Consider the following 137,853-nt stretch of genomic DNA (forward strand, 5'->3'; position numbering starts at 1 on the left):
TTGTTGGACGTTGTTGTCACACTATCCAGCTCTCCATCAATGTCATATTTGCCAGGAATTTCTTACAAGAAGATACCGTAAAGTCGAGATATATCAAGTACACACAGCGCGAGATAAGGCCCGCTGGCAGTCCACTTTATGGGAATTTACACACGGAAAACTCGGGCAAAATATTCTTGCGTAGGCCTATAATTATGTCAAAATTATCTCAACGACTATTGGGTCTACGGATTTCAAACTTGTTGGAAGTTATTACCACACTACCCAGTACTCCATCCATGTCAAATTGTCAGGAATGTCCCGCAAGAAGATACCTTAAAGTCGAGATATATCAAGCAAACACAGCGCGGGATGAGGCCCGGAACAAACTTTTGCTAGGGGGCCGGGGTGCTGGAAGTGCTGGAAGGACAAAATTAATGCGAGCGCGGAGCGCGAAGCCCTTACGGCGTGGTTCGGGGCCCGGGCCCCTAAACATTTTGATTTCTGGATGCTCTGTGATGCAATCTGAGGCGTTTCCTGGCCACTTTCACCTGACTTGTATAGTAAAAGGTTTATTTTTTAGATTATAAGGACAATTTATTTCATTATTTTGCTGTACTGAAAACTCGAGAACCCTGTATTTTTGTCTCCAATGATCCTCCAATATTTCTAAAATGAATTGGGCTAGCGGCAATTGGCTTTTAAAAAATTAATATAGTTGACAAAACTTCCCGGCGTGTGGGTAAAATACGTTTAATACGGGACCTAACATTTTGCTGATTTTTATGTGAGGCACTTTTAGATAACGATACGGGGCGATTGGGAAAATGATACTTTGGGAGTGAAAAACCAGTCTCTAGCCTATCTCTACTTAATGATCTGCAATGTCAGCAATAATTGGGGCCTTATAATAATAAACAAGATCAGCAGCGGGACCCTTTACTGAAGAGGGCGGTGAGAATATATATGTGCCCAGATACAAAGAGTAGAAATCTACGCGTCTGCCTTTTTGAAAATACACAATTGCGGTGTTCATTGTTGCGTAATGATCCGCCTAGCACACGACTGTTTTGCACATTAGGCTGTGTTATGCAGCTTCCTAACAAACCAAACACACTGGGCTCATTATATCGACTTGTTTTTACCCATTAAGGTAAAGCGAATGGACCCAGTAATCTTCCTGGCGCGTTTGCTCACCTATAAAGACAACTTTTCTCAGTTTAAGGAAAATTCTAAGGTAACGAAATGGCCGAGTGGTTACGATTCGTCGTCCACGGTTAGCGGGGTCCCGGGTTCGAATCCCGCTGGTGTCTTTTTGGTTTTTAACGTATGAGTTCAATTATTCACTATAAGAGATTTAATTTCCCGTCGTAAAGTACCAACAGTACCTTAGCTTAATCGGTAAGCACTGCTGCTGGTACTGTCCGCGAGTTCCAGGTTGGCGCCTTCGTACAGGTTCAGGGCATGTGGTCCACTCGGAGGATCAGGGCTTAGGGGCCGCCCTGTTCCTCCCTTAGCTCTTTGCTTTTACATGGTGCCTGGCCCTCCGGGGTTATATGGATGGATAGGGAAGGAAGTGTGTATTGGTCGGGGACGCCGAGACCCCGGAAGAGAACAAAGGGATCGGCTGGGGCATTGTTATGGCTCAGACCGATCCCTGAAAGCTTGACTAGCACATAACTTTTTGATTTTTTACCCTCTATCTTTTATACTTTGGTTTAGTTTGATATCTACAGCTGCTCGGCAGGTCTACGGGTAGTATCAAAATTGAAACAAAGGTGTATGTCATAAATCAATGAATATTTCATAATTGACTATAATCAAAACGGAGTTTCGTTTGATCAATTTGACTATCATTATATAAGACGCGATTGCCAATTGACGTAAGAAACGCCATAAATTATACCGGGAAAGAATAAATATGTACATTGTAATATAAATATTATTTATACATCTTTCAAATAACGTGTCTTTAATTGTGAGCATTCCAAACAATACAGTAATTCGCAATAGTAATAGAATGGTAAATGATAGCACGATCAATGCGTCTCTATTTAATTTAAAAAATATAATTTAGGCCCCTATGTGTGAAATATTCTTTGATTGACTATGAGCATTCCATACGAATGAGTTAATTCGCAAAATATAGCAACAACAAAAGAGAAAGGAAAAAGAGAAAATTCCTTTACCCTAAAAACTGGAAAAATAATTTGTTTTAAAAAAGTCAAAAGGGACACTTCATGTATTGATTTAACAGTTTGCAAGGAGTTAGCCTTACATTTTTAGCAAAATTGGGAAAAATCAGATGTTTCTGGAAAATTGCAGCTTGTAAGGGGTTAACCTTGCATTTTTAGTAAAATTTAGATGTTTATGAAACATTTCAAATTGTATGGGGTGAACCTTGCACTTTTTAGCGAAATTGGGCAAAATCAAATCTTTCTGGAAAATTTCAGATTGTAAGGGGTTAACCTTTCTTTTTAAGTAAAATTGGGAAAATTTAAATGTTTATGAAAAATTTCAAATTGTCAGTGGTTAACCTTGCATTTTTTTAGCAAAATAGGGCAAAATCAGGTGTTTATGGACAATTTCAGATGGTAAGGGGTTAACTTTGCATTTTTAGCAAAATTGGGCAAAATCAGATTTGTATGAAATATCAAACATTGTAAGGGGTTAACCTTGCCAAATTAGGGCAAAATCAGATGTTTCTGGAAAATTGCAGATTGAAAGGGGTTAACCTTGCTTTTTTAAGCGAAATTGGGAAAAATCAGATGTTTCTTAAAAATTTCAGATTGTAAGGGGTTAACTTGGCATTTTTAGCATAAATGGGCAATATCAGATTGATATGAAAATCTCAAATTGTTAGGGGTGAACCTTGTATTTTTAGCGAAATTGGGCAAAATCAGATCTTTCTGGAAAATTTCAGATTGTAAGGTATTAACCTTGCATTTTTAGTGATATTTGGCAAAATAAGTTGTGAATGAAAAATTTCAAATTGTAAGGGGTTAACCTTGCTTTTTTAGTAAAATTGGGCAAATTTAAATGTTTATGAAAAATCTCAAATTGTAAGGGGTGAACCATGCATTTTTTAGCAAAATAGGGCAAAATCAGGTGTTTATGAAAAATGTCAGATTGTAAGGGGTTCACCTTGCATTTTTAGCAAAATTGGGAAAAATCAGATTTGTATGAAAAATCAAAAATTGTAAGAGGTTAACCTTTGCCCAATTAGGGCAAAATCAGATGTTTCTGGAAAATTGCAGATTGAAAGGGGTTAACCTTGCATTTTTAGCAAAACTGGGCAATATCAGATTTGTATGAAAAAATCTCAAATTGTAAGGGGTGAACCTTGTATTTTTAGCGAAATTGGGCAAAATCAGATCTTTCTGAAAAAAATTCCGATGAAAAATCAAAAATTGTAAGGGGTTAACCTTTGCCAAATTAGGGCACTAAAAAAGCAAGGTTAACCCCCTTATATCTGAAATTTTCAGATGTAAGGGGGTTAACCTTGCTTTTTTAGTAAAATTGGGCAAATTTTAATGTGCATGAAAAATTTGAAATTGTTAGGGGTTAACCTTGCATTTTTTGGCAAAATACGGCAAAACCAGGTGTGTATAAAAATTTCAGATTGTAAAGGGTTCACCTTGCATTTTTAGCTAAATTGGGAAAAATCAGATTTGTATGAAAAATCAAAAATTGTAAGGGGTTAACCTTTGCCAAATTAGGGCAAAATCAGATGTTTCTGGAAAATTGCAGATTGAAAGGGGTTAACCTTGCATTTTTAGCAAAACTGGGCAATATCAGATTTTTATGAAAAATCTCAAATTGTAAGGGGTGAACTTTGTATTTTTAGCGAAATTGGGCAAAATCAGATCTTTCTGAAAAAAATTCCGAAGTAAGGAATTAACCTTACCTTTTTCTTCAGTGAAATTTGGTAAAAATTAGATGTTTATGAAAAATTTCAAATTGTAAGGGGTTAACCTTGCTTTTTTAGTAAAATTGGGCAAAATTTAAATGTTTATGAAAAATCTCAAATTGTAAGGGGTGAACCATGCATTTTTTTAGCAAAATAGGGCAAAATCAGGTGTTTATGAAAAATGTCAGATTGTAAGGGGTTCACCTTGCATTTTTAGCAAAATTGGGAAAAATCAGATTTGTATGAAAAATCAAAAATTGTAAGAGGTTAACCTTTGCCCAATTAGGGCAAAATCAGATGTTTCTGGAAAATTGCAGATTGAAAGGGGTTAACCTTGCATTTTTAGCAAACTGGGCAATATCAGATTTTTATGAAAAATCTCAAATTGTAAGGGGTGAACCTTGTATTTTTAGCGAAATTGGGCAAAATCAGATCTTTCTGAAAAAAATTCCGATGTAAGGAATTAACCTTACCTTTTTCTTTAGTGAAATTTGGTAAAAATTAGATGTTTATGAAAAAATTCAAATTGTAAGGGGTTAACCTTGCTTTTTTAGTAAAATTGGGCAAATTTAAATGTTTATGAAAAATCTCCAATTGTAAGGGGTGAACCATGCATTTATTAGCAACATAGAGCAAAATCAGGTGTTTATGAAAAATGTCAGATTGTAAGGGGTTCACCTTGCATTTTTAGCAAAATTGGTAAAAATCAGATTTGTATGAAAAATCAAAAATTGTAAGGGTTAACCTTGCCAAATTAGGGCAAAATCAGATGTTTCTGGAAAATTGTAGATTGAATGGGGTTAACCTTGCTTTTTTAAGCGAAATTGCGAAAAATCAGATGTTTCTTGAAAATTGCAAATTGTAAGGGGTTAACTTGGCATTTTTAGCATAACTGGGCAATATCAGATTTATATGAAAAATCTCAAAATGTAAGGGGTGAACCTTGTATTTTTAGCGGAAACTTTACATCTGGACTTTTTAGAAGCATCTGATTTTGCCCAATTTTAGTAAAATATGCTCCAAATTTTGCTAAAAAAGCAAGGTTAACCCCTTACCATTTTAGATTTTTCATACAAATCTGATTTTGCCAAATTTTACTAAATATACAAGGTACACCTCTTACAATTTAAACATTTCTTTTTGCCCAATTGTGCTAGAAATACAAGGTTAAGCCCTAACAATCTGCAATTTTCCAGAATCATCTGATTGTGTCCTATTTTGCTAAAAAAAAATGCAATTACAATTTGAATTTTTTTCATGAACATCTAATTTTTTCCCAATCTTATTCAAAAAGCAAGGTAAACCCCTTACAATCTGCAATTTTCCAGAAACATCAGATTTTTTTCCCAATTTCGCTTAAAAAATGCAAGGTTAACCCCTTATAATTTGAAATTTTTCATAAACATCTAACTTTGCCAAATTTCACTAAAAAAGCAAGGATAATCCCTTACATCTGAAATTTTCCAAAAACATCTGATTTTGCCCAATTTTGCTAAAATGCAAGGGTAACCCCTTACAATTTGAAATTTTCCATAAACATCTGATTTTGCCCTATTTTGCTAAAAAGAATGCAAGCTGAACCCCTTACAATTTGAAATTTTTCATAAACATCTAATTTTTACCAAATTTCACTTAAAAAAAGTAAGGTTAATTCCTTGCATCGGAATTTTTTTCAGAAACAACTGATTTTGCCCAATTTTGCTAATATATGCAAGGTTCACCCCTTACAATTTGAGATTTTTCATAAAAATCTCATTTTGCCCAATTTTGCTTAAAATGCAAGGTTAACCCCTTTCAATCTGCAATTTTCCAGAAACATCTGATTTTGCCCTAATTTGGCAAAGGTTAACCCCTTACAATTTTTGATTTTTCATACAAATCTGATTTTTCCCAATTTTGCTAAAAATGCAAGGTGAACCCTTTACAATCTGAAATTTTCATGAACACCTGGTTTTGCCGTATTTTGCTAAAAAATGCAAGGTTAACCCCTAACAATTTCAAATTTTTCATGCACATTAAAATTTGCCCAATTTTACTAAAAAAGCAAGGTTAACCCCCTTACATCTGAAAATTTCAGATATAAGGGGGTTAACCTTGCTTTTTTAGTGCCCTAATTTGGCAAAGGTTAACCCCTTACAATTTTTGATTTTTCATACAAATCTGATTTTTCCCAATTTTGCTAAAAAAGCAAGGTTAACCCCCTTACATCTGAAATTTTTCAGAAACATCTGATTTTGCCCAATTTTGCTAAAAATGCAAGGTTCACCCCTTACAATTTGAGATTTTTCATACAAATCTGATATTGCCCAGTTTTGCTAAAAATGCAAGGTTAACCCCTTTCAATCTGCAATTTTCCAGAAACATCTGATTTTGCCCTAATTGGGCAAAGGTTAACCTCTTACAATTTTTGATTTTTCATACAAATCTGATTTTTACCAATTTTGCTAAAAATGCAAGGTGAACCCCTTACAATCTGACATTTTTCATAAACACCTGATTTTGCTCTATGTTGCTAATAAATGCATGGTTCACCCCTTACAATTGGAGATTTTTCATAAACATTTAAATTTGCCCAATTTTACTAAAAAAGCAAGGTTAACCCCTTACAATTTGAATTTTTTCATAAACATCTAATTTTTACCAAATTTCACTAAAGAAAAAGGTAAGGTTAATTCCTTACATCGGAATTTTTTTCAGAAAGATCTGATTTTGCCCAATTTCGCTAAAAATACAAGGTTCACCCCTTACAATTTGAGATTTTTCATAAAAATCTGATATTGCCCAGTTTGCTAAAAATGCAAGGTTAACCCCTTTCAATCTGCAATTTTCCAGAAACATCTGATTTTGCCCTAATTGGGCAAAGGTTAACCTCTTACAATTTTTGATTTTTCATACAAATCTGATTTTTCCCAATTTTGCTAAAAATGCAAGGTGAACCCCTTACAATCTGACATTTTTCATAAACACCTGATTTTGCCCTATTTTGCTAAAAAAATGCATGGTTCACCCCTTACAATTTGAGATTTTTCATAAACATTTAAATTTTGCCCAATTTTACTAAAAAAGCAAGGTTAACCCCTTACAATTTGAAATTTTTCATAAACATCTAATTTTTACCAAATTTCACTGAAGAAAAAGGTAAGGTTAATTCCTTACTTCGGAATTTTTTTCAGAAAGATCTGATTTTGCCCAATTTCGCTAAAAATACAAAGTTCACCCCTTACAATTTGAGATTTTTCATAAAAATCTGATATTGCCCAGTTTTGCTAAAAATGCAAGGTTAACCCCTTTCAATCTGCAATTTTCCAGAAACATCTGATTTTGCCCTAATTTGGCAAAGGTTAACCCCTTACAATTTTTATTTCGTTATAGTCGATATAATGAGCCCAGTGTGTTTGGTTTGTTAGGAAGCTGCATAACACAGCCTAATGTGCAAAACAGTCGTGTGCTAGGCGGATCATTACGCAACAATGAACACCGCAATTGTGTATTTTCAAAAGGCAGACGCGTAGATTTCTACTCTTTGTATCTGGGCACATAGTATAGATTCTCACCTCCCTCTTCAGCTATTTCGACTTTCTTAAAAAGAAAAATAGAGACTGTCAGCGAATCTCCGGGAGTTGAAATAAGGATCGTCCCCTCGATAGACCTCAGACTCAGTAAAGTTCAACATTGGGCTCTTTTTCAACAGCTGTTTTTGTGGAAACTTTACATCTGGATTTGTTAGAAGCATCTGATTTTGCCCAATTTTAGTAAAATATGCTCCAAATTTTGCTTAAAAAGCAAGGTTAACCCCTTACGATTTTAGATTTTTCATACAAATCTGATTTTGCCAAATTTTACTAAATATACAAGGTACACCTCTTACAATTTAAAATTTTTCATAAACATTTCTTTTTGCCCAATTTTGCTAGAAATACAGGGTTAAGCCCTAACAATCTTCAATTTTCCAGAATCATCTGATTGTGTCCTACTTTGCTAAAACAAAATGCAAGGTTAACCCCTTACCATTTGAATTTTTTTCATGAACATCTATTTTTCCCAATCTTATTCAAAAAGCAAGGTTAACCCCTTATAATCTGCAATTTTCCAGAAACATCAGATTTTTTGCCCAATTTCGCTTAAAAAATGCAAGGTTAACCCCTTATAATTTGAAATTTTTCATAAACATCTAACTTTGCCAAATTTCACTAAACAAGCAAGGATAATCCCTTACATCTGAAATTTTTCGGAAACATCTGATTTTGCCCAATTTCGCTAAAATATGCAATCATGATGTTCACCCCATACAATCTGCTATTTTCCAGAAACATCTGATTTTTCCCGATTTTGCTTAAAAAAATGCAAGGTTAACCCCTTACGATTTGATTTTTTTTCATAATCATCTTATTTTGCCCAATTTTACATCAGCTTATGCTAACAAATTATCAGGTAACTGGATCATTAAACGGGACAGGTGCACATCGGCCTTGGAGCTCAGACCATGTGTCATGCACTCCTCAATGCATAGATGATGCACATAACACTATGGGTAGTACAGGCACAGCTGGGGCAGCCTCGTCCCCAGTGCTTACTTTATTTCCAACCGCGTTTCCAATAGTAAACCCTGGATAGGAAACTTTCTTCCTGTATCCTGATTGGATACCGCAATTTGCTATCAATGGATTTTTATCGTGTACTTGGTGCTATTATTCACAACGTGCCGTACGTGTTTTCGCGATCATTCGTCCACGCCTTCTCGAAAATACTAATTTCTTTTCCAATTTGCTCATGTTAATATGAAATATGATACTGCATGGTGTCTCGATATAAGATCGTAACAGTTTGATTTCAAAAATCGTGTGTTCGTAACTCACGCCATGCTCGCGCTGCTACGAATTGACTCTGTTTTTTTACCCCAGACACCGCATACAAAAACAAACGCTAATGTGTAACGCATATCCAGGCGCCAGACTGTTCCTCATTTGCATACGTGTTCAAAAATCGTGCACATGCAAATGATCCAATACCAGGGTGAGAGAGCAGGTAGTGGTGGGCGCGTACTGCTCGACAACCTGGGGACGAGGTTGCAGCTGGGGGTACTGCCCAAACAATGATGAACGCATTGCGTATGCTTAAAGAATTACCCACAACTCCGGTTTTTACCGTTTAGGTCTGGCTCTAATCACTTTACGCGATCCCCTGACGTCTCACATACTGACTTTAGGCAAAATAGTCGGACTTTCGCGGTCTAGTAACCAGACTTTGACTCTTAACGAAACATCGAATGAAAAGGGAAACATCAAATGCATATTGCAAAAGATCGAATGCAAACATACCGATGAAACATCGAATACAAATAGCTCGAAATGTCAAACATATGTGTAAAACATTGCTCACATATTTGAGAATATCGCAAATATATTGTAAAACAACACACACAATTGTATCGAAAAATATCGCACATTTAATGCAAAAAATCGAACATAATATTGAAAACATCGCACATATATATCGTCAAAAACATCGCACATATAAATTGAAAATCGCATATAAATGTAAAACATCGCACACATATATTGAACATAGCACATATATTGTAAAACATCGCACAAATATATTAAACATCGCGCAAATAATGAAAAACATCGCACATTTATATTGAACATCGCACATAAATGTAAAAGATAACAAACACATATTGAACATCCAACATGTATATTGCAAAATATTGAATATTGCAACGTTTGACACGCCATAGTCCGGCGTTCATGGCTTCCACCCTTAATTACAAATCATCAAGTTAATGGCCCACAAAATGCTCGGCTATAGCAAAAAAAATATTATTTAGCCGGCGTAGGCAATTTTGGGCCTATAATTAATAGCACGCATGCGCATGTCCCTAAATTTGAAATAACGCGTAGCGCGTTACTTTACGAGATTTCGCGTTGGCGCGAGGTTTTGTTACTAACTGAAAATTTCACACAAGTCTTGTGTTTTTTTTTAAATATCCAATGCCTGAAAAATAAGACGACAATTTTCAATGTGGCAACATTTGACGAAAACGTTCGCAACAGTTATATACTCTAATCACGTTCCCGTCGACGGGATTTCTCGTGATTGTATGAGAGTGCATCCTTGTTCACAGATTTAAACTTAATGCTCATTTTAATTGACGCCAAATTCATTCGACTGTATTAATCTGGATCCTTAAAAATCAAAACATCATTCGGATTATGTCTAATCGAATTCGTACTTCCAATTTGTCTGTATAGCCGATTTTTGCGATCATTGTTAACGTTATGACTATTCATTTCTACCATTTTGACTATTGCGCAACGAAAAAAACTCTTTCTCGTTTTTAATTCAGAAATTGTGCATTTTGAGTAATGAGACTGTTTCCACACAGCATTACAGGCACATTGAATTACAATTTTTGCCGTGTTTCAGCCAAATTTTAAAATGAGGCCAATGTCATATTTATCAGTCCCAATTTTTTATAGTAGTATAAGTCCAGGACAGTGGCCAGCCCATCAGGTCACCAGCGCGGGTTCGAATCCAGTAGTGTAGGCCTAGTTAGTTGGGTGTAGGGTTAATTATTAAGTAATTTATGTAGATATGTAAATTATATGTAAATAACGTAGTATTGTAATGTAAATGTTGATTGCTTCGCAGATTGGAGTGTGGTTGGAGTAAGATCGTCAGAGAGCAGCTACATTTCGTCTGCTAAGCATCAACCCCCTGCACCCATTTTGCCGCTTTTTTCAAATATCAACGCAATTTTAAAAAATGACTATTGCGCCTGTTACATCTCAACTGATTAATATTATGGCGATTCTTTGAATAGAATTCAGAATTTTCCACTTTAAAGCTTGCCGCCTACCGTTAGATTAAATTTAAGGAGGTATATTAATAAATCATTAAAAAAATATGAATGAATTATCGGTGCCAGTTTTCAAATCCGAAGCGAAATAAATATCCTCCAATATTACTGAAATGAATTCGGCTAGCGGTAATTGGCTTTAAAAATGAATATAATTGACAAAACTTGCCGGCGTGTGTGTAAAATACGTTTCACACGGAACCTAACATTTTGGTGATGATTATGTTTGGCACTTTTAGATTACGATACGGGGCGATTGGGAAAATGATACTTTGAGAGTGAAAAACCCGTCTTTATCCACTTAATGATATGCAATGTCGGCAATAATTGGGGGCCTTATAATAATAAACAAGATTAGTAGCGCCCCCCCCCCCCCCCCCCCCCGCTGACTAATGTTTGAAAGATGTACATTTTTGGACTCAATCCCCCAACTCCCATTTCACCACGGTCCCCGTTTTCTGAAAGTTAGATCCCCCTGAAAACAGACGAAAGAATAAATAATAAATAAATATTCTTGTGTATGTCAAATTATCTCCACGACTATTTTGTCTACGGATTTCAAACTTGTTGGACGTTATTACCACACTACCCAGTACTCCATCTAATTTGTCAGCGATTCCCGCAAGAAGATACCTTAAAGTCGAGATGTATCAAGCAAACACAGCGCGGGATAAGGCCCGCTGACAGCCTACTCAAAGGGAATTAAACAGAAATAAACTGGGGCAAAACAATCTTGCGTCTGTCAAATTTGCTCGGAGACTATTGGGTCTACGGACTGCAAACTTGTTGAACGTTGTTACCTCACTATCTAACTCTCCATCCATGTTAAATTTTTCAGTAATTTCCCACAACAACATACGATAAAGACGAGATAATTATAGGAAGTAAACAAAGCGCGGTAGGATAATAAGGCCCGCAGCCCACTGTATGGGAATTAACACGTAAAGAAACTCGGGCAAAATATTCTGGCGTATGTCAAATTTTCTCGACGACTGTTGGGTCTAAGGACTTCAAAATTGTCGGACGTTGTTACCACTCTTTCCAGCTCTTCATCTATGTCAAATTTGCCAGGAATTTCTCACAAGAAGATACCCTCAAAGTCGAGATATATCAAGTAAACACAGCGTTGGCGGAAGCCTGATTGCAGCACATAATGGGAATTTACACACAGAAAAAATGTTCCGGCAAAATATTCTTGCGTATGTCAAGTTTTCTCTACGCCGGTCTAGGGATTTTAAACATGTTGGAAGTTGTTGCCACACTATGCAGCTAGCTCTCCATCCATGTCAAATTTGTCAGGAATTTCTCTCAAGAAGATCCCGTAAAGTCGAGATAAAAGTAAATACAACGCGGGATAAGTCTGGCCGACAGCTCACTGTAGGCCTATAGGAATTTACACACAACACGAAACTCGGGCAAAATATTCTTGGTATGTCAAATTTTCTCCCCGACTATTGGGTCTAAGGGCTTCAAACTTGTTGGACGTTGTCACACTATCCAGCTCTCCATCCATGTCATATTTGTCAGGAATTTCTCACAAGAAGATACCATAACGACCAGATAGAGGATCACCCGTGTCTACCCAATTTAGAGTGGGGCGCGCCAGTGGGCCAGCACATCCCACTTGTTCACTCATTATGCAAACTTTTATTACAAAGGAAAATATTGTGGGGTTATAATCTCTCATCGGCTGGCCTGACCTAGAAATATGAAATTGAAATCCCTGACTGTAACACCTTTCTTTTCTTTGTATACAAATAAAAGTCATTTTGTTTGGATATTATTTAAACCCATCTTCGCCCGGGATACCGTTCCCCCCCCCCCCCAAAGTTTGCACCTTATTTATTCGTTCAGCAATTATGTTTCTTTTGTCGTGTTCTGTTGAGTGTTAATTTATCCAGTGTTTAATTGGGCGTCACAAAGACTTATTTTTCATTATTTTGCGTAGGACTATTATTTTCTCCCCCAAAGGTGGCTACGCCCTTGCCCCGCCCCTTGCTCTTGCACATTTTTGTACCCGCAACAAATGCGAGTAGAGTATATAATATTGGTGGCGCTATTAAAAAAAAAACCATCACTGAAGTCATGTACCCAAGCTCAATAAACGGATTTGAAGGGGCATTTCTGCTTAGGTACTGACTATAGTACGCACGAGTGAGTTTTTTTTACCGTCATGAACATCGTTGCTGATGCAAGACGGAGGGTTTTCACTAAAATACTTTCAACTGCTACACAAACAACATGCCTGAAATTCCGAAAGGATTGTTGCGATTGTGTCGGCTGGGGAGAAAAAGGGGTCGAGATTCGACAGCTAATCCGGCCAGCAGTCAAAAAGCCAGTCATGAAAGCGAGGTGACAAAAGATTTGCGTGTGACGGCATCATCAGACGCGGCCTGTGCGGCAGCTGACGACCCATCGACCAGCGGTTCGGCAGTGGGCATGGCATTTCCTTGTGTCAGGAGACCGCTGGCTTGTCTGGAAAGACATCAAAGCGGTAATTGGGTTAATTTACTTTGAGCATAGAACTAGTTGAGCATGTGTTCGTAGAATTTATTTGAACATTTTGAAGCAGAAGTTTAGGCCTAAGTTAAAAAAAAAAAAAAATTGTACTAACGAAAGGTGGGAGTGGCACTCGCCATTGCAACAAGGAAATGCAACTGGACAAGTTGCATAATAATGTCAATAATGTCAATCAAACAAGTTTGTACATAGTTTACTGATAGCATTTCAACAACTCTTTAAGTTTAAGATGTTAAACTGATTTTATTTCAAAGTTGAAATAGCCTACATGTCAGTAATCACCCCCTCAATTTCATCTAATTAAACATGTTAAACTATTCTCATGAACGTCCACTTTTTGTTACTTTAAAATGCATTTATATTTTACCTTTTATTTCTCTTTCATCGTTGTTTGTCAGTAGGTACAGCTATTTAAAAACAGTTCTTACTTAAATTGTTACTCTTTTATAAATGCTAAACATTGCATATTATAATTAATATAGCTCAATAGGACTGAGTTATACAAACAAATTACAAAATACAAGAACATTTTATGGTCATATATATGTCGTTTAAGCTTGCTTTCTGAAAACATTTGAGATGCATGCAAACTACAAAGGGCTTTAGCAGATCCATCATGTCTGTAGTTTGAAGATTAATAATCTGCATTTAAAATATAAATTCCCACTTTAAAAAATGTAGCCAAATAGCGAGCAAATGTTTAAGCATTTGAAATAGAGAGACATTTTCATAACATTTATAGCACTGATGAACATTTTTACCACTGCTAAAGTTTTGAAATTAAAATTTAATAGGGAAAGATTCCCATATCTGGCCATCACTTGTCACCCTGTGCACAAACCCTATGAGACTGATCTGAAAATTTCTAAGTGTCTTCTTAGTAAATACTTCAATATTTTCCCTTCTAAATTTGACTTTTTAGGGCATGTTAGCACTTTTTGATGGCTGATAGGTCACTAAAGGGAAAAATTAGTGATGGCCAGATATGGGAATGTTTCCATTTTGTTCAATTAATGTACATGTATATAACTATCTGTTTTAGATTTAAAGTTGGCACTGATTTTGCTGAACCAGCCGATGGTGGCGCTACGACAACAACTCAAAGTTCTATGGAGTCGTTCTGTCCTGAAAGCAGTGGCAGATGGCGGCTCAAATAGACTGTACGAGTGCATGATGGGAAATCACCAGAGGTACATACGCTTAACTTTCTTGTTACAGTAGGGTCATAACAAGGGGAGATTAAAAGTTGCATGTTCAATTTGAATTTGTTCTGAGGCAGAAAGTGATCACAAACATCTGAAGGAAATGTTGTGCAAGGTTCAATAACAAAACATTTCCCCAAATTGAATTGGACTAAAATTGAAATAATCACATTCAAATCATACCACAGACTGCAACAGAGCTAGGAAACAAAGCTTAGGCCACAAAAAAAAAAAGTTCTGCTTCCGGTTACCCTACCTACCCTACTTTTACAGCCCCTACCCTAATTTTGTTGGGGAAAAAATGAGGAAAAAAAATGAAAATCATCAATTACTACCTTGACTACACACAGACACCTCAACATGATTGTAAACATTAACAAAATTGCCAAAAAACAAATTCCCTACCTACCTACCCTATTTTCAAATACCGTGTAATCGGAAGCAGAAATATATATTTTTTTGGCCATATTAAAAATATTTCATTTATTGAGACCGCTTACATTTTTCGAATATTTTAATCGAAAACATATTATTCGGATGTTCAGTTGATAATCCAATATTCCAACATTTGGTGTGCATGCATGTGACACAACCCTCGCAAAGCTTTGGGCAGTTTGCCTTATTCTTGTCCGAAGTCTTGTTTGTTCCTCCATCCGACAAACACTTATAAGTATTCTGGAGGGTGAGGTCAGAATTCTCTATGATTGAATTTCTGTGTTTACCCTAAAACTAAATCAGTTTTATTCCGATTTCTAAATTGTACCTTCTTTGTTTGCTGCTAGCTATATTCCAGATTTGATTACGGGGGATTTTGACTCCATCAGACCGGAGATCCTACTGTACTACAAACGACGAGTGAGTGTCCATAAATAATATACTCCGTCATTTCAAAACCTAGTTCCCTTCGTTTTCCTTTTTTTGCATATTTTGTGTGGTTCTGTTGAGTGGAAAATTTTACATACATGTACATGCTTACCTGAAAGAGAGCAGTGATGGCAATCATACCAGCAAATTGTTAGCTAATGAAGTATAAGGCCAAAAAAAAAATAAGTCGGTCTCTGTTCAGCGCGCGCGTCGATTTTAATCATGCGCGTCGATCTTTTTTTTTCCCAAAATGTTCCGCGGTAGCTTCAACAGCGCCCTCTATTTCCGCACCTCCTCAATTTTTTTTACAAAAGAGCACCAAGGAATGGGAAATTGCACCAAGGCAAATGATCGAAAGCACCAAGGCAAATTATGGAGGACACCAATGTACATGAGGACACCAAAAAAGCAAAATAGTACCCACCTTGTCTGTACAATCCAAGCTTGAAGAGAAAAAAAAAAAGAAGCCGCGTGGCCGCGTCAATTCCGGAACTTTGGTCTGACCAGAGACCGAATATTTTTTTTGTTGGGCCTAATGGGTGTTTGTTTTTACAGGGTGCCAAAATCATCCAAACACCGGATCAGGACTACACAGATTTCACCAAGTGCCTGAGATTAGTCCTAGATACGATACAGTGCAATAAGCTAAGTGTGAGTATGTCTGGGCTCCAGATACAGTAGTTTCAATTTTGAATTATGAGAATCATACAGCTTACCTTTTCATTATGGGCACATATTAACCCTCCGACGCAGAAACTAGCCCTTTTGGGGACCCAATTTGGTTAATTACCTTAATAAAAAAAAAATTTCCAACCAATTCTGGTGATCTTCCATCTAATCCTAGCCAGAGACACCCACTACGGATATATGCAGTCACCTTTAGTGTGTGACCCCGGGTCAGGCATATCTGAGCCTGACAACCTGGGCTGCCCATATACACGTGCACAAAACAAAGTCACTTGCGGGTAGCCAAGTGCACGACTTAACCACAGACTATGTATACAACATCTGTTTCCTGTCAATGACCTCCTTATTTATAGTCTACAGACATGTCGAGATTGTATACATATAGATACTGTGTTGTGTAGCCTCAAACCAAGGCGTTAAATATCTGGGTCCCCGGAGGGACCCGTTACTGTAAGCGTGTTAGTAAATGTGCTTTCTGCGTCGGAGGGTTAATCTAGTCTATGGAATATCCCCTTGCACTGCAAGGGTCTGTGATATGCGAGCAGATTCGGCGATTAATTATGCAAAACAAGGCTGCGTCTTGACCTCGAGATTTTGACCAATCAGTGTGCACCTTTTATATCGGTCTTCAGTAAACTGTTGTCATGGACATCTAATAAAACCTAGACATGACATATATTATGCTTTTACGTTGTGAATTGTGTTAGCAAAATAGGCTGCATCGCGCGGCCTGTAATGATATGTTACGTGATGCGCAAAGTCCTGTGGCTTTGAATGATCATCACATAATATTTTAAAATGCGCGTAATGCGACGCCTTCTTGCGCGTTCACGTCACGTCCACTATGCGCGTTGGTGTATTCTATATGCGCAGCATTTTGCTAACAGTTTTGAGAGTCAGTGTCGTGTCTAGGTTTTATTAAAACATTGTATCAAACTGTATCAATACATGAAGTTAAAATTCAGGTCTATCACAGTATCAAAATGTTCAAATGTAATAAGAACTTGCCCATTGTTGTAAGTTGTTTGGATTATTCGATAATATTATTATTTCCTTAATTTTTCACGTCAGGTGGACACAATAGTTGTTCTGGGTGCGTTCGGTCAACGGTTTGATCAAACCTTAGCCAATGTGAACACTCTGTACGAGGCCAATGTCAACACAAAGATTCCCGTGTACCTCCTCGCTGATCGATCGTTAGGGTGTCTGCTCCGGCCGGTGAGTGGGCTGATACTGGGCTCAAACTGGGTTTAATTAAGATGCACACAGTGTGGCGGTTGTGGGTTGACATTGGGTTCCCATTGGGTGCACTTTGGGTTCCCATTGGGTTCCCACTGGGTTCCCATTGGGTTCCCATTGAGTTCCCATTGAGTTCCCATTGGGTTGACATTGGGTTCCCATTGGATCCCCATTCGGTGCACTTAGGGTTCCCACTGGGTTCCCACTGGGTTCCCATTGGGTTCCCATTGAGTTCCCATTGAGTTCCCATTGGGTTGACATTGGGTTCCCACTGGGGTCCCGTTGGGTTCCCGCTGAGGTCTCATTGGGTTGACACTGGGTTCCCATTCGGTGCACTTAGGGTTCCCACTGGGTTCCCATTGGGTTCCCATTGAGTTCCCATTGAGTTCCCGCTGAGGTCTCATTGGGTTGACACTGGGTTCCCATTCGGTGCACTTAGGGTTCCCACTGGGTTCCCATTGGGTTCCCATTGAGTTCCCATTGAGTTCCCGCTGAGGTCTCATTGGGTTGACACTGGGTTCCCATTCGGTGCACTTAGGGTTCCCACTGGGTTCCCATTGGGTTCCCATTGAGTTCCTATTGAGTTCCCATTGCGTTGACATTGGGTTCCCTCTGGGGTCCCGTTGGGTTCCCGCTGGGGTCCCATTGAGGTCCCATTTTATTCACCTTGTCTCTGACATGGGTTTCCATTGGGTTTGTACCATTTGGGCTCCAGGTTGGAATGCTTTTGTCATCAAGTTCACATTGTTTTAACGTCAATTTCTTGATTTTTTTTGGTCTTTCCCCAAAAGAGGTTATTGTTTTCTTGCCCAACCTTTCAAAATTTTGGTGCCCTTTTTACAGTTCTTGATTTGTCAATATCCTTATTCAACAGGGTAAGCATGTAATTGAAGTAAACACGGGTCTTGAGGACTCGTGGTGCGGTCTGGTACCCATCGGCAACAAATGCAGACAGGTCACCACTACTGGTCTCAAGTGGAATCTAGGTAAGACTGTCTGGCTCCTAACTACCCCCCACCCCCCTAACTCCCCCCCCCCCCCCAAAAAAGTCCGTGATATGTTACCACGCTTTAAACATTAAAAGCAAAAGCCAGTGGAAAAGTAAATGGTGCCATTGTGTCAAGTACATGATGCTGCCTGGAAATAGTGGAGAGTACACTCATCAATTTTAGCAGGATGGCCCACCCTTCCCAAAACCTCTAATAGAAGGACACAGTCGTATGGCTGACAGGATCTGTAAAGTCTTTTGTTGCTCTCTACGTTCCGTTTGCAGACCACCAGCCAATGCAGTTTGGCGGGCTGATCAGCACGTCAAACACCTACGCTGAGGGAGCTGAGAAAGTGACCGTCCAGACTGACCAGCCGTTATTCTGGACAATGGGATTCAAGGATGATGACCAGTCAAGTTCGGAGTCCAAGACACCTGACTCAATATAAGGGAACATGCCTAAGATGGATTGGGGAGCAGGGGCCCCTTCCGCTGGCACGCCGGCTCCAGAGTGTCTGGTGAGCCCGGACCGGCACCGGGCGAGTCCGGACCGGCACAGGACCCGCCTCATGGACAGTCCTGGGCACATTGTAAACAAAACACAGGGTCCCTTTGTTATTAAATAGATCAGGACCAAGAAAATATATCTAATAGCCAAGTTTTTCCGCGAAGCAAAAAACATGTGCTGTTCAGTGCTGTGATTGGTCGAAACATCACAGGGCAGGGCCTAACGGATCGGTCTACAGTACATGTACCAAGTTCTTTTAACAGATTTATATTTTAACACTTGCTTTTACTACCAGTTTGTATTGGTTGCAGACATGTTTTAACATGCCACAGGTAAATGTCACATGTTTAATGTAATCATGTGATGCAGTAACAGTGTCTGAACTCAGGGAGTGCACGTGGTATTTCACGTACACTGGTTACTAATGAACGCTAACTCTTTCGACTTCGAGGCTTTTGCTTTGAAGTTGGTCCAGTTTTCATTGCATTTAGGCATATATAAAGAAAAGTTACCTCTTTCTCACATACCTACTTTTCCTTCATCCATGCACTAACACTTTTTGGCCTTTTTTTTCTTTTAACCCTCCTGCTGTCTGAACAGTCACAGACAGTCAAAAATTCCATCCACTTTGCCTGCCATGTCTTTTTCACAGGCAAGTCACCAACAGTCAGAACATATATTGAGCAAGCACTCTGACTAGTCAAATTCAGTCAACAGACAAAAGCAGGCAACTGGTAGGCACAGCTGGCTTATCAATCACCTACAGTCAAATCATAGCTGTATCAAGTTACACAAACAGTCACAGTAGGTCAATCATGTTTATGTAGGCTAGGAGCTCTGGAGTGTAAAAAACCTTCACTTGATTGATTTGGACTTGAGGGACAACTTGGCACAGAATGTATGTTTGCATAGGAGGGTTAAATTAATTGGATACAGTGTTCATATAGTATATTTCCTAGACTACTGGCATTGCTGAGGCTGTAGTCAAGTAGTCGGTGATCAGACCGTGACTCGTTAATTAGTATGCATGTGAAAATATATGCCACGGAGGAAAGGTTCACTTTATTTTACTATAGTTTGAGAGATCAGTTAGATATAAACAGCAGTATTGTAGAAGATTACCGAGGTATAAAACAAATACCTTTTTTAGACAGTATTTCAAAACAAATTGACCCACAATATTAGTTGATTTAGACTCCTGAAATTTGGACAGATGTCATTTGCAGTAATGCAGACACAGAAATGTGTTGTGTATTTTTGATGTTACATGTGAAGGTTAAAACCCTGAAAAAGGATGTTCGTTGATATTTAGAAATTGCTCTTAAAGAGTGGAAATACATTATACAGATTTACTACGTTCAATATATTTTAAGAGATACAGAGAGTATCATGCATTTTGAATGAAGGGTGCATACATATCTTGACTGAGAAATTTGTGTAATTTTTAGTTGCAAAAGTCGACTTTTATTTCAATTGAGTTTTTGTGACATTCATGTTTAGACATTTCGGTGAGCAAGGTAGCAGGCATACACATCTCACAAAGTTTTTAAAAGAAATTATGAAGTTTTCCATATGTGGTGTGTATTGTGACTGGGTACCGGAGTACCGGAGTACCCGACCGTTGGTGTCGGGAACCGGGCCCGGATTATGGGATCGGGTACCCTTAACCGACTTTAATAACTTACTAAGTAACTTCCCAGGCAATGAAAAAAAAGGGCTTTGAAGCCAGTTTTAGTGAAGTTTCAAAATGAAAACCAGGCTACAAGGAAAATTAAAACAGATTTCACGTTAAAGAGGTTGTGGAATGCTGAAAGTCGTTTTGTTTTTTATATTTTTTTTTATTGTAGAGTAGACCCATATATATCATAATGACAAACTCCCACTCTTTTGTAATGTGTGTTTATATGTTTATAAAACTGAAATTCATCGAGTAATTTGTTGGTCGGCGAGCACATAATTGAAATCAACAGTCGGGTTCTTCGTAAAATCAGAAAAATCGTGACGTAATAAACAGGACTTGTTTTTATACTACGCTGCATAGGGAGTCCTGTTTATTACGTCACGATTTACTATGTTTTGTTTGCTGCCCCCAACGACGACTTTTACACAAATTGCATGTTCGGGTCGAAACAGGACCTGAAAAACAGCTCTCAAAAGTACCTTTTGTATTCATTTCATGACAGAAACAATAGTCGTTTTTATTTCATCACGCCTTAGGCTACATATACCCGAAAAATGACGGAAATGTCTTCGAACATTTCACAACCTCTTTAATGTGCAAGTTGCAAATCCTTTCACCCGCACTGTGCAAACGTGTATCTTGCTGCACCGATGTGGTTGCGTTATCGTGTGCACCGTTATGAGTAATCTGAACAGCAACTGCCAGGATTTGAATTTTGGGTTGAGTTTCTTTTACGGGTACCCGTGTTTTACTTCAATACTTTAATACTGCTTAACAAGTCCATGTAATTGTCTGATGGAAAGTTTCAATGTACAGGTATGTTTATGTGTATGTGTGACAGTTTACCCACAAATACTCAGGGAGATAGCACATAAAATGCATCTTATTTGAAGATATTTTAACATCTTTATTCCAAAAACGCCGTCTTCTATTGATACAGTAATGCTACATTCTTTTGGTAGAAAGTCAATCTTAGTTTTAGTTATGAAGGAAAATTGGAAAATTTGATATAACTGTACATTCAGTTGTTATTTAAAAAAAAATTCTTGAGTTTGGCAGTGTCCAACGTTTGTCCATCATGTTCATACCATTTGTAGTGTAAGTCTGACGCAATACTGTAACTGTCATTCTTGACAGATGATACGACTGGATACATATGTAAAACTAAGGTCAAATTGGCACTGATACGTGTGAACTGTGCAAACTGTTCATAGATATTTAAGTGTACTGAATAAGCATGTCCATGTACAGGTTTTTTTTTCCCTGGGATAATAATTTTATAATAAAACTCCCTCATTTTGGGTGTGCTTGGCTACAAAAAAATAAAAAGGCTGTTGTCATGCTGAAGTACAGTATGTTTTGAATTTGTTAGGTTTCATTTTGTTGTGCAGGGACAAGGGAACCAGTAGTAAAAAGAGAAATGCAGAAATTATGCACATTTTTAGTTGCGGGATAGCAGCTCAACAAAATCATCATGTCTTTCCGTTAGTCTGTTACTAACAACGTAGACATTGTCTGTTGCTCCTACGTATTTTGAACCGATTTCAACCAAACTTTGTTAAAAGTATCAGTAGCCCAGCCCCGACATGTCATATGACCAAATTGGGGTCAAAGGTCATCATAGGGCCACTGGGGTCAAAAACCTGATGTTTTTTTTACTCAAAACACTACTTCCGGAAATTACATGGCACAATCGCGTGTCTCATGCCTGTGCATTAGTTATGGTCAGTGTCATCCAACCAACAATCAGTGTGAACACAAATTTGTTGGCCCGCAGCTTCGGATATCTCCAATCGAGCTTGTTTTCCCTTCCAATGGGTTTGGTATTTTACCTTTTTCTGTTATTCCACAAGATGTGCAACTCTTACAATCCCCCGCCCCCCCCCCCCAAGACCCAAACCAGACACTTTTAGACGTTTTCTGATGTAAAGTATATGTACATGTAGCTATCGGCTCTGTGCGCAAGTACCCCCTCAACGGTAAGGATGGGACAGTTGGGGGGGGGGGGGGGGGAAACCACTGGGAGACGCATTACCAACTACGCCCGCACTCAAAATGAAGACTGGCTTTGTGTACATTCAGAATGAATTAAGTCGTGCGTACTTCGCGCTATACGTGTTTGAACCGGTACGCGCACGCTTTGTGTCCCGTTCACTGTCATTTCATGCCACTGACACCGAATATAAAAGCCGGCCTGATGGGCCATATTGGCTCGTGAAAGACTTGACTTTACACATCCATCCTTACACAGAAACTGGTGGGTTCAAGTTTCCAAAAATTGGTTTATTAGTTACTGGACCTTGTTCTCCATAAAAACAAACTTGCGATGTTTAACGGTACAAGACTGAGTCTGAAATCCAACATGCCCTATTTCCCCCCCCCCTTCCCTAGATGAAGTTTTACAAAACCTACTTTTACAGTTGTAGAATAGGCAATGAAACACACAAATATTTTGGGACTACAAATTGAACCCCCCCCCCCCCCCCCCCCCCCACTGATCCAACAATGAGAAAAATCACAAATACTTAAGAATATAACCGACACTGCTGCTTTAAAAATACACATTATCGATACAATTATTTTACTAATCCGCATTGCGTCTGCTATTTGGGAAGAAAAATATCCAAGAAATACTGATTCTTCAATCTTGTCAGCCACTAATGGGACATTTTCCAAAACTTGGATTCAGTACAGGATCAGTACTTATGCCATGGGAAAATTGTATGCCTCAGGCAGACACTGAATTGGAAACATCGTTTCAAAAATGGCTATTTTTCAGGTTCCATGGACTTGCGCAATACTGAAATAGCAGCATCATTGTTAAGGTCCGAGGATGAAATTTTGATGCCTTGGCTAAAGTTGAGTGGGTGAAATCTGCTTGAAGGGGCTTGCATGGTGGAAAAAACATGCTTTGTAGATATGAGTGTCGCCAGATGTCATGGCTGAGATGCTAGCATGGGTGTCAATCTTAATCTAGGGATGTCCTTCCATGGCCGTGATGTTCTACGATCCCCTGAAAGATAAAAGAAAAACAAAATCAAGATTTGAAAACTCCCTTGACCCATTTTTTTTTTTTTAAGAAATAAAAAATGATAAGTTCTTGTTATGGAATTTGAAGACATTAACCCTAACTCCCTCGGCCTTTTTGCTAGGATGTAGCCTCAATCCTGCAAAATCCTCCAATTGGTCTCATGAAAAAATGACATATAGCCTCAATCCTGCAAATTCCTCCATTATTTCTTGAATATGGTCCATGGAGGGGTGACCACTGCCTGAATCCTGCAAAATCATGCGGCAGTGACTGTCAATATGTTGAGGCTTGGCCAGTGACATCCTGGAGCAGTTCGGAGGATTTCAAGCATAATCCAGACCTATATTTATGCACGGCTGAGCAAAAACAACAAAAGGTCTGACCCTAGACCTTGACAAAGTGCATCCTACGAAATCAGTAACGCACTTTTGCCATGTAATCTCAATCCTCCAAATTCCTCCATTTTGGCAAAGAGGATTTTGTAGGATTCAGGGCGGTTAGATTAAATTGATTTCTAAAACCTGATAGTCTTTAATAGTGTTCGTCACTGTAAAAGCAGTTTTAAACATTTGCTTTATTTGTTTGTTTAGATTTTCTTGAGGTGTCAGGTTTGTATAATTTGTAATGCAAATTTTGTAATGGCAATTTTCAAAAGGAAGACAATGTTCGACCTGCTTCAAAATCACATTGATTAACCCTAACCGCCCTGAATCCTCCAAAATCCTTTTTGCAAATTGGAGGAATTTGCAGGATTGAGGTTACATGGCAAAAGTGCGTTGCTGATTTCGGAGTACGCACTGTGTCAAGGTCTTGGGCCGGACCTTGTGTTGTTTATGCTCAGCCGAGCATAAATTTAGTCCTTGATTATACTTGACATCCTCCGCACTGCTCCAGGATGTCACTGCCTCTGCCTCAGCCTATTGACAGACATAGCCGGAGGATTTTGCAGGATTCAGGCAGTGGTCATCCCTCCATGGACCATATTCAAGAAATAACGGAGGAATTTGCAGGATTGAGGCTATATGCTATTTTTCCATGAGGCCAATTGGAGGATTTTGCAGGATTGAGGCTACATCCTAGCAAAAAGGCCTAGGGAGTTAGGGTTAAGTTGTATGTGGGAAGAAATTTTGCAGTCAAAAAGTGACTGGGAAACTTACACAATGATGTTGTTGATGGGGATGTGGATGAGCTTGACGAAGAACCCGATGAATCCCATAATGCAGAAACCGATGGCTGTTGCTATGGCAATTTTCTGGAATTCTATAATTTTTTTTAGAAATGAACAGAAAGAATTGTTAATCATCAATACACCACATTAGGCTTGCTAATAGAATGTGGGTAAAAATTATAAGCAAAAAAAGCCAATAGCTTAAGGCTAAAAGTTTCTTGAGCTTTATATGTCAGGACATGTCATATGTATGCCATGAACTGAGAACAAAAGTCACAATAGCTGGGGGCGGGCCGACGTCATCCGATGAAAACATCTATTCATTTGCACACGTGTTTTTATCTGTTGCTATGTGTTACCATTCAGCACTCCAGACTCAAGAACCATTGAGTTTCAAGAAAATAGGTCTGGGAGCTAGATAAGCCAATGTAAAAAAATCCCGGATGTCCGGGCCACCTATACGTTGATAATTAAAACATACTAAATTTCTATCACTCAATATTACATTTTAAGGATTACAAGGGCAAATATATATGTGCCAACACTGTGTTCAAGCCTGTGTGCTACGAAATTGGTTACCCTAATTATTTTGCTCCCCACCTTTTCTGTCCGGCTTGGTACATCTTTTGACAAGTCTGAGTGAGTCCTTAGCGAACTGCTTGGCAGGGTCAACCAACTGTTGGATCTGATCCATTGCTGCTGTTACGTTGGTCTGTGGTAAATCTACAAATTGTAACAAGAAGACATCAAATTTGATTAAATTTGTAACTCATCAGATATATAAAAATTTAAGTAGGCCCTAACCCCATAAATGTGGCCAATTTACTGGACTACTTCCATAAATATCGTCCACACCTGTGCCATCTTAAATGTCACGTAACTAGTACTACGCCTACCCGTAAACATGGCGTCAATAACAACTCCACTCTCCAGAGTTGCGTAGAAACACTCGACGTGTGTAATTTTACGGTACCTGGCTGGCTCCTACCATTTGGCGCGTGCATGACTCAGAGTACCAGCGTATCGTGCGTGACCTCAGAAAATAAAAAGTTGTGCTCGTACGTTTGTTGTTGTGTTGAGGTCGTTTTTTTCCCCTCAAATTTGTTGGCTTTGCAAGATCCTACGTTTGGCATAAATTTACAGAAAGCTTTATAGGTCTCGTTCAAATGACGTCGTTTCCTACAGACCATCCACGTGCATTGGTATTTTGAGCATCAACTTGCATAACGCGCATCCGCTGCGTCGTATTTCGAACACATTTCGAGAAACAAGCGCGCGTGTTTGGAATATTTTTAACACTGCGTAATGCGTGCTTGATTGCGTGAAATACGCAAATGCAGTTCTCCTACAGAAATGGCTTGAGCGAGCCCTATATGAAAGTAAGTTATACTGGCGAAATGACGTGCTGTGTAACAATTTCGAGTGGTTTTATGCGAGGCTGGAACGTGGCGTTGTTATTGACGCCACCTCAACGGGTCTAGTCACCTATCATGAATTATGTTCACTTAAGCATGTGCAATACTACCAATGAGTCCTAATTTCATAGACATGATAGAAACCTAAATTCAAGCTACACCTGTAGGGCGGCTGTTGCTTGACCGAGGATTATTATGAGTCAAGCAACACCAAGAGCCACCGAGCCAGTGTAGCCTGAATTGAGACAACTTTAGAAGGGGGTCAGACAACTCGACCGTTAAAACAAGTCTATTATAAGATGATATTTTGCGTCGGGTGATATAAATCAAATTAGGTTTTGCCCTTCACCGACGTTTAAACACTGTATACTTAGTGTGTTACCTCCCGAGTGAAAGATGGCAAAAATCACTCGGGTGGGACTCGAACCCACGACCCCCTGCTTTCTAGTGCAGATGTCTTACCACTCGACCACCGAGCTAACGGGATCGGTTGGCTGGTTCGAATCTGATGTACATAGCAGCGGGTACCGCATAAACTATTATAAGATGATATTTTGCGTCGGGGTGATATAAATCAAATTAGGTTTTGCCCTTCACCGACGTTTAAACACTGTATACTTAGTGTGTTACCTCCCGAGTGAAAGATGGCAAAAATCACTCGGGTGGGACTCGGACCCACGACCCCCTGCTTTCTAGTGCAGATGTCTTACCACTCGACCACCGAGCTAACGGGATCGGTTGGCTGGGGCAGGGGGTCGTGGGTTCGAGTCCCACCCGAGTGATTTTTGCCATCTTTCACTCGGGAGGTAACACACTAAGTATACAGTGTTTAAACGTCGGTGAAGGGCAAAACCTAATTTGATTTATATCACCCCGACGCAAAATATCATCTTATAATAGTTTATGCGGTACCCGCTGCTATGTACATCAGATTCGAACCAGCCAACTGATCCCGTTAGCTCGGTGGTCGAGTGGTAAGACATCTGCACTAGAAAGCAGGGGGTCGTGGGTTCGAGTCCCACCCGAGTGATTTTTGCCATCTTTCACTCGGGAGGTAACACACTAAGTATACAGTGTTTAAACGTCGGTGAAGGGCAAAACCTAATTTGATTTATATCACCCCGACGCAAAATATCATCTTATAATAGTTTATGCGGTACCCGCTGCTATGTACATCAGATTCGAACCAGCCAACCGATCCCGTTAGCTCGGTGGTCGAGTGGTAAGACATCTGCACTAGAAAGCAGGGGGTCGTGGGTTCGAGTCCCACCCGAGTGATTTTTGCCATCTTTCACTCGGGAGGTAACACACTAAGTATACAGTGTTTAAAGGTCGGTGAAGGGCAAAACCTAATTTGATTTAAGACAAGTCTACTCGCAATTTTTCGGGGGATAGTTGTATTCATATGAGCCCGACTGCGTCTGGCCGTACAGTACTATCGCAAGCTCTGTAGTACGGCCAGACGCCCGATGCTTCCACAGAGACTGAATTTTGTTGGCCGCCGATGTAGCGATTTTGCTACATCTTTCAATCGCGATTATCTTTTCATCCAGGACACAAATTTCCAAAGTTAAGGTTCGTAGTCGTAGAGCAACTCATACCTTTTCGAAAAAACGTTGTTTGGTCTCAATATTTTCATCCATCTGGCCACAAGACGAATTTCAGTCATTAGATTCCACAAATATCGTCCCCCATGCGATCCCCCATGCGATTTCAAAATGGCGGCCGCGCTGTAATGTATGCAATATGCAGGCGCGCCCGCGCAAACTCATGAATATGCATAAACAGTCTGTGACGTATGACCTTGTGTTTTTGGAAGTACGGCCCCGCCGCACGCAAGTCCAAAAACACGAGGTCATATGTCACAGACTGTTTATGCATATTCATGATTTGCGTGGGCGCGCCTGCATATTGCATACATTACAGCGCGGCCGCCATTTTGAAATCGCATGGGGGATCGCATGGGGGACGATATTTGTGGAAGATGATGACTGAAATTCGTCTTGTGGCCAGATGGATGAAAATATTGAGACCAAACAACGTTTTTTCGAAAAGGTATGAGTTGCTTTACGACTACGAACCTTAACTTTGGAAATTTGTGTCCTGGATGAAAAGATAATCGCGATCGAAAGATGTAGCAAAATGGCTACATCGGCGGCCAACAAAATTCAGTCTCTGTGGAAGCATCGGGCGTCTGGCCGTACTACAGAGCTTGCGATAGTACTGTACGGCCAGACGCAGTCGGGCTATATTCATATCTACCGGGGATTTTTCGCCGCGTTCGGGTTTGATCATTGCCATTGGGTTGGGGTGGTGGGGTACAGGCCGGTTGGGGGTAACCTGCTTGGCTCGGTCGGATCGGACCGGGTTAATGGGGCTGGGGTTGCTATCCCATTCATGGGCACACGGGATGGGCGGACAGAAGAGATCGGGCAGGTTTTGGATGTGATTGTGTTGTCTCAACGGTTGAGTTGTCCCGAGTCGACCTGTCTCAATGGTCGAGTTGTCTCAACAGTCGAGCTGTTCCGAGTTGTGTTGTCTCAACGGTCGAGTTGTCTGACATTCCTTTATTTAGAAAACTGTTAAAATTATTTAAAAAGGGGTCATTACAATTAAAACTAAGTATACAATATAATGCTTTAGTTATTTATTTATTTTAGGCCTAGGCCTACATCTTTTGACATTTAAAATGTGATACATTTACTAAAATGAACAAGAGATGTCAAGGAAAAAAACAAAAGTATAAAACAGTCATCAAAATGACGTGTTCATCCAGACCCCTGTTCAAAAATTATATATATGCTAGCTGGAGTTACCCAGCCCTGAGTTTTATCATTGGGTTGTCTATTAGGGCTGGAGCGAATTTTTCTCGTAACTTGTAGTATAGGCAAAATTTTTTGGAAAATGTTCAATTTTGTCCCAGTTACACACTAATTGCAACTGCAACTCACCCCACCCCAAACTTGCCTGGAATAACCATTACACAGGTCCTTGAAGTAAAAAACGATCCACGATGAAGATTCAGCCTACAATTGCAGTGAAAACAGGAGGAATAACCGCTAACTTGACAACCTTGCTGGATTGGCCAGGACCGCAATTGGTTTGTGCACAAAAAAAATTGTGTACAATGAATGGCGGTCGATTAACAGGCACAGAGAGCGATCGCTGTCAACTACTCGGTTTTGCCGGCTGCGCTGGCTGTTGGCGCATGACGTCACGCGGAAGCGTAACACCCGATGACTGTTTCATGCACTAATATAAGGTTTACCACTCGCATCACAGCTTTGGTACTGGAACCGCAACCAATAGTGCATGAAACAGTCATTGGGTGTTACGCTTCCGCGTGACGTCATGCGCCAACAGCCAGCGCAGCCGGCAAAAACGAGTAGTTGACAGCGATCGCTCTCTGTGCCTGTTAATCGAATCGACCGCCATTCATTGTACACAATTTTTTGTGTGCACAAACCAATTGCGGTCCTGGCCAATCCAGCAAGGTTGTCTAGTTAGCGGTTATTCCTCCTGTTTTCACTGCAATTGTAGGCTGAATCTTCATCGTGGATCGTTTTTTACTTCAAGGACCTGTGTAATGGTTATTCCAGGCAAGTTTGGGGCGAGTTGCAGTTGCAATTAGTGTGTAACGGGGACAAAATTGAACATTTTCCAAAAATTTTTGCCTATACTACAAGTTACGAGAAAAATTCGCTCCAGCCCTAATATTAATAGACAACCATGACAACGCAATGATAAAACTCAGGGCTGGGTAACTCCAGCTATATATATATGCATATAAATTATACAAAGACTAAAAATGAAAGAGGGTCCTGTATTTCCACAATTATTTTTAATCACCCAAAAAGTCCGACAGTAGAGTAGGCCTACTACTGCTACTAAAAAGTGCTGGAAATGAATGGCAAGTCCATCCATTCTCACTCAGCATTTTAATACTCATGCATGTCATGATAGTAGAACAGCTGTGGTGTGAAGAGTGGGCAATTTTGCCCATTTCTACGACGAAATTTACAGCAGTTTTCATCTACTCTACAAGAGGTGTGTTCATTGTCACTCCCTCTATTTTGAATTGACCACTAATAAACAAATTATATGAACAAATTAGACATTTCACATACAGTTTTTGCACATTACCTTCGTCAACAACGATCTCGAAAGTGCAGAGAGCATCCGGTGACGTTGCATGGAATAGCGCCACCATGCGGCTACGAATGGAGAGTCACATGTCCCTGGTACGCAGTATACCAAGGGCTCAACACACGTTAATAAATTTGGTACCAACTACGGAAACATGAAAATGATAAACACAAAAATTAATTTTCATTTTAAATTTACATAAAAAAGTATGGAAGAGTTTAAAAACGATTTAATTTTTTTCCATTAAATAGGGAAGGGTTGAGAGTTATGGGAGTGCAGGAGTTAAAACGAACTTAGTGGGAAATTTGTTATAATAAAAATGAAACTAAATTAGCCGATATTCATTTAACAAATGTTTACTCTTAAATTGATTGCTTGATAGATAATGAAGTAAATTTGGCAAAATACAAATTTAAAGAGATGGTGTGGGGGGGGGGGGGGGGTGACAAACTGAGACAAGAGACAGCATTCAAATAATTACTGAATGTAATGTATTTTCAATTCTGTAATATCACATTGAGTCTAGGATGAAAATAAAATTCCCTGCACTTCAAGTTGATCAAGTACAAAAATTAATCCAAAGAAAAAAATAAGACGACCACTTAGACAAATCAAGGTGTGTCCATAAATTTTAACAAAACGATTTTAACTGGGCAAAAGTAAAACAAAACCAGATCTCACAACAGATATTCTGTCCAAATCTTTCAGAAGACGAATGCACTTCAAGATAAAACTGTAGTGCTATGGAAAAACCGAAAAAGGAAAAACTATTCATATTTCTGTTAATCAATACAAAGTTTGTTGGTTTATGAAGTTGGCTGAAACAATACAGGGCAAAAAAGTATGGATCTCACGAAATTGAGACATGAGCCATTTTAGTCTCGCTCCTTAAAAATCACTTTCTTCACACATAAATCTTTTTTTTATAATAATAATAATTTGGGAGGCTAATCATCCTTACTCGCAGCTGAGCTGAATTGCGAAGGATGGGGCTACAACGTGGTCGAGCTGCTGGCACGTAAAGGTGCCTTCGGCAGCCAGCCACATAGACCCATATATGACCACGGAGCACAGCCAGAGATCAAAAGTGTTTGATTTTTGCAGAGGGAGGAAAACTGGAGAGCCTGGAGAAAAAGCCTTGTGGTATAGGAGAGAACCAACGCATACTCACGTATGGTCCGAGCCAGGAATCGAGCCAGGAATCGAACCCGAGCCATGGTGGTGGGAGGCAAGCGCTTTTACGCACTGTGCCTATTTGTTTCTTTGCACTAGCTTGTGACATTTTTTTACATGCCTATCTTGTTTTTAGACGGGTTGACAAAACCAGACCCTGTTGCAGAAATGTCAATTTTGGGTCAAAATGGGGAGAAAATGGGAAGAAAAAAATCACTTATTTTAGAGTGACCGCAGATTATGAGCAGACTCTACTGGGCAACTTTGTCAAAAGGTACAAAATAAAAAAAAAAAACCAAACCAAAATTTGTGTTTCACACAAAATACAGTAAAAACAAACGCAGGACACTTACTACATGTGTAACATACAAAAATGAAGATTATTGTGTTGGCACAAAAGATGAAAAAACTGGTTTTCGTCTTCAGTGTGACAATTATCCCAGGAGTGCAGGAAAAACAATCTTATTGCTACCAAAGTTGATGCATTACAATATACATATATATTCTTTTTTTCTTATAAAAACGTAATTACACAAAATACATATTTTTTTTTGTCTCCGTTTGAACGAACCATTAACACGGTCCCCAAATTCCAATATACTGTTGTTGTTTTTTTTCCCCCATCCAATATAACAAAAATACTATTTAATTCTTTTAATAATTTCCCGCCAACATGTTGCATCAGTGCAGTGGATAAGACGAACAATTTAAAACAGTTTGTACAGCTTCTCTGTTAATAAATGTATACATATCATTGCATTTTTTTTTAACAATCTCGCAGCAAAAATAGTATGTCATATAAAAAAAAAGCGCCATGTTGGATATCTAAGTTCTCTAAAATTAAATCGTGGAGAAATAGCACAAATTGTTTCCTGCTACGTGTGAGTTATAACAGCGTGTACCTTCTCAGTTTTTTTTTTCTGGGTGTTCAAAAAGTAGTGGGAATCGTCAAAGCCCGAACCTATAACACACAATTGTTTCCATTTCAATTGAATACCCGAATGAACATGAAGCCCCTTCCTCAACCACATTAGAAGTTTAAAAAAAAAAAAGCGATGATTTCTAAAATAAAAAAAAAACCAGAGGCTCGGCAAATTCAATAAGTTCATTTCAAAACTCGGAACTGCAGCAAAACCAAGATGTAAAACTCCAAACAAAGCATTGGCAATTATTCGATTTTCAGCCAGAAGACACTTAACCGTCTTTGAAGTAGGTGTCTATTCTTTTGTTATGCCATATTTTTAATGAATACAAATGCAATTAGACACACTATGCACTATTTAGGAATACCAAGAGAAAAAAAAGGAAAAATGAGCAGCCAGCTGAACTTTCTTATAACTCCAAAATCCCAAAAGGCAAAAATCCTTGAAGAGAACACCTCTTGCTAGAGAACCTCCGTCGTGAATCCTGCCACACAAGTATCATTGACACTTTCTTTCCTTCGGAGAAAGGCAAATTATATTAAGGCAGGAGCTAAGGATAAAGTCAACCGTTTTAGATGAGAACCAGAATTGTAATCACGTCAATCACACGTTAAATCACATATCAGGTCAAAAGGAACTGTGGATGGACAATGACAAACGAGTGCCTTTGTCACATGTTCATTTGAAAGTTTGAACGCCATGTCACATGACTTGAGACTGGATGACATGTGATTGACACGTGATTGATGTGCTTACAACTCCGCAGAAAACTAAACCCATCAAGAATTTTCCGAGTCAGGATATCTTTTTTATATGAACAAAGGTTTTGAGACAAATCTGTTCTGGACTGAAGGCCTGTTTTGTTCAGTCATATACAAATGAACAAAACCACAGAACTTTGATCACAATAATGAGCAATATTTGTGTCAATAAATCTGGCTTTTTTTTTTACGATGGACCACTGAATAGGCAAGATATGCGAAGCAAACTTTAAACAAACTGTTGTCAGTGTATTTGTATCTCTTACTGGTTATTTTAACTGCAAAAAAAAAGGAAAAAAAGAAAGAAAGGCAACAACATTTACACATGTACAGGGTGAGTAAAAAAGAAATGACACCAAAATGGCAGGACCAATTTTTGAATGAAGTTTTGCCTGTAGCACTTTCAAAATCTAGGATATGAAAGCCCAGACATTAAGCTTTCTTTTAGTACAAGAATCATTCAAATCACTCACATACTTTTCAAGTTACGGAATTTTGAACATAAACACCGTTTTAAAGTTATGGCCACAGATCACACAAAAAGTGTTCTTTCAGCAAAATGAAAACAATTCTCATAAGGATGCATGTGAATTGTTTTTCGTTTTGCTGAAAGAAAACCTTTTTGTGATCTGTGGACAGAACTTTAAAACAGTGTTGTGCTCAAAATTCTGTAACTTGAAAAGTACAGGAGTGATTTGAATGATTCTTGTACTAAAAGAAAGCTCATTGATTGGGCTTTCATATCCTAGATTTAGAAAGTGCTACAGGCAAAACTTCATTCAAAATTGGTCCTGCCATTTGGGTTTCATTTTTTTTTTTGGACTCACCCTGTATGTATTAAAGCAGAAACAAACAATATTCAGAAACAAACTACATGAAAACATTGGCTAACTCTGAATGCAAAAAAAACCCAACTTGACTAACGAACGTTGACTGCTGACTTGGATTCTGAATATCAACATTTTTAAAATAGACAAAGAGACAGAGATTTGGCGCAGACCCCAATTAAGTGAACTCACATCAATGTCAGCAAGATCTCAGGCTTAGACTGGCTCTAAATTTTCCAGATCTGTTATTTCCCCCGAATGACTTCCTAGCTGCTCTTGGATGAGTTAAACTGACGATGCATCAAACAACTTGAAAAAAAACCGAACAATTCTTTTTAGCGATGGAAGCTAAAAATTTAGATACAAAAGCAAATTATGTGACTGGGTCTGAGAAAAAGACAAAAAACAGGCCGAAGAAACAAAAAAGAGTAAACCAGATTTAGAAATTGGACGACTGTATATACCTGCTAATTTCATTATGGTGTTACATCAATTCTCAAATCTTTTTTTTTTGCCCATACAGTCATGGATGCTTTACAATTGACTGTAGTCTGTAGGTTGTTAGATGCACAGGAGCCAGTATACAGTATGTATTTCAGGAGTCGAAATCTGGGTTTTCAGTTTTTGTTGACTTCGGTTGTTTTCTCAGATCCAGTCAGGGCTGCCCTTGGGATATGGCCCCTACCATATTGCCCCTACCATCAGCTGGTGCGGTCTACTTGCCGAGTATCATGTGCAGATTGGCATTGTGTATCATGTGACTGTGCTCGCTTTCGTTGTGAAGTTTGACGCCACCGTACTGACGGTGGCACTTGCAGCGCTACTGTCCTGGGTCTGTGCTAAGCTTGTAACGTAACTGATGTGATTCTGACCGGCAGAATTGATGGTGGTTGAGTTGTTTGCGTTGAAGGCCATGCCTAGCGTCTTTGCCATCGCCAGATCACTGGCGCCCGGTGGGAAGCCAAACTTCTGGGGGAAATTCATCTGTGGGTAGAGGATCGGGGCGTGGTTTGGGGCGTGGTTTGGGGTGTGACTAGGGGTGGAGTCTGGACTGTGTTGATTCATCACACCCAGGAGGTTACTGTTGGATAGCATGTGAGCCGTGGGTGAGGGGGCTACGCTCCACGTCTGTCGGAAGCTCGGTAGCGTCATCTGTTGGTTGTTGCTTGACGCCATGGATATGGCCGGACTGTGCATGGGGCTGGGCTGACCCGCTAACGTTCTAGGCTGCTGCAGCATGGCGCTGCTGATCTGGGCACTGTGGGGCGTCAGCACGTGGTGAGGTGACATGGGGTTGCCGTGAGGGGACTGCGGCGAGTTGGCCATCTGCCGCTGCAGGTTCAACATTGCACTGTTCATCTGGACCATTCCGTTGCCCATGAGGACCGAGTTGGGCATGCGCAAGGGCTCCAACTGCTGACTGTGCAACTGCGCCACCGGTAGAGCGTTCTGATTCGGACCCATGAGCCCCCCGACTCCGCTGAAGTGGCCCCCAGTGTCGTGGAAAGCAGGCTGCCCCGACATGCTAGTCATGACGTGCAGCGGGCCCGATGCTTGAGTCACGGACATATTACTCGTCGACACACTGTTGGCAAGGTCCCCAGGGTGGTGCATGGAGGCGCCCATCGCCTCCACCGAGTTCTGGCGCATGGTATCCTGCAACAACCGGTTGGCGGCAGACTGGAGGTCTCGCGGTAACCCGTCCATTCCGTCTTGATCGCCAGAATCCCCGCTGTTGTCCTGATCGTCAAACATGGCATTGCTGGTTGGAAGATGCTGGTCCATTGAATGTTTGGACAGCTGGTCCAGTGATTCTTGAACTGAGCTGACTGTCTTGGAGACCTCCAGGATGGCACGTTCTAGCTCTTCTTGTTCCTCCCTAGTGGGCATCGGGATGGGCATGTAGTCACTGTCTCCATTCTTGCCAGCTGCCAAGAAATCAAGTCACACAAATATTACCAATAATATCCTGCGGTCTAACTTTACAAAACTATCTTATCTTTAAGAAATTAGAATGTTCCAAAACGAAAACTAACTGGAACAGGACCTGTACCTACGACCTCCAAATTTGTAAGCAGCTTCAAATCCTGCTGAAGGCAATCACTTTGTCTGAGAAATCTGAAGAGATTCGCTGAATTTCCAAGCCCATCAATTGCACACTCCAGACTTAAAGGGAATATACATCATTTGCTTTTGCTGTAATTTTCAGAAATGGATGGAATTGGGGGGTTGGAAATATAAAGCAAATATAGTTACACTGACTTTTTGGAGGTTTTGGGTTCGAAAATGCTATAAAAACCAAGAAAAACGATCATTTTCCTGTAGTCTGGTTCCCTGACTCCATATAAGAAGAAACAGAGCAGTTTACATACATTGGGGAATTGTAAGGTCAGGGAACCAGTCTAGCTGGCTCGTACCCGTTCATAGATTTGTAATCGATTGCAAACAAGTGCAATGGTCAATTGGGGCCAGTATTTGAAAAAAAGCCAGTTGTTTCCAACGCTGATCGGCCGATCAGCGTTGGAAATTGATACAAAAATACCACTTTTCTTGAAAATGACAGTATACCAGGTTCCATAATTTTACAGGATGCTTTAGACTGTCATTTACCAACATCCTATTAAGGTATTTCGTAAAAACTTGGTAATTTTATTTTTCGATGTTTGCAAATGTTGTATATTCCCTTTAATTCCCGACATAACATTTTGAGAGTCAGTTTGCTCATTGCGCGGCCAATCAATTTGACATTTCAATTAAAGGGAAAATACAACATTTGCAAACATCAAAAAATAAAACTACCAACTTTTTACAAAATACCTTGCAGGATGTTGGTAAATTTCAGTCTAAAGCATCCTGTAAAATTATGGCACCTGGTGTGTAGTCATTATCAAGAAAATGGTATTTTTGTATACATTTCCCACGGTGGTCGGCCAACCACCGTTGGAAAAACCTAACTATTTTTTAACTACTGCTCCAAATTTACCATTTTTTTTTTTCAGTCCAAACTTTGTTTGCTATTGGTTGCATGTTGATGAATGGGTGCAGGCCATCTAGACTGGTTCCCTTACCGTACAATTTTCCGGCATCTATAAATTGATCTATTTCATCTTCAGTGGAGTCGGGGAACCAGACTACTTGAAAATTTTGGTTTTTCTTGGTTTTTCCAGCATTTTCGAACACAACACTTCAAACATGTCAGTGTAACAATAATTTGATCTATTGTACTAACCCATCAAATATTTCATTTCTGAAAATTAAAGCAAAAGCCAAAGATGTACATTCCCTTTAAGACATGATGATTACAAAAGGCATCGTGACAATGCCATCTTAAGACTCCTACCTTCTTCGTGCTCCTTGACAAACTTTGTGAACTCTTCAGGCTCAAAGAGGGACAGGTCCGGGATGTCCATGGGCAACTTGGGCAGGATCTCCGACAGATCGCTGCCGCCGGCCTCCGAGTTCAGATCCGAGTTGTCGGCGTCCGAGGTCATCCGGAGGTCAGAGGTGTCGATGCCAAAGTCAAGGTTCATGTTGTTGGGGTCAATGTCCTCGGGAAGGCTAAGGCGTGGAGGCATGTTGAACGAGGTTGAACGTATGTTGAACGAATGCGGGAAACCGCTGTTGGATTGTGGAACTGGAAGTTCGCGATGGGAGAGAATCATTAAAAATACAAAATTATGTTCTTCAGTTCTGTTCAAATGTTGACCGTTTTCTGCCCAACATAAAGTGCAACTGATTATGAGGAAGTGATCATGTTCATTAGCGGTGGAGCCGGGGGCCGTTGTCCCCCCATTTTTTCCACTGGGGGTGGCATCCCCCCCCCCCCCACTCTTGCTAGGTCCCACAATAGCGTACTCTTGGAAAAGGGAGCCGGCACTAGCAGTGCTTTGGCCATTCCACTTTCAATAATGTTCAGCCACCGCTAGTCATGTTAGTTACCAAAATAAAAAGGGGGAGAGATGCTACACGTTTTCATAATCATGTTCAGAATTGCTCATATATTAAATTGTAAAACTTACACCAGTATTAACGGTTAAGGTTAAGGTTTTGCGCGAATTATAAAGTTACGATGCCTGTAACTTGGATGGATGTGACTCGATGGATATGCACCCAATCTCATGGAGCTGCTAAGCACAGAAAGTTGCTAAAAAATTGTCTAGCGAAATCAGGTTACCAGCCAAAATGTCACAAGTTGTGCATTGCCTGTGACTGGTTCCCAACTGATTCTTGCTAAGCATGTACATTTTCTAAGCAATATTTTCTGACAAGGAGCTCACGAAATTAGGCCCTGTTGATACAATCAAACTGTCCAAATCTCCCCGTTCCAATTCGAACATAAGACGGGAAAATTGGAATCTATTTTGCAGGGAGAGTAAACTACCAACCTGCTGGGGGGATTGGCTTCTGAGGTCTGACGTTGCGTCGGATCTTCTTCTTCTTGTTGGGTCTCGTCAGAGCGGAAGGCTTCGTCTTCTTTCGCGGCTTCTTCTGCTTTGGTTGCATTCGCTGTCAAGGTTGAAAGGGTAGGATTTGGCTCAAAATAACAATTCATAATTATTTCAAAAAGTTTCAGACAAAAGAAATTGTAAACGCAGTGAAGCATCTTATGCTGTACTAGAGTACAAGCGTAATACAAGTATAGCAAAAAGGAGTTGAGCGCTAGTTTAAATTTAGACAAAAGATTCAAGAATGAAGGAGTCCGATGGGCATGCTTACTCCCAAATCAGGGGCATAAAGGCTCCCTGGACTAACCACGGGCCCCCTGGACTAACCACAATCCCCTCTCCTCCCGCCCCCCCCCCTCCCCTCCCCCAAAAAAGCTTACCATTCTCTTGCAGTGTTCCAGACACAAGGGGTTATCGTTCTGCATGTCGAAGGCAGGCTCAATACAGCGGAAGCCCCCAGGAAACTCAGCCGAGCATTGGTGGAAAAGCTCCTGATGCTCATCCTCCAGGATATCTGAAAGATTGCTTGGTTAAGGAGAAACAACGTGGCTGGTGAAGTATCAGGGACAATAACCCCAGGCATTTTTTTTTTACTAAAAAACCCTCAAATTCCCCCCATAAAGAACAACCGGACACTGTGTAGTCATTTTGTATGGTATGCCTTGTGTAAGACTGCATCCATATTGCTTGGCTATGGCTTGGAGAAACACATGTGTCTATGGGATGTGGCTTGGAAAAATTAACACATGTGTCTATGGGATGTGGCTTGGAGAAACACATGTGTCTATGGGATGTGGCTTGGAGAAACACATGTGTCTATGGGATGTGGCTTGGAGAAACACATGTGTCTATGGGATGTGGCTTGGAGAAACACATGTGTCTATGGGATGTGGCTTGGAGAAACACATTAGTCTATGGGATGTGGCTTGGAGAAACACATGTGTCTATGGGATGTGGCTTTAGCCGCTTCCATAAACCCATGCGTAATTGCAAGCCGGAGCCAAGTAAATCAGATGCAGGCTAAGAATAATTTTGGCTAGGCGTTGCAGTTTTGCATCTTTCAATATCCTTTAAAGTCTTGGTGCGGATTTGAGAGGATTCAGGGCAAGAAATTACATTCTCTGCTACTTCTCACTTCCAATCCCCTGAAAGAAAACACTTTTAAAAAGAAGAAACAAAAAATACTTGTATGCAAATAAATCACACCGTCTGTCACTTTGGTGCCTAACAAGAGAAATGTAAAATAGGATTGTTCACTTCTACTCATTTTTAGAAAATTACATCAAAAATACACCAATGTAAAGGACTCACAATTAATCATAATGATGGTCCTTTTACCCTTGCTCGTTTTGGTGTAATTTAGCCCATACCAGTTGGACGTACTGTACATGAACTCTAGTTGAAGTGAACAGGAGGACACTTTGGCTCACCACCCAAGTATCTTCTGGAGAATCTTAGATGACTTATTTTGCTGATAAATATTTTTTTTACAAATTTCGAGGAATTGGGTGGGTGGGGGACTTGTTTACTTTAGTCTGTTACTGCAATTGAGCTATGAATTTAACACTTAGTGCAGAGGCAGATATTGGAGATCAATACAAAAAAAGTGAAGAAATTTTTTGTAAATATTGTAGGGAGTTGGAGGATGTAGCAGAGCAATGGCTTTAAAGGTATAGTCCATCATTTGTAATTTGTGCTTTTTGTTCCGTTGAAGCACCAAAAGTGCTCAAGATCTAAAAAAGGGTGCTGAACAACTAACGTGATGAAATTTCAGCTCAGCTTTAGCTGTATATTTCGAGAAAAACAACATTCTAGGATCCGATTTCAAATCAAAAGTTGCTAAATCATATTTTGAATTGGGCCTGAATTCAGCGTCCGAGACACGTTCTCACTGAGCTGATTGCAGCTACGTGACGTCGCGCACTGATCCGATGAATTATAGCAGCCGCGCGCGTGTATGCATCGTGCCAATGCTTGCGCGCCCTTCACCAAATAAAAATCCTAATTTGAATTTCCTACGGTGCTTCTTAAGAAGCACCGTTGGAAAGGCCTTCTTTTGTTGATTTCTTCAAAATGACAGCTTGCCAGAAAGAATAATTTCACAGGGAGTTTAGTCCCCTTACTATCTTTCAACCAAGTACGTTTTTCATCAATAATTACGCCAGTTCCTTTTTGGATAGCTGCAAATGATGGACTCTGGCTTTAAGCAACCACCGTGCTTTCAATTGACTGTTATGATAAGGATACGTCTATAGCAGTGTCCGGAGTACGGCATAGCCTCCTCCTGACACGCCTCCCCGCTCTCCTCTTTGCTGACACAGGTCCTATCTGGTGGGAGCTCTACCTTGGGCCTGGAAAAACACAGAACATACAAACAATGCAATACTAAGACCAACTCCTTACAAGATATTCAACTTGTTGTATGCTATTCAATGTTGAAACAGAATGCCAATCATCACCATGGCCTTTAGTTTGGGATGCGTTTGAGTCACTGACCCTAACCCCCAACAGGTTTTCTCTAGGCACCCTGCCAAATGCAACAAAATCCAACTTGGCTGAAATAGAAACCATGCTACGTGCAACAAATTACAACAGCACATTCTGTTGCATTGTGCAGTGAACCCAGTGCATACCAGCCTTGGCACCCAAATGCAACAGTGGATTCTGTTGTATTGCCTTGGCACTATGAGCAGTTATCCTGCTAAATGCAACAAGATTGCAACAAAGCACGGGGACTTGAGTTGGCTGCTAAATGCAACAGTATGCAACAGTATGCAACAACTTTTTACCATTGTTGCTTTCCGTTGCATTTAGCAGGGTTAGGGTTAGCTAATGCACAAATAATCCCACTGAGTTTGAATCTTTCTGCAAATATGTCAAAATTTGTAAATTATTCCAGAATGAAACCTGGCGGATTTTTTGACCAATGTCTCATTCATAAGTGAATAACTTTAGCACTGCTACAGAAATGAGCAAAAGTGTGACAGCTATTTCGGCACAAAAAGTTTCCAGAATTTTGGATATTTTGCTGTTGTAAATTTTCTTTTGTTTGGTGATTCATTGTTGCGTCAGCACACGGCAATATCAAGCCAATGAGCAAACTTTTCTCGCAAATGTTTTCATATGAGCAGATAAATGGGTTCACATTTGAACAGAAAACCCCTAAACTTAACAGTGTCTTCGTGATATGACATTATACAGCAACAGCGGAAAAGCATCAAAATTTTAAAAAATGTTTAAAGAAGTGCCCTTTTGTATACAATTAACCAAAAAGGATGTCAAATAGTTTCCATACATTTATTTAGAGGAGTAGAAAGTTGCACAAAAAATGTTCCCAAGAACAATTCATTTCATGGGCGCTTTAAAATATTTTTGTTTCAGGCTGAACTAAAAAATAGCACGGGTAGGGCAACTTAAAATACATTTGCCATTGATAATTTTTTTTCCCACATCACTTTGCCCAGCTATTCTCCCAGCTCACCCAACCCCAACCAGAAATCTCTTCAACAGGCCGACTCGCTGTCACCCACCTTGTCAACGGCTGCCTGCGTAATCCCAGTAATGACACCACGGCACCGAACGAATGCTCCCTGGCCGCCTTGATGAGAGCCAGGCACAGCCTCTTAGACTTGAGCCGTTGACTGCGCTGGCAGCGATCTGACTGGACCAGGCAGGCACACTGGCTCCCTAGACGAGAGCTCAGCTCTTCAAGGCGTTCCTGTCTGCTGGATCGGTCCGATGGACTACTGTGAAAGAAAAAACAATTTTGTTTTTGTTAATGTTAGTATTGAGTTTCATTTTTTTTTCAATTTTAGAAATCTGTTTTTTTTCCCCGTGGTATCACTTGTTTGCAATAAACTACGTAGTGAAACACTGTAGTCACAGTAAATTTTGGTTCCATTTTTCTTATTTTTTTGAAACTTTATTTTCTTCACAAGTACAAGATGTCTGTCTGCTAATAAGCACTTCTGGTGCCTAAAATAGTCTTTTTCAGGTTTTTTTTCCTTTTTTTAAAACTATTTTAAAAATGCATAGCCAAGTGAACAAATTCATTGAAATCAATGAATCATTACATGTCTACTTAAAAAGTCCATGTTCTGCTGAAAAAACATCCACCAAATGTATTATCCCCTGTGAATTAATTAAGAAAGAAATTTAATTTGTAAATGATAAAAACACTTACATTGTAATGGTAAACCTTAATTCCCAATACAGGTCTCTCTCAAAGACAGCCATCTCTGTAGGAGAACTGCAACTGCGCATTTTACGCAAACAAGCACGCATTGCGCAGTGTTCAAAATGTTCCAAGCACGCGCGCTTGCTGCTCGAAATGTGTTCGAAATACGACGCAGCCGATGCGCGTTATGCAAGTTGACGCTCACAATGCCGATGCATGTGATTGGTCTGTAGGAAATGACGTCATTTGAGAGAGACCTTTATACATGCAAGATCAAAGCAGATAGCTGAAAAGGTCAAATGCATAAAAGTGTACATACCTCAGACTGCTGCGACTGCTGCTACTGCTGCTATAGTCGGGGAATCTTGGCGTATATCTGCGATGAGGAAATCGGTCCTCGTCATCTTCGTCGGATGAGTATTCTAAACCTGTTGCAAAAGAAAAATGAAAATGAAACAGACATCCTTATTACTCTGCATTCACATAAATCAAAATTACATTTCAATGCCTTTCACTACATTGTAATACATTTAATTACACGTTGTTACATTTCAATACATATCATCACATTTTCGTTACATTTCATTACATTTGATTACATTTCAAAACACAGGCTTGATCAAGATAACTCCCTATTGGGTCAGTGCGATACCTGCTGGGGGCGCTTTCCTTGTTTAATCTAATTGCGCTCATGGGACTGAAGTGTGAAGGAGTTATATTACCCGTTGGGACATGTGAACACCAGTTCATTCATGTCACAAGAACGGCCCCTATGGGCAAACAGTGCACGGTGTATCCAACCAATATTTCAATTGAACGTGCCGTATACGGTTTCCATCCGTTCAGGTTACAGTATTGAACGTTACTACATTCTTTTAATTTATTTTATTTTATAAATGCTAACATATTTTGTATCCTTATGCTTTGTATGAATGAAATAAAACAAACATGTATACAAACATGAACGTAGGTGCGACTCTACAATGTAAATGGCGTTCAAGGGTTAACAGGTGATGGTAATTTTTGCATTTTTTGGCTGCTTGGGGCCACGATATGCATGCCGCGAATTTTGTCAACGGCATTTCGTGCAGCAATGTGCAAGTTTCTTTCTCGTCTCTAATTTCAAAAACAGGCAAACAAATTTCATTTATGAATTCCCGCATAACCTACAATTATTTAATTTATTTTCCCTGCGATAAAAAAATCAATTTATAAATATTTAATTTTTTTAAGGAAACAAAAAAATATGTATAACACTGAAAATCTGCTGTGCTGACCTTTCCCCAATCTCATGAATTATTTTTCAAAAGTGAGTTCCACTCCCCACTTTCCAATTACAAAAAAAATTGTAATTACTTGCCATTACTTATTTAAGTTATAAACCTACAATGTAGATATTTTGCAAATAAAACCATTAAATCTACTGATAACATCAGGACATTTTATCTGAAAATTGAATCAGTCGCATGCACGGGTAGAAAAATAATAATTTTCAGCACAGAGGGACAGTTTTATTATTAATCGTCTGAATTTTAGTCAAAGGCCTTTTGCTGATAAGAACTCGTCGGTGGGCTAAGTGATCTTAAAAGTTAACTGACCTTTCAGACTATTCACGATACATGTATGTTTGTTTTCAGTTTGCAGTTTGCATGTAAATTTACAAACAGACCTACTTTTGCAGTATTGCATCATTTGATTGCTGCACATGATTTTAATCTATACAGTGTATCACCAATGACCATCATATGTACATGTACGTACATGTACTTTCCTCGGTCATAAGGCCGAGTAAAAAAAAAAATAGTTTCCTCGTCCGGGGTTTTTGAAAAAAGGGAGGAAGTGGGGCTTTTTATTTTTTATTTTTTATTTTTTTCAAGATGACCGCCTTTTCAAAATTTCCTGCAACCATTGGTGTTCCACTGTTCAAAGACACTTTTAAAGATGAAAGACAAGTTGGACAAGAGAACTGAACATATTTACAGTGTCATTTAGAGTTGTATTGGTATTTATTTTCCAATGAATTTGTTGACTTTTTCGGTGTGTTTCTACTACATTTTTCAAAAATAAAAAATCATAAAAAAATCCAGGCGGCCTCCAAAAAGGAAGCGGGCGGGGACGAGAAACTTGTTTGTTTTTTTACTTCGCCTAACGCTATGTACATGTATAAAATGCATGTAAACGTACATGTACGTTTATTAACTCCACACTATAATTTCATACATCTTATCAATATGCCAAACCTCTTAAAATAAATTTCAAATCAACTTGCAGCTATCGGGATACATTGTTATAATTGGTTATCGATGAAATATGCACATGTTCAAGTGAATGCCTGCCTTGTAATTTGAAGGAAATTCTATTACATTTATAACTTACAATTCAACTGAACTATTGCTTATTTAATTTTGGTCCCGTTTTAGTCTTTTTGGCATTTTCCTTCTGGGGTAGTTCTGAAATACAATTTACATTTTTTAATTTGTCACTTCACTGTCCACAACGGCACAAGTTGAGGACTTTTTTCCTGTCGCGAAGCTGAAAATTATTGATCTACTTTCGTGCTTTGTCATCCGTCAATGCGGCTATTTCAAAATGTCATTTAATAAAAGCATTAAGACTCACACTTTGCACCTTTCAAGTTGAATGTCTCTACAGATTCCTGTTTCAGATAAACGATCGACTGAAAATACAATGTTCCCTGGCGTTCACTTAAAAAACCAATATGACAAAAAAAACGTTGATCGACCATGCTATTAAATATTCACTGTTGCCCTCCAATTATCTATGAATTCAGATATATATGCGTGTACACGTGTAGTAAACACATTTTGTACGGACGTGTCCATTGAATAAATGGCAACTTCCGGGAACCACTCACGCATACATGTGTTTTTGTGCCGACCGTTTAAAATAGCAAAGAACTGGGGAATCCCCTGTGGACTAGAGATCAATATCACATTCTGTTTATGCCACCTGTCCACAAATTGTCTACAGACGTGATCAATGTTAATTGAACTGTTGATGACATGTACATGTATTATGTATCATGTTGCTGCTCTCGGCCATGAGATGACATTTATTTTTAATCTAGTGGGCAACATGTATACGTGTACATCTAACAAGTGGCCCACGGATCGCACGTGTCGCCTTTCTTCGCGGTCGGTCCCTATACATGTTTTTTTTGTGTTCTTAAAAAAAGTCAAATGTTGTGCATTTTTAAAGAATGACCTCAATTGACCCCTAGATGACCTTCGACCTCCAATTTCAGAAGACTTGTCACGAACCCCCTCCCATCAAGGATCCAAGTGACATTAAAATCCATCAAATTCTGTAGACAAAGAAACATTTGAAGCATATTTAAACAATGACCTCTAATGACCCCAAACATGACCTTTGACCTCAGTAATCCAATGAAGAATTGTGTCACCCCACCCAAGGGTCACTGCATCCAGGTTTCATCAAAATCCATGAAAGCTTATCGAAGTAATAAATTTTACTCCAAAACTTAACCCAAACTTCATGAACAAAATGTATACGATCTGCGATCAAACTGTCGTACGGATAACTTCATGTGGGAAGGACTTGTGGGGTAGGAGCATCATTGTCTTTTTATCCCTTTTCCTAAAGATTTTACTTGTGGGGTACCGTTTTTCTTAAGATTTCAATGTGGGGTACCGTTCCCTTTGTAGAAGTACCCCACAAGTGGTCCTGGTCAGTACGGGGATTACTTAACGGGGATAACGAATTTTGGACTGGTAGTGGTAAGTGTCACCCGAACTTTGTTAGGGCAACACAATAAATCCGGACTGTACACACAGTACGAGTACATGTTCAACATTAATTAATTAATGCTGTACAATGCACATAACATTGCTGTACGTGTATATGTACACTCGTAGCTTACGTGTAGCTTAATGAACATAAAAATACTGTATAAATTTACAAGCTTGCATTTTGAAAGTTGTGCCTGTTTGTCTGACTGAGTGTTTTTGTGACATTCATGAACATGATACAATTGCAAGCAAGTGTACTCTGAATCTACATTGTAATTATGTTCATGTACATGCAAGTGCATTTGTTGAAAGACAGGTAAATTATCATTCAAAAACATAATACATGTATTTCAAATGTTTGAACAATCAAGTACCCTCTCTAATAAAAAAAGTCATGAATCCAAATTAAAACATATCCGGAGCAACTGTATACATGTAACGTACATGTACATGTAGGACGGAATAATAAATTGATGTGCAATTGTGTTTTTCTTTGCGTTCTCATTTCCATAACACATTTATAAGTGGGTCAACAGATTCAACTATGGGCACAGTCTTACATTTGTTAGGAGTGAATAGTGATGCCATTAAAAAAAACCTAGGCCCTTGTTGCTTACAACCATCCTCAATCCTCCAAAATCCTCCAAAATTTTTCAAAATTGTCAGACAGTCCTGCCTCAAAATGCATTCATCCTCAATCCTCCAAAATCCTCCTCATCCCAAAATTTTGCACTCGTGTTTAAATGAAGGATAAACCAACTCCAAATCCTTCAAAATCATCGGACAGTCCTGCCTCAAAATGCATTCATCCTCAATCCTCCAAAATCCTCCTCATCCCAAAATTTTGCACTCGTGTTTAAATGAAGGATAAACCAACTCCAAATTTCAATCACCATTCATCCTCAATCCTCCAAAATCCTCATGTGCTTCAATCACCATTCATCCTCAATCCTCCAGAATCCTCATTTGATTCAATCACCATTCATCCTCAATCCTCTAGAATCCTCCAAAACCGCCAGGAGGATTTTGGAGGAGTGAGGTGGGTTAGGGTTAATTAAAGGGACATTACGGCCTGAAATCCCAAAAATTCTACGTTTTGGATTGTTTACTTATCCTATTTCAAAAGTTCTGGTTGAATTAAAGGAAACTAACCTAATGTCTTACTGTTCCCGAGAAAAGACCCCCCCCCCCCAAAAAAAAACCCTGAGCTGTTTGTAAACATCAGACGCTGCGGATATTTTGTGGCATACGCATATGTACTTCCAGCCAAATCCATTCCACGTACGATACATGTTGTGTCTGTGTGTGACACATAATGCATACAGCAGCAATACACAAATGTTGTTTTTCGCACGTCTGCAGAATACAATGCACGGTGTGGCAGGATTCACAACCAGCACTCAACAGCTCAGTTTTTGAGAGTTAAAAGTTCGACCCCCGAAATTCGATCTCGCATGGTTCTCGTAAGAATAACACAAAAACGCCAAGGTGTTAAAGGGTGGTTGTGTGGAAGTTTATATATATCCTACTTTTAAATGCTCTTTCCAATGAATATCATTTTGTTTAAAATGCATTTTGTAGACCAATTAGGTGCATCCTAGGATGCAATCCCCTTTAACATGTAATTCTTATTCTTTAAATGAGGTACATGTACACTAAAACACATGTTACAGCATGCTTTGTTGGGTGACATACACATGCATCAATCGGTGGGGGACGGGACCCTAACCCAACATTTTAAAGCGGGGAATATCATTTTGTCCCCCCTTCCCCGCACTTTTTCTTCCCCGAATAAAAATTGTAGCCTACTAAAATATACTTTTGCTCAGAATAGCTGATTCAATGACTCCAAACTCGAATATGATGTTTAAAAGATGATCTTTAAGTTGTTCAAACAGTGGTTTTACTATCGTGGTCAGAAATTGCCTCAGATCGCTCCACAGAAATTGCTTTTCTATTACTGCATGTCTTCTCAACTAAATCCCCATTTACATTTAACTCCCCACATTTTCAACCCCAACACAAATACGCCCTGTGTATAAATATAAGTAGTACTAAGACGAGTGCTGTTTATGTGTCACCACATGTGGTTCTTTTTTTAGGAGAAAAGGGAATTATCTCATTAAAGTTGTCAGATCACAGAGGCACCTTCTTTGGGCTTGTACACAAATCCTGTTATAAATACATCGACAATTCCAAGTCCGTGTCCGAGCTTGTAATTAAAGGGCCATGCAATGAATTTTTTCTTAGTAACATATTTTGTGCAACTTTCCACTCTGGACTCTTAAATGTATGAAAACTATTTGACATCCCCTTTTTGGTTAATTTTATTGAAAAGTTTACTTCTTTAGACAATTAAAATTGTCCATGCTTTTCCGGACAAGTGAGGGCGCTGTTGCTGTGATGTCACTTCAGTTCAGTTTATGGGTTTTCTGTTACAATGGTGTACCCAAATATGTGTGCTCACTGCAATACTTGGGAGAAAAGTTTGCTCATTGGCTTCCATTGCCATGTATTGACACGACGAATCACCAAAGAAAAAGAAAATTTAGGACAGCAAAGTATCCAAAATTCTGGCTACTTTTGGTGTTGAAAATGCTGCAACATTGAGGTTACCACAATTTTGCTCCAGAATTCGGAAATTTGCATTAGCACAAACACCAATAAGGCACCACAAGACCCTTGCAAATGGCAAAATGAAAATTGAAAATTGGATTAAATGGGACACAAAGGTGCATTTTCACAGACTGCATTAAAAAAAATTACATTCCTAAAAATGTATTTTTTTTTTTTTTAAATCTTATACATCCATCATCTGGAAATGATCAAAGCGATAACAGATGAGGAGGAGTTTGGGATCACCTCTCTGAATTATTAATTAGATATCATGGTTAATTGGCTCTGTCATGGACATTACACTGCCTTTTACAACGCTGGATTTGTCTGCATGTACATTGTATTTATGGCAGTTCATCAACATTTCATCTACTAAGATCGATGCACACTCTTTTCGTTTCTGAAGTCTGTTGTAAACAGTTTTACATTCCGTCCGATTTCAAAGTAATCTCTGCATTATGGTCTTCTTAGATTTACAAACACGCCCCCCCCCAAAAAAAAGAAGTCATGATGTGCTAGTAATTACTATTTTTATTGCAACACAGGGACCGCAACCCACGCATAAGGTTCAAATATTCTTGGCTGTACTCAAGCTGCATACCCAAAACTCATTCACCTGATTAATTTGCTTTTACGACCCAGTAAATATGGTAAATAACCTGTTGGGCTAGACAGATTCATTGCTGAGTCATAATTCAGGGTTTATTTCACTCAACAAAAATTCTCAACTTTGAAGCCCAAATTTTTAGGGAAATTCTCAGATAATTTGTACCTGTTCATAAAATTTGAGTCCGAGTATAGCGCTATCACAAAAATACATACATGTTTCCAGAATACTATCATCCAAGGAAAATGATATGAGTTCATCTGCACTGCACACCTGTTTTGGTTAGTAGTGACATACATCATAGGATACACACACACAACAGTACATAATACATTTATGAGTCTTAAAATCTCTTTAAATGTACAATCCATCATTTGTAATTTGTGCATTTTGTTCATTTGAAGCAACAGACGTGCTCAAAATCTCAAAAAAAGAAGGGTGCTGAGCAACTAACCTGATGAAGTTTCAGCTCAGCTTCAGCTGTATATTTCGAGAAAAAACAACATTCTAGGATCTCGATTTCAAATCAAAACTTGCTGAATCATGTTTTGAATTGGGCCTGAATTCAGTGTCCGAGACACATTCTCACAGAGCCGATTGCAGCTACGCGATGTCGCGCACTGATCTGACGAATTATAGCAACCGTGCGCATGTGCGTCGTGTCAACGCTTGCACGCACTTCGCTGCGTTGGAAAGGCCTTCTTTCGTTGATTTCTTCAAAATGACAGCATGCCAGAAAAAAAATTTCACAGGGAGGTTAGTCCCCTCACTATCTTTCAACCAAGTATGTTTTTCAACAATAATTAGGTCAGTTACTTTTTGGATAGCTGCAAATGATGGACTGTAGCTTTAAGAATCTTGTTTGCACAACCAAGATTATTGCCAATTTGTTGAAAAATTACATGTAGTACATGTACAATGTACATGCATTTATGCACCACAATAATTCAACACTACAAAAGCAAAACAATAATACGATAGTAAATGATGTATGTAGGGTACTTACCTAATGAAAACAGATCCAAGCGTCTCTCTTCTTCATGTTGATATATTTCTCTGAGATTATCCAAAGATTTCAGTCCTAGTTTCTTTGTATACAACGTTCTGGGTTTCTTGGTTTGGGCTTGCACAACGGAGGCACTTAGTGGTGGGAGGTTGGTCACAGCAAACGGCAAGTTGGCGGTGTCCGCTTTCGTCTTGGAATGTGCTAAGTGAGGCGGCATAGAGGGCAGATGGTCACCGAAGTCTGCGAACAGCGACGGATGGGAAAGACTGGAGGACGGGGTACCGAGCGACGGTGCGGGCGAGGTAGTGCACTGATCTGGCGACTGAGGTTTGGCCGCCTGCTGCAGCCTGGCTTGCAGTTCCCGCTCCCGCTGCAGTTTTAACCGCACCTTGTTCTTCTCCAGCTTGTCTCGCATCCGGTCCTGCAGTGAGGACTGCCTCGATCGGGATTTCTTCTTTGGTTTTTCAGTCGCGCCGGCGGCGCTGCCATCGTCAGGACCATTGTGGGTGGCGGCTGAGGGAAGATTTGCTGATTCTACCGACGGCAGGTGTGGGGAGGATCTCAACAGCAACTCCAGGGGATTAAAAGTCAGAGAATTGTCGCTCACTGCACCTTCAGCCTGTGTCGCATCCGACTTCTTGGATCTGTTCCTGTGTTTCTCATGCTTGCGCTTGTGCTTGTCTTTCTTCTTCTTTTCCTTGGGCACTTTAGACCTGTTGGCACGCTCTTCAATCACGGCATTGTGTGGTTCTATCCTGGGGATGTCATTCTGCTCATGGGAGACAACTCCAGCCTTGCTCTTTTTGGTTTTTTTGGGGACCAGGCCCAAGACCTGCAAGTGGCTGACGCAGAATCTGCAATGGAAATATTGTAAATATTGAACTAACTCTCTGCTGTCAAAGAATGAAGTTAAGTGGGTGAAGGTAGGAGATTCACCAACATATAATACATGTAAGGGTTCCCAATTACACTCTGATGTACATGTTGTACACGATATTGAGAATTCAAAGTAGGTTTGTTCATAAGATGGAATTTTGCGTCGAGGTGATGTAAATCAAATTAGGTTTGAGAGTCAATGTCAGTTCACAGTGGTGGTGTGATTCTGAGAACAAAATAAAATTTGTTCTGTCAATGTAGAGTTGTAGACATTACAAAGCAGTCATTCTGTATTTGTATGTTGTATGACTGTCTCGCTCACAGCTTTGTGTTCTGGTGAAATCCAGTAACAAAAGCTTGCTTATAAATGCTGAAGTAGTCAGATTCTGTCTACATCTTCTGTGACAAATACCATGAAAAACACGTTGCAGAACCGTGAAAATATAGTTATGGAGAAATTCCTAAAATTTACAAGTTTGAAATTGCTGACATTTGCTATACAGTTCCTATGCCCTGTGATTTAACACTCCGCAAGCGTTGTTATTTAAATTTGATTATTTCACTCCCAAATGTTGGGAAATATTACCCATTTTTATATTTCAAAAAAGTTTGTTGTCATTTACATGCCGCACTTACGTGCCCTTTTCATAATTTGCACGTGGAAATAATGGAAGTGCAACACGTGCAGCAGAAACCTTACGCGGAGAAGCTGGCTTAGTGATGCAGTCAACATGACGAATGGACTTAATTAAAGGGGCACTAGGTCCTGAGATCCCAGAAAATGTTCATGTTTTGGATTGTCTACTTATCCAATTTCAAACATCTGGTTGAAAGGAAACAAACCTAATGTCTTACCCTTCCCAAGAAAAGAAAAAAAAACCTGGTTGTTTACATCTAACACGACGGAGTACGAATACGTTCTCAGTCGTGTCCTGTCGTTCTCAGTCAATGTACGATATACACGTTGTGTGTGTCTACTATACAGCACCACGCTCGCGAACAGCGGTGACCAATCACCAATGCACAAAATATGGTTTCTTACACCTCAGGGTGTTAAAGATATAGTCCATCATTTGTAATTTGTGCATTTTGTTCGTTTGAAGCAACAAAAGTGTTCAAAATCTAATGAAGGATACTGAACAACTAACCTGATGAAGTTTCAGCTCAGCTTCAGCTGTATATTCCGAGAAAAACAGCATTCTAGGATCTCAATTTCAAATCAAAAGTTGCTGAATCACGTTTTGAATTGGGCCTGAATTCAGCAGCCGAGACACGTTGTCAATGAGCCGATTGCAGCTACGCGATGTCGCGCACTGATCAGACGAATTATAGCAACCACGCGCGCGTGTGCGTCGTGCCAATGCTTGCGCGCGCTTTGCCGAATAACAAAACGAACTACTAATTTAAATTTTCCTACGGTGCGTCTTAAGACGCACCGTTGGAAAGGCCTTCTTTCGTTGATTACTTCAAAATGACAGCTTGCCAGAAAGAATAATTTCACAGGGAGTTTAGTCCACTTACTATCTTTCAACCAAGTATGTTTTTCAAGAATAATTACGCCAGTTACTTTTCGGATTGCTGCAAATGATGGACTATAGCTTCAAGTTGAAGGTCTAACCATGTAAGTCATGTATTACCAGTATCGTCAGTTTCATCAGCAGGTTTTGAGAAATTTCTCTCAACTTTATTTTCCTATTGTGCGGAGAATCTATTTCTTTGACTTTGACTGACAGAGTACATGATAAGTTGACTGGAAAATAATGGAAGAATCATGTAACTTGAGATAAATGCTCACTTCATCATACTACTTTGCATTTTTATCCCAAATTTGTTCATGTTTCATTTTCTCTGTAGATGGTCATTAAAAAGCGATTCATCACATTCTCATTTCTCATCATAATTTGGACCACGTACTTGCTGTTTCCCCCTCGCTTTATCGGGTTTGTGCAGGGCAGCCCGTTGTACCGGTTGACAAACTCGCACTGGTAGTAGGGGGCGGACTTGTCCTCCAGAATGTGACGGATGCAGAAGGCGTAGCCATTGATTCGGCGCTGTTTGCAGACTTTGGTACTGCAAGAACACAGTGGCTTCTGGTCTTCCGAGAAGTGAATGTGCTTGCCTTCATACATTACTTTTTAGTCAACATTGGCTGTGAAAAGAACCAAAAAAAACCAACAGTACAGGAAAAGTTTAGTGAAAGATTGTACATGTATCATCAACTTCGGTCAAATGGCTGTAAATCAACAAAACTCTTAAACATGAACCGATGCGAATGAAGATCCAAAGGTTTTTGGCCAGGGGCCTTCCTGAATTTCGCCAAAATGGTTTGTCACCCAGGGACAGAGAACTTGTTGTCCAACTGACTGTTTGGTATACTTCAAATCATGTTTATTTGGCTATTGCCATTTCAGAAAGGCCTACACTACACATGTGTATTTTCTTCTTGGCCTAAAATTACGGCGATGCAGAGTATTTTGGGGTAGATATGTGTGGCTGTCATCTTCAACTAGTAAAATTTCTTGTTTTGTTCAAATCAACTCGCGTTGGCCTACGCCAAAATGAAAAGCAGGCTATATAACTTTAAGTGTTATTTTGAATGCGTGGAATAATTAATTATGCAACTTTATATTAACTTTTTGAATATTTTTTCAAGACAAAAATGTTTTAAATGTGGCATAGATAACAAGTTACACAAATGTGTTTGCCTTGGCTTTTAAACATTTTCTTTCCAATTAGATTTTTGAAATGAAAGTTAAAAAAAAAAAAATCAAAGTTTGTTCACATAGCATCATGGACAATTAAGTAAATAGGGCCTAGAACTTGATAATTAAAAATATTTCAGGGCCAAATTCAAATTATACAGGTTATTCCTTCCCAAAAAGAGGGAGTATAACCTAAAATTCCTGAAAAGAAAATGTAACCGCAACCCCACTATTCCAATTTCCATTCACATTCATTCATTATCTCGCGCGCGGAAGTCGGACCCCGCCACCACCAGACTAGACGTTTTGAACGGTATGCCACGCACTTGTGAGCAGGCACCCAACTAAACCAAACGTAACATGGAATATGTGCGAAATAATCCCCATTATGAGCTTCCTAATATTTAATTACATTCACCATTAAACAATGGTCACTTCTGTGATGTTTTGGCTTCAAAATATCACCGGAATGGGACGCGAAATGCGCGGTCTGAAGTTCATAATCTCGCTGAGTGAAAAATACGGGCGTGGACACGGGAATTTCCACGAAAAGACATCTCATTTAAAGGAATTTTTTGGACAAATAACCTCCATTTCCCCGACTTTGCGGTGGCAATAACCGCCAAAATTTTGACTCTACTAATATAATAATATCTACTCTTTAACTTACCGCTGAGATTGTGTGATATTTTTGGGCGATACGGCGAAGAAATTTGACGGGAAATTTGGCACAGTCGGGTCTTTCAAAATGGCTGCCGTGTATGCGTGCTGCGTTTGTGCATAATTTGGTCGGCGCAAGAGGAATGACATCAAACAATGCATGTGGCGACACAACACACACGGCTAACCAGGCTGCCATCATCGACAGGCTAGCTCAGCAAGGCTTTTTTCTGCACATCCATATTCACTTCCTTCGTGTGTTTCAACTTACTTTAGCATGCAAAAAACACACAAATACCGAAAAATCGCAGTCAGTGTTGCTAAAATGCCTTTTAAAAACAGCCATTTGAAGTTTTGCTGGGATTTTCCAAACTCAAAAGAGATTAAAACGGGATAAAAAGTTGTCTTAAATGATGTACCCTATTGGTGACCCTAGGCATCACAGCATTTCACCATGGACAACTTTATACTCTCCGGTTTTGCAGGGGAAAAAAATCAAACTACCTTCTAACCCCTGTTCTTCGATATTGTTTGGACCCATGAATTGATTTTCACGACAATTTTGACATGGGAAAATAAAGCTTATAATATAAGTCCCCAAAAGGTATACAAGATCAAGCATGTTAATTACAGAACACGTCTTTCAAATTTCAATACAAAACAGCCAGAATTTTTTACCACATTTTTCTTGTTCATTCTCCATCCCATTCTGATGGCTTTCATTGAAAATCGTTTGGTATTTCTATATCTCAATCATTTTAATGGAATTCGTTTAATTTGGTGAAATGTATTATCTTATTGATCTATTACAATCTCAAAGATTATGTACATGTACTAGGTCATGGGTGAGCTAAAAATGCCTTTCTATATGCGATATGCTTGATTGCACTACTACTCTCCCGATAATGCTTTCAATATGCAAATTGTCATTTCGAGACTAATGATTGGATGCTGCTGCTCCATCACGAGATCTGATTGGCTATAATAGATATTATGTGATGAATATTCAATATTAGTGAAAAGGTAGACTTCATACACGTCTCTTTACTGTACTGTTCGAACAGAATACATTATAAATAACGAAACGGGGTTGAATGGTTTCCTGTTATCCTCAATTTTTAGTGTAACTGTACGAAAGCCCGTTAGTGCCATCGAATGTATAAATTACGAAAGCTCGTTAGTGCCATCGAATGTATAAATTGCTCTTTTGCAAGTCTCTTTTTCAATGCAAGAAGGTTAGACTTGACTCAAGTCTGACTTTGCCAAATAGTGCGGCGCCTCTCGGCCGCTTGAGCCTGAGTAGGCCTATCACATTGTGAAAAGGCACTTTGATGCCCACTTGATAAACTTTCGAACATTGTTTTTTGCCCCCAAACCCGAAATTAGACATCAGAGTGCTTGTTTTTTTGTTCACAGTCACGGTTTAAAGGGAATGTACATCATTTGCTTTTGCTGTAATTTTCAGAAATGCATGGAATTGGGGGGTTGGAAATATATAGCAAATATAGTTACACTGACTTTTTTGAGGTTTTGGGTTCTAAAATGCTATAAAAACCAAGAAAAACGATCATTTTCCTGTAGTCTGGTTCCCTGACTCCATTTAAGAAGAAACAGAGCAGTTTACATACATTTGGGAATTGTAAGGTCAGGGAACCAGTTTAGCTGGCTTGTACCCGTTCATAGGTGTGTAATCGATTGCAAACAAGTGCTATGGTCAACTGGGGCCAGTATTTGAAAAAAAGCCAGTTTTTTCCAACGCTGATCGGCCGATCAACGTTGGAAATTGATACAAAAATACCACTTTTCTTGAAAATGACAGTATACCAGGTGCCATGATTTTACAGGATGCTTTACACTGTCATTCACTAACAGTCCAGCAAGGTATTTCAAAATGAGTTGGTAGTTTTATTTTTTGATGTTTGCAAATGTTGTATTTTCCCTTTAATTGCTGGCATAAGCTATCTCTACCCGATTCATTAAACAAAGACAGTGGCGCACCCAGGATTTGGTTGGGGGGGGGGGGGGAGTGGGCTCATGGCCCCCGAGCGTCCCCCCCCCCCCCCTTGGGTGTGCCACTGCTATGAAATAAATGAAAGTTTCCTTGATTTTCTGTTATTCTGAAGAAAAAAAAGAGGAAACAAACCCTTTCCTTTTCCCAGTGGCCCCAACGCCGCCTTAATTATTAGATGGTGAGAAAGGGTCAACCACACCTGACCTTGCCTGTTCCTCGGAAAAAAAAAGGTTAACACTTTTTATGCTTTTGTCCTTTTGGCAAAAATGAATATCTTCATATGTATTAATATATAATAATATCGTTTAATTATATCGCCCCCTCTCTTGCTAAATGACACGCCCCCGTGTTTACAAAACGATCAAAGTCGGGTGCCCACCCTGTTGGGTCTCCTGCCCAGTTAGAGGAACTGAGGTGACGTCTGGTAGCATGACATCGAAAGAGGGGGAAAACAGTCTGGTACCCTTTCTGGTACAAGGTACAAACATGTAGCAACTGAATGGGATCACGACAACTTTTTCACGGATGTTTTTCTACGCGACCAGCCCACTGCACTGATCATCAGAACTCAGCTTTGACTGACAGCAACTTGAGCAACAAAAATAACAAATTTAACAAGATAGTAACTAACACTAACAAATTGTTGTTAATATCCATTAAAACGAAGTTATTTTTTTGCTACTTTATCCCTGGTAAGTATGAGCCGTGCTGTACTGATCTTGATCGTGCTTTAGCGTGTTTAGCTGTAGCTTGAGTAACTCCAGCTGACATGCTCCATATTCATTCACATGTAGCGCTGGAGGAAGGCCTGTGCGTTTCCATGTGGTAGCAAGAGACCCTAAAAAAATGGCCTCTCCAAAAATTGTTCATTTTCACCTCTAATATCCCACCCCAGAGTTCACCCACATACCTCATAATTTCAGCAGTCATTTACGAAGCCTAATGATCGATTTGAAACAAGACCAACAAAAAAAAAGTGAAAAATCTTGACGATTTCGGTGGCTTGTCCGTAAAAATACGCCTGTTCCAACGGCTGTATTCCATTTTGTTTTGCTAATTATATTAATGTATGCATCACGTGATGATGACATCAAAAAATCGGCGCGCGCGATGTATGTGGGTACCACACCGCTTTCAGGCGCCGCAAGTGAGTTCAATTTTCGTCTGGTGCGTTGTCGCGGAAAGCAAGACAACGAGAATGCTCTCCACGGCAACGCACCAGACGAAAATTGAACTCACTTGCGGCGCCTGAAAGCGGTGTGGTACCCAAATACATCGTGCGCGCCGATTTTTTTTATGTCATCACGTGATGCATACATTAATATAATTAGCAAAACAAAATGGAATACAGCCGTTGGAACAGGCGTATTTTTACGGACAAGCCACCGAAATCGTCAAGATTTTTCACTTTTTTTTTGTTGGTCTTGTTTCAAATCGATCATTAGGCTTCGTAAATAACTGCTGAATGTATGAGGTATGTGGGTGAACTCTGGGGTGGGATATTAGAGGTGAAAATGAACAATTTTTGGGAGAGGCCATTTTTTTAGGGTCTCTTGCTACCACATGGAAACGCACAGGCCTTCCTCCAGCGCTACATGTGAATGAATATGAGCATGTCAGCTGGAGTCACTCAAGCTACTTTAGCTGGGAAAACCCAGCTAACTTGGCTCAATTAACAGTAACACGATTAAGCTGCAATGCCATGCATGGGAAAATTGCCATCCTACTCCAACTTGCTAAAGAAATTCCAATTTCAGATCTAAGGAATAAACTTGTACTTTTGGAGGAAGATGTTTCACATGTTATTGTTAAATTCATTAATGGATTTAAAGCTACAATTACTAGGCAATGTTTAAAAACTAATATAACAAATCAAATTCATAAAATATGTAAAACTGTAAAAGCCAACCAACCAACCAACCAACCCTATCATTGCAGGTTATCACTTTTAAATTCCTGTTGCATTTGAAATCATTATCATGATGATTTATACTTTTGCTTATTTTTTATTAACAATATATCTTGCTTTACGTATTTCTTGGATTTGTCTGTATTCTTAAAGATTACACCTTGTTTTCCTTTTTCATTTGGCTCGAATAGATGTTGCTGAATGAAAAGAATGAAGTATTTATTAACCAGTTTTTTTTAAAGCAGCTTTATAGCACCACTGGATAGAACTGATTGAGGAAACAATTCTGTTTATACAGACAAGAATGTGTGTTCTCTGCTCTGATTGTAGGGTCACTTGTAATGCCCAGCGATGCCGACAGATCAAACCAACCTCAAGAAAGCCAACAAGCAACGCCTGTCTATACGCCGCAGCATGAGAGAAAATGAGGCCGCGGCCAGACAGCGAGGCTCGGATGCCGGGGATAGCATCCTCCCTCAGGTCTATCGGGCGCGCCTCTTCAAGCTGTTTAGCCAAATTGAGCATGAGTTTGAGGGGCTGTATGCTGAGAACCTGCAGTGTAAGGCTGAGAGAAGTTTGAATTATCTTAAATATGCCAACTAGTTTGTACTCCGTGCAGAAGCATGCCTAGTCCAAAAATTTGGGACTCTCAATACTGTATATGCATGAGAGTCCCAAAACTTAAGGTATTGGAAGCATGCAATACAAGAAAATAGACTGGCATCTGAAACAACCAGTCCAACACCACTTCAGTACTGCATCAATCAACCATGCCAAAAGAAACATGTGGCATGAACCAGGAACTAGTCTCTGTTTATTACACATTTCTTCATAATCAGCCACTTGACTAGTGACACTGAATGAAGAGGTCAGTCTGTTCAAATAGTTGGACCATGGTTGGACATGTACCAGTCTAGTCTTTACCTCTCATGTGCAACATATGGAAAAAATATCTTCTGTAAACATTGAATTGATTCTGCAAACTTGGTTGGTGAAATATTGAGGACCTTTTCTTTGCCCATTGGAATTTTTGGAGTTTTCCTGCCATTAAAAGAAAAAATATGATTTGTGTTTTGTTGTTGATGCTTCGTGTTTAGTGCAGGACAAAGTGGAAACATTGACAGAAAAACTTGAGGTACTACAGAGCGGCAAAGTTCCAGTCGTTGAGGGTGCTGATGGCATTGATGGGAGCGCTCGCTCAAGTGTCAAGAGCAGAGGTTGGTCAAAACTGAAAAGAGAAAGTATAAAAAAAAAAATTTCTTCTTATTTGTATATCAGTGATTTGTATAGTAGAGTTGATGCTTACAGCTTTACATACAGTCACATTTCGAGCAAACTTTCAACAGATGCCTTCAGTCTCATTAAAGCCAGAGTCCATCATAATTTGCAGATATCTAAAAAGTAACTGGTGTAGTTATTGTTGAAAAACATACATGTACTTGGCTAAAAGATAGTAAGGGAACTAAACTCCCTGTGAAATTATTCTTTCTGGCATGCTGTCATTTTGAAGGAATCAACGAAAGAAGGCTTTTCCAACAGTGCTTCTTAAGACGCACCGTTGGAAATTTCTGTTAGTAGTTCGTTTCTTTATTCAGCAATGCACGCGCACACGCACGCGCGCCATCTATAATTCGTCGGATCAGTGCGCGACATCGCGTAAGCTGCATTTGACTCGGTAAGAACGTGTCTCGGACGCTGAATTCAGGCCCAATTCAAAACACAATTCAGCAACTTTTGATTTGAAATCGAGATCCTAGAATGCTGCTTTTCTTGAAATATACAGCTGAAGCTGAGCTGAAACTTCATCAGGTTAGTTGTTCAGAACCCTACTTTAGATTTTGAGAACTTTTGTTGCTTCAAACAAACAAAATGCACAAATTACAAATGATGGACTATACCTTTAACTTTCTTCGTTGCCACCTTGATGATGATGATTCCCATTACAAAAAAGTGATCTAACTGTTGGTGACTAGCCTGTGGGTAAGGTATACTAGGGGAAGTGGATTGAAATTTGGACTGATTGGATTTATTGATAGAGAAACAGGGTTTAGAATCCGTGGTATTTTATCAAATGAAGCTTCTTCTTTTCTGTCTGTTTGAATCGCAGCCTCCAGTCAGCTGTCCAGCCTGATATTGAAGCCAAAGTACAAGCCCACCACTGGAAAGGTAGGTCCACAAAATCAAGCATGTAAAATTTTAATTGATCCATTTAGCCCCGCCCACTACCCAAATTGACAACAACAGGTGCATCTCTCTAATGCCACACTGCATGGTCCAACCGTGAGTGTCAACCACGAGTACATGCATATCAGACTCTTTTCATGCATTTGGCTGTGCAGTCTTGACTGTGATTGGTCTCAACATTATGGGGGCGGGGCTTAAGGGATTGGTCTTGTGACATAATGGAACGATCCGTTAGGCCCCTCCCACTGCATGCTTGGCCAACAACAGGTGCATCTCTCCAATGCCACGCTGCGTGCTCCAACCATGTGTGTCATATGTTAGTGCACGTATAACCATGTGTGTCATACGTTAGTGCAACATTATGGGGGCGGGGCTTAAGGGATTGGTCTTGTGACATAATGGAACGATCCGTTAGGCCCCTCCCACTGCACATGTGGCCAACAACAGGTGCACCTCACCAATGCCACACTGCACGCTCCAACCTTGAGTGTCAACCATGAGTACATGCATATCAGACTGTTTTCATACACTTGGTTGTGCATTTGTGACTGTGATTGGTCTCAACATTATGGGGGCAGGGCTTAAGGGATCAGCCTTGTGACATAATGGAACGATCCGTTAGGCCCCTCCCACTGCATGCTTGGCCAACAACAGGTGCATCTCTCCAATGCCACGCTGCGTGCTCCAACCATGTGTGTCATATGTTAGTGCACGTATAACCATGTGTGTCATACGTTAGTGCAAGCATTAGTTTTTTGTGAGCCTTTTTGGTTGCACAATTGTGACTGTCTCAAGTCTGGTTACAAATATCAGGGGATGCCTTTGTCAGCAGTCATTGGAATAGCGTGTGACTTGATTTGGGACAGGATGACTTGTGATGAACTCGCTAGGACTTGTGATGGACTTGACTAACTGCCTTCTGTCTCTTACTAAGTAGAGGACCAAGTCCACAAAAATCCATCACTCACTCGCTCTGCTTCCAATACATGACATAATGGAATCCACCACTGAAGTACTGGTGGTTATCGACCGACTTAGTACACATGGCTTATATGACAACAGCAGTACAGGATGCTAGGCAAAATCAATCGGATTCCCCTAGCACTGCTTCAGGCCTCCAGGCCCAAGTCCATCATACTCCATCAATATGTAGTCAAACTAGGCCTGCAGGACCAAGTTCCCCAAAATCCACCAAAATTGGGGGGATGGATATTGATGGAGTGGGGAAGTTAGGCCAAAAAAAAAAAGTCTCCGGTTTCTGGTATGCGCGCGTGTCGCCGTAGCCATGCGCGTCGGCAAAATGAAAAAGTTTTTTTTTCAATACAAGATGATGTCTCAAAACCGCCAAACTCACTGGTTTGACTGGAATCCTGCTGCTGCACAATTTTAACGTGTTTTTAGATGGGGTTATGATCGAGAATAAGCTTTATGTGGCCTCTCTGGACTCCCATATATTTGCACTAAGTTTAGTCGGGCACCATTTGCAGTCATCAGCCGACATTTGAAGCCAAAAAAAAAAAAAAAACAGGTAAAAAAAAAAAAAAAGCCGCGTCGCCGCACCACTTTTGGGGCAAGCTCCATACCAGAAACCGGAGACTTTTTTTTTTTGGCCTTAGGGTTAACACTGCAATATTCAGCCTTATTCGTTGTTGAAATCTAAAGCAGTTACTTTGAGTGAATTGTTTTGTATCATGATAGAATGTGTTCAGCTTCAAAGGAGCAAGTACCTCAGGCTGTCAGCTGATGCGACACTTCAGGGGTCACCGAGACGGCGTCTGGGAGGTCAGCGTGTCCAGAGGGGAGACGCCGCTGCTTGGAACAGCCTGCGCAGGTATTGTTTATCATCATAACTTTGTACTTGTACATGTACTAGTGCTTCGTTTCAAAGGACCCATTCCTACCTGTCGATCAGACAGCGCATTGACCAATCAGATCACGATTTTCTGTTCACGTGACCACAGTAGCCCAATCAAACTCCTATCACAAGCACTGCAAGAAATGTGTACAAAGCAAACTTGGAAGGGGCTTATGGTCAATTGTGGAACGCTCCTTTGCAGTGCTCTCAAGTTATTATGGTTAAGATTGGAAATTTGAAGTTAGTTTCTGTCGTTGCAGATCGTACAGCCAGACTGTGGTGCATTGAGACAGGGGCTTGTGTTCTGGAATACGTTGGCCATCTTGGATCCGTCAACTCCATTCGGTTCCATCCCACAGAATCTCTGGTTCTTACAAGTAAGTTGTCAAAACAACACATCTATGTTTAAGTCTCTTATTCCATTTGTTTCTCCTTCTTCTGTATGATGAGTCTCTTGAGTATAAGTGTGATGAGGAAAATTCAAGAACTGAGTAATGGTTTGACTCCCAGAAAGATTCTTCTCAGGTTGAAACAACAGGTCCTCCAAATCCAAATGTGAAATTTACATATCTCGTGTGATTCCAGTTTAGTAAGCACTTTCTAGCAATTATAGGTCGCATCAAAATGACTTGGCTATGGCTTTCCATTACACATGCGTCTATGGAAGCGGCTGCAGCCACTTCCCATAGACAGTGTGTAACAAGTAGCCGTAGCCAAGTAATTCAGACGCTGCCTTATTTTGTTTGGAACGCAAGGATAAGGCTTGTTACACTGTACTGTTGTTCCACAGGCTCAGGCGATAGCACAGCGCATGTTTGGAAATCGGCCGTTACCTTACCCCAACCCACCCAGGCTTCTGATGTCAATGTAAGTTTATTGTCTTGGTTTTTATTCCAGATGTTCCAAGTTAGTCTGAGTATCACCCGTTGTACAACGGACTCCTTGCTGTCTCTGGTCTGGTGTCCGATATATCTAAGCATGCAAATTCATGCGAACCCACGTGCCAGCCAATTAATTACTTGTGACCAGATTTTATGGTGAACTTGGGACTCGTCACAAGTACCGGCAGCCGATTTCACTAAACAGTGCGTAACTTTCACCGTGCGTAAGACTTACGCAGCAAATTTATAATCGATTTTTTTCACAAAACTTGGCGTAGCTATGCAACGTTTTACATAATATAAACATCTTGGACGAGGATTATGACAGCAGTCGTGACGGCTGTTTGTAATAATGATAATAATAATGAACATTTATACCGCGCCATATCTGTCAATATGACACTCCTGGCGCAAATTATGAGACGAAAGATGAAAGACAGGTAATGAAGTATATGAACATATGAGACCCATTATGTAGCACCTTTTTGCTAGCGACAAGTGTTACTGGGTTCTTTAACGTGCATTACACAACACGCGTGTGTATTATTTTCTTTGTTCATGAAACAGCCGTTGAATCACCTCCGCCCGCCATTTTGAAAAGTTTTTGTCCAGCTTTCTTCGGAATCGTGCAACAACTCGAAAAACTCTGTCATGAGTTAAATAGCAATTCTGTTACTTCCAAACAGAAAGCTGTGAGTGCCTTGTATCCTCCTTGATAAGTTGTGCAATAGAAGGCTCCATGACAAGCAAAACTTGCTGGTAAAATAGGTCATTTTCAGTCGCTACGCCACAACTTATGCCACCTTAAAATGAAATGCACAAGTTACACCATGATTTGCTTTGCAAGTCGTGGACTTCCGCACTTTGAATCTTTCGTGTCATAAATGAAATGTTGCGCAGTGTGAAATCTTGCGCATCTTGCCCAATAAATTGTGGCGCAAGTGGACTTATGCCATTGCGTAAAGTTTCGTGAAATTGGCTGCTGGACTACAAGTCTACAACACTTTAAAAAAAAATTGCCTAAGGCCAAAAAAAAAAGTCTCCGGTTTCTGGTATGCGCGCGCGTCGCCGTTGCCATGCGCGCCAGTTTTTTTTTCAATGAAAGATGATGTCTCAAACCGCCAAACTCACTGGTTTGACTGGAATCCTGCTGCTGCACAATTTTAACGTGTTTTAGATGGGGTTATGATCGAGAATAAGCTTTATGTGGCCTCTCTGGACTCCCATATATTTGCACGAAGTTTAGTCGGGCACCATTTGCAGTCATCAGCCGACATTTGAAGCAAAAAAAAACAGGTAAAAAAAAAAAAGCCGCATCGCCGCACCACTTTTTGGGCAAGCTCCATACCAGAAACCGGAGACTTATTTTTGTTGGCCTAAAGGTTGAGTCCTTGTAATAAATGCTTGGGGATTTTTTCCTGTCTTCTAGCTAAAGTATTTGCTAAAACTTTCTTGCTACACACAAAAAGTCTTTAGAATTTCACATACAAACTGTGTTACTTTTGATTGATGAGACAGTTATAAACTTACATTTTACACCTTGCATCATAAATTGTACTGCAAAACAAAAATGAGAGCTACTTTTCCTTCATTTCTGGAATACTCATCTCAACAGAAATCCTGCCCCTCCTCGGGTGACGACATCGATGGATCTGACAAAGAGGAACCTGATGGTATGTAAGGCGGGAAATAGTGGCAGAATTTTTTTGTTTAAGCATTTATGATTTTGAGCAAAATGCTTGACTAGCTCATTGGCCTTACATACGTCTCCTACGTCTCCTAAAGACGGCAGAGGACACCTCCTGAAAAATCCCCCTCCTGTTCTTTTCAGAACCATACAAACTCGCAAAAGAGATTTGTCACAAGGTTTAATGCAAACTTACTCTTAGTGCTCACTTTACCATGCATGCAAACCTTCAAATCTTTAATGCTTTTTATTTTTTTGTCTGTGCAGGTGTTGAGAATGAAAACATCGTCTACGTCAAATCGCCCCAGGCTCAGCTTGAGGGCCACTCAGGCGCCATCATCTCGGCGGATTGGCTTGCCGGTGGGAAACAGCTGGTCACGGCATCGTGGGACAGGACGGCCAATCTGTACGACGTGGACACTGGTGCTATAGTCCACACGCTCACAGGTAGGGGCATTTTCTTCTTGTGGACAAAATAAGAAAATATGAAAGCGTTTTTTTTAGGTGGAACCACTTTTGCATGCAGAACCACTTTTGCATGCAAAACCATTTTTGCATGCAGAACCACTTCTGCATGCATAACCACTTCTGCATGCAGATCCACTTCTGCATGCAGAACCACTTCTGCATGCAGAACCACTTCTGCATGCAGAACCACTTCTGCATGCAGAACCACTTCTGCATGCAGAACCACTTCTGCATGCAGAACCACTTCTGCACGCAGAACCACTTTTGCATGCATGCCGCACTTGCTCTTCAAAGTAGGGTAGATCATGTGTCATTTTTGCATTTTTTTCGTTTGTAGCTACAAAAGTGCTCAAAATTTAAGACAGGTGCTTAACAACTAACCAGATGAGGTTTTAGCTCTGTGAATGCTGTAGATTCTGAGAAAAACAATATTCTAGGATCTGGATTTCAACTCAAAAGTAACGCATCTTTGGAAAATGGCCTCCTTTATTGCTTTCTTCCAAATGACAGCATGCCAGAAAGACTAATTTCACAGGGAGTTAATTGCCATCCCCATCTTTAAACCAAGTAAGGTCTTCAACCCAAGTAAGGTCTTCAACAATAATTTGCCGGTCATATTCTTTTTGGATAGTTGCAAATGATCTGCTCTACCTTTAAAAACGAGGCGCACGCTTATTTTGGTCGAAGGAGCCTGGTGTGCGTGCGTACTACTTCAGCGCAAGCCTGGTGCTTCCTTAAAAAAATGGCTTCTAATTCTTTTTCGCTGAATAAGTCTGTATGCTGGATTTATTACTAGTCACAGGTGTTGTGGTCTTAGTCTTAGGATTAACAGAAATTTATTCGCTCTCTTTTTTGTGGGGTCATAGGTCACGACCAGGAGTTGACCCACTGCTGCGCATCGCCGTCGCAGAAACTGGTGGTGACGTCCTCTGCCGATACCACCTTCAGACTGTGGGACTTCCGAGATCCCAGCATCCATTCCGTCAACGTCTTCCAGGGACATACAGAGTAAGCTGAAAACAAATTTAAGATCTGTGTCCAGTTTCATAAGCGGATTAAGTTAAACATCGCTTAGTAAATATCGGTGCTAAGCATAAATTAACAGAGAGCCGGTTACAAGCAATATACATTGCATGAAATCTTAACAGGTAACCTGCTTTTTCCGCTTAGCCAATTTTTTGGGTGCTAACTGCTTAGCACATTTCCGTTCTGTGCTGCCCTATGAAATTTGACCTCTGGGAACAGTTTCATGATTTTAAATATTAATATTGCCTTGACTTTAGTATATCTTCATCGAATAAGTATTAAAATTATTCTCCTGATTTCCAATGTTTTTTTCTTCAAAGTGCTGTTACATCGGCAGCATTTGCGTCCGGCGACAAAGTCGTTAGTGGTTCTGACGACCGATCGGCCAAAGTCTGGGATCTCAAGAACATGAGAACACCCATCGCCATGATCAGATCGGACTCGGGGATCAACAGGTAAGGTTTGGCGTAATAATAATAATAAAGATATGGTGCTCATACAGTGCTTTATACCTAAGCTTTCAAAGGGCTTTACAGTTACTATCCCTGTTCATCAGGCCATGAGACCAATAATCTGCAGCAGCTCGAGATCAGCACAATTTGGTCTCTACCTTCACAGGTACTCATTTATACTCCTGGGTTGAGAGACAATTGTAGTTAAGTGTCTTGCCCAAGAACACAAGCACCGTGTTCCCAGTCAGGGTTCGAACCCACGTGCCACGGCATGCAAGCAAATACAGTGCAGCTTAGCAATAACAACGGTTGCCTCAATTGCTACAAAGAGTTTAATCAAATCAGTCGACCCCTTTTTGTATTTGCGTAGGCTATCTGTGTCTGCAACCAACAACGTGATTGCCATTCCACACGATAACAGACACATCCGACTGTATGACCTGAATGGTGTGCGCCTGGCAAGGATGCCAAGAAACAACAGACAGGTGAGTAAGAGCATGTGCCTGGCATTTGAAAAACATGTGACAGGCATGTGAGAGACATGTGAAGAACATGTGATGGACAAGTGAGGAACATGTAGTGGACATGTGAGGAACATGTGAGGGACATGTGAGGAACATGTGATGGACATGTGAAGAACATGTGATGGACATGTGAGGAACATGTGATGGACATGTGAGGAACATGTGATGGACATGTGAGGAACATGTGATGGACATGTGAGGAACATGTGATGGACATGTGAGGAACATGTGACAGATATGTGAATAACATGTGAAAGATATGTGAGTGGCATGAACAAGACATGATGGGCAGGTCAAAATTGTGAAAGGGACATGTGACAGACATGTGAGTGGCATGTGAAAGACATGTGACAGACATTCAAAGACATATAAAAGCTACTCAAAGCCTTAAGACATGCAAAAGACATGTTGAAAGAAAGTTTGGCAAAGTAAGCCATGTGAAACTTACATCAAACAGTGTTTTAATGCCCAAACGTCCAAAATTTGTGAAATATTTTTAAAAGTATCTACTGTATATACGTGGTCTTTTTTCTAGGGGCATCATCGCATGGTGTGCTGTACTGCCTGGAATGATGAAGCAGCCTCATGTAATCTCTTCAGTTGTGGCTTCGATCGACAGGTCTTTGGTTGGAAGGTCGGTATCCTAGCATCCTAAATGTAGTCGACCAATGAGAGAGCAGCATTGTAACTATGACAAACTAGTAAACCAATGTGCTCTCAGTCCACCAGTTGGTTGTTGGTTGTGTAGATTGAACTGTAATTGACCAATGAACAAGAAGCTTTATAACTATAATTGACCAATGAACAAGAAGCTTTGTAACTACAATTGACCAATGACGGAGCTGCTTTGACAAGATTCTTAGCTTGTTGAAAACTATAACCCAAAGTTGACCAATGAGCAGGCACTTTTGATTAGCTGGCAGCTGGCTTATATTAAAGAAAGGCATGTAAGGGGCACTTGCTATAATTGACCAATGAGTACAAAGCTTGGAACTTTTATTGTCCAATAGGCAAGCAGCTTTGATAGGCAGGTTTTCAGTCAGCAGTTAGAGTGGTTATAAGCGGCAGAAGATGTGTTATGTTCAAGATAATCAAAACTTAAGTCAATCTTAAGTGAACGTTTGACATGTTTTTGGTTGAACTGTGTTTTTCATGCTGTCAAGCCGGTAAGTATGGATTTATTGGACATTTTATGGTATATGATAAATTCTGCATGAAATTAAGTTTCATAATTTTGTTTGAAACAATTAAAAGGAGGGTTATTGTTCCCTGAAATATAGTGTGCTGTTGACTTCTAGCCTTTTTCAAAGGAAAATTTGGATGAATTTTATTGTCCCAAAAGATAATTCAAAAGACCTTAATTAACGTAAATTTTCAGCAACCTCAGTGTATTCTGCTCATTGAATTTGCAATTATGCATGTTCTAAATGCTTATTTGAAGTTTAAGAAAGAACTTCACCACAGTATGTGGTTTTATGTAAATAGCTCCTTCATGACCCTGTTTATGACCTTCAGCAGTTTGGACAAATTATCTAAATTTGTGTCGCCAAAGAAAAAAAAAAAAGAAGTGAGTATTAAATGCACTCTGAAATTTTGAGTCCATCTTTATTTTGGTGATGCCACTCCAAAAATGTGCCCGTTACATATATTATTATTTTAACGTGTCTTCTTGCCCATATTTAAGAATTTGTGAAATATGTGTATAAAGTATTACTTTAGTGGTGTTTTTTTGTTTGTGCAAAATGCAAAAAGTCAGTCGTTTGATCGAAAGGGGAAACAGCGACTTCATTGTTCAAAAGCTCATTGAATTGTGTGATGTAAAATTCAAGTCACTTTTAATATCAACGCGGCTGCATTTCTGGCACCCTGTTTTGAAATAGTCCAGAAAATTGAGCCCCATTTGGAGAAGAAAATTTGGATTTAGATTAACCCTTACTGGCTTTAAGGTAATAAAAAAAGTGACAAACCAATTGTTCCAAAACCTATAGAAGTAAGGTCACATTTCAATGAAAAAAAAATGCTGTTTTTCTCATTGTTAGTTCAAAGAACGCCCTCTGTTGAAATTATGTGTTACTGATGTTCCCAAGAATGCTGGAATGATCTATACATGCTTGACATTCAGACAAGTTTGGAGTACTACATGTAGTTACGAATTTTGCTAATTATTTTGTAATTTGTAAATTTAAGTTGAACAAAGAATTTGACTGTAGTGGGGCTAGTGATCTCCGGATTACTGACACCAACATTGGTGTGTGTGTGTGTACATGTACGTAAACATCGAAAATGGCAGTTAAGCATTATTAGATGTGCTTATCAGTAAATGTCGTAATTTTTTTTCTTATTCACCACGGTTTGAAGGTAATTTTTGTTCTTCATGTTTTAACATCGCACCGAGTTGTAAACGTGTGTTATTAATTGTTCTTTTGAAAAACTTGATTTAAATAGCATTTTCATGCTAAAGACATGAAAGATGTTACATAAATGTGCTTTAAAGGGTTTTGGAAAACCTGCGTAAAGTGTAGGTATTGAAATTGATTTGAGCTGATTGTCAAAGACAGATGACTAAGAGTTCATTTTTTTTTCCAATTTTTTTTTTCTTCTAAAATTCAGTTTGAATTTGTACAACAATTTGTGTAAATAATCAAATTCTTTATAATTGTGAATATAAAAAAAGGTTCAATAATAATTTATAATTGAAAGTCAAGACTATGATCTAATCTGTGTATTACATAAAGTTAAAGTAATGTGTGCGTATTGAAAGGAGCTTTTTTTAGTGGCCTTAATATTGAAGTAGTTTTCCATGTGTTGAAATATTGCACGTCAGCTTTAACCCATTGGTACTTGTACTACACTACTCTATTACGTTGTTTTTATTACTACTTGATGAATCCAGGAACCGCAGAGGGCTCAGGCGGTAAATTGGGATTAATGAGCTGGTAGAAGTTGCCATCATGTATTAAAGATGTTCCAAAATAGAGAGATGTTTATTTATTCCAATGCTGTCTCTGATTTTTACCCGTTTCAATTCTTCAATGGTTTTAACCACTTAATTTTTATTATTATTTTTTATTATTTAATTATTATTTTTGAAGAAAATTTCGATTTTTGCAAACTGCAACATTTTCCAGTCAAATCCTGATATGCAGCCAAATGCCATAAGTGTATAAGTATTTGCGCAATATTTCTTGCCGAAACCTCATTATGTTTCAATACTCTGGGGTGTGCACTGGAGCGTAAATAATAATAGTGGATATTTATAAAGCGCAGGTATCCACCAGGTACTGGCGCTCACGGCGCTACATCATTATTACCCCTGCTCATTGGGCCCATGAAACATTCCAAATACCATCTCAGCTCCCTGGGGAGTATGCAGCTCGATGCAGCCTATTTGGCGCAAGGAAGCTAATTCAAACACAATAACCATCACTGCCCTCACAGGTACCCACTTACTCCTGGGTGGAGAGAAGCAATGAGCGACAAAGTGCCTTGCTCAAGGGCACAGGCACCATGACCCCGCCAGGACTCGAACCCACAACCTGCAGCTTTACCCACAGACCACGAATCAGTGCCCTTAACCACGAGGCCACAGCACTCCAAAGTAAGAATTAAGTACAAAATTGTACAATAGGCCGCGCACAATGGCCAATTCAAGATCAACACATGGTCCACCTCCACAGGCTTCACAGACTTTGTGTGCATGTGTACAAAAGACACAAGGGATTAGCTGGTTAGGACGCTTTAACCAGTCAGCCGTGCCTGTGTATAAAAACAGCCAGTGAGCATTATCACGTCCTCCGACGCAAACTCGTTAATCAAAACCAGTACAAAAGGAAAGTGATGGCAATATTAGACATTTCTGAATCAGCATGATACTTTATTATCACTAAGTACTCATGTACTTCATAAAGGAACAGTTTGTCTCATATTTTCCACAGTAAAAAGAAAAGAAAAGAAAAAAGAGAACATTGAATTTTGACATCAAAATCACCAAACGAATCACATTCTTACTTTACAAAAGCTAAAAACCACTGAAAAACTAGAGGCACAAAAGAAAATCAGGTGTTCCAACAAAATAGTATCATTTAAAAATTCCTCTTTCAAACAAAGACGTGACCTATCTATAATGCTGAAGAGAGAATGAACATTTATTCAAATTTTGGAAGTTCATGCACATGTGTCATTTTTGCATACGTGAAAATAAAAAATAAAGTGCAGCATTACGTTGGCGTTCTGCTTGACAGCCAAGATAAAAATAAACGAAAATCAGACTACTTTTCTGAATGAATTACATAAAAAAAATTCTAAAACTGTTTTTACTTGTTCTTTTTTTCCCTCAAAATAAGATGGTCTTTAAGCACTGTGTTTAGACAAACTAAATCAACCATTGGTTTTGAACTAGAAATCACTATTATCAGTGAAACTCTTTTGGGTTTGATGAATAATTAAAACCAAAAACTAACAATTGTGTTTCTAAACTACCTCTTAATTCCCAGTGCGTTCATCTGTTAATCATAATTTACCAAAATTAAAGAAAAAAATTAAAATAATCACTAACATGGTGGCAAGATCATCTCCCAATATCCAAACAATTGGAAATTGTCTTAATCATCCTTTTATTTAAAAAAAATTGTATCTGCAGCACAAAAATCGTCCAACATTGTTTACAAATATCAATTCACAATAATTGATGTATGCATACGATTTGGTGTCCTTAAAGTAATGTACATGTATCAACAAATCTCATTTTACCTTACATGTAAATTTAATGTGAACTATAACAAAAGTTATCCCGAAACTCTTTCCCCAACATAATTTCCTCTGTTTATTCATAACTCATTTTGGTGTCTTCGCTTCAGCTGCAACGTGCGCATAATTCTCAAGCTAATGCTGTACAACATTGTAACAGGCACATTAACTCAAGTTGGAAATCGGGGAGCAAGTTAAACGACTTTCACCAGTTTACGCCGGGATTATTTTGATGAGAACGGAACGAGGCGCAGGATTTATTTTCACTCGACCTCAAGCCGGGCGGGTTGAAGCCATCACCCTCGGGCAGCGCCCTCACATTTCCGGCCTCGCTCCCTGCGTGTTTACCTGTCATCCGTTCCGAATACCGCACAACTTTTGCGTGTACATACACGGCCTCCAGCGCGAACTGGTTAAAGTTGGAAATAGGTGAACAAGTTACAACTTTTAACTTGGGACAGTTTCACACAGAAATCGTGCATGATTTTTTACCATTTCCTTAATGTCTAGACTGTATCCAATAAGCTGAACATTTCACAGGTGTTTTTCAACATCAAGTGTTAGATTTTGAGCACTGTTTCCACAAAAAGAAAAGAAAAAACTCACAGTGCTGTAAAAATTCTGATTACAATGGATGTGTTCTAAGGTACATTTACATTAAACATGAACTGAAATTTAGCAGTTTTTATGCATCTTTTTTTTTTTCAGTTGTAAATCGTGCAAATACAACAAACAGGTATGCATGTGCATAAATGAAGGCCCGTAGAAATGTAAACATGGTAAATCTATTGACGTTACATGCACGAAACAACTTAGAAAAACTATTGTACAAGTATTCCGTGCTACAAGAAGTTTGAGCCACTATTATAAGGAAGTGTTAACGACTTCGGTAGGAAGTGGTTGGAGACTTTCAGGGGGAAGGAACAAAAGACATTAGCAGAGATACATTTGGAAAATACATTCACATATTTACATTTTTTTTTGGCCCAGGGTCTATTTAAAAAACAGGTGCATGTACACAAAAACACACGGAGTACACTACGACTTATTTTTTGTTTCAGAACAAATACGTGACACGCTTACAACTTTAAAAAGTGCTGTTTATGGTTGAATATTGCTACAGCCCTGGATATATATTAAAAAAAAGAGGGAAAAAAATACAAATACGATAACTAACAAAGATTTCTACAAACTTTAAACATGTTTTACACTTCTGGAGAACTTGTTAAAATGGAAAATGCTGTGATTTGTACCTAATGTGTTAAAAGTTACTCCTCTTAAGATTGCAACTTGCACTGAATGGTGCAAAACAAAAGGGACATTTCATCTTGCGATATGGTCACTATTTACAAAGTTGTCAATGTATAGTCAACAGAGGGCGCTCTCGCCTCATTTCGATTTTCCTGATTGTACACTCCGATCCATGTCTTCAGGGCCCAATGTCATGGCTCTGCTAACCACAGAATTCCGTGCTAATGATCACCATTTTGTGCTAACCGCGCTAGAAGAAAAATTCTGTGCTAACCCTGTAAGCACAGAATCCTTAGTTATTGGATGTACGCATGCGCAGAAGCCAAACTTCCTCGCTAATCCCTGAAATACACTTACCATAAGCACGGAATATTCTGCTACAGTAAGCAGGGAATTTGTATGCTAACGGTAAGCAAAGCCATCAAACTGGGCCCTGGTTTTGTCCAATAAAAAACTATTTAAGGCAAAATGTCCGACAGTGTTTTATTACGCAAATGTGTAAGTAACATGTATATTACTATCGTTTCGGTTTGCGGTAACACCATGTGGTAATAACTACTGCTTAGAAGATATGTAGTTCTGAAAAGAACTTGTCCTGCTTATTATCAACATTGCTAAGTACTTTTTGTTCTGTTAAGAACAGTCCTGCTGTAAGTTCTAAACGAACTTGTCTTTGGTCTCAACGTTTCGACTAGCCTGCTCTAGTCATCGTCAAACTAGCCTGCTCTAGTCATCGTCCGGAGACGATGACTAGAGCAGGCTAGTCGAAACGTTGAGACCAAAGACAAGTTCGTTTAGAACTTACAGCAGGACTGTTCTTAACAGAACAAAAACTACTTAGCAAAGTTGATAATAAGCAGGACAAGTTCTTTTCAGAACTACATATCTTCTAAGCAGTAGTTATTACCACATGGTGTTACCGCAAACCGAAACGATACCGATACCCCACCATGCAAAGTCTCAAACCTTATATGTATATTACTTCCTTAATAATTAGCTGGGTACTTTTTTTGAAAAGCTATTGAACTACTCCGGGCTATAGTTCTCCCAATGACTTGTGATACGATGTATGTATGAGATAACATCCATAATTCTTAATGCGTGTATCAATAAATTACACATGTACATAAGGAAACCAAAATTAAAATCATGATTACATAAATGTGTTACTAACGTCTTTCATTCACAAAAACTTTCAAAACTGAGAAGGATGTACAAAAACGGTATATAGAATCTACACTTGGTGGTATTACATCGTACCAGTACATGAACACATAAACGTTTATTACTGAACTCATTGTGAAGTAAAAATTTGTGTGCATAAAATTACAAGGACTTTGATAAGCAAAATAAAAAGATCCACTCCCTCAAAACTAAAGTTGCCCAGTTAGCTGTCAAATTTTTTCAACGTTTGCAAACCTGATTGTTGAGCACAAACTACCATCAGAAAACTTTGGGTAATTGACGTTGTCAGAATCAGGTATAAAGAGCAATGCTTGTGACACTGTAATAAAATATAATCTATGTGTAATGCTTAAGAGAAACTTTTCTGAACTACGTCAGTATTTTTTTTTTTAAATGAGCATTGAACAAAATAAAATAAACTGTAAAACCAATGCTGCACCCAATGCTTTGGAACATAGTAGATTCTTCTCTATATTGTCAAACAGAGGGGCAAAAACACAAAGAACAAAAATATAATGCCTTGTAAAAAATGTTTGAGAAAAAAAAATGTCTGTGGTTTTGCTTTTTCTCAACAAAAAAGCCTTTCCTTTGGTCCCCCAAAGACCAAATGCTGACATCTGAATAATAGCAATACACATTCTTTTTCAAAGCAATTCAATGAGATTCATTTCTCTTGTAAAAAAAAAAAGAATTCATAATCCCAAACACTGATTTTGTATGCAAGGGAGACGTTCTTTGTTTTCATTTTTTTTCTTCCAATCAAATATCCCTCAATTTGTAACTGACCTCTAAATGGTCCAAATCTGTTCCTGAAGCCTAAGTCCAAAATATTTACAATTCAACTTCATGGTCATTCTATTGGGGATTACGAAAGGAGGACAACGGAGTACCTGTTGGCCAGAGCTACATGCAACTAAGTCCAACGCCTCCAGAACAATTTTATGTTTTTTTCTTGATAATTCCTTAGAGAGAGACATGAAAAATGTCTGCAACATTTCTGAAAAGTTCCCGTGCATGCAGAGTCTGTAAACCAGATCCAGAAAAAAAAATTCCATATATACTGGTCATTCCCATCCGCAAAAATAAAAAAATTGGTCTGTATCCGTTTAAATATGTTACAAAAGGCCAAGAAAATATTTTTAAAAATGACCCAGTGGAAATACACGCACGTACATGTAGGCCTATCAACATAGTTGGCCTGTGCCCAAGATGAAAGTGGCTGCCTGAATGGTATCCATTACATTAGTGCAGACCCCAAAATTGTAGCCTCCATTCCAGCAGCCAAATGTTCCATGGGGGAATCCTCTGACGTTTTAGATTCTCAATCTATCGAGAGTCTAGCCCTGCCTTATATGGCTGCAGTTTGGCTCGGTAATCATTGGTGCTCTTGTATCTGCAATACTGTATATTACATCTTCAAATGAACTCTAGATACCTAATTTTCACAGGAAAAAAAATGAGCATTACAGATCTTGTAAGTTATATACTCTAGGATGAAATTCCATAGATTGGAATGTCAACGTGTCCGAGTCTGTAGAAGCACTGGAGTGCCTGAGGGTGATGATTTCATTAGACGTCATGATAAACGCAAAACTGATCCTGGTCAGAGACTGTGGGTTGACCCTTGCCGTTTCCAATACAAGGCTTTACAAGCAGTTGGTGATTAATATAATAGCTTTTGACACTTCATTAAATGAGTGATGAAAAGACTAGCGTCAGTAATTAGTGGGTTTGTAGTAAACAAAAGACAGTATAGAGGCCACCCCCCATAAATTAAAAACAAACAAACACACTTACTAAGATGCAATATTCCTGGTATTTCTGCATGGATGTATAGTGTAATTCGGGGAAAAAAATTCAGTAGCATTTTTTGTGTGGTTGTGCCATGCCTGCGCGCATGCCGTACATGCTCTTAAAGACAGGCATGCAACTGGAAATTTAGGGAAAACGATGAAACTCTGAACCAAACAGGATTTTGTACAGTGTTTTTCAATTTGTAATGGCATTCATGAGAAGTAAAAAAACGAGGAAATCAGCGGATCCGAGGAAAAGTTGCATGCCTGTAAAGATGAGGTGCCCACACATTTTGGTAGCTCTATTGGTTAAAGGAGCCCAGAGTGTGTACAAATGTACGTACTACCTGAGCTCGACTTGCGCAAGCCCGGTGACACCGCAGAAAGTGGCTGTCTCTAAACTAGTCAAATTTATGTGTTCAACAGTTTATCATATTGGCCCCAAGGCATCCAAGTGAGAAGTCAGGAAATCTTCAGATAAAGCCAAAAATCTTCAGAAATTTACAAACAAATGCAATGTATCCAAAAACACAGGAAGAAAAAAACGAGTATTGTTTTACTCGAACAGATCTTGTTCCATCGGCTTCTTGATCCAAGACCCCAATCCAGCCTTCTCGAACCCTCTCACCATGACCGCCTTGGCTCGACTGTAGTCCACAGCCTGGGCCTTGGCTTCGGCGTAGGTCTTAGGCGGCTGGGGCTGGGCAGGCACCACGCTCGACAGCTTCCCGTAGAGACCCTTGAACTTCTCGAACAGCGTGCTCTTGCAGAGCCGCGAGGGCAGGCCGCCTTCTTGCTTCCCCGTTGTGGCGTTGGTGACCTCCAGATCCGCGTCTGCGTAAGTCCAGTTGATGCTGAAGTTGGGGGCTTTGCCCGGCATTCGGCTCTGGGTGTTGCTGACCCCGCTCAGGAGGGGATGGTTGACGTGGAAGGCTGGGGGGAGGTCCTCTAAGGCGCCCATACGGGCGTAGAGGGCCCGGGACAGGTGGTCGGAATGGTAGAGAGAGCCCAGGATGACGCTGTTTAGGTAGATGGGCTCCACGAAGTGACTCAGTAACGATCCCTGAATGCCAAGCACGTTCCACCTGTGTACACACAAAAAAAAGGGGGGGGATTTAATTTTAATTTAAGCAAAAAAATTAGCCCAACAGATTGGCAGCATCAGTTGATTTGCAAAGTTGTAACTGAGATAATCAAAGGCCAGTCTCTACCTATCATCAAGCCTCCATAATCCAACTGGAGTTTTTGTCTGAAGGATTTTGTAAGATGGTGGAGGGTACATCCCAACCACTCAACATGGAACTTGATACCCTTTGAAAGTACAAAAGAGTGCACCAATTAATTGTTGCATGATGGTTGATTTTGGATGATTCAGGATTCTGAGGGAGTTACGGTCAATCCTAATCATTCTCTTGTAGATTTTTTTAAAGAGTGATTTGGAGAATAATCTATATTCAACCCTCCTGCTTCTATTGCAGGAAATAAATGTCTGAATCTCTTCAACCCGATCCAACACATTGCTGTCGGAGCCGGAAAATAATACAACTTTAAATATTTTATCTAAAATCTGTCCCTACCTTGTACCAATACCACAAACCTAATGTCACACAGCGTATTCATTTTTTTATTAAATAACAGAGACCATTGTTTTCCAAAACAAAAAAAAGTTTTGAAAGTTGAACAAAGAGCGGGACTGGAGCAGGATTTGAATCTGCGACCTTCGGATTGCCGTTCCAGTGCTCTACCAGCTGAGCTATCCAGACCTACATGTATGTTGGTGGTTCCCCAATTTGTCAAAGTCTTTGTTTAAGGGACAATAGCCAGAAGCCAAAGAAGAAGAAAAAAAGAAGCGCAGGAAATGTCTGGTCAAGATCAATCATTACGTCCCGAATACCAACTCACTTAACACCTCCTTAGCCCTGTTGGCAACTAAGACATAAATCTGTCACAATTATTTTGCGTCAAACTCTGGACTAGCCGCTGAGATGGTGGACAAACCAGGACGGCACTCAATCAGATCTATAGCAAGCCGCGATTAACAACACGTGTGCTGCATGCCAGCAGCGGGCCAAATCGCAAGCTCCGTCAATATTTGGGTCAAGAATTCCGGAGCGTGAGGTAGAGATGAAAAGAAAATTGGGGCTCGTTGATCCAGCAGCATGAGCCTTGTTAAGACTTTGATGTTTCCAAGACGTGCGGGGTGGGTTGGAACTGACAGCTAGGGGATTACTGTTCCTGAACGTGGAACAACGTGTACATGTATGTACATGTATAAACTTGATGTTTTTCATGTCCGCTCTCATTATTTAATGTCATTGAATTCAGTGCCACTTTCATCAATTCCTAAAACCACCCCAATCCTTCAAAATCCAAGAGGTTTAAGAAAATTTGGGATAATTTATGGAAGGTTAAGCCAAGTCACTAAATTAATTTACCCAAAAAACAGCTGCCTTTAGAAAGGCTGCAATGGTACTCTAAGATAAATACATTTCATGGATTTTTTTTTTTATAATTTCAGTTTAGAGTGAAATTTTGAATTAGTTTTTATTTTGTCGGTGTGAGAAAGAATTAGGACAACAAAATTATAAGAAATTGTTATTCTGAAGTATCATACAAGCACGATGTACATGTACCGGTAAGTAACCAAAATCTAGACATGAAAAAATAAAAAACACTAAATGCTTCAAATACATTAGTACATTCACCGATTGTGTTACCAAATACAACAGAAGTCCGCAAATCTCAGTGGGGTGCAACACGTCAAATGTTTGTGCAAGATTATTGGCTTGCCATAGCATGCTGGGGATTCAATTTCTGAGATGATCTCAACTTTTCTATAGATGCACATGTACATGTGTAGCCCTCATGTGCGTTTTTGTCACATGATGTAATGTTATCTGGAATGTTATCATGTTGCACATGATTTATGATGCTGACTAAAAATGCAAAAGATCTGGAGTTTGGCAAAGTGCCAGACTATTTTTGTTTGGCACATGAATGAAATAATCTGTCCCAAAATACCTGTAAGCATATTTGGGTGAAAAATGCGTCCTCTCTAATGACCTTTACTTGTTTAGTCTCCAAAGTCTGCAAGAATGTGCACACTTTCCTTTGAGATTTCCGCCATTATTGACAGATGTCTTGACCACTTAAGATGGCTTTTTAATAGTCAACTGGCAATTTTAGCAGTCCCAAATGTTTGAACTTTGTATGTACTATTTTTGTACATGAAGATTTTTTTTCAAGTTTTTTTGGGGAGGGGGTAAATATTTTTGAAGAAATTCCAGAATTCAATTTACCAGCATTCACCTAATGTTGTTACATTAGGCTAAAAAAACCATAGTTCTGCTTATGATTACATTGCATTTGAAAATAGGGTAGACCTGTTCATGTAGTTGTAGGTAGGGAATTTTTGGGGGGGGGGGGCATATGTTTTGTGTACAATCAGATGGAGGTGTCTGCATGTAGTAAAGGGTAAAAAGTAGTAATTGATGGTTTCGTTTTTCCCCCTTATTTCCCCCCCCCCCAAAAAAAAATTAGGGTAGGGGCTGTCAAAATAGGGTAAGTAGAATAACCGGAAGCGGAACTATTTACATTGTATATATTTTTTTGGCCTTAAGTAAAGTTGTACCGTATTTGATGCGCAATTGTAAAACACTATTAAAACGCACAAAGGTACCGTAACACTGGCACATGACTAGTACAAATTTGTACTGACGGGCTTTCATGGACTCGTACCATGTACATGTAGTTGTCGTATATAACGTGCAAATACACAATGCATACTGTACTGATAATGAGGAACTGAGCGATTTTCATCCGCAATTCCCTCATGAGGTGCCTGGCAACCACATATTAAATGAACGTGCGTGTATTGATGGATGGATAAACACCGAATATTGGACTGGCTGGAGAGGCTATCTTGAAAGGATATAAATTTTTCGCCCAATTTGCGCCTATTTGTATTGAATACAGCAACTGTTAGTAGAAGTTCAATTTGAAAGCATAACTGACGTACTATCGTAAAATAAAAACCTCAAAAGCAAACTTTGCAAAAACCTAAGGTGGAGTAGAGTAGGGAGTGGGCCATAAATCAGTTGAGGTACACATTATAGAACTTGGTACTTAGCTATTGAAAATGGTGAAATCATATCAATTCTTTTACTGATATGCGCATACTTCAATAAAATACAATTCAATAAAATATTTATTGAATTACTTTTCTGTTGAATTTCACTCTTTAATTAAAGGCTGGGAGGCAGGCTTTTCCCCTTTCTGAGGAGACATTTCAGGGCCTTCTACATTTTCTTTAACTTTCTTTTCTTCAAAACCTATTTAAGAAACCAATCTTATCTACCTGCATACATACATGTGCTGATTTAACAAGAAAAAAACATTTAGCGTGAGAACATGGGAATTGAAAGATAATGAACACTATTTACCAAAAATGTGTGGTTTTTTTTTTGCAATTCAAGGAACAGCAAAACAATCAAATTAATTTGAAGGTGAACCCTAATCCCCTAGTAGTTCCTCAGGACTACCCTGCTAAATCCAACACAGTCCGACCGGAGTTCCTTGCTCAATCCACTGTGCCTTAAATTCAGTTGTCTGCTGAATCCAACGGAGTCCAACTTGGTGTTATAATGAGGCTCCGTTGCCTGCTTTCAACATTTTGCATCAGGAATGTACACAAGGGGTTAACTGCTCAATCCAACAGGCTCCATCGGGCACATGTATATGATGTAGTTGGATCCTGTTGGATTCAGCAAGGTTAGGGTTAATTAAGAAATTAACCTGTTGAAATTTTAGCTCAGTAGATATTATTTTTTGAGATAACTGTGAGAATACAACCTCATTTTTTTACAATGCAAAGCATAGGTTTCCGATGAAGGGCGATAGTCTGATCCTAAACCATCGTAAGGAAATGATGGTATTTCATATTTTCTCGAAAGGCCCAATGATTTCACAGGATGCTTGGTCCTAATATTTGCTTACGATCACGGATATTTCATGAAAAGTTGACAGTTTAGTTTTTGAAAGTATGCAAATGGTGCCCGTTACCTGGAGGAGTGTAGTGCACGGCCGTGTTTGAGTTTTATGGAGAAACAAGAGTTGCAAACGAGTTAATGCTTACCTAGCCAGCTTGTCACTGCACGACATTGTCAAGAGTCGTTCCCCTTGCAGCACGCCATCCCACGTCTGGATAATTGGGCCGGATTTGACTGGAATAGTGCCCTCCCCTGACTCTATCTTGGTCCTCAGCTGCCCCCGGGCCTTGCGGTTCGGGTGCTTGTCTGTGGATGGGTTGTCCTCTCCTGTTGTGGCCTCGTGGGGCGAGAAGATCCGAGCATCTCCGCAAGGCGAGGTGCTGATGTACAGGTGGAACTGGATCCCAGCTTGGAGAGTGTAGCCCTTCCCTGAGGGACTGGGCACAAAGATTGAACTTTCTCCCTTGTTTTGGCTGATGAGCTCCAGTTGGGAGTACAAATACCGTACTAAGCAGCGCCGGGAGACGATCTCAGCATGGGAATCATTGATGGCAAGACCTTGGTCCGACATGTATTCCCCATTGATGCATTTGGTGCCTGAGGTGATGCTGATTACTTGAGCATCTTCGATGCCTTCGCCTCTCGTCATGACAAAGCCTGCTGCTACTTTCCGCCTGGCCACGCCGCTGGACTGGCTGTTAGTCAGGTCCGAAAATTTGCCCTCCACGAGGGAATGGACCAAGTCAGCGAGGACCTGGGGAACGTGGAGCTGCAGGCCGTCGCTGGGAATGGGTTGCAGACCTGGTGCCGTGGCCGGCGCAATGTTGAACAGCGCGGACAGGGCAGCTTGTGCGGCCCGCGCTTTGGCAAGTTTCTTGCTCCTGGCCGACCCTTGGAATTTCTGGCCGTCCACCGTGACAGCCATGATGAAGTTCTTGGCGTGGCTCTGGCCGGATTCGGACGTCATGTCAAACTTGACGCCCTGCTTGAGTTCGTTGAGCATCATGATCGGGTTCTTGGTGCTGTCCCCACTGTGGGGGCCCGGGGGAGGGACAAGAAGACTCATCCTGTTCCCGTTGGGGGAAGAAGCCGGGTAGTCTATCCCAGGCGACGGCAATGGAGGAGGGGTCATGGACTTGTCAGGATGCTGGAAGGTGCTGAAGGTTTTGGGGGTCTCAAAACTGTCCGAGGTGAAATCGGAGTTAAACATGGGCTGACCTACGACCCTCAGCACCTCCGAGGGGTTCGGGTGCTGGACAAACGACTGCAGTACAACCTCTGCGGCATTCATCTTGGCCAGTTTCTTGGACCGGCCTTTTCCGTGATAAGTCTGGCTGTTGACCTCAACCTCCACTGTAAAGTTAGGGGCGTGTACCGGTCCCTCTTGTAGCGCCGGTTTAAAGACAAGCCCCGGTTTGATCTCGTTTAGCTGCATGAGGGCATTTTTGGGCATGGGGGGTCCCCGGGCGCGCTTGGGTTTTTTCTTCTTGGTTTTGGCCTTTTGGCCATCGGCGCTAACGTCCGCCATGTCCTCATCCTCATCTTCAAGGCTCCTCTTCTTTCCTCTCAGATCCGTCCCATTCTGACCTTCCTCCACCCCAGAGCTGTCTTCCACCTGCATGGTGTTAATGTTCTCCTTCATGTCCGTGTCGGACTTGGCAAATGCTGCAAAAAGGGGAAACAAAAATGATAATCTTAATCATCACATCATCACAGTTAATATTTAGACACAGCTTTGTTTCAAAAATTTCAAACATGTCAGATTTTTTTGTTCTCCATCATGCCCTTATGCTGAATCTCCCTGACCCATAGTTTTCATGATAGAAACTCTCTGTACCAACTCAAAAACCAAAACACGACGAAGATTTGCATAAAACTGACATCAGCTGAGTCATCAGCAATTAATCAATTGATAGGAAAATGATCTCAGTAGAGGATTCGGCGAAATGTCACCATGACAGTTGGTTTCGATACTGGCTTGCATTACATGTAAAACACAACAGATGTCTGCCGAGTACACAAGCCAGGCAAATATGTGGCCTGCTAGGGGAACAACCCTAAACAGCGAGATGGAGTGGTCTGGCACTGTTGATCCACACACCACTGGTTTGAGTGCACGCCCGCCTTTTTATACCTTAACTCCAGGGTCTACTTCAGTGCATGCCCACTCGTGTACACACTGCAGATACTTCAACCCATCCAGCCTGTTGTCATGGCTGCCAACATTATCACCGACGATCAGAATAAACTGTGCCCCATTCATACTCAAAGCCCAATATTTAGGCTGGTTGGGACACACATGGTATTGAAGAGACAAAATGAAAGCACACTGCACAGTGCATTCTAATTTCAATTTATATGTTCCGCGCCACAGACCACACATTGTAAATCATTCAAGATAGCAGCTCAATGACTCATAGTTCACTGCTTTTGTTGGATTAGTTATGATACTTGTGCAAGAGTAGTCCAAATTATTCAACAACAAAAAATCCAAAGGTCCACATGCTCAATGTGATCAGCACACCTAGCGGTACATGTACTGTACTGAACATATGTGCATTGTACATACAATGTATGCACATGTATATGTACATGTACATGTACAAAATGTACGCATGCAAATCATTTTTACAGTTCTTATTCCTAACCTTCCTCAATCCTCCAAAGTCCTCCAGGCAGTTTTGAAGGATTTTGGAAGATTGAGGATGAATGCAACGTACAATTTTGGAGGATTGCTAAGGCACATGGACATTTTTGGAGGATTGCGGATGAATGGTGTTGGAAGAAGAGGAGGATTTTTTGAGGATTGAGGCTGAACATATTTTGAGAGGCCCCTGTTAGAGGACTTAGAGGCAGTGGGTATCCTTCATTTGAACATAAGTGCAACATTTTGAAGGATTTTGTTGGATTGAGGATGGTTCCTGGGAAAAAAAGGACCTAGGGTGTTAGGGTTAATCTAAGACTTGGTGCTTTAGGCCACAAAAAAAGTCTCCGGTTTCTGGTATGGAGCTTGCCCAAAAAGTGGTGCGGCGACGCGGCTTTTTTTTTTTTTTTTTACCTGTCTTCTTTGCTTCAAATATCGGCTGATGACTGCAAATGGTACCCGACTAAACTTAGTGCAAATATATGGGAGTCCGGAGAGGCCACATAAAACTTATTCTCGATCATAACCCCATCTAAAAACACGTTAAAATTGTGCAGCAGCAGGATTACAGTCAAACCAGTGAGTTTGGCGGTTTTGAGACATCATCTTTTATTGAAAAAAAAAAACCTTTTTCATTTTGCCGACGCGCGCGCATACCAGAAACCGGAAACTTTTTTTTTTTTGGCCTTACATATTTAACCACTTAATCCAGGTCAAACAAAACTCTCTCCTTTTTCTTACATAATACTAGCATTCTTCAACTTCATAACTCCTGCGAAAAAAAGATGCCCACTTCAAAATTTCCCATAAGTTTTTTTCTCACTTTGTTCATACTCCATTTCAGAATCACAAAGCCAGATTAGTCTGGTCTGCAAACTTTTCAGAGTGCCCTTTCAGAGCTTGTCATCCGTATAATGCACTTGTTTGTGGTCAAGGGTGACTTTGAATAGAGAGACCCACAATTTCTTTCTGAAAAGAAGTACCGGTAACCTTGTTACCAAAAGTAACCCATTGTTGCGCCAAGGTAATGTTGCACAATTGTTACCTGCCACATCATAATGAGGAATAACACAAAAGAAACGCTGTTTCCGATTACATGGCATTTGAAAAATAGGGTAGGAAGGTAGGGAGAAAATACTTTTTTGTTTGGGGGAGGGGGCATTTTTGTGTGTGTGCCATCATATGGAGATGTATGCGTGTATAGTCAAGGGTACCCCAGTAAAAGTTAGTAATTGATGGTTTTCATTTTTGTTTTCCTAATTTCTCCCCCACCCCCCAAAATTAAGGTACATGTAGGGCTGTCAAAATAGGGTAGGTTCCATAGGGTAACCAGAAGCAGAACTACATGTATATATTTGGGGGGGGGGGGGGCATAACCCCCACCTTTGTATTTTCAAGCTATGCGTCATGTTAAAGGCAAAGTGCAAATCATTGGCTTTCCAATGACACCAAATGTATTTCTGTAGCTTAATTTCTCATTTCAACGCATTAGGTCACAATTTATATATAGCGTGATGCAGTATACCATGTACATACAATTCCAGTTACAGGTAGTGATTCAATTCAAAACTAAAAGAGATGTTTTGTTTTTGTACATCATTAGGCCCAATGTACATGTAATGTGTTCAATTCTGCAACTCAATTTACTCTTACTAATCGAATTGGACATTTAGATTACTTTTACCGATTTGCTTTACTCAGAACAACTTTTACTGCTTAACTTAAATCCGAACTGTAATGTTTTTTTTTGGTTTTTGGATGATCTTGTTTTAATAATTTTTCAATTTTATTATTGTACAATGTATCTAGGGATACTGTAAAAAAAATAATTCTTATACTATTGTTAAATAATTTGCTTTTTTTATTTTAAAAGAATCATAAACTTTGTTTGTTTGAAACTATTTTACTCGGGAAAAAAAATGTGCCAATGCCCACAACATTGCAGTCAAGATGATGCCGTTAACGTGTTTAATTGGATTTTGTTATTATTATTTTGTCCCAAATGTAATAAAATATTTTTCCTAAATGATACAGATGTTTGTCCAAATGAACTGTTCATTGTACATTTTTAGATTAAGATGAAATTCTGACCTGATCATTTCCATGCAAAACAACATCAGAGGAAATATGTACAAGTGCACATTAAAGGTACATGTACACAACGTCCAGGAAAGTGCCTAACTGGGTTACAAAGTGTGCTTTAAACAAAACGATAGTAACTGGAAAGAACATTCAAAAGCAAGATAAATGTCCACACAACCATCCTTTAAAAATTGGCCGTTAGTGTGCTATTCTTGCGAGAATGAATTTTGGGGGTCAAAATTTTGACTCTCAAAAATCCAACTGTTTGAGTGCTAATCCAGTCGCGTATGCTCCACAAGTGTACCTGGTTCGTTAGTGTGGCATCATCTCACCATGCGTACTTCACACGGTGTAGCATACATGTAGCACGAATGGAACCGTAAGTTAACGCAACTCGAGCGTTTATCCAATAGGCTCCAGTAATCAGTGGTGCGCGCGCGCGGGTGTATGACGTTTTTACTGACGAAATGGATAGCATGCTGCGGACATGGGAAACAACATGTGGATATTGGTGCTGTGTGCACTTGTACATGTACGACGTGTATGACGTGTATGACGTGTACCGTAAGTTGAATCGTCTGACATCCTCGGACACAGAAGCTGGGGGCAACATCCAAGGAGACCTATACTTATGGCTGGAAATATACAATGTATGCGTATGCCACAAAATGACCGCCAGATGTCAGATGTAAACAGCCAGGGTTTTTGGGGATCTTTTCTCAGGAACAGTGCGACACTAGATTATAGTTTCCTTTCAACCTGACCTTTGAAATAGGACAATCTTAAACATAACCATCTCAGAGATCTCAGGACGATGTGCCCCTTTAACATATGGTACAGTCGGACATTCATTACAATGTTGTAGTTCCCTTCTTTAGTCATAATCACATGAACATGTATGTAACATACCGTAGGTTGGATGCATGTATACATGTACCAATGTTAACAACAAGTCAAAAACTTTTTGGAGGTGTACTCACGAACTGAATGCCAGAACCAGAATTTCCAGAAACAATACTAACATTTAAATCAATCACCAAATCAAATGCCGCTTCAAATCCCTACTTACATGCTAGAGTTCGAATCTCTCTCTGTCAAAACCATTCACTGCAACTGCACGCAACGAACACTGCAACTACTTCCAGAGACAAGACACGCCAGTTGACTTTGGATCCAGCAAACACCCTCCAAAATGGGCTGAGAGGTGCTCTAGAGTACCTCCAACAGACCCATATTTTATGACAGCGAGTCCCTCTTCTAAATTATCCCGGGAACTGGGCAAATATATGAACAGCTCTCGACACCAAACGGTGCGGTTGTGGACGCTATTGACCCATGCTGCCTTCACACGCAGGAATCACACATGGCTGTTGGGAACGTGTGCGTGAGGGTAGGGTATTGAATCAACATAGCCGTGAGAGACATGTGACCCGAGCCGACCTTATTATTATTATTATAATCACAAAAATAGCATATGGATAAATGTTTGGGGCGGCAGCCAGGAACGGTTGTGCCTATGTGTATGTGCAATGAAATCTGATCTCTGGATAACCTCAATTCAATGATCAAAAACGTTTCTGACAACAAATGCAAGAAATATTGCTCTCTCAATTCAATATTGAAAATCTGTGGACGGGTGACCTTTTGGTCTTTAATATGGGGGGGGGGGGGGAGGTCTTGATGAAGCTCTCAGTAATTTAAAAGGAATACACGCCAAATATGCAATGTGTAGAATTATGTACCTATATTTTTAGCTCCGAGTACTGTTGTATGTTTGTACGATAACCATTGTATTAAAGCGACTTGATTTGATTTTGAATGTAAGCAACTGTTGAAGAGACGTACCGGTACAGTATGACAATGCTATGGAATTGAAATCAAATTCAACTGGTGTAAAAATGGACTGATGTTCCCTTATATGTTTTACTCCGTGTGGTTCAAGGAATAATCCTGACTTAAATGTACGTGTGCAAAAAATCCGATTGTGAATAAATTCACACTTATTAAAAAAAAATTTGATTAACCAAATTGTTTTAAAACGTCTCTGCCAGGAGTTTTCTTTTTTTACCTAAATGATTTCATAATTATCAAATAATTTGATAAGTCCCTATATTAGAACAACTGCTGAGGCACCTGCACGGCATAAGGTTTATGTGAAAACAAGCATAACCGATGATTCTTACATGCAGGCCTACATTTTAGGCCTAAATATTCACTAGCTAAAGTTTATCAACTAAAGACTTTGACAAGACACATTTCACAGAAGTCGGAAAACAGTTAAGCATGGAATGTATTAAACCTTGTATATAAAACCTTCCTGATATTTCCTGGGAGTAGACTGTAGGATCCTGAACACATCTTTTTCACCCTTAAATTAATATCTTTAGTGATGGTAAATATGTTGATAACAAATGGATTTGGGAGCTAGAAATGTTTCCAATTTCATTATAACAGCTCAGAAATTGTATAGACTCTAAAAGTTGCTTTAGTATATTAAAAATATTCTGGTCTTTCATATCAACATACATGTACAGGTATGATCATGGAACTATAAAAACATTTTTGTAATGGCTCCATCAGAGACCATGGTATGATGTAAACAACATCTATCTCTCTTTTAATAACACAAAATTTGTTTGCAGTAAGAAAGATTTTTTTCACGAACGGACTTCGTGAATACTTCACCAACGCCTCAAGGCATTGGATGACTCAAGAGAGAGAGAGAGAGAGAGAGATTTAAACATAGGATAGTAATAAAGTCATTAACAAAAGACATTAAGATATTGCATTCCTGCCATAAAATTTACCAACATTTTGGTTTTCAGGTAAGTTTACATTCTCACAACTGAAGACATGATAGAGTTGAAATTTGAGATTATCAAAATGAAAAAGTGCTATGTACTGCTATCCCTAAACAAGAAAAGCAATTGTTTTGGGCACTTATTTTAGGCGATTGTGAAGTAAAACTGACAGGCCCCCTCTTTCTTAACCCTAACGTCTGCCAAAATCCATCAATCACACTGCTTCCAATGCATGCTTTGCTTTAGGCCTCCTGGCCTAAGTCCATCATACTCCATCATATTTAGTCAAACCACGCCTGCAGGACCAAGTCCACCAAAATGGGGGGACGGATTTTGATGGAGTTGGGGAGGTCAGGGTTAATACATGTAGTTCTTGGAGAATCTTTAAAACCCTTACTCTCTGAGGGTAGTTTACTGCATGTCAGTTGGTTATGCCAATGCCCTCCAGCTGCAGTTTTTTGGCAGATAACAAGTCTTAACAGTGAAGGCTCCAATTGGCAGGAGTTGGAGGCCCTGGAGGGTGCCTGATACTGACCAGCTGGGGGCACTTGATTGTTATCAGAGGACTCTCATTGTTCTCTGTGGCATGTATTGGAGTGCCTGTCCAGTTACCCTTGAAATGACATGGCAGATATTGGAGGGCCATGCAAAAAACATAGGAGATTTTCTTGAGGCACATATTGGCATGCATTGGAGGGTCAAGTAGGGTAAGGGTTAATTGATTCAAAATGATTTCAGCACCTTTAAGACATCTTCTTGGATTAGAATTCATATTTTATATGACATTTTGTAATTTTCTTACTCAATTTCTAGTTGATGCCATGCAAATAATTATGGATTTTTTGTGCATTCACGGAGCAACACAGAAAGTGAGGTGCAGTCATGGCAGTGCTGCATTTTGTCCTTGGGACGCTGAATTATCGTGGTTCTTATCATGTTTTTCAATCGGAAAAGAGAGTGCTCATAAACTTCCTGAACTGTCCCGTCTTCTATGTTGTTTAAATCTTACTTTTCACCTCCGATAGGAAAGAATGTACTGTACACATAAAGTATTTTTTTAACAAAATTCGAAATGTTTCTCATTTCATAACTCAAGTCTTTTCAGCATTAACTGACTTCCATTGAGATGGTATTTTATGATGGAAAAAGTGATGTCGGGATGCAACGTTTTTTCCCTCCGATATTTACAGTACGCGTACGGGCGCATACACAAACTCTCCCCATTATTTGAAAGCAGACGAGGAGGAAAGAATATTGCAACCTGACGCTGTTTTTTTCTTCATATATCATCTCAATGAAGGTCAGTTGTTGCAGAAATGATGATAAACCATGAATCTATTGGCAAAACGCACGGCGGCTGTTGCCTGTCATTCCAAAATCTTTGAAGCCCTCTGCACTACTGCTGCACTAACTATGAGTCATCACGGCAGAGGTAGAACGGCAGCCGAAGTTGGCCGACAAACAGTCGTAGGGTGCGCGCTTCAGCGCCATGCCACGCCGCGCCGTGCAATTGGCAAGTGTGACTGGTGGTTCGCTGTGTGTGGATGGTAATCGACAGCGCTTTACAGTTTGTTTGTGCACAAATCTAGCTCAGGGCATCATCATGGCTGCACGGCTGTCGGTTATGCCTCTTTTTTTTCACTGCAATTGTAGGCTGAATCTTCATCTTCCAAGGACCTGTGTAATGGTTATGCCATATCGCCAGGCAAGGTTTGGATGAGTCCCAGTTGAAATTAGTGTGTTTCGGGGACAAAATTGCACATTTTTTTTGGACCTGCCAATGCTGCAGGTCCAAGTGAGAAACTTCCTCCAACCCTAAATGACAACCCAATGATAAAATTTAGGGCTTGGTAACTCCAGCTAGGCCAAGTTCAAAATTGCAAAACGGGTGTCATTAGAATTGAGAAAAGTCTGCTTTTGATTGTAAAGGTGATTTTTGAGCAATAAAAAAACATTTTTGACTCTTATTTGATCAAAACAAAACAGGGGCCCTACACTTCACGATCGCCAGGTAGGCTAGTCCAGTATTTTCCGTCACATTTATGGGACTATCCACATGATCCACGAAGGGAATGAGATACGTCCACAGTGGTGGCACTACCTGGCAAGCCCCCTCCCCCTCCCCCCTGGTGCCGTAGTGACCGACATTCATTCATATTCATAACAGTGTAATGGTAATATGGGGCGACTTGACAAAAGAACACATTATGTCATGTATGTGGAAATCCCCAGACTGCATGCAGCAGAAAACGGAAAATGTGCGAACTGCAACAATCCGAATAACCATTTTCTTCCAAACTTATCTCACCTTGGTCAAGTTCTGCCATGAATTCCCTCAGATTCTGCTGCTATAGAAAAGGGTGAAGTAGAAATAAACCTCCTCGTCTGTACCACAAGATAGCTGCAAGTTTAAAAACGTAGATTTTCGTCAAATTCTAGACGGACATGACGGACAGAAATGCTCACTGCAAAAGCACGATGCGTGTGTAAATTTACGCGACGCGTTAGTTCTGTTTAGTCTGGTTCTCAAGCGTGCGTGCGAAAAGGAATCAGCACAGTACGTCGGGAACCGCACCACAACTGCAGGCAAGACCTAAACTTGTTTCATTCGCTTAACGTCTTTGAGGTTGCGGGTCTTTATATAGAGATCAGTGGTCTACTCCCCCCCCCCCCCCCCCCACCCCCCGGCCCCTGCAAAAAGCAATCTGTCCCAAAAACACAAAATCCAAGAGTGTGAGGTCATTTTACATTGGCGCTCGCTGGAAACAAATAACTGAGTAAATAAATAAAAATGTAGATGATTTACCGTGACTCCCTGAAGACACGAGGATCGAGTAGGCCTAGTTAAAACGTTTCGATGAGCATTCTCTGACCGTCTTCAATTAATTCGACAAAGGATGATCAACTGAATCCCCGATCCTTTTTTCACTTGATTTTTTTTCTTCGTCAGCAACTCAGTGTTTGAAGATGGAATCGCCATATTGTATCAAAGTCCGGCCGGCTGAAAGGCGGTCGGCCGACTTGCCTTGCCTCAACTTCATCTTTGCTTCTTCACGGCTGTGACGCTGGGAGCCTGGGGCCGTATCATAATTATCATAAGTCAGACGCCTCATAGGTCCGACGCCTCATAAGTCCGACAACGGAAAAACGAGGCGTTTAATTTTTCGGTTTTACGAGGCGTCGGAGCTATGAGGCGACGGACTTATGGCGTCGGACCTTTGAGGCGTCGGACATGGGCCTTTATTTGGTTAGCTAGGGGATTTTGTCGGACTTATGAGGCGTCGGACCTATGAGGCGTCGGACTTAATAGAGCGGACCCGTGACACTGAGTCATAAAGTCAAAATCAGTAATCAACAAAAATAATGCACAAGATTTAAAGCCCTTTAGATTGAAAAAAAAAAACCAAGCAGTAACTACACCTGATGTTTCCAAATTTAATACGCTTGGAACCTCATTTTCTTAATCTTAAAAAGAGTGGGTTTTAATATGGGTGTTTTTTGGGGGTGTGGTCAACAATGGAGTTCAACGGGTATGGTCCAAAACGCGCCCATTTCAAGTAATTCCCAACATTGCTGCACTGACAAGGCAGAGAGGTCTTCAGCTAAAATGATGGGTGTTATTTGATTTGTTTAAGAGTAAATGAAAATGTCCCTGCAATTTATCAAATAAATTAAAGCCAGCAAATACCCCTCAAATTTTTGATCAATTTTATACACGTGCCATACGCAAACTGCTCGAGACCGTCTACAGCGCACAGCGCCCTCAACAGATATACATCAACTGTACGTTCTAAACGCAAATAAATTAACTTGGGTCAAAAAAGCCGCGAAGCGTAAAGTGCGGTGTTGTGCACGCTGCTTGATCAATTTCACTGCTGCCATGCCAACCAGTCCTCAATATCCACGCTATTTTTCGTTTGCTAATGCATAATGGATGATGCTGCACCTAGGTGGTGGCAGTGAACCTGAGTTACTGTATGCGCTGGCTATGGCGTGGTCATTTTGTGCGTGCATGCCACATTTAATTTATGCACTGCACTGCGACATCAGTCATGATACCAGCGCTTGTGAAGTGACTCCGGCAGGGTTTGTGATGTCAAATTTTATCTGGCATAATTTAAAGGCAAGTTTTACTTCCAGTAATACTATTCACTTATCAATTCAAGCACCATAAATGGGGCCTCAGTACTGGACTGCCTCAATTCAATTTCCTTGTAAATTTCCAAAGGAAAGTGAAAGAATTTAAACGGAAAAAGTTCCATACTGGGCCACCACTCATATTCCTCAATGTGACCTGAAAAGTACCAAAAGTTGTAAATCTGATGAAGGAACACTGTATAAAGAGTGCAAAAATTCTTTGATAATACTTTAAAATGTTCTGTCATGGCCCATAGACTTTGTGCAGGAGCTCTGAGTGGTGGCCCAGTATGGAATTTTTTCCATTTAAACTATAAGTTGGCCATTTCTGGATGTTCAGTTTCCGTCATTACTGTCCATACGAAATGTTGGAATTTTTTTTATGTCAAGATGTGTAAACAATTCCATCTGGAAACGACATGGACAGAAGTTATGTGGGAATGCCTAAATTAGTTTCCTTTATTTAAGGAGGCAATTGTGCTTCAGTTCCATACCGGAAATAAAGTTGTAGAACTCATTTGTGTCACAGCTGGAAAAGCATGTGTTTTTTTACCTTCATGTTTTTCCACATGTGGCAGTTGGGTGATTAGGCCAAGGCTACGGAGGCAGTCAAGTATTGGGGGCTCATTACTGAGTTTGACCTGGACTAGCAGAAAAACATTAGTATTGTGGCCTGGATATACAAGAACAGGAGCAGGCATCCGGTATTATATGTTGATGACTTGTCATGGGTCACATTAGACCCGGCAACTGGGGCGCTAGAACTCTTTTTTTTTTAAATTTTGACTTTGGTCGGTGGAACCTGCGACCGACCAAAGTCAAAATTCGAAGAAGGAAAAAAGTAGTTCTAGCGCCCCACTTACTGGGTCTAGGGTCACATCAGAATTCACTGCACAAATTAGGATTTACGCTTTGGCTTTGCCCACACTTAGGCCAGAAGCTAATTATTTTGCTAAAAAAAGTGCCTGCTAGAGACGGAGAGAACATTAATTCATATCAATTGTAGCTTTTTCATTAATACTATCAGAACAAAGTTAGTTTACTGACTACATCCACACATAAATTACTAAACATCTTGGAAATCACTTACTTGCCAAACCTATATGCCATATTACCACATCAAGACTTCCATAGCCTATTTCAGTATTTGTTGTTTTGTGTCACTAAGTAATATCACATATTCATAAATACCTAGGACAGTTTACCCATTCATATTGGTTGAGAGCCTGTCACGTGGGTGGTTTGAAACGATTGATAAAACACCTATACTGATTTTAAACACTTTTTCTGGCACTGCCGCGTTCTGCGCCACTGTTGCGCATTACGCGTCTCACACACGCCAATCTCCATATAAGGCCCCGAGCCGGTTTTAAACATATTTATTTTAAAGTACATATTTATTCCCTTATTTAAAGGTATTTTAATGGATTTATTGTTTTGACTGCTGCGATGACTGCACACTCATATGACAAGACCATCCGGTAAAGAAAACGTCACAAGAGATCGATTCACTTGATGGGCTTTTAAAAAGAACTTTTGCAAATGGGAAAGACACTTTGGAAACATCCAATCAGTTTGAATATGCTTCATGAATTTCTGAATAAACGAGCACATTTTTAACAGTATTTAATTACCATTATTTTTCGGTGTGGTGGTGGGGGGGGGGGGTGGCTGTGGGGGGGGGGGGGGGGGGGGCTAAACAGAAGATATATCAGAATGGCGCAATAAGACCAACAGCGGGCGCAATAAATTTGATTAGGGTTTCAAAATTTCTACGCGTCCGCGTCGTTAATTTGCATAAAAAGTGCCCCCACAATTTTTTGCAAAACACGAGACCGTCTAGTTTAAAAATGGGTGGAATCGTGCGAATATAGCCGAGGATCATCTCCCTAGCTTTTGGGCTATTATCTAAGAGCAGATTTGATAAAATTAGGGTCCAAAATGGGTCCTATTTGCACGAGAAAATCATGTAGGGATGCCACTGGTAACTTTGGCAGTATGCAGGCTCAGCATTACCGGCAGGCTTCAAGCATTACGGACACACTCTCGCAAAATGTGGTCCAGCAGCTTTCTATACAAAAACCTCGTTGTCTTGGGGTTTTGTACGTAAACCTTATCAGTCAGCCGATCACGCTCAATTGACTTCGGCCAAACCGCAGTCCCATCATAAGAAATAAGTTAACAATGTTATCCGAACCATTTTTTCCGAGAGTGTGTCTCTAATGCTTAGCTCCGCCCCATGAAGTTTCAACCAATCACAACCGTGATTTAAGTCTGACATGCATGCACTCTTACAAGACGTACAAGTCCAGAACATGCAGTAAGCAGCTTGGACACTCCTTGGGATTGTTCCCAAGATCTTGGGGAATTTTGGCCAGGTCTTGGGAACGTTTCGCTGAGCTGTGGGATTTGTTTGCATATTCAAACACACGAAAGTATGGATTGTGCATGTGCACAATTTTAATTGAAGCACTCTGTGCGCCCCATTCATAATGAAAAATAGGGTCCGTGCTGCTTTTTGGATACATGATGCTGATATATCTTGGGAACTCTTTGTAATTTTTCTGCAGTCATCTCAGGATTTTCAAATTTTGATGATTGGCCACACTGGGCATTTGGAGATGTGCACGTGTTGTTGCTCACGTGTGCTGGACCAAAACGGCGCAATCAAGGGTGTGTTTTTGTGTGAGTTAAGAGGGGCATCTATTTCCACAGCGGATTCTTGAGGGAGTATCCGGATCAACAAAATCTGTTGGAAATTACTGTGTTGTCTTTCACCATATCTACCCTCATATCTGGGCTTTTAGAATATTTAATTCCTGTAAACGTATATTAATTTTGTTTAACCTATTTTTTTGTGACCTCAGTTTTATTGTCCTCAGTTTGGTTGGCTTATTATTTGCCCACACTTACATTGTTCAAGGGCGGATCCAGGGGGGGGGGGCATGGCCCCCCCCCCCAAAAAAAACGAAACCAATTTTTTTTTTTTTAATGTGACATCGCAATAAAGGCAGGCTTGAGTCAAAAGCCTTTTTGAAGTCTATGAACGTCATCACAGCAGGAAGATTCTTGCTCTTGACGCCCTCGATGATCCTACGAAGTGCAATGATTTGACCCACAGTTGAAAACCATTTTGAGCTGTTCTTAGGAGAGGGTCTAAAGCAGGGTGGATACGGTTGAGAACCATCCGGTTAAATGTTTTTGCCATGACAGACCTCAGGCTGATGCCCCGGAAGTTGTCGGTGGATGTAAGGTCCCCGGATTTTGGAACAGGGATGATGTTGAGGGTGCTCCATTGATCCGGAAGTTCCCCATTCTCATAAGCACTGTTGATGAAGCCAAGCACGATGTCGTCAATGGGGACATACTTAAGTATTTCCGGGACAACTCCATCCACACCACTGCTCTTTCCTCCCTTCAGTGACTTTTTTGCATTGTCATACTCTTCCCTTGTGAATGGCCCATCCTCGATGTCTAGGTCTTCGAAAACGCGCTCAACTTCAGACTGTACGTCCAGCACCACTGGTTCAGCCCTGAGAAGGTTTTTGAAATGGTTGTACCATGCCTTGACTCGCTCTTCCGCATTGGACTCGCCCTTGATTTGAGAGGGTCTGGCGGAACTTTTACCAGTGATCTCTAATAATAGAAAAAAATTCTTTAAAAATATTTCTTTATTCCGAAATATAAGCCTGAAGAAGGAAAATTTACTTTTATCCGAAAAAGTCGTTCATTTGTTTGTACCTCATAAAAAAAACTAGTATAGTGAAACCTAAATTTCTATAAAAATCAATGTATTATTTTTAAAGCCTTTTGTCTTTCAACTTTTAATATTACACCTTTATTTGCATTGTTAAAATAAAACTAATTGTCTGTGTAATTATAAGCAATGCTTCATTAGGCCTACTGAGATAAAGTTGTAAAGCATTAAAATACTATAGTTGGCATTCGCATCCATTTTGTTTGTGGTTTTTGTCTTTTTTTTAGGTTTTTGTTTTTACCGCATAATTGCTTTGCTATCCACTAAAGTAAAGAAAGGAAAAATAGTTCCCCATTTAATAAGAAAAAAAATCACTTGCCGCATTCCAATATTAATAGAAATGTTTAAGTGCCAAAAAAGGTGAATACAAGAGCTTAAATGCATTGTTTTGTTTGTCATTAATTTGTAAATTTGGATCTATGAAAATAATTGTTGGACAGAAATGGAAAAGACTAGTATTTCTGATGCAAAAGAAAGTTGGAGAAATGTCTTTATTGTCAACACTTGGTAGTTAATTGCAGTCGCATGATTTGTGTCAACAAAAGATTACAACTCGACTTTGGATATAATCTTTCATTTTCAAGTATAAAAGACCCATAGAAAAAAAAAGATAAATGCGTATCTCTATATCCAAACAGAAAAAACAACACAGTTTATTGTGTACATTTTGTCAAGCACTTTACACAGGTTGCTCATGTAACGTTGCGTGTAGTTGAGTTCGAATCTTAACTGCATAAAAAATTCAAGAATACTTTGTGCGAACTACATGTTAAACATGAGAATGAATTGAACGCCCAAAATTAAGCGCTGCAAAGTCTACATTCATACTTCAGTCATGTGAGTCGAGTGCGGTGGGCCGTGCCATAGTGATAGACTAGGGCTAGTAATTAATTGCTAAAGGTGAGTCTTCTCGTCAGAATAATTCATAATGACAGTTTTCATGTTCCCCAAAAGTAGTGTGTTTGTGTGTTATGATCCAGAATATATTTCTGCATGATTACATGTACGATTAAAGAATTTTTTTTTAAACTTGCGCTTAGCCTTTATACTAGTATTACTACAATTACTAGCCCCATAAATGTGGCCAATTTTCTGGACTAGCTAGGCTACCTCCGTAAACATAGGCCACACGTCCACATGTACAAAAACGTGTCGCACTTTGTCAAATTTTGATTTTCACATTTAGGCTTAGTTTGTAGGGTTTTTTTGCTTTAGAAGCATACTCGCCCTCTTTAAGCTAATCAGAAAGTGCTGCCTTTTTCAGATGTCTATTTTTCGTGAAATTTCCAGATTCATTTGCACACGTTTGCGTATCAAAATTTCAACATGAAATTTCACAAAAATTAGTCATCTGAAAAAGGCAGCACTTTCTGATTAGCCTATAAAGAGGGTGAGTATGCTTCTAAAGCAAAAAAAAACCCCTACAAGCTAAGCCTAAATGTGAAAATCAAAATTTGGCAAAGTGTAACACGTTTTTGTACATGTGGATGTGTGGCCTATGTTTACGGAGGTAGTCCAGTAAATAGGCCACATTTATGGGGCTAAGTTCGGACTAGTAGAACTCCTCCATGCAGTAACATTAAGTTACAAGCTTGGGAAACCCCCGCGCAAAAAATCCGCGTATCCACTTCCCGGCACCTACTTCGGACTTAGACATTTTTCCCCTGCTCCCCATTCAACTCACGTTGCCTCTGCCTTTGTTATTTTCCAACATGGATATGGATGCTTCGTTCTCAAAAATATTTTCCTCCGCTAAAAATAAAGTCTACAGGATCCTGATCATGTGTTGACGGAAATTGCATTGCTTCTCATTCTTGAAATTTACTTTATGAAATAAAACAGAGTTGTTGTGTGTGCATATATTAATCTTGAATTGCTGAAACTGAATTTGTTTTCCTAAAAGGAGTTAATTAATGGAATTGGTTCCTGCTATTTGGAAGTGAACATTGGGTTACAGACAGAAATGGAAAAGACTAGTATTCCTGATGCAAAAGAATTGGAGAAATGTATTTATTGTCAACACTTGGTAGTTAAAGGGAATATACAACATTTGCAAACATCGAAAAATAAAACTACCAAGTTTTTACGAAATACCTTACTAGGATGTTGGTAAATGATAGTCTCAAGCATTTTGTAAAATTATGGCACCTGGTGTGAAGTCTTTTTCAAGAAAATGGTATTTTTGTATACATTTCCAACGGTGGTCGGCCGACCAGCGTTGGAAAAAACCTAACTATTCTTGAACTACTGCTCCAAATTAACCATTTTTTCAGTCCAAATTTTGTTTGCTATTGGTTACATGTTTCATGAACGGGTGCAGGCCAGCTAGACTGGTTCCCGTGCCCTACAATTTTCCATCATCTATAAATTGATCCATTTTATCTTTTGTGGAGTCAGGGAACCAGACTACTTAAACATTTGTGTTTTTCTTGGTTTTTCCAACCTTTTCGAACACAAAACTTCAAAAATGTCAGTGTAACAATATTTGATCTATATACTAACCCCTCAAATAGTTCATTTCTGAAAATTACATCGAAAACCAATGATGTACATTCCCTTTAATTGCAGTCGCATGATTTGTGTCAACAAAAGATTACAACTCGACTTTGGATATAATCTTTCATTTTCAAGTACATGTACAAAAAAAACCCATAAAAAAAATGATAAATGCGTATCTCTACATCCAAACAGAAAAAACAACACAGTTTGTGTACATTTTGTCAAGCAGGTTGCTCATGTAATGTTGCGTGTAGTTGAGTTCGAATCTTAACTGCATAAAAATGCCAAAAATACCTTGTGCGAACTACATGTTAAACATGAGAATGAATTTAACGCCCAAAAGCACAAAGTCTACTGCTTCAGTACAGTCTAGTCATGCGGGGGTCTAGGCCATAGTGATACTGATAGACTAGGGCTAGTAATTAATAGCTTAAAAAAAGTGAGTTTTCTCGTCAGAATAATTCATAATGACAGTTTTCATGTTCTCCCAAAAGTGGTGTGTTTGTGTGTTATGATCCAGAATATATTTCTGCATGATTACGATAAAAGAATTTTTTTATAGTTTAGTTGCAGCATTGCATTTGCAGCATGGTGGTTGCAGTGCAGGTTCTAGTTCTACTAGAATTAGAACTGGGCTTGAACTTCAAGCCTTCTAGTTCTAATTCTAGAAGTACAGTGCAGTAATGGAGGTAGAATTCCTCTAGTCCTAGTAACTAGGACTCTTCGAATCGCCTTTTTGGCGAGCTGCGAAGCAGATGCGAGCCTATAATGTACGTAATATCAATTTCCGTCCGTCTGGGAAGATAGATATGGGAAGATAGGGTAGGTGGGTGTAGGGGGTTGGGGTAGGGGAGGGTACGGGTCAGGGGAGGGGGAAGGAGATAGGGATTGGAGTTTGGGTGGGGTTGGGATGTGTAGGTGATAGGGTGGGGATGGTTAGGGGAGGATGGAATGGGTGTGGGTAGGGGGTTGGGTGGGGGAGGGGGCGGGTTGGGGATGGGGTAAGGTTTGGGGGAGGTGGTGATGGTGCTGTGTCTACATGTACATGTATACCCATTCTTGTTCTGCATTTGTGGCGACTACACAAGAGTTTTCCCATGGTAATACAAGTATGGGGAGCAGAAGACACTGTTGGGGCTGCACAAATCCACAACTGGGTCCTAATTACCCTAACAATGGAAAACTCCCCCATAATACAGTGACGGCTAACTTATATACACATGTATTTATTAGGTAATCTGTTAACTTTTTATGTTGACATTTAATAACTGACCCCTACACCTAGGCACATCAACAAGAATCCTGATCCCCTTCCATCATGCCCATCCCGAACCCTACCTTAAGCCTCCCTTCCTGCCTTGGACAGCGAGCCATGGCGGCTTCGCCGTTCTAGTTTAACATTTGGAGATGGTCGGGTTGCATTAAAAAAGGCGATTCGTAGAGTCCTAGTTCAGACTAGTAGAATTCCTCCATGCAGTAACATTAAGTTACAAGCTTGGGAAACCCCCGCGCAAAAACCTCATCACAGATCGTCGAATTCCGATGAGCATTTTGTGCCAGGGCACATCGGAATTCGACATTTGATGAGCTTTTTTGCGCTGGGGTTTCCCTAGACCTGTGAACGTGGCATTGTATACAACGCCACGCGCTTCCCTCGGGTAAATACAAGCGAAAGCATTTTATCTTTTGATCCGCTACATATAACCATGTATAATTTTGCCCATAGGTAAATCACTTACTTGTTGGGCTTCCTGTGAATTTACGCGAGTGTTGGATCTGTCATTGCCAAGAAAAGAAACATTTCTGGGTTTTATAATTGAACTGTACTACTTCAACAATTAACCCATAAGCAATTCAACAATAAGCAATTCAACAATCAAAGGACTGCTTTTTGTTTCCCTAGATTCAGTTTTTGGGTTTGAGTTTTTGATCGATATCTCATTTTGAAAATATAAAGGGCACTCGTGAAAAAATATTGGAGGTTAGAAACCTCCTTACCCTCCCCCTCCCCCCCCCCCCCCCCCGCCTTTTAACAATAAGGGATAGATAGATTGACTTTGTAACATTATTTTTTGTTCTTTCTGGCATTCAGATCACCACAAGCAGCTAGTCACACAGATTTCCTTTTTCAGACGGAAAGAAAATAATGGCACAACAAGGTTACCCACGTAAGTGTCAAGTTTGCTATGGCGAAGTAAACAAAAATAAAAGCACTTTCTCATCCCCGCCTGTTTGTTTTTTTTCCGCCCACCTCTTTTTTTTTCTTTTTTTTAATTCATACATTTGTAATATATTTAGCAATTGTGTCAATAGATTGTCTTTTTTATTTAAGCCTGGACGAGAAAGATTTTTTTTTTTTTTCTTGGGCTAATTAGAAATTTTAACCCAAACTAAGCCATGTGATTTATTTTATTTAATTAGTTATTTAATTTTTTTCTGCTAAAAAACCAAGGATTCCTAAAAAGTGCCCTAGGCACCGTACATAACTCGAAAGCCTGAAGAAACCTGTAGAGAGGAGGCAATGAGAAGAAATTACAGTTTTAGAGGTGGGAGGAAAACCCCAGAAGATTATTCTGAGGAAAACCCACGGAACCAGGCAGGGACTGAAAACCCAATCCACATGTGGTCTGGGAAAGAATTGAACCCGGGCCATAGCGGAGGAAGGCGAGAATAGTTTACCACTGTGCCAATCTGACTCCCATGATTTGATAGCAGAGTTGTAACGAGTCACTGATTTTTGTGACTCGAGTCGAGTCGAGTCATTTTACAGAAGTGACTCGAGTCGAGTCGAGTCATTAGGTCAACAAGGTCGAGTCGAGTCGAGTCGAGTCACAGAGTGTGGTCGAGTCGAGTCGAGTCGAGTTAAGTATTTAGCTCGAGTCAATTCGAGTCACAAATATTTGAACACTTAATTACAATAAAAAGCAACAAACACAAGAGAGAAAGAATACAAGGCACCAGTCTATTACGGAAATCCAAAGACATAAAGTATGCTGTATGGTACCCAACCAACAGTTTCCATTGCTAGCTCACGTCACAGATAAGAAGATGTGAAACTTCGGTCTTATAACTGGTTTGGCTTCGGGTCTACATTTTGTTGTTCGCTGATCGCTGACAACGTTAAAACCTAATTGCATTATACAAAACTGTTTCTGATTATTTAAAGGTGGGCCCGTCCGTATCCATTTTTGTGTGTGAAATCGGGACATGAATTTAGCCAGCGTTCCACCAAGAACTTCAAAATCGCCCGAAACCAATAATGAAACCACGGATTGAGAAATGCGTTTTAAGTCTGGTTCCGGGTTTAGCATTACATGCTATAGAACCACAAGGTGGGAGTCCGCGACACGGTGTATGTTTGTTGTTTCATTATGGAGGAAGGAAACAGACTGCCGCTGTATATAACGTACATTATTCGCGAACATTAACGTGACGTGAACAAAAACTGGCAACGCGAACGGCGCAGCGTAAGTCATTGCAAATATTTTTCGCAAGTAAGTTTTGCTTTTATTTTGGGACTCGAGTCTTATTAGCCTTCCTCGAGTCGAGTCGAGTTATTCTGATGAGGGACTCGAGTCGAGTCGAGTCATTTGCTCGCAGTGACTCGAGTCAAGTCGAGTCATTTACCCGTCGGGACTCGAGTCGAGTCGAGTCGCCAAAAAATGTGACTCGAGTCGGACTCGAGTCGAGTCATTGACTCGAGTCATTACAACTCTGTTTGATAGGCCCTAAACCTTACATGTCCATTAAAAGAAAAAACAGTAAGTAAAGTAAAGGGAACGAACCTGTGTTCACAGGAACAGAGTGACTGAGGTAAAGCGTAATTGAGGTTAAGCGCCTTACTCAAGGGCACAACACGCTTGGCCATTAAATTAGGTGATTGTAATTAATCCTAAAATGATTCTTACAATTTTTCAGTGGCGTAACCATTATGAGGGGCCACAGGCTCCCATGCTAACTTATGCTAACCTTGTTCCCTCAACATGCATGTGCACATGCATACAAGGGTACTATGAGTACATCACACCACATGGCCGAGGCCTCAGTTACATGTACAAAATGCAGTAAATTCAAACTGTAATGCCATTTAGATATGTACGTTTTGTAACAAAATGAAAAATTGTGGCATTACAAGGTGCCAGTAACGGCAAGGTCAAGGTTTCTTTTGGGGGTGGGGCTTACGCTACTGCCCTTCTTTAAAAATATTCAGATACACTCATTATGCCAATGTTCAGCACTCGCCGAAAGAAGGTACAGAACACTCAAAAGCTCAATTTTAGAATGTCCCCACTTCAGTTGGGCTCACCCACAATTTGTGCTTTCTGTTTTTCTTCCCAATTAGCTTTTATGATATTTTGAAAATTCATAAAAAAGTACCTTCCTCTTTCTCTGGATAACTTTGTTTTGGGTTTTTGTGTGTTTTGTGTATGGGACAGCTCCTGGTGCCCCACCACAACAAGGTTATGGTGCAACTTCTCAGGGCTATGGGGCACCTCAGCAGGGCTATGGGGCACCTCCACAGGGCTATGGGGCACCTCAACAGGGCTACGGTGCACCTCAACAGGGCTACGGTGCACCTCAACAGGGCTACGGTGCACCTCAACAGGGCTATGGTGCACCTCAACCACAAGGTGCACCTCCACCGCAGCAAGGCTATGGTGCACCTCAGCCACAAGGTGCACCTCCACCACAGCAAGGCTATGGTGCACCTCAACCACAAGGTGCACCTCCACCGCAGCAAGGCTATGGTGCACCTCAACCACAAGGTGCACCTCCACTGCAGCAAGGCTATGGTGCACCTCAACCACAAGGTGCACCTCCACCACAGCAAGGCTATAGGGCACCTGCACCACAACCAGGATCTCAGCCGGCAGGTATATTTTTTAATTTTTTTATTTCTGAGAGATAGGAAAAAGGAATTATTCGTATAACAATGAGCTGTCAAGTACCGTGTTCTGCCCCAAAGAAAACTTCAATATTATTTCCTTATGCAAAATTAATCATATTTTAATAATCAATTTTTGACTTTTTGTCATTTTTATGCACCATTTTTATGTTGTAAATCACTTTTCTTGGGCATCAGAATCTGGTCAACTTGAAAAAAAAAAAAAAAAAATTCTGCGAACTTCTTCAGATCCTCAGACAGTTGGACTTTTCCTATTTGCTCGGTTCATTTTCAATGTTCTCTCACAGTCTGGACTCCCGGTGCTGTTGCTGAGGGCGCCCCTCCTTACCAGTTTGCCAATGCTGCCGATGCCGACCGAGAAGATAACGAGAACGCGACCGAGGGCGGTGACGTAAATCCCGACGTGAACTCGTTGCAACCTGTGCCGGGATATGAGACTGTGGCTTTCGGGGATGGTAAGATTCAAGACCTTGGGCACATTACATGGAGCTGCTACTTAAGCACAGAAATTGTCTAAGTATGGAAAATGTATGCTTAGCAAAAACAGGGGCCGATTTCACGAAACAGTAAGGATAACTCGTCTTAAAGGTATAGTCCATCATTTGTAATTTGTGCATTTTGTTCATTTGAAGCAACAAAATTGTTCAAAATCTAAAGGGGGGTTCACAACTAACCTGATGAAGTTTCAGCTGTATATTTCAAGAAAAATAACATTCTAGGAACTCGATTTCAAATCAAAAGTTGCCGAATCATGTTTTGAATTGGGCCTGAATTCAGCGTCCGAGACACATTCTCACAGAGCCGACTGCAGCTACGCGATGTCGCGCACTGATCCGACAAATTATAGCAACCACGCGTGCGTGTGCTTCGTGCCAACGCTTGCGCGCGCTTTGCCGAATAAAAAAACCCAAACCACTAGTGGTAATTTCCAACGGTGCTTCTTAAGACGCACCGTTGGAAAGGCCTTCTTTCGTTGATTTCTTCAAAATGACAGCTTGCCAGAAAGAATAATTTCACAGGGAGTTTAGTCCCCTTACTATCTTTCAACCAAGTATGTTTTTCAACAATAATTACGCCAGTTACTTTTTGGATAGCTGCAAATGATGGACTCTGGCTTTAACTCGCGACTCGTCCTAGGATCATTTTTACCCAACTTAAAGCGCATTCAACACGTTCTACTTCCCTTAGCAATGCTGCAGCTTAGGTTCATTTTATCTCATGAATAGTGTCTTAATTTGTATATCATGTGGTCATCCTTAGCAATGTGTTCTCGTTTAAAGGGAAAATACAACATTTGCAAACATCAAAAAATAAAACTACCAAATCATTTTGAAATACCTTGCTGGACTGTTAGTGAATGACAGTGTAAAGCATCCTGTAAAATCATGGCACCTGGTATACTGTCATTTTCAAGAAAAGTGGTATTTTTGTATCAATTTCCAACGCTGATCGGCCGATCAGCGTTGGAAACAACTGGCTTTTTTTCAAATACTGGCCCCAGTTGACCATCGCACTTGTTTGCAATCGATTACAAACCTATGAACGGGTACGAGACAGCTAGACTGGTTCCCTGACCTTACAATTCCCAAATGTATGTAAACTGCTCTGTTTCTTCTTATATGGAGTCAGGGAACCAGACTACAGGAAAATGATCGTTTTTCTTGGTTTTTATAACATTTTCGAACCCAAAACCTCAAAAAAGTCAGTGTAACTATATTTGCTATATATTTCCAACCCCCCAATTCCATCCATTTCTGAAAATTACAGCAAAAGCAAATGATGTATATTCCCTTTAAGACGAGTGTGGGCCTAAAGCCATAGGTTCGAGGAATAAAACTGCTGTGGAAACCGATTTGAAAAGATTTCTGACACGTGGGTAGTTCGAATAAAAAACGACGACAACACCTAGTCGACCTTTTCAAATAAAATACTTCGGGTTCTGAAAGTAGCGTGAAGAACCGGGGAGCTAGAGGTTTAGTCATGAAGGTCGTATCTTGTGTGAAACTTAAGGAGTAGAAAATATTTGTCGGCAAAAGTTTGTCCTGTACCGGCCAAAATGAGGGTTCCTAATAAGGAGATGTGTGCTGTAGTTGTAAACCCAAAGAAACATCTTAAGAGAGAAGATAATGAAGGAATGGACAAAAAGCCTGGAGTGACAGTCCAGGCAAATCCACAACATTAGGCAGGGACTATGGGCTATGTGCACCAACCAAAGAGGGCGCCCTTTTTCCTAGCAACGACGTCCCATGGGCGACACATGTTATAGCTGGTTGACGCGCACTGTTCCTTGTGTGTGACGCACGTACGCCAGGGGATTTGTACTATGTACATGCAGTGGTACGATACGGCCGCGCGTTGCGGCAAAATTGCAATCGCAGGCAAGATGGCGTAGGTCAGTCACCCCTAACTGTACCATGTTTGCAGGTGAGGGGTACTTGTGATCGGAGCGGATAAATCCAAAATTTTCCAAAATGTCTTGAGAATTTTGAAGCATCTCAAAATTGCACTTTTTTGGAATAATTTTGTGTTTGTTCTTACTCTAGGACCTCCAGTGCCTCCCCCTGCTTATGAACCTCCTTCGGAAGGTGACCGCCCTCAAGAAGTCTTTGACTCGTAAGTAACCACCAAGGGGCTTTAATAAGGCCATATGAAAATGATCAGTTGGTTAGCATCCCTTTAGATCTCAATGTTCAGGTTGGATCAGGAGGTTTTTTTATTTTTTTTATTTTTTTTTTATCACATGACTATTTGATACGTCTCGCGTCTGTCATTTGAGAATGACAATTGTTTTACTGTAATTGATTATTGAATCATTTTGTGCCTTTCAGGAAAGAGGATATTGGAGAGGAGGCTGTAAAGGCGGCCATTTTGGCTTACGTGGACAAACACTGCTGCTACGGTTCCAGACCAGCCAAGAACATGACCATAAGGGAGATCATTCCAAGTCAAGCGCTCCACGTAAGTGGGCATCTTTTACTATAGTAAGGTAGAAATGTCATTACCGCGAACACAATGGGCCAGGAATGGGCATTTATTAAGGGAATAAATGTGTGCTCGAGAGGTTTTTATCACTCTGTTTAAGACCACTTAGAGTCTGGGTGCTGATAATTACCCGAGCCGGAGGCGAGGGTAATTATCAGCACCCAGACTCTAAGCGGTCTTAAACAGAGTGATAAATACCGATCGAGCACATTTTTATTCCCATTCCTTTTCGGTAAAAAATATCAAATAATTCGTTCAAATAATTTTGTTCAACAAGTTCACTTCATGCTTTTTAAAACATCCCTCTAGCAAAATAATGGAGTGTTCAGCTGGCGAGTAAGATGTAAACAACCCTTTTATGGAGATTGACGCGCGCGTAGCATGTTCTGCGCGATGTCGCGCAGAACACACCTGGGGCGTTGCGTTTTGAATTTAGAACTATAAAATTCTGACTCCCTGGTAGTGTTGCGCATGCCTACGGGAGGATTGTGAACGTTCAACCAATGAAACGGTAAGAGGCACTGGATTTTTAGGAGTCCACATTTTATTGTGAGACTGGAAAAGTTTTTTAAGACCAGCTAGCCATGTCTTTATCATCCGTTTAAGACCGGCCACGTGACGGGCTCTCGACCAATAGGAATAGCTAAACTGTCTGAGGTATTTATGAATATGTTTTATATGATTGTGGAAATATTGAGGGATATTAATGTCAGCTAAATGCTTGGTTTAGCAGTGTTCTTCTGTACGTTGGCTTAAATCCCCAAAATTTGTCAGTTTTTCAGGTAAGCAGTGGCATTTTTTAAAGCATCCATGATTTTTTCCCCAAAAGAATTCTGAACGATTCAGAAAATGGTTTCATCAAGCATTCGCACAGTGTGAGTAAAAAAAAAGAAGCAGATCCAACCCCCCCCCCCAAAAAAAAATGTATTTCATATTTTAAAAAATATGTAGCGCCAAAAATAATAATGACTGGAAAGCCAAATTCATAAACTACTTTTAGATGAAAAATTACTGAAATTGCTCAATCCGTTCAAAGTATATCACCATTTAAAGGCCATGACCCTAAAGCCTCTTTCATCCCAAAAATGTGATTTCAAGAATCGATCGTCACAATTGTCTTCAAATATCACCAGCGATAAAACCTCAGTTTAAAAGTTACAAATATTCAACAAAGTCCTTTTGAAGGCCAATACATCATATTGTTTGCCTTACCAGGGTTGTTAATAAAGGTATTGTGCACTACACTTGTTGACAGTTGCTGAAACAAGTATTCTGTGTCATTTTCTTTGTTGTTCCAAACAGTCAGAACACACAATAAATGGCTTTTTTTGGATGAAACCGGTTTTAGGGTCATTGCGTTTAAATGGTGATATTCTTTGAACGGATTGAACAATTTCAGTAATTTGTTCATCTAAATGCCAGCCATGTCTTTATCAACCGTTTAAAATCGGCCATGTGACGGGCTCTCGACCAATAGGAAGGGGTAAACTGTCTTACGTATTTATGAATGTACTATAATAAAACTATAATGAACGACTGCTTTAAAGGGAATGTACATTATTGGCGTTTGCTGTAATTTTCAGAAATGAACTATTTGGGGGGTTAGTATAATAGATCAAATATTGTTACACTGACATGTTTAAAGTTTTGTGTTCGAAAATGCTGGAAAAACCAAGAAAAACAAAAATGTTCAAGTAGTCTTGTTCCCTGACTCCACTATAGATGAAATGGATCCAAAATGCCCGAAAATTGTAAAGTAAGGGAACCAGTCTATAGCTGGCCTGCAACCGTTCATGAACATGGAACCAATAGCAAACAAAATTTGGACTGAAAAAAAATGGTTAATTTGGAGCAGTAGTTGAAAAATAGTTAGGTTTTTCCAACGGTGGTCGGTCGACCACCGTTGGAAATGTATACAAAAGTACCATTTTCTTGAAAATGATTTCACATCAGGTGCCCTAATTTTACAGGATGCTTTAGACTGTCATTTACCAACATCCTAGTAAGGTATTTCGTAACACTTTGGTAGTTTTATATTTCGATGTTTGCAAATGTTGTATTTTCCATTTAATGAACTTTGTTTGTGGCCCCCATCACGTTCATTAATAATGGCGTCCTACTGTATCATTCTTTAGTATCAGCTGGAAACCTTCAACGAAGCAAGGACGACAAGTCGCAATTTCACACCTTACGCTGGCGGGTTCGTAGACGGGCCCCAGAACGGTGCGCCCCCGCCTGCGTGGTCGATATTGTGCAAGCCGGACCAACCGTTCGTCACTCACATAAAGAATCTAGAAGTCCCTCACACTTCGTTTGTCCAGGTAAGTTTGCAAAATGGTGCTAAATCAACATCCGTCCTCCATTTCCTCGTGCAATCAAATCTGTTGTTCCAGTGCTGATTTAACTTAAAATTGGCTAGATAATTTTTTGTATTGATATTTTAACTACCTTTTAAAATATTTTAAAGTGTTTTCATATTTTTTTTATTCATTGCTTGCTAGTTATCCAGACAAGATATTTAAGAATACTTTACTTGACTTTATTCTGAGAATTCAGGTTCACAGCAACATACCTTTGTAGTTTTTACTTTGTAAACAAAGATCACTCTTGTGATGAAAACCTTGTAATTTTTTTTTATTTTGACAGCAATGCCATCGGTGTCATGGATGTGGTTTTGTGATGTGCGGACGCTGTTACGGACGGGGACGGGTAAGGAAAAAAGTCAAAAAATATGTTTGGGGAAACGAGACGGGTACAGGACGCCTAATAGACTTTACACACTTAAAAGTTAAAGGGAATGTACAACATTTGCTTTTGCTGCAATTTTCAGAAATAAATGGATTTGGATGATTAGTATGTTATAGCAAATATTGTAACACTGACTTGTTTCACGTAGAAGCTGGAAAAACCAAAAAAAAACAATCATATTTTTGTAGTCTGGTTCCCTGACGCCACTTAAGATGAAACGGAGCAATTTATAGACTTTGGGGACTTGTAAGGTCTGAGAATCAGTCTAGCAGGCTTGTAGTCTTCACAGGTGTGTAATCAATTGCAAAGAAACTACAGACGAACTAAATATGAACAATTTGGAGCACTTTTTGAAAAAAGCCAGTTTTCTACAATGCTGGTCGGCCGACCAGTGTTGGAAAAATGCAGTTTTTCTTGAATATGTCAGCACACCAGGAGCCCAAACTTTACAGGATGATTTAGACTGTCATTCCCCAACAAACCAGTAAGATATTTCGTGATAATTTGATCATTTCGTTTTTTGAAGTTTGCAAATGTTGTATCTTCCCTTTAATATTGCTCCATAGCCCAACTTGTAGGCTGTGAATTTTGTTTTACGAAAAAAAGACCTAACGAAAAATGTGCTTGATTTTTAGCTTTTTAGATGTTTTTTGGCTTTTGGGTGTTTTTTATGCCTGGATGGCATTGCAAAGCAAGACGGAGAAGGAAGAGGCAAGATGGATAAAAAAAGTTCACTTGAAAAATTAAATCCCATCAAAATCTAACTTACTTCCTCATAATTATGTGTAGGTTCGTTGCAGTTCGTGTAGTGGAAGTGGCCATAGGACTGAATACCGTGATGGTCATTCCCATCATGTTAGTTGCACCTGGTGCCATGGTTCGGGACGACGCAGGTAAGAAAATGGTTAAGCAAACAAACAAACGATTACCCCAGAGCCCCCAAAACACAAAGTTGGCAGCTGTTGTTACAGTTAGGATGCGAGCGTGTCAGTCCTTCTGATTTGAAAATCACAGGCGTGTGGAAAAAGGCACACCTGGATTTTTCTAGGTGTGTGTTTTTTCTAGGTGTGTGGTTTTCTAGGTGTGTGATCTGTGGTCCAGGGAAGTTCAGGCGTGCAATTATTCACACTTCTTGGGAAGCCTTTAGGTGTGCGATGGTGTGGGGGTGTGATCGCACGCCTCAAATCAGAAGGACTGGCATGTCAGCCTCAGCCTATACCAACTCGGGCTCCCCAAATCCGATGTCTCCACTCCTTTCTGTCTAGCAAGACCGTCCTAAGATCTTCCATGTGGTCGTGCTGTGTCTTGCGGTGGCACGTGGATGTAGGTGTGACGTTCCCTTTCTCTTCTAGTGGTGCCCTTTGTGCATTGCTCCCACGAGATTGTTTGGCTTGAGGCGAGCTCAGGGCGTCACAGAGTTACAATTTTGGTAAACACTAACATTCTACTTACAAGTGATGCTACAAAACCCCCCAAAAAAGAAATTTTCTGTTTTATATAATTATTTATCAAGCTCAGAATCGCAGAAATTCAATTCAATTTTGAAATCTAGAAATCATATTTCTGTACTTTTTTTTTTGGGGGGGGGGTGTTTGGGAGTAGGAAATTGTAACAGTGGGATTTCTTACTGTGCCAGATTTGTTTTCGGCGTGTAAAACATATCACAGTTTTGTTTTTGTTTCTGTGTTCTTCCCCAGATGTAACCGTTGTAGGGGTGACGGTAGAGTCGTATGCCCGACTTGTAGCGGCTATAGACAGCTTCGTCACTTCATTATGCTGACTGTCTCCTAGTAAGTTCCAATTTTTTTTAAATTTATTTTTGTATTTTGGGGAAATAGGGATCAGTCTAACTCAAGATTTGGCAAGTTAAAGTGAAACAAGCCGAATTCCATGGTGCTGCTAAGTACATGAAGTCTGCTGACTGAGCCTCTGGCCATGTAGGCAGAGCATGTTTACGTTAGGTACACAATTTGCTTAAAACGTAGTTTACGCAACAGTAGAAATACACTATTTCTGTCATTGCGTTGCCTCATGACACAAAGTCTGCATTTAGCGTATTCTTGGCTGTTTACGCTGTACTGCCCAAGATGGCATCGTATGACGTTCTCATATGATGATGATGATGTGTTGTCGTACGGTCCCTGTGAAATACGCCAGTGTTGTAGTCAAGGCCATCACAAGTCCTGGCAAGTCCCTGCAAGTCCATCACAAGTCCATCACAAGTCCATCACAAGTCCTTCACAAGTCCATCACAAGTCCATCACAAGTCCATCACAAGTCCATCACAAGTCCATCACAAGTCCATCACAAGTCCATCACAAGTCCATTACAAGTCCATCACAAGTCCATCACAAGTCCATCACAAGTCCATTCCAAGTCCATCACAAGTCCATCACGAGTCCATCACGAGTCCATCACGAGTCCATCACAAGTCCATCACAAGTCCATCACAAGTCCATCACAAGTCCATCACAAGTCCATCACAAGTCCATCACAAGTCCATCACAAGTCCATCACAAGTTCATTACAAGTCCATCACAAGTCCACCACAAGTCCATCACAAGTCCATCTCAAGTCCATCTCAAGTCCATCACAAGTCCATCACAAGTCCATCACAAGTCCATCACAAGTCCATCACAAGTCCATCACAAGTCCATCACAAGTCCATCACAAGTCCATCACAAGTCCATCACAAGTCCGTCACAAGTCCGTCACAAGTCCGTCACAAGTCCATCACAAGTCCTTCAGTTTCAAGTCAGTCACAAGCTATTCGATAGAACTGTTACATGTCTTAGTATCTTTCCACCATGCAAACCTTCAAATCTCAAAGCAGTCCTAGTTCATTCTGCTACTTGTTACTGGACTTATGAAAGGACTTGTGATGGACGCGACTACAACACTGAAACACACCAAGGGTTCTGTTAACTGAAAATGGTGTACTTAGCAGCGCCATCAAGCAATGTTACTTGATGTCTTGAATTATCTCTTACAAAATAAAGACACATGATGTAAATAGCTCTATTTCTTCGTTTTAGCACCAACAATTTGGAGGACTACATCTTGGAACGCTCGGACATGCCCGACGAGCTGATTAGGAGCGTCAGTGGGCAGACCATCTTCCAGCAGACGTTGCCCCATGTAAGTGTCGAGCTCTGTCTGAATTAGTTGGCTATAGCTCTTTCTCTCTCTATCTCTCTCTCTCTCCTCGGATGCTGTCGGTCCAGCTATGGCTTACAATTACACTTGCGTCTATGGAAGGAGCTGCAGCCACATATCCCAGATACTTGTGTAATTGTGCATTACTGGCAGCCGCAGCCAAGTTATTCAGATGCGGCTAAAGTTACATCAGAGCAAGCATGCTAGGGCAGAGATGATATTCCAACTGATAACTTCAATAGTCTCTTGTCTACAAAATTGTTCATCTTCATCTATAACTTCATCTGGGCAATAATGCAATTGTAAAATAGCATGGAATTTAAAAATAACATTATTTACTGGTAGCTAATCAGGCATGTACATAAAAAAGTGTTAAAGACATTGAGTGAACGGAGATGAAACTTTTCCGATTTTAATCGGAAATCCGACTTTATCAATTTTCCAACGGAATTTCTGATTTTCTTGCAATGTGCCCCACAAAATTTGATTTTGTAATGATTTTTTTCACAAAATGTCATTTTATTTCAATCATAATTTTGAAGAAAAGCCGATGAAATGGCACGTTAAAATCATCGCGAACGTAGTTTTAACCTCTTTCACCAGTCGTTATTGGAGTATTTCAACGGTAGAAACGCAGGCCATAACACTGATTGGAGCCTTTTCCGGCTGGACAAAGGGTTAAACATTGACAGGTGACATGGAAAAATCACTGTGTCGCTTGTGCGTGCATATGTACAAAGATGTATGCAATGGTACCAGCGTACGTACCGCACCGTCCGCTAGCACATAGCACATGGCCGGTCGGGAACGGGTAGCCTCGTGAACGATCCAGTGGATAAAATCATTATGTTGAGCGATTTTTGAAGGTTTCAGATTTAGTTGTACAAAATGCAATGCTTTAAAAATCATGATGATTATCTCAAGGATAGCGAAGAGAGCATTAGCGAAACATTTCACTGGCATTTGTTGGAAGAGAAAGACGATAATGCCTGATTTTTTCCCACGTACGAATGCAAGTGGAGTAGTGGAGTTGTGTGGTTGAATCATGGACATGATTGAAACACCATGAACGGTGCCCTTGTCTTCCGGACCTTTTCCTCGACTTAAGTAAGAAGTGAACTTCTTTGTTGATGACTCCATTACTCTAACCGTAATTCAGGCGTTTTATGCAATGAAAACACTGACCATTTTTTTTTTCATCGTAAAATTTTGTTTGAATCGAAAACAATTAAGCAGGAGTTGGTGTCCGGAAATTGGGTATGAAGTGTATTGTACATGCATGTACATGCATGTAACTGCAGCGCGGCCCAGATTTCAGACACGTATTTTTGTTCGACGTCTTTTCCAATTTTTTTTGCCATATGCCAGTTTCATCTCTGTGAGTGAATGAAAAGCCTCAAAAATAAACTAGCCTTGTCAATATGCTTAGATGAATATTTTTTTGACATATTATTGTCTGTTATAAATGACGTATTGTAAACTGACTGTGTTTGCGGACAGGTGTGGCCTATATCCCAATACCCCGTCCAAGAAGTCAACCAGAACTCGATTCGTATAGTTGAAAAACATCGCACCGCCTGGCCACATGCTATGACTCTGCAACAGGTAAGGGAATTATGACAAAGATATTAAAACATCTTAAACTTGAGACTGTGGGATGACTTGTTCTTTGAAAAAAAAATCTACCGCAGAGATCCCTCACAAGGAACCTAGCTCAAATTGAAGATAGGAATGGTATCATTCAGAAGTAAACAATCATTAAAAGAAGGCACTTCTGTTTATGTGTATTACTAGTGGAATCTAGTCACAAGACCCAAACAAGTTTGCATAGTGTTCTTTTTTTGGTCTGTTTTCTGAAAATTTAAAGTTGAAACTTGAGCTTGAAGTTGCACAGGTTACACATGTAGGTGTAATACATCTTACTTAACATTTTAGGCACTTTACTTTCTTTAAGGGAATGTACACCATTGGCTTTTGCTGTAATTTTCAGAAATAAACTATTTGGGTGGGTTAATATAATAGATCAAATTTTGTTACACTGACATGTTTGCAGATTTTTGTTCGAAAATGCTTGAAAAACCAAGAAAAACAAAAATGTTCAAGTAGTCTGGTTCCCTGACTCCACCAAAGATAAAATGGATCAATTTCAAGATGCCGGAAAATTGTAAGGTAAGGGAACAAGTCTAGCTGGCCTACACCCATTCATGAATATGTAACCAATAGCAAACAAAATTTGAACTGAATAAAAAATGGTAAATTTGGAGCAGTAGTTGCAAAATAGTTAGGTTTTTCCAATGGTGGTCGGCCGACCACCGCTGGAAATGTATACAAAAATACCTTTTTCTTGAAAATGACTTCACACCAGGTGCCATAATTTTACAGGATGCTTTAGACTGTCATTTACCAACATCCTAGTAAGGTATTCCGTAAAAACTTGGTAGTTTTATTTTTCAATGTTTGCAAATGTTGTATATTCCCTTTAAAATGCGTCACTTAACGCATCTTTGGAAATGGCCTTTTTAAAGCTCTGGCAGGAGCTTTTACAGGTCACTTGGTGGTCCGTCGGTCTGTCTGGCTGTCTGTACTGAAAATTGACCAAAAATATGTGACCAAAAATTGACCAAATGCCATGCGGTGGTCGTATAAAGGCACTCTTGCCAAAAGTTTTTCGGAAGATCGGCTTTGGTTCGATTGATGCGCATGTGCATCTATTTTTGCATATGAAGTTAGACATTCCAAAACCGGGCCAGAGCTTATTGTGCACTCGCGCTTGTTTAATGTTTTCTTTAAAATGACAGCATGCCAGAAATAACAATTTCACAGGGAGTTTAGTGCCATTGTATCTTTAAACAGACTATGCTTTTCAACAAAAATTTTGTCAGTTACTTAGTGGATAGCTGCAAATGATCTACATGTTTTTGTGTACTCTACCTTAAATGCAGCTTTGGTTAACAGCAAAATTTGAAATCCCAATGTCCTAGATGTTCACTTTGTGCACATTCCTTCCTTTTTTGTTTTTTTGTACAAAGCGTCAGACACTTCGCTCCGTACCCGTGACCGAAGCCCACTATGAATGGAAAAACGTCAACACTCGTTTCTGGGTCTATGGCTTTGAGCATGAGGTCCACGCCCCGGACTACCCCCACCAGTGCTGCTGGGGGTGTACTGTCCTGTAAGGTCAATGAGGGGTCAGTGGGGGTCAAAGTTAGGAGTCAGCTGGGGTCAGTGTAAGGGGTCAGCTGGGGTCAAAGTGAGGGATCACCTGGGGTCAAAGTGAGGGGTCTACTGGGGTCAAAGTGAGGGGTCTTTTAGGGTCAAAGTGAGGGATCAGCTGGGGTCAATGTGACAGGTCAGCTGGGGTCAAAGTGAGGGGTCAGCTGGGGTCAAAGTGAGGGGTCAGCTGGGGTCAGTGTAAGGGGTCAGCTGGGGTCAAAGTGAGGGATCACCTGGGGTCAAAGTGAGGGGTCTACTGGGGTCAAAGTGAGGGGTCTTTTAGGGTCAAAGTGAGGGGTCAGCTGGGGTCAAACTAAAAGAGTCAGTCAAGTGGGGCCAAACTGAAGGAGTCAAGTGGGGCTAAACTGAGGTCAGGTGACCTGAGATTTCAAAAGTGCATGGGCATTCCTGACAAATATATCGGAAATCGGCACAGCTACTTTTTAATTTGAATTGTTGTTTAACTTTTTTTATTATCAAATGGTTCAAGTTTACAAAATTATGGCAGTCTGCCTTTGATTCCATTGTCTGTATGAATGCAGAGTACCGGTATGACTAGATCTGTAAATTGTTATGTGTTTGTATATGTACATCATGCGTGATGGCTTTGTTGTGTGCTTCATATTAACATAATTAAAAGTACTTGCTAACAATTATTAAGTATATCCAGCTCAAAATATTTAATTGGCAATACCAAGTCTCCAAACTGTTTTAGATGTAACCCTGGAGCGAAGTGTAGAATTTTTTTAAAAATTAGTTGAGTATTTTAAGCTGTGTCGGGGCCCAAATTCACGGTCCCGCTGTTAGACCAGAATCATGATAAACGCAGAGAACATTTTGTTTAGCAACACTTTTATTAATTGGGTGATATTTAGTGGTTATTTTTTAGGTGCAGCAAGTGTTGTACGTAATGGTAATTAAATTACCTTTTTCAAAGAAATTTGTTTTTGAAGTACTATATGTCTGACATGAACTATATAATGTAAAGTAATACATGTAGCTACTTTGTGCTTGTGATCATTGTCATGATACTGAAATTGCATGAAACTTGCCTTACCTTTGCAACTGTCATAGAAGACATTTTTTTCTAAACTATTCCATAGTTCAATAGAGAGCATAAGTCTCTAAAAAGAAATTGTAATTACATGTACATCCTAACAAGTCTTCATTTTTGTGTCACATGAATTGTTACATTGCAGTGACATTATTTTGGTCTTTAAAAATAAAACTTTAATTTCTATAAAAAATAAACAGATATTCAAATTTTATAAACCTTAAAACTATACCTTTAGTTGCATGATTTGTTTTTAAACCTTGTAGCGTTTTCAGATTACCAGTTCTTATATATCAATTCATCTCATTTTTTTGTTAATTATCACACTTTAATTATCAATGTTACTTTTTGAACTTTTTAAATTATCATTCCTGTATCACAATTAAACATCCTTATTGTAATGCATTACTCGTAGTTGTCCTTGTATAGTGTGTAACCCCTATTGTTTTATGAAGAACAAATGACCTTCACTGAAAAGTACATGAGCGATTTGAATGATTTTTTCACTAAATGAAAGCTTATTAATTGTCTATCCCTGATCTTGAACGCGCTACATGCAGAACTTCTTTTAAACAAATAGGAGGCACCATTTGGGTTTTCCTCTTTTTTTTTACTCATCCTGTACAAGTACTCTGCCCCATGAGCAGTTCGTCATTCAATCTTCAGTACTATTTGATATAATCTTCAACTTATCAGTTCAACTCGATTCAATTCAATCATGTAGTCAGTTCATCCAGTTCTCCTTTCCTCGGTTCACTTTTACCAGTTCAATTTATCATCTTCATCTGGCCTACATGGCAACAGGCCAAACTTGGCCCATGACGCCAATGTGTATTAAAATATTGTTGTGGAATAAACGGCCATGATAAACAGTCCTCAACCATGAATTGTGTATCGACTTATATCCATTCCCCGACAAACTCAATGTTTTTATAGGTTAAATAAAGGTTTAAAGAATTAAATGAAGTTGTTCACATCCTTTTGTATAATGTAATTGGACAATTTTTCACGAGCTACATTGACAGGATACAGAACATTGTGTTTAATTTGTGTCAACAAATTTAAGATTTCAACTCGACTTTGGATCGGATCTGGTCTTCTTTCATTTTCAAATATAAAAGACCCATTTACATGCGTTTTTGTCACAAACTTGTTCAACAGTACGAAAGTTAATAAGTGTGGTATTATCTATATACAAACATAAATTTATCTACAATATGGAATTTGTATTATTTTGTACATGTTGACTGGCACGCGTTTACACAGGTTGTTCATGTGAAGTTGCGTGTAGATGATCTAAACTCTATACATGTATGCATAATGCCAAAATACCTTGTGCGAACTATATGTTCAAAATGAATTTAATGCCCTTATTTGGCATGCTTGGACTTTACCCAGCTGTGCGCTGGACAGGCCGCACCCGTGAACTGCTACGTTCACGGACATGACGGGTCTAGCTTTGTGCAGCTGGTCAATGCAGGATACTATTGATTGACTTGTTCTGGAATGAGAACGAATCACACAGGTGAGTTTTCTAGTCAGAATAATTCATAATGACAGCTTTCTTGCCATGTAACTATGACTTTCCACCTCCTTTGTAGCAGTAAAGGGAGAAATTTCAACATTTTAGTTTTTATGCTTATGAAAATTTCCATATTCATGAGCCAAAGCGTGATGTCATTCAAGGCAGAACTGTACTGTCTCCATAGCTTTGTGTACAAATATATATCAAACATTTTGGGGGGAGTAAGTTCCACTTTTCAAGTTGACTTGTTTATCGTGTTAAACAGCTTGTTTGGACAAAAGCAGTGGCCAATATTTCTTCAATATTTTGTGTGTGTATAAGTTTGAAGGACTAATATTTGTACTGTTCATATGCACTCTTGACAAGGAGTACCTTGTGTGACAAAAGCAAAATAGCGCCCTCTTACATATATTGATGAAAGGATTTGCTAAAAATTGAAAAACTACCACTTTCTTGTCACTTCCAATGAAAAGTATTAAGATCTTGTATGTATTGTTGCAATACATAGTAATGTGCATGAAAACAAGATGAGTTGAATTTGCACGGTATGTTTCCGTCCTTGAATAATATTGGGGGGAAAATACCACCCCCCCTCCCCCGGATGCTACGTCACTGAGATAGACTTTGTAACATTACTGTTTTTCTTTCTGGCATCCAGATCACCACAAGCAGTCCGACAGAATTCCTTTTTGAGAGCAAAAGAACATAATGGCACAACAAGGTAATCCCTGAAGTGTCTTTAACATGCATTCTGAGCCATGCTGTTACTTGGGTCAATAAGTGACCCATTGGTGTGTTAAAAGTATAGCAGGGGGAGTGAAGGAAACAGCAGGAGGGTTAAAAGATTGAAACTAAGGCCAAGTAAGATGAGATTTGAAGGTTTGCATGGTGGAAAGATACTAAGACAAGTTTGCGGTAGCACCATGTGAATAAATGTGTTTTGTGAGTATGTGTGGTTCTGACATACAATTATTGTCTTCCGCAAAACTTGTCTTGAGGCCAAGTAAAGAAAAATTAACCAGTTTCTTGTCCCCGCCGGCTACCTTTTTCTGCCTGCCTCATCCCCCCCCCCCTTTTTAATTCACTGATACATATGCAATATATTTAGCAATTGTGTCAATATATTGTCTGTTTATTTGCAACAAAATTGTAGCTAGGACCACAGTATGTAGAAAGGGTGACAGCTTCTTTCAACACAATTTTGTAACACTAACAGCAAAAAGGTTCATGATATTTTGAAAATCTATAAAAAGTACCTTCCTCTTTCTCTGGATAATTTTGTTTTGGGTTTGTATGTGTTTTGTCTATGGTACAGCTCCTGGTGCCCCACCACAACAAGGATCTCAGCAGCCAGGTATGCGTGTTTTTTTTTAATTTCATAGAGATATGAAAAAAGGAATTATATTCAGATAACAATGAGCTATCAAGTACCGTGTTCTGCCACAAAGAAAACTTTAACATTATTTTCTTCTGCAAATATTAACAGTATTTGATAAACAGATGATAACTTTTTTTCACAGGTAAGGTAGGTCTTGAGCTACCGGTGGCAGCATTAGTATGTAGTCTTGGATCGTGCATATGGTTTCATGTTTTTTTGGCAGTAGAGCCTCATCTAACGGCATGATTAGACCAGCGCGTCTACTCGCACTGGGAATCCTGTAGTAGCCGTTTAACTTTTTCTCTATTTTCTCACTAGGCTTTCCTAGTGAACCAATCAGCAATCGTGAAATGGTTTAAAGTCAGTCGCGTTCGGAGCTGAAACCTTAGCCTTTTTTTGGAAAGTTTATAGTTTTCGCACGACAGTTGTAAACATACGAGCTACACGTTCGGAGATTCAACTGTGAAGTGTGCTCATCAAGTATCGCTGATTAGATATGCAAAGTGATACCCCCGTGAGTGCGACTACCGGTATCAAATAGGAAGCCGCCGTTTTGTTCGAAGACATCAATATTTACATCAACAGTTTAATTTGCATAAAATGGCTACGCACCCATTGCTGCAAGATTCTCAATAGGCCATCAGCCTGGGGGTTTGGTCAGTATCAAATCAGGGCATAAATGATTATAGTTCGCATGCGCAAGGTATACGCCCTTAGAGTAGTAACTAGCATTTTGATGGGCATTTAGAAAAAAGGGTGAAGCTGCCACCGCTATAATGCTATCACATATTTTCCAACTCTGGAGGTGTATACCTTGCCAAAAATCGCTATGACGATTATTCCCCTCATTTGATACCGTTGGCCAACATTTTGGACCGAGGCTGATGGCCTACAAGACGCTGGTGCGAGTAGGTAGAAAAAGAAAACCATCGCTATTGATCACTGACGTTTGGGCCAAGACTACATTTTATGTTGTGAATCACTTTTCTTGTCCATCAAATTTTGGTCCAGATTAAAAAAAAAACCAATATCTGTTAACTCCTTGAGATCCCCAAGCAGTTCCCTCTTTATATTTGCTTGTTTCACTTTCAACGTTCTCACAGCCTGGTCTCCCAGTACTGTTGCCGAGGGTGCCCCTCCTTACCAGTTTGCCAATGCTGCCGAAACCGACCGAGAAGATAACGAGAACGCGACCGAGGGCGGCGACGAAAAACCCGACGTGAACTCGTTGGAACCAGTGCCAGGATATGAGGCTGTGGCTTTTGAAGATGGTGAGATTCAATAACCTTGACCAAATTACATGGAGCTGCTACTTAAGCACAGAAATTTTCTCAGCACAGATAATATGGGTAGTTTAATTGAATAAATAATAACTTATTTACAAAATTTAATTATACGACAACACCTACCTTTCAAAATAAAATACTTTGGGTTATGAAAGTAGAGTGAAGAATGGGGGAGCAAGAGATTTAGTCATGAAGGTTGTATCTTTTGTGAAATTTAAGGAGTAGAAAATACTTTCGGGGAAAGTTTGTGCTCCATGCACGCACGTGAGGAAATCAGGGAACGAGACTACAGGAACATGATTGTTTTTCTTGGTTTTTTCAGCATCTACGAACACAAAACTGGTGTAACAATATTTGCTATAAAATACTAACCCCCGGCCCCCAAATCATCCATTTCTGAAACTTACATTCATAAATACCTCAGACAGTTTACGCATTCCTATTGGTCGAGAGCCCGTCACGTGGCCGGTCTTAAACGGATGATAAAGACATGGCTAGCTAGCTGGTCTTAAACACTTTTCCAGTGTCACAATAAAATGTGGACTCCTAAAAATCCAGTGCCTCTTATCGTTTCATTGGTTGAACGTTCACAATCCTCACGTAGGCATGCGCAACACCAAACTGGGACCGTGAGTGCATAAAAACGTGCAAAATTACAACGGACGTTTTTTTACTCACCATTTGGCTAATTAATGCCCACACAACACATACATCAAAATGCTATAGTTGCAAGCATGTCACCTGCGAAATTTGAGACCTTAAATCCAATTTTAAGGCAAGTTTTTGGCAGTTCAAAAACCATCCACGTCATTCTCCATGCTCTAGAAATGTATGTCTGATTCCCAAGGTATTCTGGGTAGGTGCAGGAAGAGCCTTGCAGCTTACTTGTTTTTTAATCGATGGCCAAATGAACATAGCGCCCTCTGTTAAAAAATGAAACATTTTGCATTCACTCAGATCAACAAGAGGGCGCTGTTTTATCTACACGATGAAAATGTTAAAGCTGAGGAGTCTTTTTGCACAATGCATTGCAGTACACATCAACGTGATGTCTCACGTTTGGATTTCGATATCTCTCTGCAAAATTAGAATTAAAAGCTGAATTTTTGGTGATGCAATGCTCACAACAGCAACTTTGCGAGGCAAAAGTTTCGGGGATTATTGAAGAAACTGTAGTGAGTAAGAAGCTTGCAAATTTGATTCACACTGGTTTTGTTATGCAGCACAAACTTTTGCACGATATGGATACCTTAAGTTTTGGGACTCTCATACACAGTATTGAGAGTCCCAAATTTTCGGACTAGCGCAACACTACCAGGGAGTCAGAATTTTATAGTTCTAAATTCAAAACGCAACGCGCCAGGTGCGTTCTGCGCGACATCGCGCAGAACATGATACGCGCGCGTCAATCTCCATAAAAGGGTTGTTTACATCTTACTCGCAAGCTGAACACTCCATTATTTTGCAAGAGGGATGTTTCAAAACGCATAAAGTGAATTTGTTGAACAAAATCGGATGTTTTGAACGAATTATATGATTTTTTTTACCGAAAAGGTATTTATGAATGGGAATAAATATGCTCCGTCGGTATTTATCACTCTGTTTAAGACCACTTAGAGTCTGGGTGCTGATAATTACCCTCGCCTCCGGCTCGGGTAATTATCAGCACCCAGACTCTAAGTGGTCTTAAACAGAGTGATAAAAACCTCCGGATCACACATTTATTCCCTTAGCTTAGCAAAAGCAAATGTTGTATCTTCCCTTTAGGATAATGAAGAAACAGACAAAAACCTAGTCCGAGTAACTTGGACCCAACTTATCGCCTTTTTTAACATTTGGACATGGTCTGGCGATCGCCAGACCATGTCCAAATGTTAAAAAAGGCGATAAGTTGGGTCCAAGTTACTCGGACTAACAAAAACCATGGAGTGACAGTTCAGGAAAATCCACAGAATCAGGCAGGTCTTAAACCCCAATTCAAAATCTTCCAAACAATCTCAAGGAATTTGAAGGATCTCAAAATTACACTTTTTTGGAAGTCATTTTCCTTTTTTTTTTTTTTTTACCCTAGGACCCCCAGTGCCTCCCCCTGTTTACGAACCTCCTACAGAAGGTGACCGCCCTCAAGAAGTCTTCGACTCGTAAGTAAACCACCAAGGAGCTTAATAAATCACTAGAAGTCTAATTTACAGTCAGTTCACCCTTTGACCTTGTTTTTCTTAAAGCCAAACTTAGCATATAGACGTGACAGCTGGGATGCATCCAATGTGGGCGAGACTTGAGATTATAGTACTTCAGTTTGTTGAAGAAAGCATGACACACGACTGGTTTAAATGTCTCATGTCCGTCATTTGAGAATGACAAATGCTTTACTGCAGTTGAATATTTTTGTATATTTTCAGGAGAGATGGTATTGGGGAGGAGGCCGCCAGGGCGGCCATTTTGACCTTCGTTGACCAACATTGCTGCTACGGTTCCAGACCAGCCAAAAACATGACCATCAGCAAGATCATTCCAACTCAAGGGCTTCACGTAAGTGGGCACCTTTTCAGAAGTGGGCTGTTTTATGACGATTAAAGGGAAAATACAACATTTGCAAACATCAAAAAATAAAACTACCAAATCATTTGGAAATACCTTGCTGGACTGTTAGTGAATGACAGTGTAAAGCATCCTGTAAAATCATGGCACCTGGTATACTGTCATTTTCAAGAAAAGTGGTATTTTTGTATCAATTTCCAACGCTGGTCGGCCAACCAGCGTTGGAAAACACTGGCTTTTTTTCAAATACTGGCCCCAATTGACCATCGCACTTGTTTGCAATCGATTACACACCTATGAGCGGGTACAAGCCAGCTAGACTGGTTCCCTGACCTTACAATTCCCCATTGTATGTAAACTGCTCTGTTTCTTCTTATATGGAGTCAGGGCACCAGACTACAGGAAACTGATTGTTTTTCTTGGTTTTTATAGCATTTTCGAACCCAAAACCTCAAAAAAGTCAGTGTAACTATATTTGCTATATATTTCCAACCCCCCAATTCCATCCATTTCTGAAAATTACAGCAAAAGCAAATAATGTATATTCCCTTTAATGTTTTGTGTAATTGTGTAAGATATCATATTTACATGCTTAGTATAGTAGTGCTGTATATTGCTTTAATTCCCAAAAGGTTAACATTTCCAGAGAAACCGTGCCATTTTAACACCAATCATCAGGGGCGGATCCAGGAATTTTTGCAGGGGGGGGGGGGGTTTCATCAGCCCAAAAATCTGAAAATGTACACACGTTTTTTCTCCGGACACTTGGCCTTCGTAAAATCAAAAACTGGGGGGTGCTGTTCAAATTAGACGATTATTAACACTCATTACAGAATGGTGTATCGTATTTTGAACAGGCGGACATTAGACCAGCATAATTTTTTTGGGGTGTCACAGCAGGGGGGGTTTTCGACTTATATTTTAGGAATTTGTAAAAGAATTTTTTTTTGACAGAGCGGGGGGGGGGGGGGGGGGGGTTTGACACCCAAACCCCCCCCTCTGGATCCGCGCCTGATCATCCATAATTTTTTTTTCAAAAGAATTCTATTTCTGATCGATTCAGAAAATGGTTTCATCAACTATTAATACATTGTATACTTTAATTTACTTAAAAGTAAATAATTGTTTTTAAAAAAAGTTTTTCAATTTTTAAAGTCACAAATTTATTTTTAAAATTGTTGGGCAAAAGAACAGAATTCAAGGTTGGAGGTTTTTAAAGTGCATGTCTAGCAGTCCAGAGCTCATGAGACCATTTGCTCTTTTTTTATAATGCACAATAATAATATAATGATACAATAACAATTTTTTTTTGTGGCCCCCATCGTGTTCGTTTATATGGCATTCTACTGTATCATCGTTCCTTAGTACCAGCTAGAAACCTTCAACGAAGCGAGGTCCACCAGTCGAAATTTCACACCTTACGCTGGCGGGTACGTAGACGGGCCCCAGAACGGTGCGCCCCCGCCTGTGTGGTCCATGGCATGCAAGCCGGACCAACAGTTCGTTACTCACATAAAGCATCTAGAAGTCCCTCACACTTCGGTTGTCAGGGTAAGTTTGCAAAGTGGTGTCTAAATCAACATCCATCCTCCTTCAGTCCTCGTGCAATAGGCCTAACTAATAAAGTGGAACGTCACTATATTTACCGAACACAGCTATACCAATACAGCTATACCGAACATCGTGCTTGCAGGCTCCCGATTTTTCTGTACAAAACGTACCGAACATTGTTGTTGAAAAATGTCAACAGAAGAGTGACAAGTGGCTATTATTTTCCCATGGAATGGAAGGAAAAGCCCCATGTATTGCTGTACAGCGTAGGTAGTAAGCTCAAAATCAGCTCAAAATAGCTATACCAAACGATCGCTATTTGTAACGAACACTTTCTGTGGATCCCACGATGTTCGTTATAGCAACATTCGATATTAGCTCCCCAAGGCATTGGAAGTTGACAAACAAAGCCTCGGAACTAGTGTGTCGACTACCAATACCGCGGGGAGCTAATATTGACCGTCCACCTGAATTAACCTGTGTTAGGCCTATATTTGTTTTACTATATCTCATACATATTAGGTTGCCAAATTTTCATATTGCAGTATGCACCTCGGCATAAAATCTTCAGAGAAACTGGTCCAGCCCACCAGAAGAATAATGAACAACCTCAGAAAAGTTCCTTTGCAACACAGTAACTCCTATTAAAATCGTTAGTGTTGACAAAATTCTCCAGTTTGGCATCTTTGAGCTTGGGAAAATGCTAATGAACATTTACGTCTGCCGCCATCTTTTTATGGGTTGCTAGGGCGATGTTTGGGCATGCATACACCCGTGCGACAGTTCCACGATTGCTTCGTTATAACTGCATGCATTGTACGTAGACCATGCGATAGTCTACTAAGCATGCGTGTTTACCCTGTGCGTGAATACTCTTGCGCGCTTGGTAAACAGTTTATTGCACGTGAAGGTGAATGGACCAGTGAAAATGCGGCTCTCGATCATGAATATGTATGGGCACAGTACACAAATATGACATGGTTTGAGGGTGGACAGTGTATATTCGCTCCCCGAGGTATTGGAAGTTGACAAACTAGTTCGTCAACTTCCAATACCGAGGGGAGCTAATATCGACTGTCCACTCGAAATAAACCATGTTATATTTGTTTTACTATACTTCATACATATTCAGTTGCCGAATTTTTTTTATTTTTTTATATATGCACCTAAAACAAAATTCGGGGAAATTTGTACAGCTCACCAAAAGAATATTGTTGCTCAACTTATACTAGTTCTTGTTCGGTTCGTTTGCAATATAATACAGTTACTACAGTTGTAAATACAGTTGTTTGTGTACAACTTTCTTTTGTAAGTTTTCTCCAGGACGGCATCATTGAGCTCTGGAAATTAAGTTGCGAACCGGCTATAATGAAAAGTTGATATAGGCAAACGGACATAAGCTCAAATACGCGCATCACTGCATACACACACTATTACAGAACACACGTTACACAACAGGCGCGCACATTTATATACAATGTACATAATACACGCGCGCGCGTGTGCCTATGTGGCTAACCATGGGCTGACCATGGACTAACTAATCAAAACACTGACTGGATATATTTTTTCAAGCGAAAATGGTCGTCGGAATTTATTGTCCAGTTAGCATGCTTCTTATATCAGCCTTTAGGGAATTTTATTAACTTTATGAATGTCGTCACCCCAAGGTTGCTGAACTTTTCGTTTTGACGCTGTGGTAAAAAACAATAGGACATGCGTGCTAAAAAACTAGTTTACGCTTCGTGATGTGCACTATTGAATAGGAGCGCAAAGCGGGGATGCGTTTATTTAAACCAAAATGGTCGTTATTGGCCGAGCACTGTCATTGACAAATTTCATCCCTAAAGAGAGCTAAAGATATCTTCTTTCATATTCTGATCACCCCAGATTTGTACGTTGCCTAGTTTTAAAGATATGCCTGTTTTGGTGTCTCAACAACGCACGCGCACATATACAAAGCGTGTACACGCAGTGTTGCGATGAGCAAATGTCCAAAACTTTTCATTATTGGCAACCATGCATCTCTCCTGGGCGATGTTCGCGCGTGCGTACTGCACCCGTGCGACAGTTCCTCGATTGCTCTATAAAGCGCATGCGTAGTAGACTGTCGCACGGGTAACCCGTGCGACAGTCTACTACGCATGCGTGTGAATTTACCCTGTGTGTGAATCCTCGCGCGCGTTTGTTAAACAGCAAGAATAACATCTGGCACGTGATGGTGAGTTGACCAGTGAGAGTTCGGCTCTCAATCATGAATATGTATGAGGTATAGTAATAAAATCCGTTGATCCAGTGCTGATTTTAACTTAAATTGGCTAGATATTTTTTGTTTTTATTATTTTATTGATATATTAACTAACTTTTTAAAGATTTATATTTTTTGTAATTTTTAATACATTGCACGAAAGCTTTTATGATCCAGACAAGATATTTCATACTTGACTTGGTTCTGAGGCTTCAGTTTCACAGCAAAATATCTCTGTACTTTATCGGCCTACTTTAAAACAAAGATCACTCTTGTGATGTGAACCTTGTAATTTTTTTCAGTACATTTTTTTCATTTTGACAGCAATGCCATCGTTGTGTCGGATATGGTTTTGTGATGTGCGAACGCTGTGGTGGACGGGGACGGGTAAGGAAAAAAGTAAAAAAGTATGCTTGGGGAAACAAGAGACGGATACAGGACCCCTAGCAGACTTTACAAACTTAATATTGCTCCTTAGCCCAATTGTAGGCTTTGAAATTCGTTTTACGAAAAAAAACAACTAGCAAAATATGTTCTTGGTTTTTAGCTACTAGTGTTGCGGACTGGATTGGCTTTTGCCACTTTTCAAGTTAACCCTAATCCACTTGGCCCTTTTGGCTAGGAACCATATCCTCAATCCTGCAAAATCCTCCAACTGCCACAATGTAAAAATTGGATTCAGCCTCAATCCTCCAAACTCTGTTTTTTTTTTTTAATTTGATCAGTGGAGGGGTGAAAGCATATTGCCTCAATCCTTCAAAATCCTCCAAATTACTCTGTTATTTGGGTTGAGGCTATGTTAATTGATTACGTTCAGAAGCAGTGCGGATGATAGTGACCATAGTGTAGGGCTGAATCATGCATGGCTGAACAAAAACAATGCAGGGTACAGCCTACGAACTTGACACAATGCATCCTCCAAAATCCTTCAAATGGCCTAGATTTTGGAGGTTGTCAGGAAGGTGTATAGGGTTGATGCCAACTTGAAGATGGCATTGTAAATCGGGATAGAGAAGCAGTTTTGTAGTCGAGTTCTTGTGTAAGACAAGTTCTTTCATAAGTCGACTTGTGATGGACTTGTGGAGGACTTGTGGAGACTTGTGATGGACTTGTGATGGACTTGTGATGGACTTGTGATGGACTTGTGATGGACTTGTGATGGACTTGTGATGGACTTGTGATGGACTTCAGATTGATTTGTGGGGACTTGTGATGGCCTCGACTACAACACTGAAAAGAAAAAAAGGCCAGCTGGATGAAAAAGCTCACTTGAAAACTAAAATCCCATCAAAACCTAACTTAATTGATAATTCCTCCTTATTTTTGTTTAGGTTCAATGCAGTTCATGTCTTGGAAGCGGCAGTAGGACTGAACGCCGTGATGGTGAAAGCCGTACTGTTAGTTGCACCTGGTGCAGCGGTTCAGGACGACGAACGTAAAAAATAAAATCAAAGCAAATAAAAACACAAACAATTAATAAACAGCAGAACCCCCAAAACAAACAAATTCACACCTGTTGTTACAGGTTAGCTAGTGTATGCAAGACCAACATGCTGCTTACAATTGATGCTACAAAACCACAAAAGAGGTTTTCTGTTTTACAAATTTGTCAAGCTCAAAAACACAGAAATTTAATTCAATTTTGAAATCTAAAAAGCATACTTCTGTGCTTTGTATTTATTTGGGGGGGAGGGGGCGAGGAAATTTATACAATGTGATTTCTAACCATGCCAGAATTTTTTTTAGTATAAAACATATATCACAGTGTTGTTTATGTTTGTTTGTTCTCTTCCCCAGGTGTAACCGTTGTAAGGGTGACGGTAGAGTCATATGCCCCACTTGTAGCGGCTATAGACAGCTTCGTCACTTCATTATGCTGACTGTCTCCTAGTAGGTTTCAAATATTTTTTTAGTTTGTTTATTTTGGGGGATATAGGGATCGAGTCTAACTCAAGAATTGGCAAACCAAAGTAACACAAGCCGAATTGGATGTTGGTGTTGCTCAGTGCATGAAGTCTGCTAACTGAGTCTCTGGCATTTCATTGAGACTGTAAGCAGTAAGCACAAGGCAGAGCATGCTTAGATACACAATTTGCTTAAACATAGTTACGCAACAATAGAAATACACTTGCATTTAATCAGTTCGCGTCAGAGGACGTGATAACATATGCACTATACACAGGCACGGCTGACGGTTAAAATGTCAAGATTGCCTCAGTGACTCGCCTTCGGGGTGACGTCTAACATGCTAATCCCTTTTGCCCTTTGTACACAAACACAAAGTCTGTGATAGTGTGAACATGTGTGAAGTATGTGTAGAGGCGGACCATGTGTTGATCTTGAAGTGGCCATTGTGGACAGGCTGTTGTTCGACAATTAACGCTCCAGAGTAGTGAACAAATATGAGGTTTTGGCAGGAAACATCGTACAAATACTGTTGAAACGACTCTTGCGAATCAGTATTTGTGGTCTTTAACTGTATATCAGAAGTTGGCTGGGAAATTTTGCCTTTTGCGAAAAATCAAAGTTTTCGGCAAAAAAAAACCTGGCGTACGGTCCCTGTGAAATACGCCAGTGTTGCAGTCGAGTCCATCACAAGTCCTCACAAGTCCATCACAAGTCCATCACAAGTCCATCACAAGTCCACAAGTCCATCACAAGTCCATCACAAGTCCATCACAAGTTCATCACAAGTCCACAAGTCCATCACAAGTCCATCACAAGTCCATCACAAGTCCATCACAAGTCCGTCACAAGTCTGTCACAAGTCCATCACAAGTCCATCACAAGTCTGTCACAAGTCCATCACAAGTCCATCACAAGTCCATCACAAGTCCATCACAAGTCTGTCACAAGTCTGTCACAAGTCCATCACAATGCCATCACAAGTCCATCACAAGTCCATCACAAGTCTGTCAAAAGTCCATCACAATGCCATCACAAGTCCATCACAAGTCCATCACAAGTCTGTCACAAGTCCATCACAAGTCCATCACAATGCCATCACAAGTCCTTTAGTCTCAAGTCAAGTCACTAGCTATTCAAATGAACTGTTACAAAAGCATTCCCTTGTCATTGTTATCGTGTTTTTATGAAACGACTTGTGATGGACTCAACTATAACACTGAAATACAAGGGTTCTGTTATTAAACAGAAAATGGTGTACTTTTACTTGATGTCTTGGATTTCAATTTGACATTGGATCTTTCCCTTCAACACATTTACTTGGTGCTGTCGGAGGACTAGCGAGAAAGGAATTAACAAGCTTACTCAGGTTGGAATAGAACCCGAGACCGATCCTGCTACCTCCACCACCCCTCTAGTGTAGGCGTACTAGTTCTTATCTCAAATAGAAAGGGTGTTGCAGTCAACTATTTCGTATAAAGGAATTTTGTGCTGGGATGTCATCTCTTGCAAAAATAACACGTGATGTAAATTTCTTCATTTTAGCACCAACAATTTGGAGGACTACATCTTGGAACGCTCGGACATGCCTGAAGAGCTGATTAGGAACGTCAGTGGGCAGACTATCTTTCAGCAGACGTTGCCTCATGTAAGTGATCAAGCTACGTCTGCATTACTTAGCTATGTCTGTCTCTCTCCCAGAATGTTTTTTTTGCCAATGATAGCCCTGTAAATGTGCTTATATGAATATTTGTTTGACAGGTGTGGCCTATATCCCAATACCCCATCCAAGAGGTCAACGAGAATTCGATTCGTCTGGTTGAAAAACATCGCACCGCCTGGCCACATGCTATGACTCTTCAACAGGTAGGGGAATTATGACAAAGATATTAAGATACTTGAGACTGCAGAATGACTTGTGACTGACTCACAAGGACTCTAAGGCGTACTGTGACTTTGGTTACTACCCAGAAACGGAACCCTGCTAAAATTATTCTGCCTGAGATGGTATCATTCAGAAGAAAACCATCATTGCAGTAAGCACTCTTTTTAGGTGTATTAGCAAAGGAGTCTTTAGTTACAAGACCAAAATATTTTGCATATGTTCTGTCTGTTTTCTCAAAATGTGTAATAATCACTGAGCCAGAAGTTGTACAGGTTAGATGTCATGCATCCTACTTGAGATTTTGGGCAATTTTGTTGCTTCAAAGGAAAAAAACAAAACAAAAATCAAACGATCCTATATAGCCTTCCTTAAATGTAGCTTTTGTTAACAGTAATTAACTTGTGCACATCACTTTCTTGTTTGTTTTGTACATAAGCGTCAGACACTTCGCTCTGTACCTGTGACTGAAGCTCATTATGACTGGAAAAACATTAGCACTCGTTTCTGGGTCTATGGCTTTGAGCATGAGGTCCACGCCCCGGACTACCCCCACCAGTGCTGCTGGGGGTGTACTGTCCTGTAAGGTCAATGAGGGGTCAACTGGGTCAAAGTGAGGAGTCAGCTGGGGTCAGTGTAAGGGGTCAGCTGGGGTCAAAGTGAGGGATCAGCTGGGGTCAAAGTGAGGGGTCTTCTAGGGTCAAAGTGAGGGGTCAGCTGGGGTCAAACTAAAAGAGTCAGTCAAGTGGGGCCAAACTGAAGGAGTCAAGTGGGGCCAAACTGAGGTCAGGTGACCTGAGAGTTCAAAAGTGCATGGGCATTCCTGACAAATATATCAGAAATTGTTATCAAATGGTTCAAGTTTACAAAATTATGGCAGTCTGCCTTTGATTCCATTGTCTGTATGAATGCAGAGTATGACTGGATCTGTAAATTGTTATGTGTTTGTATATGTACATTATGCGTGATTGCTTTGTTGTGTGCTTCATATTAACATAATTAAAAGTACATGCTAACAATTATTAAGTATATCCAGCTCAAAATATTTAATTGGCAATGCCAAGTCTCCACTCAGTTTTAGATTTAACCCTGGAGCGAAGTGTAGAATTTTTTTAAAAATTAATTGAGTATTTTAAGCTGTGTCGGGGCCCAAATTCACGGTCCCGTTGTTAGCACAGAATCATGATAAACACAGAAAACATTTTTATTAGCAAAACTTTTATAATTGGTTGATAATTAGGTATTATTTTTTAGATGCAGCAAGTGTTGTATGTAATGGTATTTAAATTACCATTTGAAAGAAATTTGTATTTGAAGTGCTATACATCCCACATGTACTATATAGTGTAAAGTACTAGCCACTTTGTATTTGTGATCATTACCATGACAACTGAAATTGTATGAAACTCGCCTTACCATTGCAACTGTCATAGAAGAAATATTTTTTTGTTTAAATATTCCGTAGTTCAATAGAGGGAATGTGTCTCTAAAAAGAAATTTTAAACTTAAACTTAAATTTCTATAAAAAAACCCAACATATATTCAAATTTCATAAACCTTAAAATGATACCTTTAGTTGCATGATTTGTTTTTAAACCTTGTAGCGTTTTCAGATTACCAGTTCTTATATATCAATTCATCTCATTTTTTTGTTAATTATCACACTTTAATTATCAATGTTACTTTTTGAACTTTTTAAATTATCATTCCTGTATCACAATTAAACATCCTTATTGTAATGCATTACTCGTAGTTGTCCTTGTATAGTGTGTAACCCCTATTGTTTTATATAGAACAAATGACCTTCACTGAAAAGTACATGAGCGATTTGAATTATTTTTTTCACTTAATGAAAGCTTATTAATTGGGCTTTTCTATCCTTGATCTTGAACGCGCTACATGCAGAACTTCTTTTTAAACAAATAGGGGCACCATTTGGGTGTTCCCTTTTTTTTACTCACCCTGTATAGGTACTCTGCCCCATGAGCAGTTCAAATCATTCAATCTTCAATCTTCAGTACAATTTGATATAATCTTCAACTCATCAGCTCAACTCGATTCAATAAGCCTCTGTACTGATGACGTCACATTTTGTTTACGTGTGCACTTTCCTATGGAGCCAGTGAGGGCCCACGGCCCACTGAGGGCCCACTGAGCACCATAGGAAAGCACACACGTAAACAAAGTTTGACGTCATCAGTACAGAGTCTTATTCAGTCATGTAGTCAGTTCATCCAGTTCTCTTTTCCTCGTTCACGGTTTACCAGTTCAGTTAATCATCTTCATCTGGATATATGGCAACAGGCCAAACTTGGCCCATGACGCCAATGTGTATTAAAATATTGTGGAGTAAACGGTTATGGTAAAGAGTCCTCAACCAAAGAATTGTGTATCGACTTATATCCATTCCCCGACAAACTCATTGTTTTTATAAGTTAAATAAAGGTTTAAAGAATGAAATGAATGCTAGTTGTTCACATCTATTTGTATAATGTAATTGGACAATATTTCACGAGCTGCATTGACAGGATTCTACCGCGATAGCTTAATGTAACTGAACATTGTGTATAATTTGTGTCAACAAATTTAAGATTTCAACTCGACTTTGGATCGGATCTGGTCTTCTTTCATTGTCAAATATAAAAGACCCATTTACATGCGTATGGTATTATCTATATTCAAACATAAATGTATCTACAGTGGAATTTGTATTAATTTGAACATGTTGTCTGGCACGCGTTTACACAGGTTGTTCATGTGAAGTTGCGTGTAGATGATCTAAACTATATACATGTATGCATAATGCCAAAATACCTTGTGCGAACTACATGTTCAAAATTTGGCATGCTTGGACTTTACCCAGCTATGCGCTGGAGCACCCACACCAGCTATGCGCTGGAGCACCCACACCCGTGAACCGCCACTTTCACTGGCATAACGGGTCTAGCTTTGCGCAGGATTGCAGGATACTATTGATTGACTTGTTATGGAATGAAAACGAATCATCAGACCGGTGAGTTTTCTAGTCAGAATAATTCATAATGACAGCTTTCTTACCATGTAACTATGACTTTCCACCTCCTTTGTAGCAGTGAATTAGGGAGAAATTTCACAGTTTAGTTTTTATGCTAAATAAAAATTTCCATTTTCATGAGCCAAAGCGTGATGTCATTCAAGGCAGAACAGTAGTGTCTTCATCAGTGTCAAAGGCTTTGACCCTCAAGGCCAAGGCCAAGGCCAAGGCTTTGACCCTCAAGGCCAAGGCTTTGACCCTCACGCCTCGAAGCCAAGGCCAAGGCTTAACCCTCAAGGCCAAGGCCAAGGCCAAGGCCCCGTTTTATGAAATTACCACTGATATAGAACTAATAATAGTCACATGAGTGACACATCATCACGCAAGGGCGGATCCAGAACACAATTTTTTTTTGGGGGGGGGGGGGCCAAAGAAATTTTGGCCCCCCCAAAAAGTGGGTCAAAAAATTACGGCTTGGGAAATTTTTGGATTCGAGATGCTCTGTGATGCGATTTGAGGCAATTTCTGACCATTTTAACCGATGTTTTTTGAGGAATAGATGGTGGTGTACTCATTTCCTGCCTTTATTACGACGTCACATAAAAAAAAAAATGGTTTCGGTGGTGTTTTTTTTTTTGGGGGGGGGCATGGCCCCTTTTGGCCCCCCTGGATCCGCCCTTATCATCACGAATTGCTCGTTACGAAGAACAACATTTCTTTAATTGCAATCAACATGCTCGCATAGGCCTACACCGTTTTATGACTGCACTGTATCTATTAAAGTATAAGTTCAGGTCTTCAATATGGTTTAACTAAACAAAATAATGATTAACTTCTATATTGACACACAATTCTCCCAAGTGTAACAAAAGGGGGATCCAAGAAACTGATTTGGGAAATTTTTATTTGCTGGCCGTACATGGTCAGAAATATCAGCATTATCTAAAACAGATACATGCAAATCTTTAGCACTTATCAGGGAGACATATACAACAAATCAGATCTATTCCATAGTTATATGCAATTTAAGTGATCATCTCATTAGCCCCACAAGTGTACGGAATATTTTTGCAGCAAATCTACTACAATGGTAACAAAATGTGATGCTATAAAAGTGGAAGTGTGCCCAACACACAAATCTATAGGGTGCTTCCCTCCTCCATAGTAATACGATTAAAATGATAACAGCAAAATTTCGAACAGATTTATCTGGAAAATGCAAAAATCTATGGGCCTTGAAGAGCAGTGACTCAAAATTGCAAGGCCCTGAACCCTCAAGGCCAAGGCCAAGGCCAAGGCTTTTGACCTCAAGCCTCGAGGCCAAGGCCAAGGCCCTAAAATCCAGCCTTAAGGCAGCCTTAAGGCCAAGGCCCAGCATCAAGGCACTACATCACTGGACTCTCCATAGCTTTGTGTACAAATATATATCAAACTTGTCTTCATTTTTTTGGAGTAAGTTCCACTTTTGACATGTTAAACAGCTTGTTTGGACAATAGGCAGTGGCCGATATTTCTTCAATGCTTTTTTGTGTATAAGTTTGAAGGACTAATTTTTGTACTGTTCATATGCACTCTTGACAAGGAGTACCTTGTGTGACAAAAGCAAAATAGTGGCACACATGTATCGTGCTCTTACATGTATCGAGGAAAGGATTTGCTAATAATTAAAAAAACTACAATTTTCTTGTCACTTCCAATGAAAACATGTTTTAAGATCGTGTAATGTTGCAACATAATGTGCATGAGAAAAAGATGAGCTGAATTTCCACTGAATGTTTCCGACTTTCCGTCCTTGAATAATATTGGGGGGGGGGGGATACCCTCCCCCTTAGCTCCCCCTCCCCCTTCCCCCCCCCCCCCCCCCCCCCAGATACTACATCACTGAGATATACTTTGTAACATTACTGTTTTTCTTTCTGGCATCCAGATTACCACAAGCAGTCGGACAGAAATCCTTTTTGAGAGCAAAAGAACATAATGGCAAAACAAGGTAATCCCTGAAGTGTCTTCATTAAAGGGAAAATACAACGCAAACATCAAAAAATAAAACTACCAAATCATTTTACAATACCTTGCTGGACTGTTAGTGAATGACAGTGTAAAGCATCCTGTAAAATCATGGCACCTGGTATACTGTCATTTTCAAGAAAAGTGGTATTTTTGTATCAATTTCCAACGCTGATCGGCCGATCAGCGTTGGAAAAAACTGCCTTTTTTCAAATACTGGCCCCAACTGACCATCGCACTTGTTTGCAATCGATTACAAACCTATGAACGGGTACGAGCCAGCTAGACTGGTTCCCTGACCTTACAATTCCCCAATGTATGTAAACTGCTCTCTGTTTCTTCTTATATGGAGTCAGGGAACCAGACTACAGGAAAATGATTGTTTTTCTTGGTTTTTATAGCATTTTCGAACCCAAAACCTCAAAAAAGTAGGTGAAACTATATTTGCTATATATTTCCAACCCCCCAATGCCATCCATTTCTGAAAATTACAGCAAAAGCAAATGATGTATATTCCCTTTAAATGAAAATATGCATTCTGAGCCATGCTGTTACTTGGGTCAATATTGGTCAAGTGACCTATTGGTGTGTTAAAGTATAGCAGGGGGAGTGTAGGAAACTTTGTTTGTGACCTTTTAAACAGCAGGAGGGTTAAAAGATTGAAACTAAGGCCAAGTAAGATGATATTTGAAGGTTTGCATGGTGGAAAGATACTAAGACAAGATAAGTTTTGCGGTAGCACCATGTGACAAAATCTGTTTTGTGAGTATGTGTGGTTCTGACATACAAAAGAGATTTATTCACAAATCTGTTTTGTGAGTATGTGTGGTTCTGA

General features: G+C 40.0%; 7 protein-coding genes across 9 annotated transcripts; 4 read left to right on the forward strand and 3 right to left on the reverse strand.

Annotated features, from left to right (window-relative positions):
• The first annotated feature begins 12,892 nt into the window (after positions 1 to 12,892).
• LOC119729735 (thiamin pyrophosphokinase 1-like) lies at positions 12,893 to 18,758 on the forward strand. Its single transcript, XM_038202451.1, has 7 exons — positions 12,893 to 13,245; positions 14,314 to 14,461; positions 15,256 to 15,328; positions 15,893 to 15,988; positions 17,096 to 17,242; positions 18,138 to 18,249; positions 18,537 to 18,758. Exons 1-7 carry the CDS (start codon positions 12,993 to 12,995, stop codon positions 18,698 to 18,700), a joined length of 993 nt encoding a protein of 330 aa, XP_038058379.1. The 5' UTR covers positions 12,893 to 12,992; the 3' UTR covers positions 18,701 to 18,758.
• Positions 18,759 to 22,697: 3,939 nt separating this feature from the next.
• On the reverse strand, positions 22,698 to 30,305 carry LOC119729730 (protein transport protein Sec61 subunit gamma). Its single transcript, XM_038202444.1, has 4 exons — positions 30,198 to 30,305; positions 25,240 to 25,362; positions 24,629 to 24,731; positions 22,698 to 23,453 (listed from the first exon to the last, which is right to left on the reverse strand). Exons 1-4 carry the CDS (start codon positions 30,262 to 30,264, stop codon positions 23,444 to 23,446), a joined length of 303 nt encoding a protein of 100 aa, XP_038058372.1. The 5' UTR covers positions 30,265 to 30,305; the 3' UTR covers positions 22,698 to 23,443.
• A 3,562-nt stretch (positions 30,306 to 33,867) lies between these two features.
• LOC119729625 (INO80 complex subunit D-B-like) lies at positions 33,868 to 55,181 on the reverse strand. Of its 2 annotated transcripts, none has more exons than XM_038202270.1 (10): positions 54,754 to 55,181; positions 53,296 to 53,530; positions 50,506 to 51,359; positions 42,826 to 42,934; positions 41,860 to 42,072; positions 40,577 to 40,680; positions 38,710 to 38,843; positions 38,270 to 38,390; positions 37,225 to 37,518; positions 33,868 to 35,812 (listed from the first exon to the last, which is right to left on the reverse strand). In XM_038202270.1, exons 2-10 carry the CDS (start codon positions 53,508 to 53,510, stop codon positions 34,638 to 34,640), a joined length of 3,219 nt encoding a protein of 1,072 aa, XP_038058198.1. In that variant the 5' UTR covers positions 53,511 to 53,530; positions 54,754 to 55,181; the 3' UTR covers positions 33,868 to 34,637. The 2 variants fall into 2 exon arrangements, with proteins under 2 accessions (XP_038058198.1, XP_038058197.1); XM_038202269.1 differs by having other exon boundaries at positions 41,860 to 42,075; positions 54,754 to 55,180.
• Positions 55,182 to 57,250: 2,069 nt separating this feature from the next.
• LOC119729684 (WD repeat-containing protein 37-like) lies at positions 57,251 to 69,691 on the forward strand. The gene is made up of 13 exons (XM_038202362.1): positions 57,251 to 57,446; positions 58,994 to 59,222; positions 59,761 to 59,880; positions 60,771 to 60,829; positions 62,546 to 62,678; positions 62,963 to 63,079; positions 63,493 to 63,569; positions 65,199 to 65,256; positions 65,538 to 65,717; positions 66,605 to 66,746; positions 67,085 to 67,219; positions 67,587 to 67,701; positions 68,276 to 69,691. Exons 2-13 carry the CDS (start codon positions 59,015 to 59,017, stop codon positions 68,393 to 68,395), a joined length of 1,464 nt encoding a protein of 487 aa, XP_038058290.1. The 5' UTR covers positions 57,251 to 57,446; positions 58,994 to 59,014; the 3' UTR covers positions 68,396 to 69,691.
• Positions 69,692 to 76,985: 7,294 nt separating this feature from the next.
• On the reverse strand, positions 76,986 to 91,750 carry LOC119729602 (double-stranded RNA-specific editase 1-like). The gene is made up of 3 exons (XM_038202231.1): positions 91,539 to 91,750; positions 81,850 to 83,368; positions 76,986 to 77,800 (listed from the first exon to the last, which is right to left on the reverse strand). Exons 1-3 carry the CDS (start codon positions 91,555 to 91,557, stop codon positions 77,272 to 77,274), a joined length of 2,067 nt encoding a protein of 688 aa, XP_038058159.1. The 5' UTR covers positions 91,558 to 91,750; the 3' UTR covers positions 76,986 to 77,271.
• Positions 91,751 to 97,938: 6,188 nt separating this feature from the next.
• LOC119729673 (protein SSUH2 homolog) lies at positions 97,939 to 118,090 on the forward strand. Of its 2 annotated transcripts, XM_038202346.1 has the most exons (14): positions 97,939 to 98,024; positions 101,716 to 101,791; positions 104,060 to 104,326; positions 104,435 to 104,497; positions 104,817 to 104,984; positions 107,073 to 107,142; positions 107,358 to 107,487; positions 109,647 to 109,832; positions 110,158 to 110,220; positions 111,049 to 111,152; positions 111,957 to 112,049; positions 113,295 to 113,397; positions 114,916 to 115,020; positions 116,445 to 118,090. In XM_038202346.1, the coding sequence occupies exons 2-14, from the start codon at positions 101,770 to 101,772 to the stop codon at positions 116,589 to 116,591; spliced, it is 1,521 nt and encodes a 506-aa protein (XP_038058274.1). In that variant the 5' UTR covers positions 97,939 to 98,024; positions 101,716 to 101,769; the 3' UTR covers positions 116,592 to 118,090. The 2 variants fall into 2 exon arrangements, with proteins under 2 accessions (XP_038058274.1, XP_038058273.1); XM_038202345.1 differs by having other exon boundaries at positions 104,060 to 104,497.
• Positions 118,091 to 119,103: 1,013 nt separating this feature from the next.
• LOC119729674 (protein SSUH2 homolog) lies at positions 119,104 to 133,744 on the forward strand. The gene is made up of 13 exons (XM_038202347.1): positions 119,104 to 119,207; positions 119,866 to 119,928; positions 120,523 to 120,561; positions 121,689 to 121,856; positions 123,943 to 124,012; positions 124,274 to 124,403; positions 125,778 to 125,963; positions 128,536 to 128,598; positions 129,543 to 129,646; positions 130,009 to 130,101; positions 131,662 to 131,764; positions 131,878 to 131,982; positions 132,438 to 133,744. The coding sequence occupies exons 2-13, from the start codon at positions 119,916 to 119,918 to the stop codon at positions 132,582 to 132,584; spliced, it is 1,221 nt and encodes a 406-aa protein (XP_038058275.1). The 5' UTR covers positions 119,104 to 119,207; positions 119,866 to 119,915; the 3' UTR covers positions 132,585 to 133,744.
• The last annotated feature ends 4,109 nt before the right edge of the window (positions 133,745 to 137,853 follow it).

This window comes from Patiria miniata, unplaced genomic scaffold, assembly GCF_015706575.1.
Source record: "Patiria miniata isolate m_02_andy unplaced genomic scaffold, ASM1570657v1 HiC_scaffold_21, whole genome shotgun sequence".
Classification (NCBI taxonomy): Eukaryota; Metazoa; Echinodermata; class Asteroidea; order Valvatida; family Asterinidae; genus Patiria; species Patiria miniata.

Bases quoted from the DNA above. Each gene is read 5' to 3' on its own strand.
- LOC119729735 (XM_038202451.1), top strand. From the start codon at position 12,993: ATGCCTGAAATTCCGAAAGGATTGTTGCGATTGTGTCGGCTGGGGAGA. The intron at 15,989-17,095 runs GTGAGTATGTCT...TTTTCACGTCAG, and splicing joins TACAGTGCAATAAGCTAAGT to GTGGACACAATAGTTGTTCT. The intron at 18,250-18,536 runs GTAAGACTGTCT...TTCCGTTTGCAG, and splicing joins TGGTCTCAAGTGGAATCTAG to ACCACCAGCCAATGCAGTTT.
- LOC119729730 (XM_038202444.1), bottom strand. From the start codon at position 30,264: ATGGTGGCGCTATTCCATGCAACGTCACCGGATGCTCTCTGCACTTTC. The intron at 25,363-30,197 runs GTAATGTGCAAA...TACAATTTGTAG, and splicing joins CGAGATCGTTGTTGACGAAG to ATTTACCACAGACCAACGTA. The intron at 24,732-25,239 runs GTGGGGAGCAAA...AAAAAATTATAG, and splicing joins TACCAAGCCGGACAGAAAAG to AATTCCAGAAAATTGCCATA.
- LOC119729625 (XM_038202269.1), bottom strand. From the start codon at position 53,510: ATGTATGAAGGCAAGCACATTCACTTCTCGGAAGACCAGAAGCCACTG. The intron at 38,844-40,576 runs GTATCCTTATCA...GCAATCTTTCAG, and splicing joins CTCCGGACACTGCTATAGAC to ATATCCTGGAGGATGAGCAT. The intron at 38,391-38,709 runs GTAAGCTTTTTT...CAACCTTGACAG, and splicing joins TGGAACACTGCAAGAGAATG to CGAATGCAACCAAAGCAGAA.
- LOC119729684 (XM_038202362.1), top strand. From the start codon at position 59,015: ATGCCGACAGATCAAACCAACCTCAAGAAAGCCAACAAGCAACGCCTG. The intron at 59,223-59,760 runs GTAAGGCTGAGA...CTTCGTGTTTAG, and splicing joins GTATGCTGAGAACCTGCAGT to TGCAGGACAAAGTGGAAACA. The intron at 67,702-68,275 runs GTGAGTAAGAGC...TCTTTTTTCTAG, and splicing joins TGCCAAGAAACAACAGACAG to GGGCATCATCGCATGGTGTG.
- LOC119729602 (XM_038202231.1), bottom strand. The intron at 77,801-81,849 runs GTAAGCATTAAC...GTGTGTACACAG, and splicing joins TGCAGTGACAAGCTGGCTAG to GTGGAACGTGCTTGGCATTC.
- LOC119729673 (XM_038202345.1), top strand. From the start codon at position 101,770: ATGGCACAACAAGGTTACCCAC. The intron at 107,143-107,357 runs GTAAGTAACCAC...TGTGCCTTTCAG, and splicing joins CCTCAAGAAGTCTTTGACTC to GAAAGAGGATATTGGAGAGG. The intron at 107,488-109,646 runs GTAAGTGGGCAT...ATCATTCTTTAG, and splicing joins TTCCAAGTCAAGCGCTCCAC to TATCAGCTGGAAACCTTCAA.
- LOC119729674 (XM_038202347.1), top strand. The intron at 125,964-128,535 runs GTAAGTTTGCAA...TCATTTTGACAG, and splicing joins CTCACACTTCGGTTGTCAGG to CAATGCCATCGTTGTGTCGG. The intron at 131,765-131,877 runs GTAAGTGATCAA...TTTGTTTGACAG, and splicing joins TTCAGCAGACGTTGCCTCAT to GTGTGGCCTATATCCCAATA.